The 144179-nt window shown below is 36.3% G+C and overlaps 1 pseudogene; it reads right to left on the reverse strand.

Moving 5' to 3' along the window:
- Positions 1 to 9238: 9238 nt before the first annotated feature.
- LOC119540576 lies at positions 9239 to 10494 on the reverse strand (annotated as a pseudogene).
- Positions 10495 to 144179: the final 133685 nt, after the last annotated feature.

The raw sequence follows: 144179 nt of genomic DNA on the forward strand, positions 1-144179 counted from the left end.
ATATACCAGAAATGTGTTGGTTTTTTCAATGGAGATTTATTAGTTTGCAAATTTAGAGTTCTAAGGCCATGAAAATGTCCAAATTAAGGCATCAAGATAGGTAACTTCTCTGAGGAAAGGCCAATGGCATCCAGCATTCCTCTGTCACATGAGAAGGCACGTGGCAATGTCTGCTGGTCCTTCTCCTGGATTCTGGCTTAAAATGGCTTTCTCCTGGGGCATTTTCTTTCTTACCTTCTCTGAGCTCTCTCCCAAATATCTCTGCCTTTTATCCTCTCATAGATGACTCCAGCAAGGGGATTAAGATCCACCTTGAATGGGTGGGATCACATCTCCATGGAAACAACCTAATCAAAAGGTCCCACCCACAATAGGTCTGCCCCCACAAAACTGGATTAAAAACAAGTTTTTCTCTGGGGTACATTACAGATCAAAACCAGCACACCTACCTCACAGCTTATATAAAAATTAACTCAAAATGGGTCAAAGACCTAAATATAAGAGCTGCAACTATCAAACTGCTAGAAGAAAACTTAGGGAAGCATCTTTAGGACCTTTTCTTAGCAGTTGTTTCTTACACTTTACACCCAAAGCAGAAGCAACAAATAAAAAAAAAGATAAATGGAACTTCATCAAATTAAAAGTTTTGTGCCTCAGAAGACTTAATCATGAAAGTAAAACAACCTACAAAACGGGAGAAAATATTTGAAAGCCACATATCCAATAAAGGTTAAATATCCAGAAGAGATAAAGAGACCCTTCAAGTTAACAACAAAAAACTAACAACCCAGTTGAAAATGGGCCAAAGACTTGAATAGATGTCTCTCCAGAGAAGATATACAAACAGCCAGAAAGCACATGAAAAGATGCTCAACATCATTAGCCATCAATGAAATACAAATCACAACTAGAATGACACTGTTTCACAGCCATTAGAATGGCTGCTATTGTAAAAACAGAAAATTACAAGTGTTGGAAAGGATGTGGAGAAATGGGGACACTCATTCCTTGGTTCTGGCAATGTAAAATGATGCAGCCACTGTAGAAGACAGTTTGACCATTCCTTAGAAAGCTAAGTATAGAACTACCATATGACCCAGCAATCCCATGACTAGTTATATACCTAAAAGAATTGAAAGCAGGGAATTGAACAGATATTTATACACCAATGTTCATGGCAGCATTACTGACAATTGCCAGAAAATGGCAACAACTCAAATGTCCATAAACCAATGAATGGATAAACAAGCTTTGGTATATACAATATAATGGAATATTATCCAGCCATAAAAAGGAATGAAGTCCTGATACCTGCAACTATATGGATGAATCTTGAATCTTGAAGAATTCATGTTGAGTGATATGTCAGACACTAAAAGAGAAATATTGTATGATCTACCTGATTTGAAATAATTAGAATAATCAAACTCATAGAGTCAGAATCTAGAATATAGGTCACCAGGGGATGGGGTGGGGGTAGGGTATGGGAAGTTAGGCTTAAAATGTGCAGGCTTCTTATTTGAGATGATAGAAATGTTTTGGTGATGGATGGTGGTGATGGTAGCACAACATTGTGAACTTAATTAATAGCACTGAAATGTATACCACAATGTGATGAAAAGGGGAAATGTTAGATTATATGTATGGTAACAAATATAAATTTTTGAAAAGTCCGTGGAACTACAATATACAAACAGTGAACCCTACATTAAACCATTGACTATAGTTAATAGTGCAATTATAAAAATGTGCTATCATCAATTGTAACAAATGTTCTACACCAATGCAAGGTGTTAATCAATAAGATGGTGTATGGGAATCCTGTATTTTATGCACGATTGTTCTATAAACCTACTTCTCTAATAAAAAAAAAAGTAATCATAATTAATGATTCATTAGTCAGTGTCAAGAGATTGAAAGCAACATTTTCTGGTAAATATCTTTTATTCTTAGGTCTGCCAAAAAAATAGAGAAGTTCAAGTTATTTATTTCATAACTTTTAAAAAGTTCATGTAATATTTATGCTTATCTATTAGAGGTTTTTACTTCAAAGAGACTATGAATTGATGCTTATCATGCAATATCATGACTTCTTCAATATTAAGAAAATCACATAATAAGAGGACTGTTAAAATGGAAGGGATCCCAGATATAATGTAAGGTAATCACCTCATATGGCAGATAAGAAAAATGAAAGCTGGAGAGTGTAAATATTTTCTTAAAATATAAGAGATAGACAGTGACAGATTCCATTAAATGTGCTTCCTAAGGCAGACATAGGTATACACACACAACACAGGTATACAAACAATGCAGAGAAAAACAAGTGTTGAAAGGATAATCAGTGGAATTTGGGGAGCAAAATCTTAAAAGGATCTAAAAGGAAAAGAGCCAAACTCAATTTTAATCAAAAGCTTCCAGATAATTTGTAAAGATTATCTCTTATGAATTAAACAGGAAGGTCAAGACATAATCAACCTGGACAAGAATAGACAACCTTTCTTCAAAAGACAAAGATTCTCTTGAAAGATAGCCGTGAACAAATCTTGATTGCATGAATTCACATGTCCAACAATATATCAATATCGCTCAGAAGGAGGGTAGAGTAAGCATGACAAGTAAAAGAAGCAGAATTCCAGTGTCCAATACAATCACTGTCCATCCCAGGACAGGCCAAAGAAGAGGGTGCTGGAGACCAAAGATTTGACTTGCCCATTTGTCACAGTATAGCTTTACCCAATTCCATCAGTTATTTGCTTATTATAATTAACTCCCTGCTTTTTGTGATTCTGTGTTCACCAAGCCATCTTCTGCCTAATCTGTATTTTCCCATGTGAAGTGCCTGTAGAACAGATTACCCCAGCCAAAGGACTTAAGTACTTTGTATACTAACATTGTAATATTTCTAACATTAGATAAATAACCACCTAGTTGTAATTTGACAATCCAATAATTTATCCAAAGGGGAAACTATAATGGCCAGAGGACTCAAATATATAATACCTCAACAATTAAAGTTCATTCCACAAAATATCATGCATTGACTGTTTTAACATCAGATTTGTAGACTTGATTAAAAGGACTTGACCCTCATATGCTGACCAATCAGGATTTGGAATCTCTAGATCAGAAGGGCAGACTAAGGATCACCTCATAAATTCATCATCTGAGGTAACTGAGCTAACCATAGAGCATAGTCCAAACAGTTCCTCAGTATTGCTATATTAATTGTAGGAATTGTCTGTACTACCTGAAATATCCATAATTCATTTTAATTAACATTATTTGATAATGCAGTTATTATGATTCCCATTTTAAATATGAGAAAACTGAGAACCAGTGAAGTTATATATCCTTTTATAAAGCTAATATATTTAATAAGCAAATTAAAGAGTTGGAATTTAAAGTGAGTCTGTCTAAAGCAGGGATTGCAAACTCAATAACTGCAAATAGTGAAGCAGGTAATAAGTGGATAAAGAAGGCCTTATTAATCGTAAACTCATTACAGGAACATAGGCTGACAGTTTCCCAAGGAAAGCCAAATATCCTGATTTTATGTGAAATCCCTTTACTGTTGAAATGTTATCTAATTCATAATTAAGTTTTGGATGCTGTGGATCAAATAAAACACTTATGTGTGAGCCAATTTGGCCTATGTGACACCAATTTGTAGCTTCTGGGCCAAAATAAATGCTCTGACACCCACAGAAATATAAGGTTTTACTAAATTGTTAGGAAAAAAATACTTATTTGTCTGAAACTTTATTTTCTGATGAAGGGCTGGAGTGCTAATATTCTGTGCTACTCAGTGCTGGTCTATGCATAGGATTTAGAAGCCAGAAGAACAAGTATGATTGACTTTTTGTACAAAATTTATGAGAGAGTATCTCAACTCTTTATAACAAGGAATTCAGTTATATCTGAAGATGAAGTTAGAATTTTCCTAAAGAAATCATGGTTATTTCACTACAAGGACAAGTGGTTGAAAATTTTCTCTAAAATAGTATAAAATAAGCCAGTAATGAAATGATTTGGACTTGTATAACTTTTAGCATAGAAAATCCTAACATGACAGAATCATACATTTGAACATGTATAATTTAAATTTGTGGAACAGATAGTTATATGTCAATAGACTGCTTTGAAAGCTGTAAATTAAGCCTTTGGTTTGAATTTCCTAATACCAATTTAAAGAACCTCTGATCCTGGAGAATCTAACTGATAAACAGCACCCCATGGATAATGATGTCTTAGAAGGACATGGTCCCATTTAGGTCCACTTTTCTCATACATAATATTGTTGCTTGCAAGTTATATGTCTCCTGTCATAAGATTGCAGAATGTTCCACAATATATGCTTATGGGGATCTATCTCTTTACATTAAACACACACACACACACACACACACACACACACACAAAGTGAGAGAGAATAAAGCCATTATATTATACTTCCTATAGAAGCCATAACCTTATCCCTTATGTCATCCCCAAATAATTACTTTGAAATAAAATGTTAAGATTATGGCAAACAATGTATCAGTTGGTGAACTTTCTAGTCCAAATATCCTGCGTAAAAACTTCAAATTATATTTTCATGATATTGAAGGTTAGACACACTGGGCATGATCTGATTCTCTTGCTTTGGATGCAGATTTGTGCTTACGACATCTAAATAATCATTTAATTTCAGTAAAAATCAGACAACTGCATGTCGTACCAGTTTCCCTGCTGCGTTCAGAGCTGCAAAGTGATGAGGAAACCCATAAGGTAGGTCAGGGTAGGTGAATAATTCCCAGTTGAGACAACAATACAGCCTGTTGACTGTAGACTGGGCAATTTTTCTTCAAGTTTCTCACCTTTTAAGGGATCCCACCTAAGACAGAGTGAGCCCCATGTGAACAAATGAGATATCCACCTTCAAATCAACTCCACTGAGGCTCCAAGTAATATCAGAAACTGACCCAACGGTGACCTGGATATTGCACTTCTAAAAACAAGGCTTGTGATGCAGTACTTTATATTTGTTTTAAAAACTGGGACTTTCTGTGCTCAAAGACAGGAACTAAAGTCACAAAAGCACATTACTCCAGAAATGGGTAAAAATTCATCTCACAAATACAAATTAAGCAAATTTGTCAGACAGGAGGTCTTTCTATTAATAATTTTGCTAATTAGAATCCCAGTGGTGCAAGTATTTTCTGGTCCAAGGATAAAAATTAATTAAACTATTGATATGTCTTTCTTTTTAAAATGTAGAGGAAGTCATGTCATTAAGTTAATGACTATTTATTAAGCATCTACTGTGTGCTGTTTACCTACAACTGAGCAAAAAACTGCCATTTTCAGAATGAGCTTTACTTGGTGTATTTTACTGATAGAATGATAGTCCTGGGATGTAACAACAGGGGTCTAATCACTAAGCTTCACCTAAATCACTCTTGATTGATGGCTATTTCTGCTGTCCTTAAAGATCTCCTAGGGAAGATATGCTACAAACTTGTTAACAGATTCTATCCCCAGGGACTTCTCCCTAATAACCAGTGTCAACATGGAGCTAAAATCTGTTTTGCTTAATTTTATTGCCATCAGAATAATAAACAGCAAGACTATGAAATGTCCTTATATTTTAAAACACCTAAACTTAACTATTTTTACCAATTCTTTCTTTATTCTCTCCTTGTTTCAGAAAAAAGATGTGTTCCTTTTCATATCTAGTATTAATCCATCATGCTCCAAGTACCATTCTTATCTTATGAACCTTGCTCCATCATGAACTTGTTTTCTCTGTTTGCTATATTATCTAGTTCTTTTTCCTCAGTATATAAACATGTGTGAGTCTCTCCCATATTAAAACATGCCCAATTTCAAACCTACATCAACCATCTACTCGTTTATTCTCTTCTTTCTATCCTTGCCAAGTTATTTTCCTTCTCTTACTTTGTCTCCTTAACCCGTTGTGATCTGACATGTTTTCTCACAACTACACAGCAACTGCTCTTGTTAAAGTCAATAAAAACCTAATTGCAGAATCCAGTCCTAATATCATTGAAATGTATAAGACATTTAGCATTATTGATCACTTCTGGCACTGTTAAAATGTCTGGGATTTAGGGCAGTTTGATATATTTTCCTTTAAATTTTAGCCTCTCTTAGATTTTATGACTATAGTATCTTCCAGTTTATTTTTTTTTTTCCACTTTGATCCTTTTCTTTATCTTTTGTTGTTCCTCTTTTTCCACATTTTGACATTGGCATTACTCAGAGAACTACACTATTGTCTCTTATCTTTGTGTATACTCTTTTTAGGCAATCTCATGTACATTCAGTTTGCACTACAAATTAGTTACAGAAAATTCCAAATTCATATCCAAGCCAACTCTTTTCTGTTGTTCAAGCTCGTTCTGGAAACCTCAACCAGCTGAACATGTAAGCTTCACCACTGAGTCTAGTTGATAGGATCCACATACTATTTGTTGTTCATCTGCAAAGGGAGGAGTAATTCTTGCTTTCTCTCTTTGCCTCTACTTTCCACATATAGTTAGATACTAGCTTTTGCCTCAAGACTTGTATGTCATCTGCTTATATATCTTATATATCACTGCTTTGCTTCAGAACCATGTCACCCCCCAAATTGTCTATGGTCATCATTTTCCACTACTTTTATTTTTGCTAGTCTTGCTCTTGTTCAAATCATAACCAAAACTATTCGCAGAGAAATCTCTGTCAGACACACATACTACCATATTATTTTTACTTATGAACTATCATTTGGTCTTCAATAGTAATCCCTGGGAGAGTTCAACTTTCTTAGTTTGGCACATTCAATCATAAATAACCTCATTCTTGCCTAATTTTTCAACATTATCTCCTGCCACTCACCACTAATAGCCTATATACACATCACACACACACCAACAAAAAAGCTGCTACCAAAATAGTTTTTAATATTGCCACTTTTCCTTGTCTTTGATAGCAACTGTAAGTTCATCATTGTCTCTTCCCTAATAGATCATGAGCTCATGCAGAGCTCAGATCACATCTTAGTTCCTTTTGTGGTCCAAGGCCTGGTCTAATGTCTTAGTTTGCTATGTAAAATACCATAGACTGATTGATTTAAACAACAGAAATTTATTGTCTCATAGTTTTGCAGGCTAGCAGTCCAAAATTAAGGTATCAACCAACAAGTCATGCTTTCTCTCAAGTCTGTAGCATTCTGGTAGTGGCTTGCCAACAACCTCTGCCTCCATCACAAGACTAACTGTCACCTTTCTCCTCCTGTAACTTCTACTTCCACATTCAAATTTCCTTTGCTTATAAGGACTTCAGTCATACTGGATTAAGTCCCACTCTGATTCAATTTGACTTCATCTTAATAGGATCTTCAAAGACCCTATTTACAAATGAGTTCACACCCACAGATTGGGGATTAGGATTGAACATATCTTTAGGGGAGACATGATTCAGTCAGCAATGTATAGTTACTAGCAAATAATGAGAATGAATTGTTTGTATTGTATTAATGACATTTTAATTGTAGTATTGTAATATTTGGTTGTAGGAGATAAGGAATTTTTTTAAATCACCCACTGATGTAATCAAGAATTCTTTAAATCAAATTTTCAGAAAAAATTATGATAGAGCTAAGAGAAAACTATAACAATACACAATATTCTAGGCTAACATATATAAGATAGAAAGGAGCAGCATTTAGGGAGATAGCACTGACAGATTCCATAAATGTCAGTTTGGTTGGTGGAGGTAGTGCCAACTGTAGCCAAAAGGGAGCAGAAGAGAGTAACTGAATTGAAGACACAGGTGATGAGAGACCCAAGTGGATCTAATTGCCCTACAAACAGAAGTAGGACAGATGTTATAGAATCCAGAACTTTCAACTAGCACTGATACATGGAATGAGAAACTAAGAACAGAAAAAGAATAAACCTTGTCCAAAGCACTGATTCAATAAATCACAAGAATGAAGATAAGGTTTACTGTGGTTTTTTTCATATAAGAGCAATTTTATTAGTCTGAAGAAAATAAATGAAATCTGGCCAAATTTAATCAACACTTGCAAAACAATTAGCATTCTATTTGCTGTTAAGAGACAAATAATATTTATTGAGCACTTCTTATTTTCCAGGACCAAAAACATATTACCTTATAGAATTCTCAAACCCATCCTACAAGATAGTAATAGCATCTTTTATTTTACGGATGAGAAAACTAAGACTCAGACTAATAGGAACTTGCCCATATGCAAAAGGACAACCATGGACTGTCCTATTTAATTATACTGACTACCACATTTAAGAGAATGTCACCTATTTTTTACATTTGTGTTACTACCACTAAGAGTTTGCTTTTATATTCATTTTTCTGAAATTCTTGTGGATTTAAGCAGTATTTTTATTTACATCACCATCACTTCTCTTTCTTACTTGTCTCCCTAACCTCTTCATCACATATCTATAATTTCTTGTTTATAAATTTCATTAAAATAAGCAGAATTGGAAATGTATAGTATTAGGTATTACTGTATCATTCTGGATGTTAAAAATGACACAAGCACAAACTTTTAAAAAGCCACACCTATTAACAAAAAGATACAAACTATGATTCTAAATCTACTCATTATACTCATATACGTATATATGTATATATATATATATATATATATACATATACAAACACTAACCTCATTCTCATCTTTTTGGTTTATAAATATAACCTTATGAGTACAGAATGTTAAAAAGCTTAAATGACTACCTATTAAGATGGACAATCATATATATGATTCTGAAGTATGTATCTTTTAAAGTTTAAAGTAACTCTTCTAAGAACTGGGCTAATCAGAGGTTCCTTATTTTAGCTCAACAGAATAAAGTTATATATGGAGTGTTTTCCTTTATACATCAGATATGTAAGTAGCCACAAGGTCAAACACAGAATTCAATAAATATTGATGATATTCCAATAGTTACTAATATTGAATTTTAGCCAATTTTTAGTAATGTAGAAGTATAGATTATCTTATAGAAAATCTGCTCTGTTAAAAATGTCCTCATATAAAGGGAAAGAACTACAAAGAAATGGACTACATCATAGATATTCTAAATGCCCTTAATTGCAGATTAGGGACCAAGGCTCAAGCTTGATAAGTAACTTGTCTAAGTCATATGCCCATAGTAGAAACAGGTCTGATTCCTGAGCCTGGCTTTTATTCTGGGCTCTTTATTTATATTGGAAATTTATACAGGAAAAGTTTCACTTTACATATAATTTTGGTTTGGCTGCAAAAAAAAAGCTTAGTTATATCTTTAAAACCTCTATATATTATAGTAATTTTGTATGTTGTGAAATAGTTTTCTAAAATCTTGATGTTTTCTTCAGATAGCCAATTTTCCTGTTTTAGCTGCCTTATAAGAGCTTCCAAAGACTTCAATCTTCCTAGAATTTGTTCCTTTTGTAGCTCAAGAAGTGTTATCTTTGAATGTGTCTTAGAAACTTTCTGCCATAGATGTTCCTTATTTATGTCCTCTGCAGTAAGGATGTTCGATTTGTAAAACTTCTGGACCATAGTCTATATCCTGATATAAGGAGTCTTCAGAGTCTATGTCTTCCATTTCCGCAGTGTCTTGTTGGGCAGGAATAAAAGAATTAGTTGTAGGTCTAGGATTTTCAGTGGGTACAAAAATGGCAATAACAGATTCCTTATTTGTGTTTAATTCATCAACTGTTTGAGTAATTGTGCTGAGTAAGACTGGATTTTCCTGTGGTGACTTAATTTCCACAGAGTTATTTGTCACATTTGGGTTAGCAAAATGATCGGTACCTATTTCAAGCACTTCTTGAGTTTTCAAAGACTGTTGAATACCTTTTGAATCTGAAGTTGTCAAAGTAACGGATGTAGAATTTAGGTAGTCAGAAGATGTGTGAAAAACACCTACATCTATATCTTGATTAACTGATGTCTCCAAAGTAGATTGCGTTTTTTCAATATCTTTTTAACCAGGTTAAGAGTTAATACGCTATTTTGTATATTTTCTGTTTTGGGAGCTGATGGCCATACCAAGGCAGTTTAACAAAGTAATTCTGCACATTCAGGAAGCACATCCTTGTTAACTGAATTTTCCATGGGCCCATTTTATGCAAATGATTCTTCTTTCTCACCTTCCGATTTTTTCTTCTGAGATTTTTTTTTTTTTTTTTTTTTTTTTTGGAAGAGTCTTTTTGCTGATTGTCTTCTGGCAAAGAAAATATTGTTGGAATTGCAGTTTGTTTCAACTATTGAATACAGCATATGATGACAAGAGAGTCAGGGATAAAATGGCCGCTACGTAAGAACTGGCATTTACTGGGAACCCATGAATCACGTTTCATATTCTTTAACTATTTTTCAAGTCTGCCTTTGTTGTGCAGAGGAAACAGGTAAAAACTCAGCTTCTGGTCTTTATCTTTTGGTCCCAGGTGATTCTTACAGCAAATTGCTGAGCAGTAGCTGGATCGTTCAGGTGGTGCCCCCGGAGAGGGGGCTCGGCAAGGAACCCAGGCCAGCTCTTCTCACTGAGGCTGGGCCGCAAGTCCAAGCCTCGGAGCTCTTTATTAGGGTTCTTAATCCTGGGAGGAGAGCCAGATTATCAAGGGACTAGCTCATAGAAAGAAAAACAGAAGTAAGAAAAGTGAAAATCTAGAATACAATTGTCTTATGAGTTGACAATAATCAGAGCCACATGGAAAAAGGTACAGAAGGCTGAGTTCTCTTGATTTCCTTGTAGGCTCAGGCTACTTTGAAATCTCCCTCTAATCGTTCAAAAGACTATTGTCAGTGGGACTGCAGAGAATATGTAAAGTCAGATTTCTGGTAATTAATGGTAAAATAGTGGGTATTTAAGGAGATTTGACTTTTAGCACACTTGAGTAAGTGAATTCCATATTACAGGTTATGGCATTTCAAGGATATACTTAGTTCTAAATGAACAGTACAGATAGTAGTGAGAAAGGGAGTACAGATTTATTTTTGTAAGTTCCAAACTTATTAGAAATATGTAAGTAAGAGAACAGGTAAAGTGCAGATTAAGAATTAAAGTTGTATCAAAGACTAGTGATTTAATTGTGGGAATGTTTTATATATTCACCCAGTAAAGGATAATATTGATGTACTCAATATTATATTTAATAACTTTCCCTGTGGCACATTTTAGAGTGACAGTCCTAGGTGGCTGTAAAAGGCCAAAAATAAGATAATATTTAACAGATATAAAAATAAAATACTACATTTCTGTCTTTAAAATTTAATTACACATCTTTATCAAAATATTAGTAAACCAAATCCAACTATATTCAAAAGTCATTGGAAATAATGACCAATGGGAATTATTCAAGGAATTCAATGTTGATTACCATCTGAACATAAATAAATAAACTATACCATACATATTCTTTTCCTGTTGCTATGGAAGGTGATATAGTCACAGTATCTAGGAATTAGGCCATGGAGATATTTGAGGGCTATTATTCAGTCTAACACAGTTTGTGGTCTAGCTCCTAAAGATTCACATCCTGCCCAGCAAAATTAACCAATCCCAACGTTCCTGTTACAGCATCAACTCAAGTCCAAATCTTATCTAAGTCTCATAAGCTCAAAAGTCACCAATTTCAATGTCCAAGTCACCTAAATTAGCTATGAGTGAAACTGTGTATAATCCATACTGGAGCAAAATTGTTCTCTGTGCGCCTGCAAAACTGGAAAACAAGTTATCTGCTCATAAATGCAATTATTGGTAAGGCCTGTTGTAGACATTCCTGTTCAAAAAAGGGAGAAATAGAAAGTACGGAAGTCTCCTGTCCTAAACAAATTTGACATCCAACCAGATAAACTCCCTTAAATTTCAATGGCTGCAGATAATCCTCTGTGGCTTCTGACACTGCCCTCTGGACCTAAGGCTCTGCTCTTAGTATCACTCATCTTTTTGCAGGAAGTGTAGCATATATTTTCACCTACTGAGTTTTATCAGTCTGCTTCCTGCCAATAGACTTTTGGGAGTCCCACAGACTTCTTTCATGTTGTACTGGCTTTGTCCCTTTCAGCCCATGTTGGCAGCGTTGCTGCTGATATAACACTCTCAAGAACCTTGTGGGTCTCCTGTGTAATTCTCAGGGACTCAATCCATTAGACAAGAAGCTCTTCTACGGATTTTTTCCTGGGTGTTCTGATTTGCTAATGCTGCGAATGGAAAACACCAGAGACGGATTGGCTTTTATAAAAGGGGGTTTATTTGGTTACACAGTTATAGTCTTAAGGCCATAAAGTGTCCAAGGTAACACATCAGCAATTGGGTACCTTCACTGGGGGATGGCCAAAGGCGTCCGGAAAACCTCTGTTAGCTGGGAAGGCATGTGGCTGGCGTCTGCTCCAAAGTTCTGGTTTCAAAATAGCTTTCTCCCAGGACGTTGCTCTCTAGGCTGCAGTTCCTCAAAAATGTCACTCACAGCTGCACTTGGGGTATTTGTCCTCTCTCAGCTTCTCCGGAGCAAGAGTCTGCTTTCATCAACGGCCATTTTCAAACTGTCCTCTCATCTGCAGCTCCTGTGCATCCCTCTTGGCTGTAGCTCCTCTTCAAAACATCACTCACAGCTGCACTGAGTTCCTTCTCTTTGAGTCAGCTCATTTATATGGCTCCACTGATCAAGTCCCACCCTGAATGGGTGGGGCCATGCCTCCATGGGAATATCTCATCAGAGTCATTACCCACAGCTGGGTGGGGCACATTCCAAGCAAATCTAATCAGCACCAAAATGTCTGCCCCACAAGACTACAAAGATAATGGCATTTGGGGAACACAATACATTCAAACTGGCACACTGGGTAAGCCCATCTTTATTCCTAGTATCTGCTAAGATGCCCTCCATGTAGTCGAATATTCTAAACTTTTAATTCTAAACTTTTCTTTCCAGGGCACTAGCAAGCCACACTCTTGACTTTCTCTCCAAAGCATGCTTTCCTGACAGTAAATCTTCTAATTTTAGCACTTCTTGTTAAAAGGTGAATGGGCTGAGAACTTCACAAATAAATTCCAGGTTACTTTTTGTCAAATAGTTCTTCCCTCAATTTATCTCTCTCTTCTTGCTTTTACTATAAACAGCAAGAAGAAACCAGTCAGCACCCTCAACATTTTGTTTGGCTATCGGCTCAGCTCAATGTCCAAGTTCATTACTTACAAGTTCTACTTTACACTTAACTTTTGGACACAATTTAGCTAATATTTCTACTGCTACAGTTTTCAATAATATGCTCCTATTTCCTTCTGAATCCTCACCAGAGTTGCTTTCAATATTCACGTTTCTGCCAGCAGTCTGTTTATGACTATTTAAGCATTCTCAAAGAAAACTCATGGTAGGTTTTCTCTACCATGCTCCTCACTTCCTTCCTTATGCGTCCTCACTAGCAAGTCTGTTCAAAGCAATTGAAGGCAATTTTCTATCATGTCAATCAAATTTTTTTTAGCTTCTTCCCACTGCCTAATCCCTAAGCCACTTCCACATTTTCAGTCATTTGTTATAGCAGCATCCAATTTCTAGGGACCAAGAGCTATATTTGTTTCTTATTGTATTTAAGATAACATAGTCAAAAGTTCTGGACATTAGGATGTGGACATCTTTTGGGGACCATTATTCAGCCTACCATACCATATTAATAGAATAAAGGAAAAATGTGATTATCTCAATAGATTAAGAAAAATTATTGGGCAAAAACCAACACCTGTTCATGGCAAAAGCTCTCAGCAAACTAGAAATAGAAAGGAATTGCCTCAAACTGGTAAAACACATCTGTGAAAAACTCACAGCTAACATCATACTTAATGGTGAAAGCATGAATTTCCCTAAGATTGGCATGATGATTAGGTTCATGTGTCAATTAGATGATGGTGTCTAGTCAAGCAAGCACTGCCCTAACCATTACTTCAAGGACATTTGTGGCTAGTTAATAAACCAGAATGGGTGTTTATTAATCATTAGTCAATTGACTGTATCTGTGATTGATTACATCAAAGAAGGGAGTGTCTTCCACAATGAGAGAATCCAATCAGCTGGATTTAATTCAGTCAGTTGAAGACTTTTCAGGGAGAAGAGAGAGAACCTTTACTTCTTTGGCTAGCCAGCGTCTCCTGGGGAGTTCGTTGAACACCTTCATCGGAGTTGCCAGTTCGCTGCCTGCCCTACAGAACTTAGACTCGCTCATCCTGCCCTACGGAATTTGGACTCGTGCATCCCCACAGTTGCATGACACACTTTTATGAAATACCATATTTACAGATATCTTGTGTTGGTTCTGTTACCCTAGAGATCCCTAACTAATACAATTGGAAATAGAGCAAACAAGTTTTTTGCTCTTACTGCTTCTCTTCACCAAAAGTTCTAGAGGCTCATTGCAACAAGGTGAAAAAAAAAAAAAGGAAAAAAGGAAAAAGAAAAAAGAAAAAGTAGTTAAAACAACATGGAAATTAGAAGAAGTAAAACTGTCTTTATTTACAGATGATATGATACTGTACAGGGAAAATACTATATATACGTATTTATCAATCTATATGTATCTATCCATCTGTCCGTCCATCAATCATTATAAAACTATGTTTACACCAACACTTCAATTCTAATTTAAATCCACAGAGCATTCTTCGGTTTGGTCCTCTTTGGTAATTTCTATTGGGTGGCCGTAGTGTTTCTCTGCAGTGAGAACTCTGGCTGCGGTAATGCTCAAATTTAACTTGTTTGGTCAATTCCTTCAGTGTTTTAACCAATTCTTCTTCTCCCTGATCTAAGGTTCCCACATCCTGCTCTTGGCCTCTGCCACCACAAATGCCACCCTGTAGACACTTTCCTCACCTCTTCAGACCCTGCCATCACCACCAACACACCCCCCGCCCCTGCACAGAGAGCCTCTTACTCTTCTCAGGCTTCAAAACCCTGTGCTGGGCTGTCTGTGTGTGGTTCCCCGATCTCTCTAGCTCCTACACTTGTGCTAATTATCTTCTCTTCCTGGCACAAAAACTTTCTTATCCCACCCACAGCTCCAAACCCACCCCAATATAGAACAGGAGACTTCACCCTAATACACACATAGACACTGGCTCTCCTCTCTCGCTTGAATCCAACTGTCTGCACTCATCTGCCACTCTGTTCTTCATGAGAAAACCTATGTTACATGTTTATGTGGCCCTACCAAATTACCTGCAGACGGAATCATTCTGGAAGGAAGGAAGAAGGGCAGGGAGAGATGGAGGAGAGAGAAAGGGAGGGGGGAAGAGTCTACTCTTTTTAAAATTAAAGAGCTTTTCTTCAGAATTATTATTCTATCACTCTCTAAATAGTCTATAGGCCACAGAGTATAATAATCCTATACTCTGTGTTGGTTATAGCCCAGACAGAATGTTGTATTTAATAATGAGCAACACAGTTAAAGACATGAACAATAGGACAAGATGGTGGATAAAAGTACAGGAGCTATTTACCCTGTGAGTGTATTAATTAAATATATAGCTGTCTTTGAATATTTGAAAGAATATCATATGGAAAGGGGAGTTGTACAAGTATTAGTATATGTTGCTTCATAGGACCCTAAAACTGAAGATGGGGATCACTAATATTTCCTTTTCTGAAGTCCTCAGATAATCTTCTTCCATGCCTCTCAAACTCTCCCTTGCACTTAGAATGACAAGTTGTTTAAGTCTTAAAATTAACTTTATGGCTCATATGTTAAAAATCTATCAATTGAGCTATTATGGGATGGCCTTGGTATATTTGAAACTTCTAGAGGGAACTAAACTTACTTAGTAGATGTCTGATGCTGTTTCTGCAAATGTTGTTGGATGCTCCACTAAAAATCAGGAGTCACTCTTGAAGCCATTTCCTTCACAGTCAGCAAAGTCATAGAACTGACGCTGCAGTCATCTTAAGCTATAGGTTAATTTACTATGTTGCAATGGATACAGATGATTTCAAATCAGCTCCTTGATAGTAACAAAGGGGAATAGAAGATGCCAAACTCTTGCCACAGGTCTTTCCCATTATTTTGTTGACAAGTGAAAGCACACATGACCAGTGAGAAAAATCCCCCCCACCCCCCCCACCACCACACACACACTATACCTTTATACTGTTGCAGCTTTGAAAACGTATTTTAAAAATATGAAAATTTCAGGCACCTGCATTTTCGTTCATTAACTTGCAAGATAAACCAATAATAAAATCACATAACGTGATGCACAATAAATTAACTCAATTTAATAAGCCAATCATAATTGAGAAAGCTGCATGTGCCTTATTCACTAATATGTCCAGCCTTTATTAAAAAAAAATCTTATTCTTGGAGCCGAGCCCTACTTTTACTTTATAACATAGTTTGAATAAATATAAAGTAGCAGCCAAGTGCACCTATATAAATCACACAGACCTCATAGGTTTTCACCATATGCACTAAAAAAGAAACAGGTTTACCAATTTACTCTGGCAAAGTCTTAGTCCTTGAACTCTTTGAGAGGAAGCAAGCAGTATTAAAGGCACTGTATGACAAGCGATACTAATATTTGAGTCATTAAGTGAGAATTTTTTTCCTTAAAGTTTGTAGCTTAAACCAGTCAACAACCTGATTAGGTAGCATTAAAAATGAGCTTTTAGCTGCTAATAAGCTTCCCCTTGGTTATATAGCCTGTTGTTTTCCTAAGGCAAAGAGAAGAGGGAGCTGCATGAGCCACTGTTTGCAATGTATGAATAAGATGACAAATGGAAGAGGACGTGGATGTTGATGAAGAAGGTTTGATTAGCAATTGGCAGCATGAAAACTTCTGAATTATTTTGCAAATTTAAAGAAAGGTTACACATGCAGTTGGTGAGCAGAATTATAGACACAAAAATAGAACTATCTGAAGAAGCAGACATTTTGTCTTCATGCATGTGATTTGGGTATTTTTGCATCTCTTTATCTTTAATCAAAACTCTGGCTAAGAACTTGTTACAAAGCAAATGGAACTTACTTGCATGGTTCTTGGCCACCAAGCAAATGTCACCAGTGTTTCCCCAGGCCACACCAGTCTGGAATAACAGTGGGGTGACACTAAGTAGCAGAATGTAAATGATAAGTTCAAAGCTTCACCAGACTGTGAGAACACATGAGGTCACATTTAAATTAATCCCTCAAATCTCCACATTCGGAGCCTCCACCTGTTTGACTAGCACAGGGAATTCTAGGCTTTTCCAAATGTTCATCTGCCCCAATTACTTGCAACACCCCAGATATTGCATGTCATTTTGGGATATCTCAGCAACAAATAATGAAAAAACCCTACTACCCAACTAGAATTGGCTAAAAAGAAAAAGGAAAAATATTTTCTGTTATAACTGGAAGACCAGAGATAGCATGATTTTAGGATTGGTTACATCCCTGGCTCACTACTATCATTGAGGTCTCAGGTTTTTTCTACTGCTCATCTTAACCATTTTCAGAAAGCTATCTTGGTTTTCTGCTAGCTCCTTCATATTTGCAAAATGGCTGCAGCTGCAGGTGTCACCTCCTCAATACAACTAGCTACAGAGTCAGGAAAAGAACTGTCTTTACTTGTTTACTCATTTTCAGAAGGAAGAACCCATCCCTAGAGTTCCACCCAGCATACTTTCTTTCATGTCTCGATTAGAAATGACTACCCTTTCTAAACCATAAATTAGCTGTGAGAAAAAATTTCCATTGCTGGATTATGGAGGGATTAGCAAAAAAGACTTCTGTGATAGAGGAAGAGTTGGAAATGACTAAACTGGTGATAAAAAGAACATGTCTGTTCAGGCTTCTTTACACATGTGATACTTGACATAAAGAAGCAATAAGTCATTTGCATATGCTATTTTCTTATACACAAATCAGCTGCATATACTGTGTTCACCCATTCCTTATCAGTCCCATGGAATTGCTGATTTATCTATAACCTTCATGTTGACTTGTCTCAATTGTTTCAAGCACTATAACCATTTCTACCCAACATAATTCTCCATACACTCCTGGCAAGGACAGTTTCATGAGCTCTATGGATGAGTCTTCATGCTTTTCATGTTCATTCAAAGGATAACTCACAGCAAGTCACCTGAGTTCTCATAATTTCAGTTCAAATTACCTTCTAACAAACACACATAAACACACAAAACCATTATTTCCAAGTTGTGCCCTGGCACCAGAGAGGCTGGTACAGAACAAGTCCTGAATGTCTTATGCTACTCACTCAAATGATATTCCCCTTTCTAAAATATCTCCTCACCAGTTTAATGAATTCTCTTTTCCTGAATTACCTGTATGATTTTCCCTCATGGTTGCTCAGTGCTCATTGATTGCTGTGCTTGCAACAGGTTCCTCTCAGCAGGGAACATGGCTGTTAAGTGCACACGTTCTGAAGTCAGATTTCTTGGGTTTCAATATCTGTTCTTCTATGTATCACTTTGGACAGGTACCTAATACCTTTTGTCTCTATCATATCATTTATAAAATAAGGGATTTCCTCATAGGAGTGTTAGGATTAAATGAGGTAGTATGTGTAAACACATAGGAAGTGTTCAATAAATGAAAACCAGAAGTAACAGAGGGAAATTCTTCAAGGTTTTGAGACTTATTTATAGTGGAGTAGAAAGGGGAATCTGGGGAAGGAAGGAATGACTTTTTGTCTGACTTTTCCTCACATCTATCCCAAAGCAGCAGCATCACCCATGCCCTGAGTGTTCATGATTGCATCTCTCATCATTTTTCTCCATATGCTCTCTCATTTCCTCTCCCTCTCCCTCTTCCTCTCCCTCTTTGTTGCCGTCTCCATCCCCACCTCTATCTGCGTCTCTCTCTGTCTCTCTAGCTTAAAACCAATTCCTGTCACCTAGTGAGTGAAAGGAGGTAAGATAGACATGCCATTTAATTTATCCTATTCAATGATTCAGCAGAGAGTTACTAGGCCTCTCTGTTGAACAATGCACTGTACAGGAATAGCAGTAAGCAAAACAGACATGTTCCCTGGCAATATGGAGCTTACTATCTATGTAACAAGAGATGTGGATAATAAACAGTATCTTCAAATGTGATGAGAGCTACAATTGATTACAGAGTCCTGTGGGTAGATAAGGGGAGGAAAAAAACTGCTCTGGACATCTGGGAAGGCTTCATTGACCTCAGAATTGAGTTGGCTAAGCTATGAGGTGGAAGGGACAGTATTCTAGGCAGAAGCAAAGTGTGAGCTAAGTTCCTGAGACAATGTAGAAGAAGACACATTTGAGAAAATGAGAGCGTACTAGTATGGCTGAAGCATAAAGAGTGAGTTCCAAATGAAGCACCATAAGGCTGCAAAAATCAGCAAGCCTTGATCCTGCAGGAATCTATGGGCATTTTAAGTATGTGAAACTTTATTCTAAAGGAAATTTAAGTATGCTATGCAATGGGGAAACATAATCATATACAAGTTTTTAAAAGATCACTAGCTGCAATATAGGTCATGGATTGTGGAACTGATAGGAAGGAAGCAATGCTGTTAGCAGGAAAGCCAGTTATGAAATTTCAATAATTGAAATTTCAGATGGTTAGGGCAGTTGCAAAGTGTGTGATAGATTTGAGATAAATCAACAGCTTGAGCAGCTGTTCAGATGGTGGTACCATTTACTGAAGTCAACTTGATAAATAAAAGAATGGGACCAGATTAAAGATGGTGAGTACAATTGGGCTTGGGTAGTTATCAAGGTGCTTGTCAGATGGCTAGGTGGAAAAATGCAGGAATCAGATATATAGGTCAGGAGCTCAGAACAATGTTTTAGCCAGAAGTTAAGAGTTGGGGAATATTTGTAAGTTACCACCTATGAAGATGTAGACCAATTAGAGAATTTATAACAATCTCAGAAAGTTGCCATGAAGGTTAAATTAAGTCACAGCATGCACTCAGCTTAATCTCTGATATGCAATCAGATGTCAATGAATAATGGGTTGTTATTTTTATTTATACTCACAGAACCTTATGGAGTTACTACCAATATTATTCCCATTTTTCAGATTGAGAGAGAAGCCTACAGAGTTTATTTGTCACAGTCACACAGTTAGGAAGACTTAGAGCCAGAATTTAATCCCATTTTCCACAGCTTTCTAAATCCAGAGCTTGCACTTCAAACTCCCTTTCTTTCCTCCTGCCAATAAATAATCCATATCCCTTTATTATCACTGCAATGTTTCTTAAATATGATCCATAATCAAATCATTCAGAAAATATTTTACTCTACGATGCTGCCTTGGAAAATTATACTCAGCAGTTAAAGTGTTTAAAAAAAATTGTTTTCCATTAACCAAGTAGCCAAGATGTAAAATCCATGAGTTTTAGGAAAATATGACAACTCTTATTACCCTAAAATAAGTTATAGTGTCAGCTAGCTTTGGTTTGAAATGTGTCCTTGATTTAAAATGGAAGAATACGCTCTTGAAACAAAGAGAGAAATGAGTTAAATCTTTGGAATATTCATTTTGAGGCTCATCCAGGGAGCTTCTGGAGGGCTCCTGTGCCTCCTGCATTTTCATTTGCTCCAAGTGGTGCTCTCCTCTGCATTGTCATTTGAAAGGTGCTTGTTTGAGTTATCTGAAGCTGAATTATGAGAGCAACTCCATCATTTAAGTGTTATTGCTCTTTCTCTCTGGCTCTTCACTCCTTTTTCCAGCCTCTGCTAAGGCACTTCAGTGGCTATAATGAAGTGAATCCAAATTACTAGTTTGAAACCAAGAGACCTGACATGCACACAAAATATTCTTTTAACATTTCACTGAACTAATCATCCTAAAGGATTTATTCTGCCTTTCATAAGCTCTTACTCAGCTTTGATTTTTTTTTTCTCTTAATGTATCTTAGTGGTTTAGCAAAAGGTAGTTTTAAAACATCAATCTGAAACTTTCACTAAGGTTCCCACATGCATAAAAATTTGGTTAATATATGTATCTGATGATTTCAGACCTATAAAGAAAATACAATGACAGGACTAATAAAACAAGATTTAACAATTTCTCATGTTTACATGTGTACACAAAATGTACAGTGTTTGCTGTGACTAATTATAAAACTCTCACTAATTCATATAACAACAAAAGTATTGCATTAGATTTCAATTTACTCTTTTTTGGTAAAGAAAATCACATTAAATCACTTGAAATTCCCTTACGATCTTAGATAATTATTTTATAATTGTAAAATCTTTAGGAATTATGGAAGTGGGAGAAACTGAGGAACACTGTTAGCATTTTAGGAGATCAATTATATATCATCGTTGTCATTAAATCCTCAACTGATTTGAAATCTTTGAAAGACAGACACAGTAGTCAGCCAGGTGGAAATCAACCCATCCTCTTTATACTGATAAAGACTAATCGTGTTGCATAACTTGGTCCATTAAGCAAACTGCAGTCCTGAGAGGAATATTCCCATCCAGGCATGCGTGACCCTCTCTAAGAAGACTGCTTCTATAAAACTTCAAACTCAAAGTGGTAAGAATGTATGTCTCCATGACACAAGTAGATCCAAAAGAGAACAAATATGTTAGCTAAGCAAGCTGCATTCCTTCATTCAAACTGAATATTCAGATAAGCCAATCTTCCTCCCTTGGGGGAAAGAGAGAAGAAGCAAGTGGGGTAGGAAGAAACAGCCTTATTTCTCAAATGGAGGTCCATCCACCTGAAAGTCAACATAATCAACGTGCCCTCTAGCAAGGAATTCACATAAAGATTTACAGAGCAGATGGATCATCACCATCTTTTGTTTTTTATAGTGGACAGGCATTTGTCCTCAATTAAACTCAAGAATATTCAGCATAGAGACCTCATTCAAGAAAGAGTTCTTCTTAAATAAAAAAAAGATTCAACTGCTACGTCCTGAAGAGTAGTTGTTAAATTTCACACTCCAATAACAATTACAAGTTTTTCATTGCTCAACCTATCATTTCTTGTTTGTCTACAAGTGTCCATTCTGCTGTTTCCAATGGAGATCTCTATAGTTGCCTGTAGCATTCTCTATCCAAATGCTGGGATGTGTTATCATGCAACATATAGAAGTAATATGGAGTTTTTACTAAGCACCAACTCCACATCCATTTGGCCAAAATGTTTGTTTCTCTGGGTGCTATGAAGTAGGATCTACATATACTGCTACCAGTAAAACTGACAACATAGCATGTGTTTTACAAAAAGTTCAGAACACTACAGTACAGGAAGTGGTGTCTATGTTGATCAACTGTGAGGTACATTCCACCCAGATTGATTAACATGGTGAAATTTTTGCAACCTGCATGACTTTGTGTAATCAAAGAAACTCCCTTTTATAAAAGCCAATCCATCTCTGGTGTTTTGCATTCTGGCAGCATTGGCAAACTAGAACACACAGTTACAGTCTTAAGGCCATAAAGTGTCCAAAGTAATGCATCAACAATCGGGTACCTTCACTGGAGGATGGCCAATGGCATCCAGAAAACCTCTGTTAGCTGGGAAGGCACATGGCTGGCGTCTGCTCCAGAGTTCTGGTTTCAAAATGACTTTCTCCCAGGACGTTCTTCTCCAGACTGCAGCTCCTCAAAAATGTTACTCTTCGTTGCTCTTGGGGCATTTGTCCTCTCTTAGCTTCTCTGGAGCAAAAGTCTGCTTTCAAAGGCCATCTCCAAAATGTATCTGTAAGCTTCAGCTTCTCTCTCAGCTCCTGTGCATTCTTCAAAGTGTCCCTCTTGGCTGTAGCAAGCTCACTCCTTCCGTCTAAGTTTATATAGTGCTCTAGTAAACTAATCAAGGCCCATGCTGAATGGGCAGGGCCACTTCTCCATGGAAATTATCTAATCAGAGTTATCACCTACAGCTGGGAGGGCCACATCTCCATGGAAACACTCAAAGAATTACAATCTAATCAACACTAATACAAGATTGCATCAAAGATAATGGTGTTTTGGGGGACATAATACATTCAAACTGGCACAACTATATTTAATATGTAAGTCTTATCTGAAGGACATAGCACCCGTATCTTTCCATCTTCTTTGCTTTTCATCCAATGTACCTGTTTCTAACCCCAACACACACACACACACACACACACACACACACACACCTCACTGGAAATGAGAATAAGGAAGGTCTTTATCTAAAAATTTAACTGAGCCCGTGCAAGTAAGAGATACATGGCTTAAAAATTCAGTTCGGTTCACTCTAGGTTGCTTTAAGCTTTCAGTAAAAGTTAATACAATCATGCAACTTTGTTTTGGGTATTGTGAAGGAAAACCAGACTTGGGTCATAAAAGGGGAGTGAGCCATGCTTGAACATCACCACTATCCTCGACTGAAGCCCTGAAGCCATAGTGTAATCTCAGCAAGGTAGAGTGTTAATTCATCAGACTTTCATAAAAGTGAGTGGAAGCTCATAATGGATAGAGAGGTACAATACACAATGTAAGATAACCCCCTATTCCCATACAAGCTAGAGAGAAGTAACACTTTAAAAAGAGGGAAAATCATCATTTGGGTATAGAAATACCTATTATGATACAAGTTTATAATATATATGACATATTCCTCCAACAATAGCTATTTAGAGTGCATAGCTCTAAGGGATTGGGATAGGGTGGTGAACAAAATAGATGAAGTATATTGATACAGAAGAGAATAAAACAAAGGCAAAAGGCCTTAATCTATTGATTATTGTGTGAAATTGGTCGGAAACAGAGGCATAACCAAATCATGAGAAGTCAGTAACTTCTTAGTCCCTCATAGATAAAATGAAGGATCTCAAAAGAATGAAGTTGTTAATATTTCCACAGGAGATCCTTCCCTGGTAAACTTGAACTGGGGGAAAAGTGTTCCCAGGGATAGATTGGGAGACCATAGACCCCTCTTTACACACAATTAGTCCTGGTTTGTGTACCTCTTTTCCAATGTCAATATTGACAGTGCTGATTTCATATTCAGTAGAGTCTTGATTTGAATGACAAATGATATGGTCACCCCAGACAGCATTTAGGGTCCAAGACTGCAGGTTTGACTACTTCTCCTGGCCCAGTAGACAATCTGGATCAATAAAGGCAATAGTCTCTTTCTCTACCATATGACTGCCTGAAGTCCAAGACTGGTTCCTGACTTTGCCCCAGGGAGAGGGAAACTTTTCTTGTCCAAGCCACATTGGAACCTTGAAAGACATATATCCAGGGTAAGAATGATGTTTGGAAGCAGTGGCTATGTGACTGGAAAAGATATATCTTAAATACAGAATTATGACAGGTGGGCTCTGGGAGAGCACATCATTCTCATTAGAGAACAAAAGGGCTGAGTTAAGGTGGGAACAGTTGGATTATTTATTCACTCATTCATGATTTTTCACTCAAAAAGTATTTATTAAACACGACCACATACTAGGCTATGCTGGTCCTGAGAGATATAACAGTGTCAGCAAAAAGAGTCTATGGCCTTATCATGGTCCTGATTCCCTAAAGGGAAATTAAAAGATTTTATTGAAGGAAAGAGTAGAGAACTGTACTTTCAGGAATTAGGTATTTTGGGACATCAAACAGGAAATATTTTGGTCTTATCCCTTACATTTCTCAGGTCTGGGCTGTACAGACTCTCTCTGTATGCATACAGAGAGACTAAGAAAAAAAAGTTACATGGAGACTGCACAGTGTTTCTAATGAAACTGCAAAGAAAGTAGATAGGAGATGTTTATTTCTATCTTGTTTGAGTATCAGCATCTCAAAGATTCAGAATATAAAGGAAGAGATTACCAGACTTGATCTTCTATTTTCTATCATGGAAATGCTATTTCAATTTTTCCACTGCTGAAACAGAATCAAACTTCCTATTATAAAGCATTTTGTTAGAAAATGCTTTGAATATGCCCTTTAAGAATGGTTGTTACATGCAGACAATAAACAAAACCTGACATTTACAGAAGCATGTGGGATTTTGAAAACCCCTTTTCTGAGCATATCTTCCTAATAGTGCCCATTATCGACAGCGTGTTTGACTTCACAGTCATCAGCATATTCACTTTATAGCCCCCTTTGTAAATACGCAAAATCCACTCTGCAAACTTTCAACCCACATTTTTATTTGTGCATCAAACACATCAAAGAACAAAAGATCTGTGGGAAGATTATCCACCACCACATAACTCCTTTTGTCAGAGCATAGAGCCCAGTCTCCTTAGAGTCTTTTATCCAAAGCTTTGCTCCTAAAATGAGTTATACCTCCCACTTCCTCTCCATCTTCTATTGTTGCCAACTTTGCAGCTCATCTCCATATTTGTTCTTTTCTAAATTTTGATGATTTAAAAGAAAAGGCAAAAAATGTATAAATAAATCAATTAGAAAAAAATAGAAAGACTATTAAGACACAATATAAACAATCAGTAATAAAAGAAATAAATGAAAAAAAATATATTGCCCTGTTACTGATTTATTTAGTCAATCTGTCAACATAAATAAAATCTCCTAAAATGTAGTCAGTCTGTCTATACATGAGACGAGCACCTCATGTGACTAGAAAACAAAGTAATATGAAATGAATAAGCTTAAAGCAATCAGAACTGATGGAAAGGCCTAATTAGAAAATTGATCTGTTTGCATGGTAGCGAAAGTGGAAATAATTTCTTTCACATTACGCAAATCAAGCTTTCATAATTAAATTTGACACAAATACAGGTATAACAACATTGCATGGGACATTGTGTTGTACTACAAAATAATTTAAGATGAAAATGTACATTCACCAACCTAATAAGATAAGAAACATTTTCATGGTAAAACACAGAAAAACAGTAATACTTTTTCTAATTTAAATATTCAGTGCATCCTGGGAGAATAAGATGGAGGAAAAAAAAAACTACTGAAATTGAATTGTCCCCTCCAATTGAGTAAAATGTGAAAAGTAAACAGACAGAATATGGAGTTAAAATTAATGGCATCTTTTTTTCTTATTGCCCCAAATTAGTTAAGTGTTCTTGGACACTCACTGAATACTAGTTTCCTATAATCCCTGTGAAACAAGGAGACACTAGTGACTTCCTGACAATTTATAACTTTAATTATTTGCATATTCATTGTCCTGAAGTTTCATTTATCATTTTAAAAATTACAAGAACCAGACAAACATGTACTAAGATTTGGGAAAATAATGAAGACTTTAAAAAGAGTATTTATTAAGATCTATGCCCGGACCAAACAGAAAACTTAAATGTATATTATTTTGCATTTATTTGAGCAATATAGAAGTAATATGTTACATTTTGATTGAGATAAAGCAGCTGCCAATTAAGAATGCTCGAAAGATAAGATTAGTTTAGTGGCCTGTTAGATGCTATCAGGATATATGCCAGTTATCAACTTATTGACTCTCAAATCCAACTTCACCCTTCAGTATCTGCTTTGAGATAATAAACTGGGTTCTTTAGTATTGTTTTTTTTACAGTGAACATGATGTTTAACTTTGTCAGTAGAGGGAGGTAGAGGGGCATGGCAGGAAGAAGAGACCTATACTTCAGGTTCCAAGGAGCTAATTTTTGCTTTTTCTTGCTCTTGCTGCATAGAACCTCAGCTATGTGTGAGAGTGGAGACATTCTCTGTGGTTCTATACCCCTAACTCCAGAAAAAGCAGTCCCTCAGTGACCTTACATCCATGGCCCTGATGCAGAGGTCACCTTGCCACTGCCCTCCAGATGCAGACCTCATGCCTGCAACAACTAGACACCATATGTGTGCCCCCCACTCAGCTAGACTATGACAAGGAGTCTTGTTTCCCACAGCCTTCCCAATGCAGACTCTTGAGCTCCAAGCTTTCTACAATGAATGATTCCCTGACTCCCTCCAGATACACGCTCACCAACCCTGTCTTGCCTGCACTCTGTAACATTGTTTTCTGCTTGCCTACTGACTATGAACCAGATCTAGCCCTAGCAACCCAGTAAAATTACACCTTTTTTTTAATGAGGTCTGAACCCTGGCCTTAGGAACAGGGCCTCCATTTCAAGTTTGTCCTTTCTGAGTTATTCTCTCTCTTTCTCATCCCTAGAATATTCTTCAAAGTTCTCTTTACATCTTTGCAGCTGCCTAGTGTGTCATGGGTCACCAAGACCACATTCAGGTATGGTGATTCACTAGGAGGACTCAAAATATAATTGCACACATAGCTATGATACATTATAGCAAAAGGATATGAAGACAAATATGCAAAGGGAAGAGGTGCATGGGTTAAAGTCTGTAGTAAACCAGGTACAAACTTCCAAAGTTCCTCTCCCAGGAGAGTCACATAGGACATGCTTGATTCCTCCAGCAACATGTTGTGAGAACAAGTATGAAATTTCTATTAGGGAAGCTCATTAGCTACTCAGTGCCCAGGATTTGTACTGGGGGCTGGTCACACAGGAACCCTATACCTGGCACATACCAAAATTCTGGACTCCCAGAAGGAAAGCAGGTGTTCAGCATAAACCATATATTCGGCATACATAGTTTAGGCACAGTAAGCCACTCTTATTGGAATGCTGAGAACCCTCCTAAAATCCAAGTTCCCAGATGCCAGCCAAGGGCCAACTTTGCAAGCAGGCCTTTCTAAGGATAGCAGTTTTAGCCCTCCTATGTTGACATTACTGGGGTTTTCATCTCTTGATTGGACTGAGACCGATAAGACATATAAGTTACTTTTTGAGACATAATAAACCTTTTCAAAGTTATACTAATTTCTAAACTTTTTGAAAAATATTTTAAAAAATATTACTGCAGAATGCTAACTATTATCAGAAGTTAGCCTCATGACACCAAACAATTCAGTTTAGACAATTTAGGGAAAGAAATCTCGGACAGCTGGTAGCTAGGTTTGTGCCTTTACCCAGAGTCATTTTAGACTAGAGCAAGTAAAAAAGGAACAAGTGTGAAGTCTGTAAAACATGTTCTTGTTTTTAAGCGAAAAACTTTTCTTTCAACTATTTTGCTATATTTTGAATATTCAAATTATTTAAAAATATTCATTAAGGAAAAGGATTGGCTACTTTAAAATTCTATGAGCTTAAAAGTGGGAAATAGGAAAATGCTAAAACTGGAGATAGAAGAAACAAAATAGATTTTACACATGTCCTAAGAAGCAGGTGGGGAATGAAAATGCAAAGCGATCATGCGGGAAACTCATTCTGGGTCCTTTCTGATAAGGCAAAGCTGCCAGCCAGCAAGGACAGGACCCAGGCTGCTTTGCTAACCTTTCAGTTTAACCTATTTGGGTCCAGCAAGACTTGAAAAGCAAAACTGAGTTAAAAAAATCAAAGGTCATTTTTGTCTCTGGATTTCAGATTCCTGAATTCTTGGAAAGCAAAACAGAAGAATTCCCTTGACTTAACAGCTTTCTGGTAAGTACTTATGAAAAGCTATGATTCCTATACATAACAGGATGAAGAGAGACTAGTATAAGCTTCTGCGATGTCGCAGAGTAGATAAAAGGTAGAGGCCATCTGTCATCAAAATCCCCCTGAGAATGTTTCTGTTTGGATTTTGCTGGCCAAGAATCAAATAATTTCAGAGGGTAAATATAGTATACTTAAAAGTCAGCCAACCTAACCTATAATGTTACAGATAGGAAACCAAACATAGAAGAGATTAAGTTATAGGCCAAGGAAATATTGTTAGTTAGGCACTTACTAGTTAGTAGCAGGCTGGTAGAAGAGATTTAGTGGATATACTACATATACATTCAAAGCTTTTTCATAGACAACTTTATTGCATCAGAGAGAATAGAAAACAGTAGAAATGTGTGACTCCTAGGACAGGAAAACTGAATAAGGATGCACTATGGCAGGAGTCAAGAGAGGTTATGTTAAAATTGATTGAATACTTGAAACATCAGGAGACAGACCTTGTTCTAGATTTTGGACTTTATGAAATTTTTCTTTAGATTCTGTATATTCTTGAAAATTCTTAGAGATCATTTTGTTATTCTTACTGATGGTTTACAGAGTATGACTTCCTTAAAGAAATAGCTCTATGGGTTTGAGAGCATTTCCTTGACCCTTTAAACTTGTCACATGAGAACTAATTATTAGCCATTTAGCACCAGTACTTGGGACAGGATTTTTACTCAGCAGGTGTTAGTAGTCTTATCCCATTATATTTTACTATTCTTTGTATCTTACAGTAGTGTTTATTATGGTTCAAAGGTTTAATTCAGCTGCCAAATTAGAAATATGTTGCACATGGTCTTGAAGTATTATAATTTTTTTCTAGGTTGCTCTATGTGCTTTTTTAGTGTTTAGTGACACATTTCATTTAATGGAGGGTATCTTCTCCATCTTTACTGCTTAAAGTACAATGGGGACATCTTCACAAATGAGGAATTGAAATGTTATTCAATTTAAAATGCAAGCATATATATCTGTGTGTATGTGTGTGTATATGTATAAATATATATATATTTCCTACATTTGATCTAGCTTTTACCTCCAAGGGATGAGGGGGAATATACAAACAAACAAAAACAACCAAGGCAATCAACACAATATTTCAAGCATATAAAGAAAGGCATTATGACTATGTTAAGGCTTCTATCCTCTGGACCACACTTTCTTATTTCATTATTCATTCATTTTATGGTACAATTTTCAATACTCCTCCCCAAATGAGAATTTAAAACTGAACTCAATGCATCTCATTAATGCAGACTACAGTAGAATGTTTCTTGGTTTGAATAGTATAGTAATGGGTTACTAAATTACTTCAATGTTTTAAACAATTTTTCCAGTTACTGAAATTATGAAACTCATGGTATATTTTCACATGAATAGCTATAGAGCTAGAGGTTGTCTTCTACTGTACTTTTGCACTTAACTTTATGAACATGAATGTATATCTTAGCTTTTATTTCTGTATATTTGACTTCTTAGATGTTGAAGCTTTTTAAATCTCAATTTCCATCATGCATTACCTCTCATCTATTTGGTTGTATTTGCAGATTTGGTAAGAACACTATGTGTTTATTCAGAAACACTAAATGAAGAGACAATACTCATGAAGTTAGGGGTATCAGAGGATACATCTTATCATGCTGATACCATAACAATTTATGAAATGTATACTTTTGGTAGTTTGAGGTAGAGCCTTCAAAGTACAATCTCCTGTTATATTCAAAAACTATTCTGAATTTGTTCATTGACACCCTTTCAGCATGTTTGCTTAACTAAATGCCCTATAATTCAGATTATTTCTCTGAATACAACTATTTCATATATTTTTTGTTCCATACATTATGGGTTAATGTAAAATGGTATTCTATCTATTAAGGCTTTATGACCCCTACAATCTGTTTACTCACATCATAATTAGAAAATGGAAAAATCTATAGTTGGGAATTTTATACCTTGACCATCCGTTTATCATGGTAGTTAGTAGGAGAACCCAAACAACAAGACAGTAACTTAGAATGATATTAATTAAATAATGATCCAAATTTTATTATTAATATTTATTAAGCACTGACCATGTGCCAGAGACTAAACCCATATATGCTTTGAGTTATTGAACCCTCAGAATAACCCTATGAGGTAAGTACTATTTCTATGCATTTTTTCAGAAAACACACTAATGTTGAGAAATGTAAAGTAACTTGCTTGTGGTTACATAGCTAATTAGTATTTGACTAATCTAAAGATTCTCACTGCAGGCTTCCCACTTTTAACCAGTCTACTATTCTAATCTATAAAATAAGGCAGAAAATATTAGAAAATTAGCATAGAATAGGTTTCTTAGTGCAAGTCAAATAAGCATCTCCTGAACTTTCTTGATAATTTATGCTGGTTTCCTCTCTGATTCTTCTATAATTTCACTGTAATTGAATGAGTAGCATGAATAAAGAGGACAGGAGTTATGGGTGGGAGAAGAATGTTCTAAAATACAAATCCCATCAGTATTCTACATTGTAATTATTTGATGACATGACTCTATTTACAGTAAGGACTAGGTAAAATTTTATCTTTGTTTATTTCTTGAGTTTTATTCTTTATCATAATCATTTCTTCTTTTTCCAGTTCAAAGATTAATCTCTTTGAAAAGAAATTAAGGAAACAAATAGGATTTGAATTATTTTGCCCTCTCTGATATTTATCTCTTTCAAAACACATTTTCAAACTTGAAAGTAAGATAAACTTTTACTGGCAAAAGAGAAGACAGATGTGTTCCATTGTGACTACCATTACATTTTAGGTAGAAGTACATACCCATGAATTATACTGGCTAAAAGAGCCATAAAAATAAGAATGATTTATATATGGGGGAATTGACACTTTTAAATAATGTTCATATATTTATCTAATTTATTTTATGAGGTTAGAATGGGCAATATTTTTTTCTAGTTTTTAAGGGTTTTATGAAAACATGTAAAAAAAAAAAAAAAAAAGAGATCACTGACTATTTCAGAATTCCCTGATGTTTTAGGTATATTTACTACCAATTATAAGATGCAGACAATCTCAAGAAAGAATAGAAACATGCAGAAAGCAAAATATAGTTATAGTGGATGAAACTTGATTATAAATAAGTAGCTCTTTTAATTCCTATACACTTGAACTTGAAGAAAGGGTAATGAATCATAAGAAAGAAGGAATGAAAGGAAAGAAAATAAATTAATGACATAAAGGAACAATATGGCATGAAACATTTTAAAAATAATAAAGTAACAACAGTCAAGAATAGCTAGAAGAAAAGGCCTAAGGACTCAGGCTAACCTAATTAAAAATCTTTTGACAATAATATTCAAAGTTACACTTTACAAAACATTGAAAGTAAATACCATAGGTAGGAATATTTATAAATAGAAGATAAAGGATGAGAATTGTATACCCACATGAAAAAGTATGTAAACAGTTATAAAAATTAAGTGGAAAAAATGATCTTTAAAAATCAACATCTGCTAAAATTCTTATATAAAAATCATTATTATATTAATTTCTCAAATACTGTTAAATTAATGTTGACTTATAGTCTATGTATTTTCCTGCAAGTTGACATGAACATATGAGTTACAGATTGTAGAGAACTCACAGAGTATTACTTCTTGATGTTCATTGGTATCTAGCTGATTTATTTTTGAACACTCAGGCTATGTCTATCTTAGTGGCATGTGCTATAATGATCAATGTGAATAAGATGTATTTCCTGACCGAGCCAATATAAAAAGCATGAAAGTGAAACATTGCAGAAGGCTAAAGTCATTTTTACTTCTTTTTGAAAAAGTACATACTTTGTTGCCTTTGACCTTTTAGTGTTTTCTTGTGGTTAGCCATCACATCATCCAATTCTATAAAAACAATCACTTCCAAAGTGGCATAAAATAAACTGCAATATTGGGTAGAAAATGGAAGTACTCAGTAAAACCCAATGTATAACAGAAAGGGCAAATTGCAAATTATCAACTATGGTGTACTGTTGCTTCAAGTTTTCTTACTATCAACATATATTTTAAGATGTTTTTTAATAATTCCTGTAAGATTTCTGAGATTTTACTATTTCCATTGCATTCTTTTTGCATTTTCATCCAGTACTAAATATCCAGATAGACAAAAATGATGAAATACAGCATGGGTACAGTATAATTTAGACAATTATTAAATTAGGAATTCAAGGTAAACTAATGACTGCTGAACTCCTAACTATTTGTCATGTATTTTAAGTGTATTGTTGTATATACTCTCACATCACCCTATTTTACAGAGGAGACTGAGGAGATTAAGATGATTACTAAAGGTCAAACATTAATTAAAGAAATAGTAAAGACTTTCTGATTCCTGTATCCTCCCAAATACTTCAGTATCTTTCTCTGTGAAAACCTTGTGGGTCATCTAGTCAACCCTCCTTGTTTTCAGTTCAGGAAACTGAAGCACAAAGTAATTATCAGAGGGATCTAAAGCCAATGAATGATTTGGTCTGAGAAGTAGAAACCAAGATGTGTCTCCTGATCTTCCTCTAGGGAATTTTCCATTACATCAGGATTCTATATCTTTATCATACATTTTTGCCTATTCAACCTAGCATATTTTTGTGAGTATTTACTGAGATATGAAACAGAGCTTCTGTCACTTGACCAGCATTAATAATGATGCTGAAATTTAAGTTTCAGTGGTTTACAACCCTAGTTGTGCCCCCAAATCAATCATTATATATATACACATATTATTGTAAATATAAATCGCCAGGCATCACCCATGGAGATTTTGATTTAGTTGACCTGGATTAAAGTCCTAGAATCTGTATTTAGTAAAATTCAATGCAGGCATTTTTTTCAAAAATAATCACAACAGCAACAAAAATCATATGTAGCACTTAACCATTTAACAGAACTCTCTATGTTCTGTCAGACACTGCTCTAAGTACTAAGTACTTTATACATATTAACTCATTTAATCATCAAAACAACCCTGTCAGGTAGGTGAAGTTAGATGATTGCCACAAGGTCATGCAGTCAGAGAGTGAAGAAGCCAGGATTAATTTTAATTCTCATGTAGCTCTGTGATCTTAAGCAGTTTCATATTCATCATTCAATCTTACTGTATCTCTTCCTCAGGAAGAAAGAAACATTTTAGGTAATGTTAATATTATGTCTATTTACATATTAAAGAAAAAAAACTTAAATTTCCTTTCCTGGTTACAAAACTAGGAAGTGAGATATCTGATATTCTACTCCATGTCCAGTGATCTTTCTGGAAGTACATTACCTGTCAGTCATAGCAATTTTTCTTTTCTCTAATTATGAGATTAAATGTAGGGATTGTGTTATACAGAATTCTTAGTTGAAAGCAACAGAAGTAATGTTTGGTTTAAATTGTTAGAAAGGTGGTTCGAGGTTCAAGTTCAAAGAACAATGGCCCAAAACACTCCAAGAACTAGCCTGAGGCGATAGCAGCCTTGCTGTTGCTGATTCTATAGTGTTCAGCTACCAAAACTTGACTGCAACCAAAACTATGCCAGCACTGAAGTCATTGCCATGACCAGAAGTCAAAATTGCAACCAATGTATTGCCCAGAAATCCAATGCCAATTTGCCACCTTGCCAATAAAATGGACCCTACACAGAAAGAACTTACCCAAGAACTTGCTGCCAAATAAAGCTTCACTTGGGCAAGTGCAATTGTTGGAACCCAGCCTTATGCTTCTTTGCCCCAACTGCAAAGAAGAGTAAGAACGTGCATCTTCTAGCTTCTACTTATAAAGGCAGGGCTTCTAAAGAAAGCAATTCTCAAAACATAGCAAAGTTGCTCAAAAGGCGCTTGGAAGTCATTAAAATATAACAATGGTTCACTGGATATATCTTGTTGTTGTAAGTTAAACATATCTTCATAGAGGCAAGAATGGAAATAAACTATTTTAATATTTTGAAATCTTGTAATGAAGAACTTTGAAACCATGGGGTGGGGGGAACTGGGAGTCCTTGAATTATTTTCATAATAAATTCCAAAACCCATTTATCAGGATATCTTTCCCTCCCACAACTAAAGTCTTTCCTGAGCTTGTTTTACAGGTTAACTTGGCCACAGGATATAAACCACAGTATGTGCAGAAACACAAATTCTTGTCACTTAGATGACCCCTGAGACACTAAGAACAAAAATCACCTTCTCCAGACCAAGCTTATGAGGAAACATGGGAAGCAAATGAAATGTGAGGGGTCCCTCAACAAGGAAGACCCGGTCCAAGGCTATACTACTACCATATACAGACAGTTCTAAAAATGGTCAATCAGAATGTGCCAACCTGAATCCCTGCCACTGTCCCCACCTCCCTTTGTTCCCAAATCCATAAAATCCCCTTAATTCTCATATTGGGGACACAGATTTGAACTTGCCTCCTATCTCCTTGCTGGTCATCCTCACAATAAAACTTTCTCTTCTCAAAATCCTGATGTTACAGTATTGGCCTCTGTGTGCATCAGGCAACAAGCCCTTTGCTTTAAATAAGAATCATAAGACTTTGAGTAGATTACTTTATTCAAGGAAATTATAAACACCTTAGAGTGTAATTATATTAATTAGAATTACATTCGGCTTTATAAAACACACAACTCAAGATATCAGTGGTTAAACAATGTAGATATTTGCTTCTCTCATTTAGAAGAAGTCAAGAAAAAAGCTGTCCAGGCCTGGTATGCCAAATCCATAAAGTCCCCACATAATTAAGCTCCTACAGTCACCTCAAGTTTTGGGAAGATACCCAGAGGCCATTACATTTGCATTACAGGCAGGAAGAAGGAGGAAAGGAAGGAGATGTGTGTATTCCTACCTTTAAATTGTTTCCCAGAAATCATATAAAGCACTCTCTCATACAATTTCACTAGTTTGGTGCAGTCATATTGTTGTACTCAGTGTCATGCAGTGTTGGAAAATGTGCACTATTAGATGAGTGGCACTGTGTCCCATTCCACCCTCACTGCTGCCCCTCAAAAATCATAGTTCTGGTGCTAAATAAAGGGAAGCAATTAGTCATGTTTGCCAAAGAAAATATTGTAACATAACTTTTGATATCCAGAGCATCTCAATTTACTTACACATATTAGCTTTTCAATAAATATTACATAAGAATCAACTTGGATTTGTTTTAATGTAAAAGCATTTTTAGGGAGAGGCAGAGAGGGTTTTGAGAAGGATGATGTTCTTGCAGACAGATATTTGAAATTAAAACTTTTGATATATTAGTCGGATAAAGGATATAGGTAGGATTCCACAAAAAATAAATTTTAACTGTACAATTCAGAACCCTAAAAAGCAAGTTTGCTTCCCAATTTGGTATCTTAGAGTAGAATGTTTTGATAGTTTATGGTGCATTGGAAAAAATCATAGAATCTGGGAAAGAGACCTAGATTTCAATACCACTCCCCTCTTTGGCCAGTATTAGGATCTTAGTTAAGTTTTTGTTACATTTTCAAAAATAACATCCTATTACGGAAGCACTACTACTAATACTACTAATACTACTAATAATACTTAATATGGTTGTAGTGAATATTAAATAAAATAGTGAAAGTAAAATACTTGGCACCAAAATATTAGTCCAGTTTCTCCATTCCCTTTGGAAAATGTTTGCAGTATGTTGGCACTACTTTTAAAACAATCCTATTAAAAAACAAATATATGCAAATGATGTTATTCATGACATTCCAAGGTGGAATTGACCACTACTCTTTTTGCGCCATAGTATCACCTAAGAGACTTTTATTGCGACTTCTGTAGCTTCTCTTGCCCTTCTTTGTTTGTTTCTTGTGTATTTATCTCTTTTCCTACACCTGTATCTGTTGAAGGCAGAGAACTGGAGACCAAAGCAGCTGACTGCCTACTCCAACATGTGACTTTTTTTTTTTACTTTCTTGTTCATTAATATAATACTGATTTTATTCACTGAGATAATGTGCCCATTCCACTTTGCTAATGCTGCCATTATGCAAAATACCAGAAATGGATTGGCTTTTATAAAGGTGGTTTATTTGGTTACAAATTTACAATCTGAAGGCCATGAAAATGTCCAAATTAAGGTATCAGCATGAGTATACCTTCACCAAAGGAGGGCCAATGGTGTCCAGAAAACCTCTGCTAGCTGGGACAGCATATGGCTGGTGTCTTCTGATCCTGGGTTGTGTTCCAGCTCCACTCTCAGCTCCTGTACATTCTTCAAAATGTTGCTTTTGGGGTATTTTTTCCTCTGTTAGCTTCCCCAGAGCAAAGTGTCAGCAAAAGTCTGCTTTCAGTGGCCATCTCCAAAATGTCTCTCTTGGCTGTAGCACCAAGCTCCTTCTGTCTGAGATCTTATAGGGCTCTAGTAATTTAATTAAGACACTTCCATGGAAATAATCCAGAGTTGTCACCTACAGTTGGGTAGGCCACATCTCCATTGAAACAACCCATTCCAAAGGTTCCAATCTAATCAAGACTAAATATGTCTTCTTCCACAAGATTGCAACAAAGAACATGGCATTTTGGGAGACATAATACATCCAAACTGGTACAGTGTCCAACTACAGAACTACAGAGTGCCAACCCCTTTATAGGTAGCATGCCCATGTAATTAAGTTCTGGAAGCAACTTTTAGAAAAGTTGTTAAAAGGACAGGGTACATTTTTATTTTGTTTCTCCCTCTGCCTTCCTGCTCCTTGGAGCAGGAATATAAGAGCTGAAGTGGAGCAGCCAAACTCAGTCTCTAAGGTGACCTTGAGAATGAAAAGCATGTAGGACTAAGAAGGAGCCAGGGTGCATGATGACTTTGTGCAGCTGCAGTATAAGAACTGGACTATCTTCCTCTGGACTTTTGATATATAAGAGAATAAAACTTTGTGCATTTTAAACACTATATTCCAAACCTACATGAATAACAGCAAAATCCCATACCTAAATGACTCATACTGTCCCTCATTTAAATTTAGATTCCCTATACTTAACACAATGCCTGGCACACAATAGGTATTCAATAAATTCTGGATTAATTAATTAATTCATCTACGGTTTTAAGCATTTAAAACTGCTTTTGATTTGTCTATTACTTTGTGTTTTGGAGGAAGACTGTCTTGTGCTGTTCCATTGTCTTTCAGTAGACTCTTAATAAGCAGTTGATTGTGTTATAGGAAATCCCTAAAGTCAAGAATTATATGTATAAAATTTTGAAGAATTCATGGTTTGAATATTTACAATAATAGAAAATTTCACATCTAAAGAGAGAGTAAGTGGAATGAGGCATCTGAAGATTAGAAAAAGATGGGATATTCATTTACCTTTTCTAAAAATAGTAGTATTCAAATGGAATGTGAATGAAGTAAAACTGACTTAACTATATCTGCCTATTCTATAGCTTCTTTTGAAAGCATGTAAATACTGTTTTCAGATAATTTGCTAATATGCGAGAGACTAGAAACAAATTTCATAAAAGGAGTTCAATCTTGTCTCTTTAGTAATTTTGGGTGGGAAATTTAGATCCAACATAGAGCATTGCCTCAAAAATCAAGCTCTAAAAGGAATATAATCAATGGATATTACAAAATAATATTTTAATATACAGAATATATTCACCTTTTCTATTTTCTTAAAAAATGTCTGGCTTTGTCTTTTAAAGAATTTCCTTACATTATTGAGAAAGCTGTGGGGAAGAGATTTTCTGCATTGTCCGTTGATAATTGTTTTGTGTATTTTGAATCAATGCTATTGGTTCTATATACATTTAGAACCGTAAAATCTATCTCGTAAACTTATTGTTACATCATTGTATAATGACCTTCCTTTACTGCTGCTAATGCTCTTGGCCTTAAAGTATATAAGTAATTTCTCTTATATTAGTATATTAACATAGCTATATATAGGCTTTGTTTTGTTTAGAATTATCTGGGATATCTTTTGATATTCTAAGCTCCTATGGGTTTGTGCATGTGTGTGTGTGTTTCTCTTATAAACAACACTAGCTTTGTTTTTAAAAAATTCAATATCATATTCTTTGTATTTTAACTGGCATGTTTAGTGCATTTAAGTTTGTTGTGATTATGTATTTAGATTTATTTCTACATAATATTTCTACCATACTATTTCAATTTGTTCACTATTTTCTACTTTTCTTTTTTCTTATTTCATCTCTGCTTTGGGATTTTTTTTTTCATCAATTATGTTTCCCCAGTATATTTTGGAAATTACATACTTCATTTCTATTCGTTTAGTGATTGCCCTAGAAATGTTAACATTTCTAGTTAACATAAAAATCTTAAGTTATAAATATTTCACCCTCAGCCACAACAATAAATTAGCATTCTTTAAATAAATACATTGCCATCCAAATTCAGCTATTTTCTAGTACTATTTATCCACCTTCTTTTTTTATATCATAAATTAGACATTTCATCATTTATTTTATATATAACCCACCTCATTCCTACATCTCAGACTTTGTTATAAGATCATTTCTGTAAATTTTGAAATTTATCTTATACTGGCTCCAGTTTATATCCCTTCCCAGATTTGCTTGGCCCATTTGCTCTCTGGACATTACCCTTTTGTTAAATTGACAGATCCTGCCACACATCCACTGCTTTCACATCTGCTTCTCAGACCTATGGCTATGTGAACCTCCCTGGAATGAGAGACTGAATGCAAAACAGACTGTCAAATTGATTCAGAGGGAAACTCAGGAATCTAGTACCCATTCTGACTTGACATAGCCCATGGAGGCTCTGGCCTCCACTTATAGACTCACTTATTATGCTTCCTTCTCATGTTTGGTCTCTGGAAACTATCTACCTATCTATGTATTTCTATGTATATCTATGTGGATATACAGATATATAGATATTTTGATATATTTGATATATGATATGTTGATATATGATATTTTCTTCAAGGAGAGTTTTTCAAGATGGCAAATGTGAAGAATAGGCTGTAAAAAGAAATCATCTTACTTATACTCTTCAATTTTCATTTCTTAACAATAGCAAAGATGACTACAATAATCAGAAATGCCAATAAAATTATTTCCAAAAAGAGAAAAGTATGAAATTAGGAAATCACACCCAAAACAGCAACATCCCATCCTTAATATACTTTGAATTTTAAATAATTATATTTGGCTCAAGAAAGTATTACTCTTTCTTCAAGTATAAAATACAGGTTTCTTGGTGGTAAAATATTGATCCTGGGAAAACTTCTCATTTGTCAGATTTGAATTAAAAGATAATTAATTAAGAAATAAAGTATTTCAAAAATTCAATAGTTGTCTAGCTAAATATGCATTTTCTAATATTGCATAATGTCCTCTAATTTCATTGTTTCATGATATATGTGTCTTGTAAATTGCCTGTATTTTATATTAATAAATTAATTTGAGAATATTCTACCTTAGTTATTGATGTAAACAACAAACATAATTTTGTATAGGTGAATGAGGTCAGATATTATTAAAAGAAAATTAATAACATATGCAGATGGCACTTCATAATATATCTTATCTGGGGAATATTTTATATTAGAAGATTTGATGCTCTAGAGGTCTGTAACAGCATTAAAGTACATTTCTTGATTATAAAGTAATTACTTTTTTTTCAACAACATAGAAACACTTTACTGAAATGTAGAAATGAGATGGAATTAAAATGCTTATAACGTGCACCTAAGTACTTCTGAAATATCAAAGGCAATCACTGATTCCAAATAATCAGCTGAAAATAACAGAAACTTTATGAATAATATAATAAGCAAATGTAATTATTGAGATGATGGCTTTTATAAAAATAATTGTGTGAGAACACATAACTTATAATAATAAAAAGGTAATATGTACAAAATATTTCAAATTCATGTTTCACTAATAAATTTAATATTTGAATGGTCTTATAGATGAAAATCTTTGTGGAAAAATCATAAAATATTGTTTAACTCATTTCAATAGCAAGTAGATGGTGATAAAAATAGTTCTAACATATTGTCCAATCTTATAAAGGTACTTCTATGGATTAATGGTTTTAGACCATGTTTTAGTTTCCTAGGCTACTTAAAGTAGATACCATAAAATGGTGTATTAGTCAGGGTTCTCTAGGGAAACAGAACCAGTAGGAGATACATGTAAATATGAGATCTTATAAAAATGTCTCATACAACTGTGGGAATGAACAAATCCAAATTCCACAGGGCAGCCCACGAGCTAGCAACTCCAATGAGTGTCTTCAATAAACTCCCTAGGAGAGGATGGCAGGCTGAAGAAGAAATGAAAGGTCTCTTCTCACTTAAAAGTCCTCAACTGATTGGATTAAAACCAACTGACTGGATTTTCTCATTGCAGAAGACACTCCCTTAGTTGAGCATAGATGCAATCAACCACAGTTGCAATCAATTGACTGATGATTTAATAAACAACCAGCCACAAAATGTCCTTGCAATAAAGGTTAGGCTAGTGCTTGCTTGACCAGGCAACTGGGCACTCCCACCTGGCCAAGTTGACACATGAACCTAACCATCACAAATGGGTTGACATTAAATATGGGAATTTATTAGCTTAGAGTTTGAGGCCAAGAAAAATGTCCAAATCAAAGCATCATCAAGACAATGCTTTCTACCTGAGACTGGCTGCCAGTGATCCTTGGCTTCTTTGCCACGTGGCAGGGTACACAGGCACCTACTGGTCTCCTGATCTCTCCCTTCTCTTCCTGGTTTCATTGATTTCAGCTTCCTGTTTCCTGTGGCTTTCTCCCTTTGTCTTGGTTCCATTTATAAAGAATGCCGGTAATAGGATTAGGACCCATTCTAGATGAGGTGGGTCACAACTGAAGTAGCCTCACTGAAGGTCCTATTTACCATGGATTCACATCCACAGGAATGGAATACATTTAAAAACATGTTTTTCTGGAGTACACACAGCCTCAAATGACCACACTCCATACTGTAAACCACAAAAAGATATGTTATTTCTATATGTAAATACACTCATTCCAACACAATATCCTAAAAGCCTTAAGTCATTTCAGTAATAACACTAAGTACAAAGTCTCATCAAAATTGGTTATGGGTGTGGTCTGTCTTGGGGCACAATTCTCCTCAGCCTGTGCTGTTAAACCAAGAGAGCAACTTATCTGCTTCTAATATACAAAGGAGAGAAAGGCATAGGATATACATTCCCATTCCCTTAGGGAGATATGAGAAGGAAAACAGGGGTCATGGGTCCTAAATCATTCTGAAACCCAGCAGGCATACTCCATTAGATATCAAGGTCTGAGTGTCATGTATAGAATGATGTTTTGTCCTTCAGGCCTGATGGAACAGCCCCACCCTCTCCAAGTGCTTACACAATGACCATGCTGTCCTTGAACACTGGGGTGAAGGCACCACCCTTTGAGAACTTTGGGATGACAGCCAGACTCTCCACAATCCCTGGGGCACAGAATCAACCCTCTCAGAACACTGAGGTAATGGCTAGACTCTTCAAAATCCTGGGGGAATATGTCCCACCTTCTCTGAAGATTGAAGTGGAAGCACACTTCCTGAACAACAGGGCAGAAGGCTTGATCTCTCCCAGGGCCAAGGCATACTCACCCTTTCCACACATTTGGATGGGCCTGCTATTTTGGCCCAAGAAGATGTCATTAGTCCTACCCTCAAAGTAATTTTTCTTTCAATCTGTCCCCTTTCTGTCCTTTTTAGTCCACGCTGGCAGTGGTTCCATTCATACAGATTCAGAAAAATGTCAGTTTTGCAAGTACTACACAGGGATCCAAAACATCAGACAAAAAGAACTTTCCACAAATCCTTCCTGGATAACTGCATTTCCACTCCTGATTTGCACTGAAATGGCTGACTGGCTCCATGTTCAGCTAAACCCTCACATGGAGCACTATTCTCTGGAGACTTGTTTTCCAGAAGCTCAGAATTTTCTAAAGCATCAATTTCTGTTTTCTTTGTGCTCAGGAGTGCAGTTTTCAGCTTATCCCTTTCCTCTCACATTTTACTACAAGCTGCATGGAGAAACCAGGCTGAATTTCGCACATTTAGCTTGGAAATCTCCTCAGCTTTTTGCTTTCAAATTCTGCCTTCCATATAACATCAGAATTCAATTTTACCATGAAATGAGTTGGCTTTAAGCAATAGGAATTTATTAGCTTACAGTTTGAGGCCAAGAAAATGTCCAAATCAAGATATTGTCAAGCTGATGCTTTCTTTCTCAAGATCAGCTGCTGGTGATCCTTGTCTCCTCTGCCACATGGCAAGGCATGTGGCAGCATCTGCTGGTCTCTCCTTTCTCTTCCTGGTTTCATTGATTTCAGCTTCTTGCTTCTATGGCTCTCTATTTGTCTGAATATCATTCTCTTATAAGAGGACCCTGAATGAGATGGGTCACATTTTAACTGAAGGAACCTCATCAAAAGATCTTACTTATAATGGGCCCACACTACAGGAATGGATTAAATTTTAAGACATGTTTTTTGGGGACATATACAGCTTCCAACCACCACACACCCTTAGGTCTCAAAATTTTACACCCATCCTAATCAGCTGAGAGAATGTGTTAAAGATAGAGAGGCCCTGGCCCCAGCCAGAAAGATTCTGATTGCCAAGCTATGGAGTGGGAATAGGCACCTACAAGCCCATAATTTGGTGATTCGACTATGCATCAAAGTTGAATTCCACTAGTTTAGAGTTTATAGGGTACAACAGGGCTTTGTACTTTAAGTTTAGGATTTAGAATTGCATACTACTATTAATAGGAGGGCATTGAAAAGTTTTAAACAGAGTGATATAATCAGACATCTGAGTAAAATACCTCTTTGTCTATAATATGGAAGTAGGGAGAACAGAGTGTAAGGAGATGGGTGGAGGTAGGATTATCAGTTAAAAAGCTATTGTAAACTCTCCCATTCAGAAGAATTCCCAATAATGTATGTAGTTAATTTGCCCTCAAGGAGAAGGACCATAACTTCTCATGTTTTAAGTGTGAGCTGAATACAGTGACTCCCAAAGAGTACAGTACAGAGAAGGGAGAAAAAGAGTAACTTTACAGTGGAGAAACCCAACAAACACTGCCTCAGCAGGGGACCAAGGTTAATATCAACAGTGGTAATCATGTTGTTAATAAGAACCCTTGATATGATGTGATGAGAATGACACCTTACTACTGTGCTCTTCTTCCTGAAAACCCATAACCCCAATATAATAATGAGGAAGATATCAAATAATTCCCAATTTATAAAATACCTGACCAACAGTCATCAAGGCTGCCAACATTATCAAATATGAGGAAAATCTGAGAACTGTCTCAGTCTAGAGGAGCTTAAGAAGACATAGAGATTAAATGCACTTTGGTATCCTGGATAGGATCCAGGAGCAGAAAAGGGCATTAGTTAAAAACTAAGAAAATTGAGGCTGAAGCTAAGATGGCAGCATAGAGAGGAGGAAGACTGTTTGTCCCCCTGGAACAATTCATAAACAACCAAAAAACTAGTAAATAACCTGGAATAACGGCAGGGAGACAATCGTAACTGTCCACTCATCACACACCAACCTGAATTGGGAGGAATGCCCAAGATCGCAGCATAAAATCTGTAAATAAAAACCGCCTACCCATGCCGAGAGCTGAGAGCCCCTCCCTCACAGAAGCCTCGCAGAGCCAGAAATCAGCACTCTCTGAATAAGTGAGTATACCTCAGCCCAGATCCAACTGGGGTTTTGATGTTAACTGCTCAATACAGACAGCAAATCCCCAACAAGCAGACAGAGGCTTTTAGTGATGACTGACCTGGGGACACTCAAGAGACATATCTGTCTCAGGACGCAGAGCCCAGAGGATCAGGTGTAATCTCTGTCCGACAGGTGAATCTGGGAGCTTTCTGTCTTTCTTTCTCTCTCAACCTGGGCAGCTCAGTGGAGAAAGCCTCAGCCATTTTCAGCCTGCAGTGCTTTGCAGTAAAGAAAGCCTCAGCCATTTTAAAATCACAGCACTCTGACCAGCAGAGTCAGAGAAACAAAGAACTTATTGATATGCAAATGACCTCCCTGGAGGACTCATAGCTTCCCAAGAGGAAAGGGAGGGGCCCAGCTCTTCTGCTACCTGCCTGGGTACATTTGGAACCAGACCCCGGAGCCTGGGGGAGGAGAGCCACGGGCCACACCAGCCCATGACAGGCTGACAGGCACACCTGCCAGGCACAAAAGCACAGGGTGTGTCAATCTTCTAAGAAAAACCATCAGGGAAACCAGATTCTGAATATTTCCTCCTTCTGTGACCTGAGCCTCTTCTTGCCTGGGAAAACCTAATTGGGGTGGCCTAGGAGGTCAGATGCCCAGACAACAGAAAACTACAACCTACACTAAGAAATACGAAGTTATGGACCAGCCAAAGGAACAAACTTACACTTCAACTGAGGTACAGGAATTTAAACAACTAAAGCTAAGGCAATTAAAAAAGTTTAGAGAAGATATGGCAACAGAGATAAAGGCTATAAAGAAAACACTGGGCATACGTAAGGCAGAAATTGAAAGTTCAAAAAAACAACTAGCAGAATCTATGGAAATGAAAGGCACAACACAAGAGACAAAAGTCACAATGGAAACATAAAACAGCAAATCTCAAGAGGCAGAAGAAAACACTCAGGAACTGGAGAACAAAACACCTGAAAGCCTACATGCAAAGGAGCAGATGGAGAAAAGAATGAAAAATATAAGCAACATCTCCAGGAACTTAAGGACAAAACAAATACAAGAATGTGTGTATTATTGGTGTCCCAGAAGGAGAAGAGAAGAGGAAAGGGGAAGAAGCAATAATAGAGGAAATAATCAATGAAAATTTCCCATCTCTTTTGAAAGACATAAAATTACAGATCCCAGAAGCGCAGCATACCCCAAACAGAAGAGATATGAATAGACCTATGCCAAGACACTTAATCAGATTATCAAACGTCAAAGACAAAGAGAGAATCCTGAAAGCAGCAAGAGAAAAGCGATCCATCACATACAAAGGAAGCTTAATAAGACTATGTGCGGATCTTTCAGCAGAAACCATGGAAGCAAGAAGGAAGTGGGGTGATATATTTAAGATACTGAAAGAGAAAAATCACCAACCAAGAATCCTATATCCAGCAAAACTGTCCTTCAAATAAGAGAGAGAGCTCAAAATATTATCCAACAAACAGACAATGAGAGACTTTGTGAACAAGACACCTGCTCTACAGGAAATACTAAAGGGAGCACTACAGAGTGATAGAAGATCATAGTGTGTGGTTTGGAACACAATTTTGGGAGATGTTAGCACAGCAATGTAAGTACACTAAACAAAGATAACTATGAATATGGTTGAGAGGGGAAGGTTGGGAGTATGTGAGACACCAGAAGAAAGGAGGAAAGATAAAGACTGGGACAGTGTAACTCAGTGAAATCTAGTATTCAACAATTGTGATAAAATGTACAAATATGTTCTTTCACGAGAGAGAACAAGCAAATGTCGACCTTGCAAGGTGTTAAAAATGGGGAGGCATTGGGGGAGGGATGTAATCAATGTAAACTAGAGACTAACTAGCAGAATCACTGTATTATGCTTCCTTTAATGTAACAAAGGTGATATACCAAGGTAAATGCAGATAGGAGGGGGGATAGGGGAGGGGTGTGAGACACTTGACATTGGTGGTATTGTCTGACTCTTTATTCTACTTTGATTTAAGGTTATCTTTCCTTTTGCCACTTCCTAGCTGTTATTTTTTTCCCTCTCTCTTTTTTCTTTTTCTTTTGCCTCTCTACCTTCTTTGACTCTCTCTCCTGCCTTGTAGAAGAAATGTAGATGCCCTTATATAGATAGTGGTGAAGGTGGTGAACACATAAATATGCAACTATCCAGGGAACCATTGATTGTTTACTTAGGATGGAATGTATGGCATGTGAACAAAACCATCTTAAAAAAAAATACGTTGATGACAAAAACTTGAGGGCAATATACTGAGTGAAATAAGCCAGACAAAAGGACAAATATTGTAGTGTCTCACTGATAGGAACTAATTATAATATGTAAACTCATACACATGAAATATAAGGTACCAAGATACAGGACAAGGCTAAAGAATGGGGAGCGGTTGCTTAGTATGAGCAAAATGTTCAACTAGAATGAAGTTAAATGCTTGGAAATGAACAGAGGTGTCAGTAGCAAGATGCGAGAATAACAGTGCCGAATGATGCATGAAAGTGGTGGAAAGGGGAAGCTCAGAGTCATATATGCCACCAGAAGGAAAGTTGGAGGTCAAAAGATGGGAATGTATAAAACTGAATCCTATGGTGGGCAATGTCCATGCTTAACTGCACAATATTAGAAATCTCTTCCATGAACCAGAACAAATGTATGACAATACAACTAGAAGTTAATAATAGAGGGGCATATAGGGAAAAAACATATACCTATTGCAAACTATATACTACAGTTAGTAGTATTTCAACGTTCTTTCATGAACAGTAACAAATGTACTATACCAATACTATGAGTCAACAATGGAGGGAGGTTGGTTAGGGATATGGTAGGATTCAAGTTTCCTTTTCTTTCTTTCTTTTTTTTTTTTTCTTTCATCTTTTTCTTTATTTCTTGTCTGGAGTAATGAAAAGATTCTAAAAATTGAACAAAAATCAAGTGTGGTAATGGATGCACAGCTGTATGAGGTTGCTGGGGGCAACTGATTATACATTTTGGATCTTTGGATAATTGTATGGCATGTGAACAATCTCAATAAAAATTAAAAAAAGAAGCAAAAAAAAAAAAACCTAAGGAAATCTCAATAATGTGTAGAATGTAATTAATAATAATGTGTCAGTATTGGTTCATTAGTTGTGACAAATGTACTTACCAATGTAAGATGTTAATGGTACAGGAAATTGGGTGTGGGATATATGGGAACACTCTTGTGTTATCTTCACAGCTTTTCTGTAAATCTAAATCTATTCTAAAATAAAATTTAATTTTATAAAAGCTGTTGCAGTACTTTATGTAATATTGAAACTTGAATTTAAATGGTTGCAGTGGAGCTGAAGAAAAATGGCCATAAGTCAAGTGCATAGAGATAAAATGGCTGGGGTTGTGTGTATGTGTGTAGGGAGTGTGTTCTGAGTATGATTTGTAGAGTTGGAATAATGGTGGTACCATTCAATTAGAAAAGATTTTTCTTACTTCCACTCGTTTTTCAACTCACACGATTCACCATGAAAAAGAATGCCCTAAGCAGTAGGAGTTCTAAGGGAAATGAGAGACATGTAAAGCAGATCCAAACCCAATCAGCAACCTAGAGCTCAACCCTGATATGTTGCAGGCCCATAAGCAAAAATAATAAATACTTGTAAAACCACTGAATTTAGTGGTGGCTTGTTATAAATCATTACTGAAACAACTGCTTACTAATCAAACATCCTTATACATGTCAACTGTGCATATATAAAAAGTTTGTTAAGATAGATTTTTATAGGTGGAATTTTGAGGTTATATTTTTCAGCATGCCTATCAATTGTAAATTTATCAATTACATACTTTCAAGTTTTGTTTGACACTGTCAAATTGATTACCAAGAGGTTGTCCTTATTTGTATTCTCACCAGCCATGCATGCTAGCTTCCATTTTCCTTAACGCTTACCAGTATTTGATTTTGTCAGTCGTTTATTGTTTTTTGCCATTCTGATAGATGAAAGATTGATTCTCATTTTTAATATCATTTGCATTTACTTGATTGCTTATGTTGACATCTTTTTATATGATAATTCAGGATTCCTGTTGTAAATATTTCTAAAAATTTAGGGTGTGGAGAAACAGGTGCTTTCATTACTCTATTGGTAAAATATTAAGTTGGTAAATTTAGGAAAAAGATCTATTAAAATTGTATATGCATATATTCTATGACCCAATAATATAATTTCTTGACAAACAGCCTCAAAGTATTCTCCCACAACTGCTGCATGGTTTGCTGTCTTAATGACCATCAGTAGAATGCCTAATATGATATAACTTTACTATGGAAAAGTGCCAGGTATTTTTTAAATGAAGTAAAATAATATATCCTGACATGAAAATACATCTGAAACCTATTCTTAAGAAAAAATAAATATGCACAAAAATAACATTTACACATGCACACACAAATTACATATATTTCGAAAGGAACATGTAATTGCTTGTAAAAGCCTACAGAAAGATTTGGATGGATTCATACTCAAACATTAAATGACAATTACCTCTGGAGAGAACTAGAAATGATTGATGGTCAATGGAAAACTGAACTTTATCTGTAACGTTTATGTTTTTACAATAAATATGCACAACAGCCAGTAATCCCTTTTGAATAAAAATGTATTCATTTTTTTTAATTGTGTAAATTACTATTTTAAGAAAATGAACTTTGAGGAATAAAAGAGAGGGATAATAGAGAGAAGGAGTTATAAAATTGAATGAGATTTTGGATAGTTGTTTGGTTTGTCTGTTCCTCTTTAAAGACTCGAAAGCTTTGAACACATTTAATACAGAAGAAGAGTAGCCAAACAAGAAAGACAGATTGAAAGTACAGGAGGTGAAAGGAAGTATCTCTGGAGCAAGGTCCTGAAGACAGTGGTGAGTATGGGGTCCATCAGAGAGATGGCGGGACTAGACTCGGACAAAAGGAGGGATTCATCCTGGGAAAGACAGGCTGAGAGTAGATGGGGGTATAGTGAAAAGGCGATGGTTTACACAGAACTGTTTCTGTCTTTCCTTTCAAGTAGAAGGTAAGAGCATTGGCTGAAAAGAGTCTAGGTGGAAGTGGAGAAAGTAGTGATTAAGCAGTGACAGAGTTTCAGAGTTGAGTGTGAGGTGCTAAGGGCATTGGAGGAGAGTCTGGGTGTTGAATGGAAACCATCCCTTTCTGAATTACTCCTTGATTTTCTCTTACAATGCTCAGCTGCTCTGGGGCACTATAAACTGTTTTGAAGGAGCCTATATTTTCAGGTTAAAGACGATGGGACAAAGCATTTAAAAATAAAGTATTTTTTACTAGGGAATACACATAAGAAATGCCAAAAATAATTGACAATACGAATGCTAAATGAACACAAAGGGGAAAAGAGGGTGTATGGAGAAGTCAGTTAATGAATCAAGTCAGGTAACATGCCAGGATTTAAAATACCTAATAAATTCATCATGGCAAGACAGACGGAGAAAAGGGAAGAACAATTTTGTAAAAATATTAAAAACTGCATAGAAATCGGACAAACAAAAAAGAAGCCAGGCTCAACGGAAGTAATTGTGTGTTCTAACAAGCAAGTAGTTTGGTAAATGATATAAACAAATTGGTAATGCCTTTCACTTTTAGAACAAGGGATTTAAATTCGGGGATGCAACCAGAAGGTAATTAAGCCCCGAGTAGTCTCTGAGTAGACCCCCATCTGATTTCAAGACTTCACTCTGATATGGATCTTGGAATCTGCTTAAGCCCAACTCTGAAACATAATCTATGAAAAACCTGACCTCAAGAGTGAATCATAGCTGGTTTGCTTCCAGCTCCTCAAATTTGCCCTGAGTTCTCTAGTTCAAAGTCTCAGTTTTGGTCTTCTTTGGGTACAAAGAAGGCCTCTTCTCTTCCTTTTCTTCCAAAATTTTATGAACTAATAGAATTCTGGTGAAGTCTAGGTGAGTTCAGTGACATTTGTATAAAAATTGCTTACCCAGCGCTATAGCTTCCCTTTTATCATCTCACTGCCCTCCTCAACCATTTTTCATGGGTCTCTGGCATTTGTATACTTGGGCAGAGCACTTCTGCCTGTCCTAGGAACTCGTAGTTCAGTATTTCAAACAATTAAGACAACTCTCAACATTCCTATGTGCTCTCTTTAAGTTTCATCAGTGCTTCTCAAACCTGGTTGCACATCAAAAAGACATGGGAAACTTTTAAAAGGCTTCCAACTTCTCACCCTCTGTTCAGAGCTCTTTGGGAAATGGGATGAGCATTGGCAAAGGATGAGTCAGATGGTGGAAGGTGAGGGGAGAGAAAGACTGATGGGATTCCAGGGCCCTTGAAAATTAATGGTCAATCTCTTGTAGGCTGTTTTGGCCTCCTAGCTGGTTCTCCTTTCTACATCAATTACAGTGATCAGGTCTAGAGAAATGGAAAAAACAATTTTTCTCAGGATCAAACCTTATTGAAAGGAGGGGAATAAATAATTATGAATGTCTATAATATAATATCTGCCCTTGTATTATCAGATATGTCATACAAAACTTTAGGAAGTTAAAAACATTCTTCAATGGACAAGTGGCATGATGAAAATAATGTTTGAGGAAGACGATACCTTCATGGCAAACACTATGTCGCTGATCATAACTGAAGAGAAGATGAGTAGTTAGAAAATTATAAATGCAATTAAGTATGGGATGATTAAGTAGAATAACTAAGGTGGGATTTGAGACATGTTAGAGAGAATTTGACTTTGAGAGATGTTTATTGGTGAAAAATATTACAAAAACAAAACAAAAAACCCATCCAAATTCATAATTAAATCTGCATGGAGACAAGGGAGAGAGGAGGCGAGAATAACTTCAACATTTCTAAACTGTACAAGTGGTACTCATGGTGGTGAATTTGATTATCACAAGGCATCTGTAGCCTCTGTTTCTCTGAGTAGCTTTGATAGCTCTGTCTCTCAACTGGTGCTTGGCCTCCACGACAACAAGACCCATAAGCCATCTTTCTATACTAACCATCTGGTGTACTAAACCGGCATGTCATACAACCACATACACTTCAAAATGATTGAAAGATATCTGCCTAAAAGAAGGCTACAGGACAAATATCTTTCTTTTCTTATTTTTGAACTCAAATAAGATGCAAATTTTTCCCCCTCTGAATTTGTTGCCTTTTATCTTCTCTTTTTAGATTCACTTTTGTATTTTTCCCCTTCATGCTAAGATGGTAGTTTAGAATACTGATGTGATAATGCTTATTTTCTCACTCTTTATTTATGTGAGCATGGAAAACCTGATCTGCATTTTTATGGATGTTTCACTAGTCTGACCTGCTCAACCTTAAGGGGGCTTTAGGTAGTCCCATAGCAAAAATAAAAGCAGAGATTTCACAATCCAGGTTCTTCTGGATTGGCAATGCAAAGGGAGAGTTTGGAAACAATCTACATTAGATCAAAAGCAATTGCTGGAGGCTATAGGATTTTTATATTATTTTTAAATTAGTTTCTCTACATAACAATAGGTCCAATTCTCAAGACTGTTTGCTCAACAAATAATTTTTGGAAAGGAAAGGAAAGGGAAATTGTGAGTGTGGGAGCAGTGTTGGTCCCTATTTTGCTTTCAGAAATATGAAGTAGACTAGTAGAACAATATCCCTATTAAAATAATAGTAGCTTGACCTTGTATGAAAAACTCTGTAGCTCATTTCAGATTGAAATTTCAAGCATGGTTGAAATGCTTTCTTTAATGGCACTCTATTATTTTTCAGAATCTGAATCAAATTGATGCGTAAGGATAGTTAGAACAACCTCATGTTAGAAACCCCAAAAATGTATATAGATTATTTCACCGGTTTGATAAGATTTGCAAATATCTAGCATTTTTGTCTAATTTAAAAGAAATTTATATTTGAAAAGATAATGAACAATTTTCCGAAGAAATTAACATTTGCCCAGCCATTATGTTTCAAATATTTTGATAGCAATAGCCATTTTATTGTCTGAAATCTTTCTTGTTTCTGCAAGAATTGACAGAAGCAGCATATCCGGTAGACTTATGGTGGATCTGTTGTGAGGAAGCCAATGATGGAATGCAATGAGGCAACCTGCATTCATCTTTAGAGGTAGAAATTAGACCACAGAATGAGAGCCAGTCATAGGCAAAAACTGAATAGGCAAATCTGATGTGGTGGGAATTAACATCTTAGCTAATGTGTCTTCATGCTCCCCTTTTAGAATGTAAGCTCCAGAACTGAGGAACAGCAGTCTCACTAATTTTTTAAATCTATGTGGCACCTAAACATATCATTATGTACCTTCTGGAGCACACAAGTGTAATTAATAAGTTGAATAAGATGTATTAATACTTTCTTTATTATACATTTTCATACCCACCCACCATCCCCCACACACTGCACTGCATGTGTCAATACATGTATATGCATTCATATACACACACATGTTGAAGTCAACCACGGCTTCCTGCATGACTGGGGGAAGGAAAGACATGACACAACATGCAGGAAAAGATATCTGGGAATGTAGACAAGGTATTCACAGAAAAAGAGTCCCAGAATTACCAGATGCAACTTTGGCCTACTTTACAACTTTCCTGAGTCATGCAAACTTTTGGTACTTATACATGGAATATTAGAATAATGTAAGCGGTCTATATATTACCGAATGATGACAAAAGAAAAAATTTTTAAAATATATAAGATTTATGTATACTTTCCACTTATTTATACAACAGATATTATATACCCATTATTCATAAGGAGCTGAAGAAACAACAGTGAATAAGGGTGAATAAACACTTCCCCCAAATGTTTTAATTCTACTGGGAGATACAGAAGAGTAAACAGACATTTGCAAGGCAGACCTAATCCAGTGTTGAAGGATTAAATTTTTTTAGATATGTCTACATATAGCCTCATAATTTTCTTTTCTAATGTGCTTCTAATCATTTATAATTGAGTTTTGTGCTTATAGGTGTCAATTTACATGATGAAAGTTTACAGAATGGGAGTATCTATCAAAAGGAAAATTGCCTTGAAAAAACTTTGCCATGTTGTATGGACATTTTATAGTAACTCTGATGGTGGTATTTCATCATAGACTAGAATAACAGACTCTCATAGCTGGAAGGAAATTCACAGATTCAATTCATTTATTTCACAGAAGAGAACACTTAGACTCAGAGGGTAGTTTTTCTGGCCAATATCACAGAACTTGTTGGTGGCACAGCTAAGAGTAGAGTACCATTTTTAGCATAGAAACACATATAGCATTTGTGTTTCAAAATCATTTCTGAAAGCCTGAATGTTCAAAAACAGATATAAAGAATTCACAGAATTAAATGAATTCATCATATTGTAATTTTCTTATACAGGTCGATTCTGTTTATTGAAGACCTGAACACCAATATTGTGCACAAAGTTTGTAGTTTAGTCAAATGAAAAATAAATAGGTTTAAAATATGTTATGAAAGATTGATTCTGCACATTTTTTAATAATTTATCTTATAAAATGTATATTCATATTTCTGTTAAGATAAGTTTATAAGGTAACAAATACATAACTGTCAATCTTGGAGATGTTAGTGACCCTGGGGAAAAATAACACATAACATAGGTAATACACTAAATGTATATATTACCTGGAAAATAGTATGACTGAGTTTTACTTTATTTATTTAGTATCATGTAGTATACATTAGAAGACAGATTTTAAATATTCTCACTAAATCTACAAGAAAATTGAATCACAATCTAGGTTAAGCAAAAACAAAAAGGATTGTCTGCAAATATAATTGATCTGTACCTTAAACAACAATATTATTTTTACTAGAATATAAGATGGGAATAGGAGGATAGATGAGGGAAAGGTAAAGCTGTTCAAAGTATAGATAACAGTAAATCCTTCCTCTCCTACACCCGCTCAAGGAATTTTTCTTCTCCGTAAGTTACCTTTTGAATATGTAGGGTATGGAGCAGCAGGAGTGTTCCTGGCTGGTGGGTAGATATGGCTCTACAGTGGCTCTCTCTATTTATGAATGTATGTATAAATTAAGCTATTCCACTTGATCCTTTTATGCATTAAGATGACCAAATTCATTTCCCTTTCCTCTGATTCCTTACACACCATGCAAATAACTGCAGAAGAGAGTGATGTGTTTAGTAAATGATAATGTTCTCAAATGATTTTTATAGACTTTTCATGCAAATAAATATGTTGACTCTTATTTAAGCTTACTCTCTTCATTCTTTCTGTCATTCTTTAATTCCTTTAAGAAGTATTTTTGAATAGTGACTCTTTAGGAACTCTGTCAGAACTCAGTGACACAGAGACAAAGATACATGGCCCCCTAAACATAAAGCAGGCTTACACTGTAGGAGAGGCAGGAAGGCTAACAAACAAACAAGAAACAAGCAAATAAATAAAGCAAACATTATCAAAAGAAGATTGCTATTATAATGGAGTTATATGCAGAATGCAGGTTGGCACATGGGAAGAATCCCAAGGTCAGGGACTCATTCGTAGTAGGACCAGTATAGAGTTGAGCCTGGAAGAATTTAGTAGTTTGCCAGAACAATTAGGGGAGGGTATTCCAATTAGAGAAGAGTTTACATGAAGGCATGAATGCCTGAGTTAGGAGAAACTACATATATTGGAGTTTTCCCAGAGTATTGCTTATGATATGATAAACATATTAGGCCCTGAGTAACTTATTGCATTTGTTTAGGGGAACCAAATCAAGTTTCTGAATGTAAAAGCAACAGTTCGTCTCCTAAGACATCATGGCCACAAGCAGCACATTATCCTGTGAGGCTATGTGTGGGTATCAGCTGGTGCCTACAGATCTACTTTTTTTGGATTCTGTGCTGGTTTGGAGCTGTTATGTACCCCACAAAAGGCCTTGTTCTTTTAATCAATTTTTGTGGGTGCAGACCTTTTGAATAGGTTGTTTCCATGGAGATGCAGCCCACCTAATTCAATGTGGGACTTAATCCCTTTACTGGAGTCCTTTATAAGAGAGAAAAAGATCTAGAGACATTTGGAGATAGCCATTGAAACCAGAACCAAGAGAGAAGGACCAGCAGACATCACCATGTGCCTTCCCAAGCAACAGAGGAGCCCCAGGTGTCAGCAGCTTTCCTCAGAGAGGGTATCTTCCTCTTGATGCCTTAATTTGGACATTTTTGTGGCCTTAGAACTGTAAATTTGTAACCTACTAAAACCTCATTGAAAAAGCCAACCCCTTTCTGATATATTGCATTCCAGGGGCTTTAGCAAACCAAAACAGGTGTCTTACTAGTCTTACCAACTGCAGCAACACCAGTAATTTTAAACTGCTGATAGAGAAATAAAGGCACTCTCTCAAAAAGAATGATACTCTTCTATCAAAATTGACTGTTAAAATATATTGACAAAAAAAAATATATATTAAACTGAATTTTTATCTTTCGTATATTTTAGGCAAGGAAGACAATAATGATATAATAGACTTTTATCCTGATTGTTTAACATCTTTATCTCTCTTCCTCTCTCTCTTTCTCTCTTTCTCTTTCTCTATCTCTGTCTCTCTCTCTTTCAGACACACAAACACACATACAATTTCCAGGTTATATGGATACTTCCAGGGCATACCAGAATTACACTGTTCATTTATTCATAAAAGAGAAATGACTATGAGCAATGCTTTGTAATGTGGTGGTGGAGGGAGCACAACAAAGAAATAAATTTTGGCCCTATTTAGAAGACATTTAGCTGGGATTAGTACACGTGTGGTTTCAATGTGGTTCCATTTTATATTCTAGTGAATCTCAGGTATGGTCATGTAGTAGAGTACGTGAGTGCCATGCTTTCATTTTTATTTTATATTTTTTTGCATTGCACCATGAAATATTGACATTATAATTCCATAATATAAATTAAAAATTATTTTTGCAGGTGTAAGATAAATATCTCTTTAACACTCCGATACAAATTAAACTATTATATGAGTAAAATGAAAAGGACTGTCAAACTTAACACAATCAGCTGTTTCCAAGCTCTTTTGTTAATATCCATTTGCTACATGTTCATTCATTTTGTCATCTGCTCTCACTTTCTAGCAGATCCAAAAGATTTTTTTTTCCTTTTTTTTTTTTTTTTTTTTTTAATACAATTGGGAAGACCTTGCTATAATTTGGTTTGCCTTGGTCAAGCTAATGTAACTCCAGTGTTCTTTAGTTTACCTACTTTAGAACTGTTTTGTAATGACTTTATAAAATAATTATATTAAAAAATTGTTCTTAATCATTTTCAGTCAAAACTTTTAAACATACTAAGCACAATTCCCAGTAAATTTTGATTAACCAAAGTTTTCAATGAATATTCAGGAATTTTTTAAGTACTTTTATTCCTGGAATGGGCCACAGAAATAATGCTGCTCCTTAGAGAATAGTAAGCCCCAGTAAGATTTTTTAAGGCAACATACCATAAGAGGTTCCACTTCCCTACTTAGATTCTCACAAGTTATCAAAAATTAATTTTTAATAATCAATGCAGTCATTCAACGTGGAAGGATATATGACTTCACACACATACACATATTAAATAAAAGATATTAGCTCCTTGCCATTCTTCTCAGAGGAACCAGTCTGGAATTGTTTGTAAGGATTTTAGTATGGACAATCAGTTGCCACAGGAAAAGAGACACAGGAGATGCTTGAAAGAAATGTTGCTATACTCACAGGTCCGAGAGACAGAGCTGTGAGACGCCTCACAGGGTCACAGGGGTAGCAGGTCAAGAGTGTAAGCCTCAATCAAGCTAGCAGGGAGCAGAAGAACATATGGACCTGGGGATTATGACTTTTATAGCATTAAAGGGATGGGATTTTAGTGGTTGATCAGTAAGGTGTATGATTGGCGATTGTCTATTTGAAGTTGGCACCCCTTAGAAACCAGGCAGGTCTCCAGGTTAATGCGGACAGTAGTCTTGGAGTGCATTATCTAACAGAAGCAGCTTCACCTTTGGCAAAGGACATTAGTAGCACCTGGGTGTATTCAAAAGAGACCAAGGATGGGTGAGGAATCATTGACCAAGCATGGGCTCTTACTTTTGTTTCTTAGTTCAGGGACAGAGCATTACTTCCAGGAGGATAGGTCTAAAACTTTCTTCTGAATTCATTTGTTTATTCATTCATTCACCCACAATTTATTAAAGAGATTCAGTGATGTAAACAAGAGACAGAATGCCTGCTTTCAATGAGCTTAAAAACTGGGAGGGAAAATGGACCTCAAACAATTAAGGGTGAGTACAACGACAGTTATATAAAAAGGCAAGTGCTTTATTGGAGAATTCTAACAGAAGTTGGTATTTGTTTTTTAGAAATTGACATTAGGCTGACAGTTGAAGGATATTTAGGAAATAATTGAAAGCATAGTGTAATGACTGTGTTTTAAGCAAGGCAAAAATGTGGGATACCCTTGAGGGCAAAGGCCAAAGGGCATAATGCAGTTGCGTAATTGAAAAGTGACAAGATATTATGGCATCATATAGAAAACTGGTGGGGTTGGGGGTGGGCAGGAGTCAATTAGGATGAAGCAGAGGAAAGGACCAGGAGTCATTCTGGAGGACCTTTGCTGGGTAAGTCAGGGATGCATCCAGTGGACATTTCTCAGCCCTCAACTATCCCTACCTCCTTTTCTATTGTGTGCAGGTGTTTCAATATTTCCATTCCACAGCCCAGGGTGATATTGAGTCTAATAGAATAGCATTATTGTACCTTAAATCTGAAACCAGGAACAAGCAGCCCCAGCTGCTTATCAGGGCTGGAATTCTCACGGACAAACCCTGTATTTCCGCCTCCCCTGGGTTGCATAAATACTCCACCACGGGCAACACAGATTTTTCTCTCCTTTTCAGTGTAAACTAGGGTGTGCAGAGCTGCCACCCACTGACCCTGACCTGAGCAATTGTCCTCCCAGGGAGACTGGCCACAATAGGATTTCTCCTCCTCTTTTGGACACTTTGCGCTGTGTGAGCAATGAAGGGATCTTTTGCTGAAAGCTTCTGTTGTGCCCGAGTCTGTGTTCCCATGACGCACCGTAGAGCAACTCACTCCACAGCCTTTTAAGACCTGTTAAAGTTGTGGGATATTTTTCTTAGATCACATTTCAAACTTAATCCTAAATTCATCAATAAGTTGGAAGTCACATTTCATGGTCATTGAAAGAAAATCTGATAATTCCTAGAGACACTTAAGAACTAGGCTTCATAAGAATTTGTGTTTAATTGTATTTGGAGAGTAAGGGAGAAGGATGTGTCAGCCAAATCCCAAGACTCCAGCTGTTGCAGCATGAAGAATGGTACTGACATTTTTAGAAATTGAGGATATTAGAGAAAGAGTACTCTTGGGGGAGAAGGACATAATGAATATTTTAGATTTTAGAACTGTTGAGTTATAGGTTCCGGAAGACATATATGATGCAGACTTGTGATTGTCCACCAAAATCTGTTCTCTGACATAGACTTGTGATCGTCCATCAAAATCTGTTCTCCCTGATCATATGGATCCACTGAAATATTATCTTTTTCATCACCTCTTATAAGTATATGGGGCCATGAGACAGAATTGTCACCGATGGAACATGAGCGGAAGGGTGTAGCAAGATCTGCCTCACTTGCTTGACAGGAAATTGCTGCTCCAGATTCTCTAATTCTTCTTGCAGTGAACTATGGCATGGAGGCCTCCATTGCCTCCTTTTCCATGCACATAGAATGCAATCTGGCATAGTAATGAGGTGGAAGGAATCTGAGTTACTAAATGATCCTATGGGGTAGAATTGCTCAGTTGACCCAAATGCTCAGATAGGATTGGTCATGCAAGAATTGCCTATGTTCTTGGAGCACTGTATTTTTGGTTTTCCTTGTTATAGAAGCTTAACTTACCCTAACTAATGCAATAGAATACATACACACATATACATGTATCTATATCTAGTATAAGATATATCTGAGAGTCATTTGCATATGGATGAGAGTATATGGGACTCAAAAAGTTTAAGTGGGCCCCAGAAATTATGGTAAATAATTCCAATATTTAAAGATCAGGTAGAATAAGAGGAGCTGGTAAAGGAATCTATGGTATGACAAAGAGGTAGGAGAAAACCTGGATGTTTCTGATGACATTAAAGCTAGGAGAAGGGAGTATGTTAGTAGAGTGGAAGAGGTGACCAGTCCCAGAAAGTGCTGTGACGTCAAGCAACATAGGTACTGGTGACCCATCTTTCTGTCTGCCTATTCATGGGAATAACTGTTTCTTCCTGCAAGCATCTTATTTATCATCAGAAACTCAAATTCTATACATATTCTCAAATATGGACCTGCTCGTTTCCAATGAAATTGACCATTAGCCAAATTAATTTTGATGATAGAAAGTTCCTTTTATTTTTTAGATTGGTTTGATATTGGACATTTTATGGCATAAGGTTTGTAGGTTGATAAGCATTTTTCATCTAATGTTTTTCTGTATGGGAAATATGACAATTTAGATATTCCTTTGATATAATCTGTCAGTTTAAATGGATGGATGAGCAAGTAGTGATGCTATAAGTTCCCTGAAAATTATATTTCTTGAATTAAACAGGTTTCCTAATATTTGTAATCTTGAAGTGAAGTATACTTTAAATTGAGTTTACATCTATACTTCTATCCAGCATGGCAATTTAATCATTTTCATTTATGGAGGCATATATATAGAAGGATCACAACAAAGCAAAAGTGTGTTGTTGAGAGACTTCAATCAAAAGGATCATACTGAGGGTTACTTAAACAATAGATTGCAGACTTTACCTTTATGTCTTATTTCCTTATATGTTACTTATCAAGTTTATTGACAAAAAAAAACATGTTTACTAGTGAAAATCTTTGATACAATTTAATTTGTAAAGAAAAGCATTCCCTATTTTTTTCAGATTTCTAAGAATTTTTTTTCTGTTATGACAAGACAAAATTATACTTCTTGCCTTTTTGCCTTATTTCTAATTACCAAGGTTTCATGACAAACCTGTGTCTTGGAAAATTTTTTTGATTCCACTTAGTCTGTCAATAAAAGGTTAAACTGTACCATATTATTTGCAGATGCTTTAAGAAGCAGATGAATACATATATATTCCTGAAAAATGGACAAGAATTCACTGCCATCTTTTAGCATTTATGTTATTTTTATATAGGAAGTATTCAATTTTTCAAACAGACTGTGTCATGAAAAAAAAATGTTTATATCAGTTTATTTTGAAATTTATTTCCTACAAAAAAAGTATTTTAAATAACTTTTGTCCAGAGTCACAAAAAAACTATAGTGGATAATTAATATGTGTGAACAATAATAAAAGCAACACGATTGCTAACAATTATTTCTCACTTCTTGGCATTGTGCTAAGTACTTGAATTAATTATTTTATGTTTGCCTTACTATCAGGGCATTATTATTATCATCTCCCCTTTAAAGAGGAAGAAATTAAAGTTGAGACAAAACAAGTGACTTGGGTAAGTTAGGAAAATAGTAAGTGTCAGAATTAGGAACTCATTTCTATCTCACTTCACATCATGCAGCGGTAAATTGAATTATGTTTCTCATCAAAATATATGTTCTTAATTTTAATCCATATTCCTGAGGGTGGGTATCTGTTTGTAAATAGGGCCCTTTGAAGATATATTACCAGTTAAGGTGTGGACTCATTTTCAGATGGAATCTTCTAAGATCCTAGTTAGTATGGTCAAACTGAATGGGGGGCCGGCGGCGGGGGGTGGGGTGGGGGCTTAATCCATATTGCTGGAGGCCTTATAAAAAGCTGGAAGTCAGAGAAAGACAAAGTTGGAGATCAAGGACATCTTCATGTGACAGGAGACATATATATGCAAGCCAAGGAACCCCAAAGATTGCAACAAGCCAATGTCTGAACTCTACAGACTTCAGGAAACAAGCATGGTTTGCCGATGTCTTGATTTTGGACTTCTAGCCTCTGACTCTATGGGACAATTAATTCCTATCGTTTAAGCCAACACATTGCATGATATTTTTTATAGCAGTTAGGCAGACTAAGGCACTGGTAATTAACCATTTTACCATAGTATATTTTGCAACAAGATGATGTCAAAATGTGAGAAAAAAAGTACACACACACACATATATATATATATATATATATATATATATATATATATATATGTATGTGTATATATATATACTTATTTTATTTTAGCAATAGGGAAGTTGTTGCTAGAGGCACAGATACACTGCTGTCAAAAGCTGGTGGCATCATTTACTTTGGTTATGCAAGGTATGCTGAATAAACTGGAGAGCTAAGTTGAAGGAATGAGCTGTTACTATTGGGAGAAGTGAGAAAAGAATAAAAAAGAATAAAGAAATCATTCAGGACAGACAAAGTAAAAAGAGCCTCAGTGAAGTAGAACAGAAGTCTGAAGAGGGACTATTTGTGAAGAAAATAATTTAATGTGCATGTTGTTGGTGGAGCAGAATTTGGAGTGGGCGACTCCTAGGATCAAGAAAGAGAGAGTTAGAGAATAAGTTCAGAATGGTGACTTTCAGCAAAAATGTGGGAAAAGTGAAAAAAAAAAATCAGGAATTGAGTATAGATTCATAAACATATTTTAGTAATGGCAGACCTGCAGAAGAATAGGGGCACAAAACAAGTATACAAAAACCCCATCATTTTAGGAAAGTATGCTGTCTTAGTTTCCAGGCTGCTAAGACAAATACCACCCAATGGCTTGGCTTAACAATAGGCATGTATAGGCTCACAATTTCAGAGACTACAAGGTTTGCATCCTTCCAGGGTCCGTAGTATTCTGGTTGGACAACAATCCTCAGGTTCCTTGGTTTTCCCATTACGCATGTGATGATGTTCTCTGCTTTCTCTTCCAAGTCCCACTGGCTCACCTTTCAGTTCCTCCCTGGGGCTTTCTGTCTAAAAGCTCCCCAGTAATACAATTCAGATCTACCCCAATCAGTTGGCCATTTATTAACTAAAAATAACAGCTTCAAAAAGTCCTATTTACAATGGGTTCACAAGCACAGGGATGGATTAAGATTAAGAACATTTTTTTCTGGAGTATATAACTCCATCTGCTACATATGTGTTCATTATTCTCAAGAAGGAACTTGAGCAAAAACTCACATTGCTATACTCAGGCCTTTCATTAAGAACACATAATATTCATTTCAAGGTATATTGCCCCATTTTACCATGCTGTAACATGAAAACAGACATGTGGACAATCTAGACCTATGATTTACATGCTAAATTATCCATAATCTGAAAATACATTCCTTTCTCTTCTCTATTGAAGTGAAAGGAGTACCAAAATAGATTACTATTGCCTAGAGTTTGGTGTGGGGAGTAGGAGGATGGGGGAGTGATTTCATTTTGGTGAAAGATCTCTTTTTGTGGTGAAGAAAATCTTACAAGGCTCTGATGATTATTTAACAACTCATAGAAATGCCAAAAACATTGATTTGTTCATTTTAATTGGGTGAACTTTATAGTATGTAAATTGTATCTCAATAAAGCTATTAAAACTGAGAAAAAGAAGTGATTCTTAAATGTTTCAGTTCAAATGGAAATGTACTGAAAACTTAATAAATTCACCTGTTGGTGAGTGAATTTTCCTTTTCAAAAGGCTGCCTAAACTCATGACTCTAGGGAGACCATAATTAACGTTAATGGAGAAACCTTCTCAAAAATGCAACTGTAATTTTTCGAAAAGCTCTTCAGCAGTTCTTCTCTACTCTCAAATGGTCTTGAAATAATTGTCTCAAAGTATAAGTATAATCTACTTTCATGTAATTTTCCTACAGCATAACAGAAAAATGAAGAGCAAAGGACTCACAGGGGTATTTTCTGATATGATTACAGTTGACCTAGTATTATAGATTTGGGTTTTCTGATTGACTTTTCACCTCCAATTAATTGTTTTAATAAATTTTCCATAAAGGACTTTAACACACTGTTCCCCTAATTCAATACCTACTATAATGTTAACCTTTTGTCAAAATTAAGAAGCCTATTCCCTTCCATCATGGAGGTTATAAAATGGAAAAAAAGAAGGCATATAAAGGTAAATATCTCAACAATTAAATCATCCAACTTAGAATATGGTACCTAAATCTGATATTTAAACAAATGTAAATGTATCTCCCAGTTTCTCCTACTTTACTCTAAATATTAATTTGTGCTTATGTGCATACACATACACACATATGCATTTTCATTCCAAACTGTTTTATAGGTTAAAATTTGTGCATAATGTAAGACTTGATTGAGTAATGCATTGATAAAGAAGGAGGAATGGAAACTTTCTTATCAGACGCTCAAGCCTCCTTATGATGAATAATAACCAACTTTATTTATAACTGGATACAATATATCAGATAGGAAAATAGATGAAAATATACTGAATGAAATTTAGTGAATTTGCCTTCCTTTAGGCAGTATTGCATAACACTCAGACTTTGGGGACAGAAAGCCTAAGCTTGAATCCAAGCTCTTCCACATAGCTGTATAATCTCAGATAAACTACTCACTTCCCTTAGCCTCTGTTTCCTTATATGCAAAGATGGAATAATATTTTTTACCTGGGAGCTTTGTTGTGATGATTGAATGAAATGCTGCATGAAACATTTATCACATTATGGTACATAATATGTATTATTTAACTTTTATCTCTCTTTATAAATAATTCGATTTGAAATTCAAATTTATTTGAAATATGTATGCAATATGGACAAAAATTACTATTAGCACAAGCTAGAAATCTAGAATTAAACCCTGTCTTTCAGACATCACGAAATTTGGTGTTTTTCTCTCAAGATCATAATATTAAAGTGAGATTTTACATAGTACACTAGGTTTTTAAGTGAACTAAGACTTTGTATAACTTCCTAAGGTACTTTCCAGGATTATGTTTGCTTGGTAAATTTCATATCAACTACTGGACTAAAGATGGCCAAAAATATGGACAAAATAGACTCCTGAGAAATGTGGTCTGTTTTTTCATCCCATTGAATCTGGACTGGGCCTACATCATCTGGTGACCAATTTGATGGAAGAGATGCAGTGCTAGTACTGGGTCTACTCTTTAAGGAGTCTGGCAGCATCAACTTCCTCTTTTCTGGAACATAGCTGCCATGCTGTGAGGAAGTCCAAGCAGCCACAAAGAGAGGCCCATGTGGCAGATATCTAAGACATACCTCACCATCCCAATTAAGCTCCCAGTTAAAGCCAGAACCAACTTCCAAGCCTTGTACATGAGTCATCTTCATGTTGATCCTCCAGCTCCAATTGAGCCTTCCCAACTCAGGCCATGTGCAGCAAGCATGAGCTGCCCTCTCCAAGCTTTGACTAAGTTGCAAAATACTGAGCAAATAAATGATTGTTGTTGTTTTAAGCCACTAAATTTTAGGATAGTTTTTTATGCAGCAATAGATAATTGAAACTCCAACCAAGAAATGAGCAATACCTTCAGGATTTAAAAGACATCGTGGAGAATCTCTCCTCCCTAATATATTAAGGACTTGCAAATATTGCTATTAAAGCATTTACAAAATTTTATTGGAATAATTTGCTTGTTTCTGTCTTCTCATTAATTAACCTGAATCCTTCTTAGGAGACTAGAAATTATTCCCTTAGACCCTTACGTGGAGTCTCTCGTACCTAATAAATATGAATGAATAAATGAATGAATGAACAAATGGATGGTTATATAAGATGTTTTGTCTTTTTGGTTGTTTAGAAAAGAACAAGTAACTGTTAAAATTGATTCATACAACTTGAAGGTATATATCAATAAATAAAAACAGAAGCTTTCAAGTTTTAAAAAGTATACTGATCATGTGATAAGAATAGGGATTCAGAACCTTAATTAATTTCTGTGGTACAGATGTTAGAAGAAACTAACTAAACATAAAGGAGACAATAGATCTTCTAGAAAAATAATGGTTAACTATATTTCCCTTCTCTCAGTGACACCCTACAAAATATTTATTTTAAGCAACCTACATCAAATTCCTTGGGGTTCCCATGATCTTTAAAACAACAACAACCAGCGCTTCATAATTAGCAGAAAAGAGTCTGTCTACTGAGTTGTTATAATGTACAGTCATTCCATTAGGTGCATACCACCGTGCGGTATAAGGCGGGAATAGTTAGACACCAGATGGTGGTATCAGCTCCAATAGAGAGTGCCTATGTATTATGCATGAGAAGTGACTTTATTGTTGTTTTTATCCATTTGGTACCATTATGCTGCTCTTGGACCTCAATCCATGTCTCAAAGAAAAATAAATCCTTTGGATCTGGAAATTTTCTGTTCTGAACAATTTGTAACATCACTTTGTCATACTCAGATCAGTTATCTCCCTATTCATCTTGCGGAATTTGTAAGAGCATATTATTTTCCGGCAGCTCCACAGAACTGAGCTTTCCCATTATCCAGAGCATCTGAGCTTACTCAATATAATTTTATGTTTCTGCCAGCAGTATAGAGTTTTAGATTAGTATCTTTGAAAATTGAATCTGATTTTTAATGATTGTAGTGTCACATTTCTGGTCCGAGGTAGTTTTAAAATGTCGTTAGCAGATATGTGATTAATCATTTTACATCTTTTTACCACTAAAAATATCTTTTATTTTCATTATAGATGTAGTGAATTTGAAAGTAGAAAAGTTGGAATATATAGTGATTAAACAGTAGATTTCATTAATATTATTAATCCTTCAGTGGTTAGGTCAACAAAATGTTTGTTTATCTTGATTCATTTTGAGAGACAAGGATAGTTTTTAAGGAAGTTCCAAGATGCTTTAATAGTTACAATCCAAGGTTATGTCACTTTGTAATCCTCAGCCTCCCAGTGATTGATCTTGTGACCCTTAGTCTCTGAAATTGGCAGATGGTGCTCAATAAAATGCTATTTTGATATTAAAACCATTTAATATTTAATAAATGCACCACTTAATATTCAAATAATTTAATATTTAATAAATGATCTTAATAGGTTTTACAGTTTGTAGCAAGCAGGGTTTGATTAGAGACTATAAACATTAGGTAAAATATAATACATGCTACTTACTCTACAGATTTTACCTCCTGCCGTTTGAAACTGGTTAAACAGTTCTCACCTTTTCCTTCAGCATCTGGTGGTTGGTCTGAGGTCAGCAGGGCAGGTGGGAAGGTATTAAGGACATAAAATAGGGAAGAAATGGGTCACACTGGAATCCATGAAGTGGACTGATAGATCATAGCCTCCAAACTTCCAACTTCAGTGATGCAAGTAACTTGTAGGAAAAGCGGATGCCCTTCATCATGAGCTAAGCACACACCTGGCTTAGGAGTCAGAGAAGCTGAAGGAGGAAATTTGGCAGAGGCTGGAGATGCTGTGGGCCTGGCTTCTCCCCAAGGCAACAACGGACAAGGTGAACCAATGGATAAGTGGCAAAGTCTGCGATTTGTCTGCTTTCTGCACCCACTATCAGTAAGCACATTTTTACATAAAATTTTTTAATTTGGAGTATATGTAAATTAATAGATAATTTGTGATGACAGTACAGAGATGTTCCATATATCCAACACCCAGTTTCCTACATTATTAACATCTTACATTAGTGTGGTACATTTGTCACAATCAGTGAGCCAATATTAATACATTATGATTAGCTATACTTCACACACTATTCAGATTTCCCTAGGTTACCTAAGATCCTTTTTCTATTCCAGGATCCTACCCAGGATATCACATTACATTTAGTTGTCACGTCCCTTAGGTCCTTTTGGCTGTGACAGTTTCTCATTGTTTCGATGACCTTGGCAGTTTCAGAGAGTACTGATCAAATATTTTCTCAATTGGGATTTTTCTGATGGTTTTCTCAGACTTAGACTCAGTTTTAAAAATCATCCCTAAACTCCTGAAGACAATTATATAATAATGTAGATTACAAGGGGTGACAGTGTGATTGTGAAGACCTTGTGGATCACACCCCCTTTATCTAGTGTATGGATGAGTGGAGGAATGGGGATAAAAACTAAAGGACAAATGGGGTGGAATGGGGGGATGATTTGGGTGTTCTTTTTTCACTTTTATGTTTTATTCTTGTTCTGGTTCTTTCTGATGTAAGGAAAATGTTCAGAAATAGATTGTGGTGATGAACGCATAACTATGTTATCATACTGTGGACAGTGGATTGTATACCATGGATGATTGTATGGTGTGTGAATGTATTTCAATAAAACTGAATTTAAAAAAAAAAAAAATCATCCCTAAGCCCACCACTTAGACTTTTTTTGCTGTTTACATTTTGGAGATTTCCTTCCTTTAATTTCCAGAATTTAGAACATTGACATGTTTCTTGCTTGCTTTGTATAACATTTCAGTTTCTGCCATGCCATTAGGTGGCTTTTAGTTGCTGTATAATATTCCTACATGTGTATATCATGTACTTAGGAAGGAGTTTTTGCTACTGTTCATTGGTTTAAACAACATAGAACTTTATTTATCTCCCACATAAAAGTCTCAGAAAATGGTCCAGGGCTTTCCCTGCAGTTCCAAAATTGTAGGGACCCTATATTCATTTATTTCTTCCTCTGTCATCCATGCTTCCAACTTGTAGGTCAAGATGGCTGTTCCATCTCTTGCTATCAAGTCCACATTATAGCCAGGAGAGGAAGCAGAGAGCTACCCTCTTTTTAAGGCTGCAGAAATTGCAAATTTATTTTCTTTTTAGATATAATTGGTCTTATCTTAGTCATATAACCACACTAGCTGGAAAAAAAAAAAAGACTCAGAATTAAAGTATTTATTGTGGGTGGCCATGTATCTTGCTAACATTTGATGGTTGCTTTAATCAAGGAAATAGAAGAGAATGGATCAATAGGCAATACTAATATCATCAACATAGATATTTTTGTTTTCTACTCTTGACCTATAACTATATATATATATAGATATATCTGCTATTAATGATGCTGTGTTGAATATCTTAAACAAAATATTTCCATCCACATTACTAATCTTCTTTCAGAGTAGGAAGAGAATGAATTATTTTAGAGACCTTGAAATGTATTTCTAAATTGCAGAAAATTTGAGCCAAATTGACAGGCCCTTTAGCAATGTATGATAATACTACACATTATTTTAATTATTAAATTACTTTAGCTAATCTAACAGATTGAATATTTTTAGTTGTTGATTTAATATGCAGTATTTTAATTATTCAAGAGTTTGTACAATATTTTTTCATTGTAGCCATTTGATTTTCCTACTATTTTTAAGTGCTTTGCTCATTGTTCTTTTGGGATTTCTATGCTATTTGTAAAAGCTCTTATGTATTTGGCTGTGAGAAAATGTGCAATCATGCACTCATATTGGTATAACTTTCTGGAAGACAGCTTGAAAATTTTAATCAGGAATGTTATTTGTACTTATATGATGTAATCCATTATTTTCAATTCTAGTGATTTGTTCCATAAAACAGTCAGAATTATGTATGAAACCTTATGTATAGTATTATTAATAAAATAAAGGAGTGAAAATCCTTATGTTAAAATTATAGAAATAGTTAAATTCTAGAGCATATATATGGACTCATTCTGCAGTCATTAAAATGTTTTCAAAGTTTACTGAATGTAATAGAAACATGCTCATGAGGCAATGTCAAATGAAAATATGTATTAAATATCCAAGAGTGAGATATTATGTGCAGAGTCGTATAAACAGATCTGAGTACAGAACTCCTTTCTCCTAGAATATCTTGGGAACAATGTTATGCACAACACATTCTGGTAAATATAAATCTGCTTTATCAAGTTCCTTTCATGTAGTTTATTATTACAACATTGGAAGTTGAGGAAGAACATGAAAGGATTTGAGGGGCTGGTACAGGAAAATGTTACACTCATATATAGGTTAATCAAAGTCATGACTATTATACAGTCCTATTAATATGTTTATATTTTTAGTTCATATAATAGGAATATTTAAGTCCTCTCCTTTCTATTTTAGAATCATCTGTCCCTTTTTTGGATCAATGAGTAGAATATAAAGAGACTGTTTTAACTTCTGGAAACTTTTTAAATTAAATAGTGTACCTATATATACTTATCCACCATCCACCATCCACCATCTAGTCAGATTTAGGAAATCCGAGACATTGAAGAAAAGTTCATTTGATTTGTTCAAAGCACAATCCAAAATTCTTCCATTTTTTTTGTGATATGAAAGCTGTGATGCTGCTAAAATACTATTTACTCTTTAAATCATTATGTGGAATGATGATAATATTGAATAATTTAACGAATTTAACAATAATTTAACGAATAAAATCCTTTTATTCTTATTTGTGAACACTTTTGGACTTGCTTTAAAAATAAATCAGAAGAATTTTGCATAAAATGCTTGGTTTAATGGCAGGCAGATTGTGAATTCACATTGTTCAAAGACTGTTTTTCATGGAGAAAGTAATTTCCCCAAAATTTTAGAAATGAGAGAAATCCTTAGTGAACTGAAATTTAATACTTATTGTTTTCTAGTTTTAATAATCTTACTCAAATTAAATGCACTAGTAATGCACAATATAGGAATGCATTAGTTATGCACATATGGCCAAATTTATGGATATAGGAAAAAAAAAGATTTCTCTCTATCTTAATAGGAAACCAACTTACCATATGTAAATAATAAATTCCTTTACAGAATCTAATCTATATCCAGAAGAATAAATTATAGTTTAAAGAGAAATATTAAAAGAAATAAATTACTGTGTCTGCTTATAATGACAAAGTTCATTATGACTACCTTCCTGAAAGAATACTTACCTGAAACTGAAGACACTAGCAACAATTATCATTAAGCAACATTTAAAATGCCATTACTCCGTCATCCACTTTGGTCTATTCAAACTGCAGCCTGCAAGTTGCAGTAAGATTTTCATTTAGGAAAAAAAGAAAACTGCCTTTCTTAGTTGACACAAAATGTGGACTTCAGTTTATAATAAATTATTTTTTTTAGGTTTTCAATTTTTCAAATTAATGAGCTTTTACAGCAGTGATGTTCAAAGAGGGAGAAATGTCCCTGGAGAATAAAACCACCAAGCATATTCATCTGTAGAAGACTATTCATTGTCTATTTATTTATGCACCTGTGAGTTCATACTTTGCATGCTGGGATAATTTTCAGCAAAGTTGTTAAATGTGTTCATTTAAGAGAGAGAGAATGGCTATATAAAATCTTGAGCCTTTGAATATCTTTAACACTGTTTTACAATCATGACACCCTTGACAATATTTTATGAATGGCTATTTGATTTCTCTATCATTGTTTTAGTTTCCTTGGCTGTTCAAGAAAATACCCTGCAATGGCTTGGCTTAAATAATGGGGGTTTATTAGGTTTTGAGGCTAGTAAAAGTACAAATCAATGCATCATCAAGGTGATGCTTTCCTTCTGAAGACTGGTGTTCTGGGGCTGGCTGCCAGTGATCCTTGGTCTTAGGTTCCTCTGTCACATGACAGTGCCTCTCCTATCTTCTCCCTTCTCTTCTGGGTTCTGTTGAACATCAGCTCTTGCTTACCATGACTTTCTTTCTCTGAATTTCATTCTGCTTATAAAGCACTTCAGTAATAGGATTAAGATCTATCCTGATTGTTTTTGGCCACACATTAATGAAGTAACCTCATCAAAAGGTCCTACTTAAAATGGATTTATTCCCACAGTAATGGATTAAATTTAAGAAAACATTTTTCCAGAGTACATAGCTCCAAACCACGACAATCCTCTTATCAGAACATATATTTTTTCCTATCTGCTATTTTACCTTTATGATATTTATGTTCCTACCTTTATGATTCATTGCCCCACATGTACCCATACACCCCAGAACACTTTGTTTTATTTACTGATTCCATACTCATTTGGAAATTTTTAGAAATTTCATATAAATACCCCCTAAAGTTTTATTTATTATCTGAAATGTTTAAAAAATATTTTTGTTATAAAACTTCTATATACTCTAAAATGAAATAGCCTTGTAAGTTTGTCTGTTATTTTTGTAATCAAATGAGGTTTTTATTATTACAGAGGTCTTAATGTTTCTGAACACCCACTTAAAATGCCAGATTGTTTCACTCTGAATGATGAAGTCTTAAGTGTATGGGAACTTGAACCCATTTGTCTTCTGTTTTACATTTAAAAAACAGTGATGAGACTAAAAACTGAGAGTAAGATAAATTTTCAAGTGGCTTCTTTGCTCTTACAGGTTATTAAAAGAGCATACCCAACCAAGATCACATTTTTCTGAAATGTACCCCTATGCTCTAAACTATCCTACTTCTTCCAGACCCTTATCACTCTGGAAAATAATTAGCTTTGAGAATGGTGACAGTAAATCCATAGTGGGAAAGAGAATATCCGTAGCGATTTTTTTCCTGGAGTCCTTTTGGCTTTGCTTGAAGAAATCTCAACAATATTACTGAAATGTGAATTTTGAAATTGACCCTGTTATATACAGTAGAGATCCAAGGCAGAAAACTTCACCCAGCAAATTCTTAGGGATTTCCATATATGTTATAAATGTTGAATGAATTTTGTTGGTGTTAAATTATGGGGAGATATAATACTCATTTGATTTGGAGTGGTTAAAAGATGTTATTTTTGATCTTATCTTTTGATTGTTCCAAAGTGTTAAATCCCTGTTTACATTTTGTTTGTAATTCTTCCTAAGAATTTATCTCTGCCCAGCTCTCAGCCTTGGCTTTCATTATGTGAAGCAGCTGTTGACAGAAAGCAGTCTCCTCCCTAATTTTGCATACTACTCCATAATTACACAGGCTTTGGTCCATGGAGAGTTAACTTATATTATGCTCGTGAACATTTCTAATAAGAGAATATTTACTAACCTCAATTGGGCCCCATTATTCTTTAAATTCCTAAGATTTAAGTTATTAAAATTTAAATTATGTGTAAATAATTGGCCAAAGCTTGCTCAGCAAACATATATGATGGAGTATGAAAATAGAGGTGGATTAAAACACAAAGAGCACATAGCAAAATAGATAATATTCATCCCGGTCAGTTGACTTGGAAAGGATTTGATGGAAAACGTACTTCAAATCAAAGATTAATATAAGGTCATCTAAATCAGAGTTACAGGTCATGAGTGAATGGAGTCCTAAATAAGCAGCACTTATTTTGCTGAAGTATATTTAGTGAATTGCACCCTTAGAGAGCCGTGTGACTTTAGCAATATGCATTTTTGTCTTTGAGGATGTCAGGCAGGTTTTGTTTTATTATACCATGATTGCACACATCTTTTATGGTGATATTGCATCCTTTACCAGGATTTTTTTGGATTTTTGTCTTTGGGGGTGTCAGGCAGGTTTTGTTTTATTATACCATGACTGCACACATCTTTTATGGTGATATTGCATCCTTTACCAGGGAATTCTACTGCATAGTGAAAAGTGTTTGCCTTCAAAATTAAAAAAAAAAAAAAGTCATCTGCCTTATAATTTTTTATATAGAAATTGCAAATTAATAGTTACTACTCTATATTAGTAATAAAAACTTTAAATAAGACATTTGTCCCAGAAAATGATGATATTCCTGATATACCAGATTATAGATATATAAAGTTAGATTGAGTCATTTTATCTGGTGATAGAAAAGAAATAGTATTGAAAAATAGTAAGAAAAAATAAAGTGTCTAAATATTTTACTTATGGGAAATATGAATTCATGTTGGTAGTTAGAAATATTTTCTGAAATGGTCTCATTTTGAAATAATGGGTTTTTCTTTGGGGGAAAGGATTGTTTGCTTTCTTGCTTGTTTGTATATGTTTTGTTCACATAATATTTTCCAAAATATTGTAGGGTTTGACTATTCATCAAACCAAGCTTGGTTTAAAGACATCTAAGTTGTGAATCACCCGCAGTGCCAGATAATAATAGGGGTGTTTAATATACTTACATTAATATATTAATGTTGCATATTTTTTCACAATATTAAAAAATAAATAGAGAATAGCCATGACAGATGTTATTAGTCATAAAGTTATATACTATATTTAATTTATTGATAGTGTGCTTAATTAAAAAAAGAAGGGTATTATGTTATTAGCAGTAGTTTTAGTCACTAATCTAAAGACACCCTGATTTTTTAGTGAGTCTCAAGAGACTTCAACTGCTGAATTCAGATGACTTAGTTTAGAGCTGATATCACAATATAGTTGAATATTCCCAGGAATTCAACAGATTCAATTGTTACTTTTTTATATAAGAATAAGAGGATAATTTAATACTTATTTAAATAATAGAAACACTGAAGAGTAAATAGAATTGGAAACTGAAGGATTTTTTCTTTTTTTTTTTTTTTTTGTTTCTTAGAATTGTGGTGTACAAAAGCAGATTAAGATCATTTCTTGGAAACCCAAATCACAGTTTTTTAAAGCGTTTTTGGAAAAAAAGATGGGAATTTTAAGAAAATCTTTGCTACCATGGAAAAAGAAGCAGAAATCAAAGAGAAAATCCACTGCTCTACATATTTTCCCAGTTGAATGTTCTTTTTACCTTAACTTATTTAATAATATCAGGCCAAATATAAGGATTTTTCTTCCCCCTTCAAATGCTACTTAGTAACCACAACACTCAAAAGTCAATTTTGCTTTATTGGAATTTCTTCAAACTTCTAGTCTTGAAGCATACACAGTTCATGCTACTACAGTGGTTGAAACAGATCAAGAACTCCCTTGCCAACAGGATAAAATCCATAGTATTTGATATGAGATGCAAACCTTCCCAAAGACCCATTTTGTCAACCTCTCCAAAACTTCTCTTTCAGTGTGCCAGATGGACTTTTGGCAGGAACCAGGAACCACCATCATTTTACAAATGGTGAAGTCCTATTAGTGAATATATACAATGAAATGCAATTAATTACTGGAAAAGCCAGAAGTAGAGCTTAACTAGTTGGGAAGCAGGTTTAGCTCTTTTTCAATGCCCAACACCAACTCATTTAAAAAAGAAAGAAAATGGGAAAAAATTCCCTTTTTCTTGCAAGGCTTAAAATCAAATAATTGGAAGATATTACCAAAATATAAATCTTAATTACTTATCAGAAAATCTATTTGAATTGAACTAGTAAATTCTGACAGATCTTTTTCAATTTGGAGGTGATATGTTCTACGAAGATGATTCAAAGTCTTCCCTTCAGGAGGAACAATTTACATAACGAATCTCATCTTATAGAACAGGTTGTCAATGAATCATGTTACTATGACTACAGTATTACAGTTTGCACCAATATCATTTTGAATTTTCTTTTTCTGACTAACTATAATTTCCAGAACTTTCATTAAAGCATTCCCCCCACTTCTAGGGTGGCTTACTCCTCTTTCCTTATGAAAATTATCTCTTTTGCTGAAAATACCAGTACACTTCATAAGGTTGCTAAAAATTTGTAATGTGTTGGGCTTGTAAACATCTGCTTTCAAATGTTTTTTATAAACAATTTATTGAACAGCTTCATAGTCTTTCATTAAGAGATGGTTGCATTACCTTTTCTTATTTTTAATTGCATGGCAGAAATGTTTTGGAAAAGTCAAAAAGAAAGGGATGAAATAAAATAAGTTTACCATGTTTAGAGGCAGACTGTGTAGACAGGTGTCATTTGGTATTAAGTGGCAAAAGTTGCAGTATGCGGTTCAGAAAGAAAAGGATGACAAATCTGATTGTTATAGATGCTTAACTCAGTGGTGTGCTTAGTAATTTTGAAGATGCTATCTGATTTGCACAGATCAGTATGCCATGCAACTAGAGATATGATGCAGGGACTAGAAAGTCAAACTTGGTTTCTTTTTCCTGTTGTTTGTTGCCTGGCATCCTTGACTCTACAACTAATTCATTGTGGTGAATGCATTTCTGGCAATTTGGAGTTTGGAATTTCTCAAGTGTAGGAATGTTTAGTGTACATAGGGCTAATTTGAATAGCCTAGAACTTTTGGATGTTTAGCAATTTTTAAAAATTAAGAAATAGTGTTATGGTTTATCACACAAATCATGCTTGGCTCTATAATCAAGGAATAGCTAGTGTCCTTGATTTCCAAATATGACTTTGCATACATTGCATAGTTCAAACTTATCTCCACATGGGTCTTCGAAACTCTGTATAACAGGGTAAGTACCCAAACAAAGTGGGAAAGAACATCTGCTGAGTGGTTTATGTAATTTTCCAGTCAATTTGATCTGTCAGGAAGATAAAGCATTTCTTTCCATTGAAGAAACCAGTAGCATGGGATGGGATGAGGGTGGAGCTCAACAGATTACAAATTGATGACAACAACATTTCTATATTTAAAACAATTCTATCACACAAAAGGATGCAAAAGCTGTGTTCCAGTTTGCTAAAGCTTCTGTTATGCAAAATATCAGAAATGGATTGGCTTTTATAAAAGGGATTTATTATGTTACAAATTTATAATTCTAAGGCCATAAAAGTGCCCAAATTGAAATCTTCTTCACTGAAGAAAGGCCAATGGCATCCAGAACACTTCTGTCAGCTGGGAAGGCATGTGGCTGGCATCTGCTTGTCCTTTGCTCCTGGGTTGCATTTCAGAATGGCTTTCTCCAAAATGCCTCTGGGCTTCTGTCTCTCTTAGCTTCTCTCAGCTCTCTGCTTGGTTCTCCTGGGGCATTTCTTTCTAAGCATCTGGGGATCCTCTCTTAGCTTCTCCAGGGCAAACTCTGGGCTTCATCTCTTAGCTTAGCATCTCCAAATGCCCTACTGTCTGGACCTCCAAGTGTCTGGGCCTGTATCTCCTCTTAGCTTCTCCCAAGGGCAAACTCTGGATTACATATTTTAGCTTCTCTCCAAAATGTCTCTCTCAGCTTCTCTGAGCTCTCTCTCTCAGTGAGGTCTCTTAAAGGACTCCGGTAAACTAATCAAAACCCACCCTGAAAGGGTAGGTTCACACCTCCATAGAAATAATTTCATCAAAGTCTCACCCACAGTTGTGTGTGTCACATCTCCATGGAAATATTCAATCAAAAGTTTCCACCCCACAAGATTAGATTAAAAGATCTTGGCTCTTCCGGGGTCTATAACAGCTTCAAACCAGCACAGGCTGTTTCAGTCTTTTACTCTGTTTCTCCCATTTCTACTATGAGTATTTCTGATACCAAAATATATTGTTTTCCAAGGTCATGCCTCTTCAAACCTGTTTAGTTGTGAATATATTAAAGGGATTTTATGCAAAAATGTTGATATAGGTAATGTCTATCCTGTTAATTAGACACCAGTGATCCTACTTTTGAGTAAAACCTAAGTATTTATGTTTGTATAAGTACTTTTCTTTTTTCTTTACAACTTTAGGAAAATTATTAAATTTTAAAATGAAAAAGACGTATGATTTCATTCTTATATATTTATAATATATTATATATATTTATGAACAAAATGGGAATATTTTATATTATTCATAAAGAATACAAAAAAGCAGAAGTTGTGTTCAGTGTCATAATTTTTTCTTTTTTTTTTAATGAGTGTGTTATTACTATAAGGGTAGAGGGGATAAGAAGATGATAAAGGATAGTCACTATAGAAATGCATGGTTCCTCTTATTGATATGAAAACTTTGTGCAAACCATTAAGAGAAGACCAATTTCTACCTGTGGAAAAGTTTTACTGCAACCATTACCCCTGCAGACACACTTTAGTAAGAAATACCTAAACAGGCATGTTATGCTCTACTTTATTTTAGCCAACTCAAGACATTAACATTCTTTAGCAGTACTTACAACAGCAACAGAAGAGGAAGAATAAGTAACTTCAACTGATATAATGAATTGGAGGATGTTATTTTTAATCCCCATCTCTCATTAATTTTATGATATTAAGTCTACCCTTGGTCACCCTAGGCCACCAGTTCATCTGTCAAATCTCAATATTTATTCTGAAAACTTCTGAGATATAGTTTCCAATTATTTTGAAAGTTTTATCGGTGCCTTTTAAACAAATTTTACTGTAACTGTAACTTGATAGCTGATGAAATTAGAAGTTGAAATAGATATCAACTATTAGATATCACTAATAGTATGCACAAAAACATTCTAGATAGATGAACTTTTCTGAGTCATTTCAAACATGTTCAAAAATATTTGCCTTAGCCTCTTTTCAATTTGCAATATTCCCTTTTCTTATATAAAAACCTAAGACATTTAATTATGCATAAAATAGTTTCCTGTTCCAAAAAGTATATATTTCAAGCAATGTCAAGTATAATAGCAGAAGTATTTAATTACTGAAATTGGCTCTTGGGCTGAGAAGGACTAATTTTCCCTGGATGAGTTTAACTCTGGAATGACTGTGATTGTATGTATTGAGAGCTGCCTTTACTTTGACAATTAAAAATCCAGGCTGTAATATGTATCCTTTTTTGAAGGGAATGTATTTATCATATTTATCAGCATGTGGCATTTTCATCAGATGAGCGGCAGGAAGGTGTGCCCTCTTAGTCCCCTGACGTGAACTGTGTTGGAACCCCTAGTGCCCTTGCCAGTCATCTGGAAAATATCACCATCAAGAACTGGCCTTTACTGTGACACATTCACAATATCATATATCAAATGCAGGGAGCAATAGATATTTTAGGTAAATTCAGGAAAGGAACTTGAGAAGAATAAAGCTATTTTCCCCTGCTTTAAAATTATTCAGGATGTAACTGAATTTATCATATTCTCTCCTGCTCCCAATCTTCTCTTTAATTGGTCAAATCAACTGTCCTAGAGCAATGTTTCTCAACCTGAAGTCTCCTGATTTATGCTGCATCTCAGCATTTCATAATAACTTAATGTATTTGTAAACTGTTATATTTTTGCTAAAATAAATATAAAGAGGAAATTTAATATCATTACTATAGATAACATATATATTTATAATGGATATAATCAATAATTTCAGCATCACTTTGCACTGAAGTCAAAGAATAGTTTAGTCTTTCTAATATATTAATAAATCATGAATTTAAAAAGACGTGCTCAACATGTAGAACTTGCGAAGTTACTACCCTTAAGCAGACATGTCCCATAATAAAGCCAAAAGGCATTTTGATTTTTCAGGGCAATACTGAGGCATGTTTTCTCAAATCCATTCTCCTTGTAATTTCACTCTCCTTATTATTTCTACTTCCTTACAGATATAAGAAATCCACTTGATAAAAATCATAAAAAAAGAAGAACTGTCCAGCTTATTTAAGCTGGACTTTCCCTAACTACATACATATGCTCATACACATGTGCACACACACATAAACAAACATATTTACACTCAAATCACACAAATGTGAAGGAGACACCTGTGCCCACATCTGCATCACCTTAGCTTTTTCCATATATTGCCAAATTACCTTCTAGTATGTGAGTGCCCATTTCCCCCTCATTATCACTAACACCTGAATGTTTTTCTTTTTCATTTTCATGTTTTTTATCTTGTCCAGTTATCTACAGGCAACAATATTTTGTGATGTTTAATTTGTGACATTAAGAGGAAAAGACATGATTTCTGTAAATCAAATAAACCAGTATTCTATTGTGAGAAGTATATAACCTTTGCATTTTGTTAGATAAAGACCACAAATACTATTAGTTTTCATTTACTGAGTTGACACCCTGGTGGTCTAGCTTGGTCTATTTTCCTTTACTACCCAAGTTTGCTGTCCCTCTCCTGTTAGTGTCTCAACAAGTCCCTTGCTCTAAAGTATTTTACTCTTGATGGTGGCTGTCATGTCTCAGAGCCACCACTAATAGGTTCATAGTGAGTGTACCTGCGTATGTTCAACATTAAAGTGAAATTCCACAAATTAACTCTTCCTTTCTTCTTTTATGCTCTTGAATGGCTGTTTTTGTTGTTTTTGCTTGTTAGCTTTATTTTAAATAACGTTTTTCCTCCTCTAACTCGGGCTCCTTAGGAATCTTTGTTCTGCGTTGTAATAAACATTGCCTCCTATGTGCCAGTGATATGGGTATGTTGTCTGCTCTCTTTGTTGGAAGGAGCAATTTCTCATCACACTTCCGAGTAAAGCAGCCCTGTATTGGAAGTGACTTGGCACTTCCAGTATGACATTATTAAACATCTTCCAGGCAGCAGTAGCTTAGAGATAATTCCATCTATCCAGTTCAAACTCAATTTTACCAGATTTCACTTATCCTAATGTATATTATTAAATTTGAAATATACAAATTAACAAATGTAATAGCCAAATCCACATAATAACTTCAGGTTTTATTTCCATTTTCAAGTATTGATATCTAATTTTATTCTCTTTGTCCTAAAAGTTTCTGTGCTTTTTAAAAAGCAGTTTTCTTAATTCATATTGACCATGAACTTGTAGAAAACCTTAGGTCTTTTGTTATATTAAAGGAATAAGTAATCAATGGCTGCATTTTGCATAGTCCAAAAAAAGTAACTAAATATTCTTTTAGCAAATGCAAGTACCTCTTGGTTTGATGTAACAAAATATTAACGTATAAAATAGGAAGGATGAAACGACTTACTGTTCTCAACTCCGCACACATGTTGAGCTTCTTACAATGATTGCCTGATGTGATGGCTACCAGATTTTTTTTTATTCTAAAGCTTAGTAGCATGTGCTGATTTGTATATATTATGTCCCCCAGAAAAAGCTATATTCTTTAATGCCATCTTGTGCAGGCAGACGTATAAGTGTCGATTGGGTTAGAATCCTTTGATTGAGTGTTTCCATGGAGGCGTGACTCAATCAACTGTGGATGAAATGTTTGATTAAATTATTTCCATGGAGATATGGACCCCACCCATTCAGGGTGGGTCTTGATTTAATCACTGGAGTCCTATGAAAGAACTCACAAACAAGGACCTCAGAGCAGCTGAGAGAGACATTTTGGAGATGGCCATTGAAAGCAGACTTTTACTGATGCTTTGGAGACGCTAGCCCAGAGTTTGCTCTGAAGAAGCTAAGAGAGCACAAAATGCCCCAAGAGCAACATTTTGAAGAGCACACAGGAGCTGAGAGAGGAGCTGGGACACAACCCGAGATCAGCAGATGCCAGCTACATGCCTTTCGAGTTAACACAAGGTCATGAGGTTTTCCGGATGCCTTTGGCCTTTCTTAGGTGAAGGTATGCTCATGCTGATGACTTAATTTGGACATTTTTGTGGGCTTCAGACTGTAAATTTGTAAACAAATAAACCCCCTTTATAAAACCCAATTCATTTCTGGTATTTTGCATAATGGTAGCATTAGCAAACCGGAACATAGGACTACTCTAACTACTCCAACCTACCTAGAGGAGGAAGATTCTTTTCCTCAAGACATCAGTTTCTTCTTTAGTCAGTCATTTGCCTACCTGAAATCCTTTAAAATATGTCAATCTAAAATAAGCAAATAAACAGTTCTTATCAAAGTAGATTTGCACAAAAGAGGATGAAAAACTAAGGGGCATCCTTGTGCCAATGTTTTTATCAGCTCCAATATTTCTCTCAATTAAGTCTCCCATCCTTTCCAGATGCTAATAAAGGATGGAATGCAAGGTAACATTTGTGTTCCACATGCTTAAACAGAATCACTGGCCCATCCTAACATATTCCAATGTGTGCAAAGCAATTACTTCTTTTTGTACTTTTATTCATGTGAAAAATTAATTAAATAAATTCCTCACACAAGTAGAAAGGAACATTTTAGTTAATATTTATTTAAGAAAAATTTGGCTAATTCTTGTATATAAGAAATTTCAGTTCTAGGAATTAATAAATATCACTCCTAACATACCTGTGGTGTTTGAATCACTAGCGAAATAGCAATTTACACCTGATTTGCCCTCCTCTGGCTTATTGGTCACATCAAGTTAACTTTAATTGCTGATTTCCAAAATGCCATTTATTGCTCTGTAATCAAATATGCTGTTTACTCACAATCAATGCAGAATAAATATATCTGCCTCTTGAAATGTGACTAAGTTCCATTTGTTTTCTGGAATGAAAAATGAGCTACATTAAAAAAAAAACTTACTTCAAGGGAAATAAAACAAATAACTAGAAAAAACATAAATTTGTCATTTTTTTAAAAAAGAACATTTAGCTGTGAGAAAAACACTGATATGTAAATATTTATTATAATTATTTAAAACTGAGAAAGTTGCAATTTTTGTTTTGCTCTTACTGAAAATAAATTGAAATAAATATAGTAAGTAAAACTAAAAAATAATATTTAAAATAAATTAAAAGTAATTCATACTAAAATTTAATACTAATCAGTAAAAGTTGGTAATTTATTACTTTTTTATATTATGACAAATCTATTGATTTATTATGCAGTTATGTCCCTGTAATTTAAGTCTCTTAATCAAAATATACATTCTTATGCCTAATTCATATAGTCTGCTATTTCAAAACCCTACCTATTTTCGCATTATGACTTCATGATTTTTTTTACTATTATTATACCATTTTAATGCTTAAAGATAGGTTTACTTCCAGTATTATCCATACAATCAAGTTAAAGGGTGAAATCTCAATCCTGTGAAATATTTCTGTTTAAACACATAATTTGATGAAATACATTTAGACAACCAAACCATATTACACATTATTCTTACATATTGGTTAATGTCAAATACTGGCCAAAATACCAAAAAGACCCACTTAGAATTTTGTGACTTTGATTTTTGAAGCTATTCAAACCTCAAGGGTGAAAATATTTGTACTTATATCAGAATAACTTCTCAATCTCATGAAAATATTAATTCGTTGTTGAATATTGGTAATCATTTTTAATTCAGGTTGGTGTACTGTTATCTTAGAGAGCAGTCAGGGCAGCACTGTTCAGAGAAGCAGAGGAAGAGACTGGGAGGCAGATTCAAAGAGTCTGTGCCCCTGAAAGCAGACATGAGATAAACTTGAAATCACCGAAATACACAGTGTACATTTTGAGGCCTGCTGCTCTCCATGAATTAGAGTAGAAGGTGGTTTGCCATAAGAACAGAAGTTTTAAAGAGACAGTGTGGCAATGATGTACTAGGATATATGTATGAAAATGGATAAAAGGAGCTCAGCATAAAATAGCGGAAAATACAGACACATTGGAGCAGAGGATCTGACTTTAAATCCTCCTGTGTCATTAACCAGCTCTGTGTTCTTTACAATTCATGTAAACTGCTGAAACCGTTTTTTCACCTGTAAAATGTATACAATAATTGTAATCTTTTGAAGATTTAAAAGGTAGTGGAAAAGATCTATTTGAGAAGTAAAGTGCAAATCCAAAGGTTTTAAGTAGAAGGAGAGACGGTGCCTCTGTTTTTTGCAGGAAGAAGACTAGAATGGTGCAGACATGGGTAAGTCCATGTGTTTGTAGATCTTATGACTTCTGTTTTCTTTGCAAGGGGATATCAATTAGCATGTACTGAACAATATGGCAGAAAACTAAATAAAACAATAATCTCTTAGAAATGCATAATACGGAATTTTAATACATATTTCACAGAGTTTGAAAGATTAAATAGACAAGACAATAACTAATACAGTAATAAACATTCCACATGTTTCCTGGAATTAATCAATCATGTAATAAATTATATAATGATATACTCATTATTTTCTAAAATTATGTAATAGAAATAATACCAGCTGCTGTTGAGCACTTACTGTTAGGTTCTATTCTAAATGATTACATGTTTTATTAAGTCATTTACTTCTCAAACCCATCTATAAGACGTAGCAAAACAATCACCATTGTAAGGATGAAGTTTAAAAATTGCAAATTAAGATAATATGTCTGCAGAATAAGTTTAAAAGAACAACATCACACAAAAGAACTCACACAATTTTCCTAGATAAAGACAGTTTGATGTTTATAAATGGCAAAGATAATGGGCAGGAGACCAGCTTGTGAAAATTGCTCAACTTCCCTACTAATTAAGGAAATGCAAATTAAGCAATGATGCTATTTTTTTGTCTATTACAGTGGCAAGAATGCCAAAGAATTATATTATCCAGACATCATCCAGCTTATATAACCAGAGTATACAAGTGAGTTGGTAATTGGGTTCATCTTTACTACATAGTCTCACACTGTTCTTCCATGCAATTGCACCAATTTGTACTCCCAACTGCAGAGTACAGAGTGCCCATTATTACCAACATATGGTGTTATCAAGCTTCTAAATTTTTCTCAATTGCATGAATATGTAATAATATTTTATTCATGTTTAATTTGAATAATCTTGATTAACAGTGAGTTTCAGCATATTTCAGATATTTATAAATTATTCTAGTTTTCTATTTTGTGAATTACTTATTTATATCCTTTGCCCACTTTTTGATTGTGTTGTTTTTGTTTATAATTTCTTAATTGATTTGGAATTGTGTTCCCTTTAAAATACAAGTCCTATCCTGATACCACTCTGCACAAATACTTGCAATGGCTCCTGATTTACTCAGAGTAACAACCTTAGTCCTAATACTGACCTGCAGGGCCTTGTAAAAGCCTTGGTGCCTCCTATCTCTCTGACCTTCTAAATGACTACTCATTCCCTTATTTAACTCCAGCCACACTGGTTTCTTTATATTCCTTGAATATACCCACAAGTTCCCACATTAGAGTTTTTACAACAGCTCTACTTCCTTTAAGTCTTCACTCAGATGCAATATTTTCATTGAGCCCTACCCTACCCATTCTATTCAAAATTGTAATCTATCCCCCAAACTATTGTTTTCCATATAATACTTATCACATATTTATCATCTTTAGTTTCTCTTGGTTAAAGTGTAAACTCTCAAAATGTTGAGATTAGTGTTTCTATTATTCACTGATTTATCCCAAGAACCTATGAATGTATTAGACTTAAAACAGGTGTTAATGAATAAGTTTTGCAAGAATAAATAGTGACTTACCACACACATATCTTGGTGCTGTTCTTTTGCCTTTTACTTATTTTGCAAATTCTTTTATGGACTCCTTGTCATGATTTTTAGCTTTGTCTATGGATCCTTTTGTTACATGGAAGTTTTCTTTTTTTTTAATTTACTGCAGTTTAATTGATCAAACTTATTTCTAATGGTTTGTTTTTTATATCCTATTTCAGAAATGCTCCACTCCTCTTATGTTTTTTTTTTAACATTTTCCATTGTAAAATACAACACATATACAGAAAAGGGATAACCTTCAAAGCATGATCCATGAAGTAGCTAGAGAGCAAACTTCAAAGAATGCAATGGGACACAGCTCCACTACTTCAGCTGTTGTCCCATTGTGAAGTACAACATATACACAGAAAGGTGGCAACCCTCAAAGCACAGCCCAACAAGTACTCACAGAGCAAACTCCAAAGAATGCCACAGGCCACAGTTCCACAACCCCTGTCACCTCCCACTGTGAAACACAACATATACACAGAAAAGTGACAACCTTCAAAGTACAACCCTTCAAGCAGCCCAGAGCAAACCTCAAAGTCCTCTTATGTTTTAAAATCTATTATCTTATGTCCTCCTTCACATTTTGAAAGTTTCGTTTCCAACATTTTATTATTTCATGTAAATACAATTCATTTTAATACAGAACAATGGATCTATTCTTTTCATATAATAACCAAATTTTCTTGGCACAATCATTGAAGAATCTATCCTTGTGTCACTGAATTCTTCCCACCTCTATCATACATCAGTTTCCATACATGTTATCATGCTATGGTCTATTTCTAAGCTCTGTAATTTGTTTTATTAGTCTATTTTTCTATCCTTTTGCAATCATGTTGTCTGCAAATGAGGGACTGATCTTCTCCCTTCCAATCCTTATGCATTAACCCTTATTCAATCTTGATTACTTCGGTATGTCTTTTTGTAGATGCAGAGTGTGTGTGTGTGTGTATGTGTATATATATATATACACACACATATATATACAACATACTATTACTTGCAGTGCCAATATTATCAATTATCAACCTATCATTTTTAGAAAGATCAATTTACTTCATATTCACAGGTAGTGCTCTAAAGATTTGAGAAGTCTTTAATCTGAGGGTACGTTACCTATACTTATTCTTTTAGATATAAAATAAGAGAAGGAATAACATGAGATAATGAATGATTGTTTGTTTACATCAGAAGGAAAATGCATAGTCTGCATTTTCTACTTGAAAATCACCTAGAAAAGATTTGATCAATATAACTGTGGAATAACACACAATGATTAGAGGCCTAATTATTCCTACTGTAAAGGAATGCTGAAGTGAAGGAATATGAAATCCCTTGGAAGAGATACAATGAAATGTGAATTTTGCACCTATGATGGTAATGCTTCTAAATCAATATTTGAGAAATGTTTTCACACCAGTTACTAAATGAATTATTGATTATAAGATGCCTTAAATGTTTTTCAGAGCTGATCAATTGGTAATACATCCACATAATATGCAGACATGGACCACTGTTTTCAGGGTTATGCTTTTCTAATTTAGAAAGCAATCAGGATCAAGATTTTTGCTCAATATTTATATACAAACATAGAGAAAACCAACTTTCACTCTGTTATTATCATAATCATTCACACAATGAAATTAAAGCACCTGTTTGATGCCATTAAGTGTGCTAGCTCCTGGGTGCTCAGTAGTGAGCAACAGAGGCAGATGCTCAGCCCTTATGTAACTTGGTTTACAGGAAAATATAGAAAATGAAGTGGAATTATTTTACAAAGAGGCGATGTAATATAGTGAATATGAGCCAAGTCTCTGGAGCCAGACTTCCTGGTCTCTAATCTTGCCTCTGCCACTTATTAGCCTCCTGAACTTGGATGATTTGCCTAATCTCATTACTACTTTGAGTCAATAATAAAGAGAAAATAATAATACCAACTGAGTTGTGAAGTGTTAAGGACTTAATTTAAATGGAAGTGAAAAATGGTGCCTATCATAGAGTATGTATGACTAGTTAGCTTTTTTAATATTTTTGCCATCCTAATCAGTTTTGTTCTTAATAAAATAGTCACAGTTGTGCTGGCTGTTACAAAGAAGTATAGAATACTATGTGTTCTAGTTTGCTAATGCTGCTGGAATGCAAAACTCCAGAAATGGATTGGCTTTTATAAAGGGGGTTTATTTGGTTTCACAGTTACAGTCTTAAGGCCATAAAATGTCCAAGGTAATGCATTAACAATTGGGTACCTTCACTGAAGGATGGCCAGTGGCGTCTGGAAAAACTCTATTAACTAGGAAAGCACATGGCTGGAGTCTGCTCCAAGTTCTGGTTTCAAAATGGCTTTCTCTAGGCCACAGCTCCTCAAAAGTGTCACTTTCAGTTGCTGTTGGGGCATTTGTCCTCTCTTAGCTTCTCTGGAGCAAAAGTATGCTTTCAACGGCCCTCTTCAAACTGTCTCTCATCTGCAGCTACTCTCTCAGCTTCTGTGCATTCTTGGCTGTAGCAAACTTGCTCCTTCTGTCTGAGCTTATATAGTGCTCCAGTAAACTAATCAAGGCCCACACTGAATAGGCAGGGCTACACCTCCATGGAAATTATCCAATTAGAGTCATCACCCACAGTTGGATGGGTTGCATCTCCATGGAAACACTCAAAGAATTATAATCTAATCAACACTGATATATCTGCCCACACAAGATTACATCAAAGACAATGGTGTTTTGGTCGACATAATACATTCAAACCAGCACACTATGAGAGCATATTGTAGTCTAGGCTTAGGTCAGGAGAGCCTTCTTGAACAAAATAAACCTTAAAGTCAGTTTCTCTTAGCTGGAAAGAGCTTGGGAGAGGAGGACAATGCAAACATTCTTTGGAAGCATTGGAAGTAACAGTCCTGTTTGCAGCTACTGTAGATCTGTTCCCCCAGATAAGCAAAAGCTTGCTCCTTCACCTTTTTTCAACTCTTTACTTAAATGTCAGTGAAATTTTCCCTGACCTGAACTTTTTTTAAAAAAGTAGGCAGTGCCATTAATATAAAGCTACCATTTCTTTTATTTTCAAAGCTACAAAACTTATAAATTTAGCAATTTTAATCAATTGAGACAGTTGGTGAATCTTTATACTGGGAATATGTGTTTTATGGGTTCCTTGATATACATAAGTGAAATGGAAGGTTAAATGTTCCATCATTCATTGCATGCATATTGTCTTTCTTAAGTTGTGCATGAGTTTCTTAGAACTGCTAATAACAAGTCACCATAAACTTGGTGGCACAGAACAACACAAATATGTTCTCTCACAGTTCTGGGGGATAGAAGACCAAAATCAGGATGTTGGCTGGGCCACCATCCCTCTGAAGTTCATCCTTCCTTGCCACTTCAACTTTTGGTGGCTCCAACTGTTCATTGGATTGTGGCTTCCTAACTCCAGTCTTCACCTCCATCTTTACATGACCTTCTCCTCTTCTCTCTGTGCCTTTTCTTCTTCTGCCTCTTATAAGAATACATATCATTGGCTTTGAGAGCCCACACAGATAATCCAGGATGATCTCATCTCAAGATCCTTAACTTAATTACATCCACAAAGACCCTTTCCCTAATTAAGATCAATTTCACAGGTACTGAGGGTTAGGGCATGAGTATTTTGTTTTGGAGGCCACCACTTAACCCAATACAAGTTGTAAGGTGCTTTAAGATTAAAAAAAAAAAAAATAAGGTTAACACTTTTCTGAGTGTCCCAATACAAGTTGAAGAGCAGTAACACACTATACCTGAAAACACAGCAGAAACTCCTCACTAACATTTCTGTATTAAACACTGTATATCTAGCACTTCATTCAGTGTGAGGAACCCATGTTTAACTTGGATTGTCTTACCGCATAACAATTCCATGAGGTAGAAACTAGTATTAGTCTGTTTAAAGATAAGGAAACAAAGGCTCAATGAGGTTAAATGACTTGCCCAACATCATGAAACTAGAAAGTGGGAAAGCTGGGCTTTTAGTTCCAGGGAGTTTTACTGAAGAACATATATTTTTAACCACTTTATAACAATATTTCTTGAGTTGTGTTTATGAGCCAAGTTTTACACTATGCACAAGAAACACAGAAGTAAACAGCATTATTGAGTAAAAACAAACAAACAAAAAAGAAAAAAAAAACTACTTTTTTTGATTTTACATTCCACTGAGGAGATTCCAAATGACAAAGGAAAAAAAAAAAGCAAAAACTATTATTTTAGAGACTGATGTGGTTAAAGAAAAAATACTATAGGGACAAGAGATAAGGAGTCAGGTAGAAGGGTTTGTGAACATGAGATGCTAAATCAGTGGTCAGGGAAAACTTCACTGTTCATAAGACATTTAAGTGAACAACTGAGCAAGGGGAAGGAACCAAGCATTTGCATAGCTGTGGGAACAGATTCCCAGACAGAGAAAAACTACTGCAATTGTTCTGAGGTAAAAGGATTTCTGGATATGTGAAGCATGACACAAAGGCCATTTGGGTGAAGTGAGATCTAATAAATACTAGATGTTGTTAGAGAGGAGTTAAGGGAAGAGTTTAAACCTGAAAATATATATTGGATGTAAATTCATGAGATTGGATAAATTCACCACGAGCAAAGGTAGATAGAAAGTAGAAGATCTCCATAGGCTGGGCTCTGAACTCCTCTAACTTTCAGAGGCCAAGGAGATGAGGGGGATCAGTAAAGGAGACTGAAAAGCCACTGGCATTCAGTTCATAGAACATCCTGAGGTATGTTGTCCTGAAAGGAAAGTTTACTCTTCTATAAGCAAATCTTATATGTCAAGGGAAATGGCAGCTCAAGACATATGTGAGTGACCTTTTGTATAAACAATTCTAGTTAGACACTGTAGTCATACTCTAAATATGTAACATTTTATTCAGAAATTTTGCAAGAAGAAAACGGTCTCTTCTTCTCACAGTTATTACTTTAAATTCCAAAACAGTTGGTTCATAAAATTATTGTGTCATCTTCTGAAAGGATTCAAAAGAAAGATCTAACAGAGCTTTACAAAAAGCATTCCCTACATGTAAGAATTATAAGGCTGATGAGTGAATAATTAGTTCATTACTCCTTCATTTTAATCTTCATTGTATGCTTCTTATTTCCATTGACTTATTCAGTATTGGGAGCCCATGATTAATTTGAACTAATGGCTTTGGTTGTCTACATTTTGCCTTCATTTTTAGATAATATCTTGATACTGATAGGTGTATCAACCTCTTATGAAATGCTATATGCTTTACATTTCAGTATGATACCAGGAATTTTCTTTGAATATTTAATTTTTTTTTTCAAATGTTGAGCATGTATGTCTTTGTGTTACTTGTAAGAAAGATCAGAAGTATGATCTGTGATTATGAAGTACAGGATAAAAAAATGGGCCAGTGTAAGATCAGAGTTATAACCATGACATTTTTCACTTAATTGGCTACCACACAGACATGTTTCCAGTTAACATTGTACTGTTAGTAATTACTGTAGAGAAGTATTAAGGAGTATTTCATAGGTTCTGGATTGAGTACCATTTTATGTTTTTTTGTTTTGTTTTAACCAGTGATCTAGAAGACAGAATAAAGAATAAATTATTGGAGTGGCTAGTTGTTTAGAGATTACAGTTCAAACTGACCTTTGACAAGTTGGAAGAAGAGGCAGAAATAATGAAAATACTGAGGTCAGTTATAAAGCAGAAACTTCTATAATGAAAACAGGATATGTACAAGACAGACAATGACTAATTAAGCATGAATGTGGTAGGAAAGGACCTAGAGATCATAGAAAACAAAAATTAAAAAAACATTAGCTCAGCAGTATTATTTTAGAGGATTGAACACATAATGCTGAAATGTACTATACAAATAGTGCTATTCTGATTTAAAAATATAAGTTAAAACTTCATCTACATTTTACAGTGATCAATTTAATAGTATAACAAGTGTCAAACTTTGGATAACGGAAATATGGAGAATTTGTAGAGAGCACAAAACAGAGACATAAGAATGATTAAGTGATTAGAAAAATGGAATTTTAAAGGAACAATATTGTTCAAATAGTTTTATTGTAAAGGACAAGAGTGAGTAGTGATTTAATAATGGACTTTAACTATATAAGTAGTGATTTTATTAAATGTTGACCACCTGGTCTTAAGCTTCAATGCAGTCAAAATTCTGTTTCAAATTTCAGAGATATGATGTAAATTAATGGTAAAAAAATCACAATCTTAAGAAAAGAATATAATCTGGATTGAACCAGAGAGACATTTTTAATATTTTATTGTCTAAGGAATGAGGCATGCATTCAGACTTGTAAACTTAGTGCTAAGAAGAAACTCTTTCCAACCTCATTTCCTCCCTCAACCCACCCAGTCATTCATAGTTTAGAATCTATCTATCCTGTACATGTTTTTCTTGGTGCCCAAGTTATTTTTTTCTTTGAATTTTTATACAATTAGTTATTGTGAGCAAACAGCATATTAATAATATTAATTTACAAAAAAAAACACTTGCACATAAAATAGTTTTAAATTAATCTCCTAAATCCAATCTTCATTTTGATGTGTGAATTATCCAGATAATACTTTTCTTGTTCACTCTTCTATTGCTCAATTTTGACCTTGAAGGAAGCCTAGTTTTATGTGTAAACACAATAATTCATTTCACTGATATGATTTAAGTGACACCAAATCTTTCCTAAAAATTTTGTCTCTACATTATTCTGCTGATCTGCCTCTATGCTGAAAATCTTCACCATTAACATCACATCTTCAGGTACCTATTCAAAAGATTTTGTATTTTAAGTGGGCCCATATGTTATCTATGTCTTAGCTAGCTATGATCTTGGCCTACATTCTCTTCCTTATTAAATTTGGTGCCTTCATTTGTTCCTGCTGGCACTAACAGTCACAGGGTTTAAAGAGAATTGTTAATGGAGAGATAATATGTGCCTAACAGGGAAGGGGGAGTTTGATCTAACTTGAATCCTTCCCACGTTAAGGGTGCAGGGACCTGGAAGCACAGGTACATGGCAGGGTATTAGGCTACCCAAGCAGAGATGCAAAATATCTGAAAAAGATGAATTTAAAGAGTCTTAAACTGTCATCTATTTCAAAATGTTGCTAAGGGACTACCCTGCCTATAGATGTGTCATTGAAATGGCATGGGTTATGAATGAAATAAGTTTTCTGAAAAGATACTGGTAGAGTACCAGTTTTATCTAGGATGCAAATTTTAAGTGTTTTGGGGGGCTTAGTTTGTGACATACCTATGAGTTCTAAGGAATAAGTGGGTAGAAAGCAAGGCAAAAATATTCTTGAATACACTACTTTACTCTGAAACTATGTCAGTAGAAACATAAATTATTGATATTTCCTAATAAATTGTAGACTATATCAGCATTAAGAACTGAAAGCATTCTATTTCACTATTTCACTCCAAAGCAATTTTATTTTTTGCACCAAACTTTTTTATAGACTATCAGATGAAAATTAAATTCAAGGAAACTCTTGCCAAGCTCATTCATGGGAATTGAAACAGTCATTCTACAAAAGACATACTCAAATCTTAATCCACATTCCTGTGGGTGGTGAGCACATTTGTAAATAAGACCTTTGAAGATGATATTATTGGTTAATTATGGACTCGTTTGTGAATAGAATCTTTGAATATCCTACTTAGATGAAGCCAAATTGACTCAAGGTGCAATCAGTCAGTAGAAGTGGAAGTCAGTATATGCCAGAAATCAAAAGAAGCCAGAAGTCAGAGGAAAACACAGAGGGAGACAAAGGAGACAGATTTCCATAAGGCAGAGGCAAAGAAGCAGACCAAGGGACCCCAAGAATTGTGGCAAGCCAGCATCAGAAAGCTACAGACTCAGGGAAAAAGCATGGTGTTGCTAACATCTTGACTTTGGACTTCTAACCTCTAAAACTGTGAGCTAATAAATTCCTGTTGTTTAAACCAAACTGTGTGTGTTATTTTCATATCAGTCCTGGAAAACTAAGAGGGTCACCAAATAAAAATTAAATTCAAGGGAAGTTCTGCTAGAATTATATAAAGCATTTTATGATAACTTCAGAGTCTTCTGAATAATCCTCAGGAATATCAACATCTTGATAACTGAATAAGTCAAACCCTATTATTCAATTTCTCATCACTGATGATGAATCTTCCTAGTACTAGATTAATTGATCACGTATTCAGTCATTCTTCATAAAGCATAAAACATGAGTGAGGAAGTAATTAATTTAAATTTCATGCTTCAAACCAGTGGAATTCAATGTGTGTATGTGTGAGTGTGTTTTTGTGCATATTAATTCCTCATTTTTAGCTCATACTTTGCTGCTTTAAAGGAGTGAAGTGGATATAAGGAAAGCAGATCCATGAAACAAAAATTATTCTGGATCATAGTGGAAGGTGTTTGTGGTAGACAAGAGTTGTGGTATGCAATCAGACCGTGGCCTTACAGAGGACCTCACATAGGAAATGCTTTTACATGCCAGCAATAACAAAGCTGTGCACACCAGGGATATTCACTTCGTGCCTCTGCTCCCACCGTCTCTTTTTCTTTCCTTTCCATTGCCAACCAAATAAATGTTTTTCCATTAAGACTAAGTTCAGATGAACTTCCAAAATGCATCAGATCCCCAAATGTGCACTTTTTTCTCATTGTATGTCTACATCAAGTTTTAATTACCTGTTTATGTGTTTGTCTCATAGACTAAACCTTTTCATAAGATCTAGATCCTTTTTATTCATTTTTTTATTCATATAGAGAATATTAACTAGTCCTCAGTTCATACAGGGATGAATGTGGGAATATTTGAGATGATGCTAGTTGCAGAAAACCCAATTTAAATGACTTGGTTTGAAGTACAGCAAGAATTTAATGACTCTTAATCCTGGAAAGCAGAGAGCTTCAGTTCTTGCCATCCAGGAGTAAAATGATATGGCCAGTGTCCACCATCTGTTTATCTCTTATCTCTATCCTCCTGCAGGTTGAGTTCATTCTCAAGCAAATTTAAATTGCCATGTAGTAAAGATGCTGCCTCACTTAATCTGTCTTTAAAATCACAAATATTGCATATTTCAGAGATTCTAGTTGGACTATTCTGAACCCTTCTTGTGTCAGGGAAAAACATTTTTAATGTGGCTTGTCTCATATACCCACCCTAGAACTAAGAGCTTTGTCAATTCCACTCAACTGTGGAAAACAGTGAAATCTGTTGTTTTCTGAAGAAAATAATGATTCTGTTTCTAGAATGACAGTTAATGTATTCAAGTTGCTAAAATGCAATTCTCAAATATTCCATATTCTTCCTTTCTTTTCCTCTTCATACCTCCTTCATACTACATTCAGTTTATTAGGTCATGAAAAAATAATTAAAATTCAGACACTATTGATGATGATCGCTTAAGTTTTAAAGCAAAAATAGGGTATTAAATTGGAAGTATAATCAGGCATTTTTTGAAGGATAAAGTTTTGAATTTTAAAAATCACATTTTTTTAACAGTGCCCTAAAGACATGTGTTTTTCTTTCACTAAGTTATATTAAAAGTTCATTATTAAAGCATTATTTGCCACTTTCTGGGTAATAAGTAGTGTGTTAGACATTGTGTGCCTTGGTGACTATATTGGTGTTTGCCTTATTGGGCTTATAATCTATTGGAGGAAATGAACATTTAATGAATTAGATTAATAAATTATATAATAAATTGATATTTTTTATAATGCATGATGAGCTATAAAATATCTTTAGCTTGTGGTGCATAAAATAGATGAGCAAAGGAACTATATTTTGAAATAGCTTGTTCAGAGAAGGCTTCTCTGAAGAGGTGACAAACTGAGACCTAAAGGATGTGAAAGAAGAAGGCATTAGAAGAGTGAGGGACAGAGCTTTCCAGGTAGGGAGAATTGTATGAGCAAAAGCCAGTAAGACTGAAAAGTAATCAAGAGAGAGGCACCAATGATGAAATATTCAAGGCCAAGATCATGAATGAATGGTAGCCTGTGTTTTTATTTAAGATGCAACAAAAAGCCATCTGAATGGAGTTTTAGCAGTGAGTTATTTGATTTGATTGATAATTTTAAAAGTTTGCTTTGTCTGCTGAGAGAGATTGGAGGGGTAAAGAGTGGAAGAGTAAAGGAACCCATCTGGGTGAGAGAAGTAATGAGTTTGTTTATGGGCATATTAAATTTGGGATGGCTGTTTATTTGGCAAAATGTTTTACTGAGTGCCTACTATGAGCTAGGTACTATAATGGACCAGGAATTGGGGATGCGTTAGTGAACAAGACAGTCAGGGGCCCTGGTCACATGGAATTTATATTCTAATAAGATCAATTGGCATTTAGGCTTGTATTCTTATGGCAGTTGGATATGTGAATCTGTAGCTAAGTGGAAATGTTTGTGCTAGAGATATATGTTTGGGAGTCATTCACATCGTCATTTTCCTCCTCCAGATAAATTGCCCTTCCTCTATACAAATATTGAGAAAGAACATTCGGTGTTTAAAAGCTTATTGAATTTTATTTTTTCCATTTTTTATTACTCCTAGGAAAATTGTAATTTGAACACTGAATGAACATTTATGATCTTATTTCTGGGTTGGAAAGCATTCCAAATTCCAAAAGAAACAACTTGCAAAAGTTCCAAGAAGCAGGAAGAAACCTGGAAATATCTAGGTGAAAGAAGAACAAGACAATTCTTTCTTTTATTTACAAATTTGTTTTAAAAAGATAATTATTCATTAAATTTTCTAAAATCAATTGTCGAATGGTAAGCATTAAAAAAAAAACTTCATAATCTAAAAAGCAATTCTTGAATTTGCTAATTACTGTGACATAATCATTAGTCTTGTTTAGTTCTAAACATGATAATTTTATACGTGTTAAAAAAATTCCTGCACACATTTATGTGATTCATTATTTTTACCACTCACTTCTGTTCCTTGGGATATTGTTATTTTATTCAAATGTTTAATGACCTAGACTGGGTTTTCCTAATGTGGATTCCAAAATAATACAAGTATGATGGATTGTCACAGATGCATTACAAACTCAAAGGGAAGAACTGAAAATTATCTTTTGTTCAATTGAATTTGATATAGATTCTCTAGTGGTAATAAAGACAAGTATAGTATTTTTTTTCTTTGAAGAAATAAATATCAAGTGCAAGTGTTAAGGATTATGTAAAGGTAATACTTAATTCTCATTTTACTTTGTCCAAACAAACCCTTTTGGTGAAATTACTGGGTAAAAAATAATGTAGACTTTTTTATTCTTTAGTTCTTGTAGTCTTAAAATAAATATATGATAAAAATTTGAATAGAATTAGGGTGTGTGGTAATTAATAAAGTGAAAAATTGCTCCCTGATTAATTTAGAATGGATTCACTTACTTTACAGAAATATTTGTATGCACATGATAATAAATGAATAAATGAATAAATGAATAAATAAATAAATAAATAAATAAATAAATAAAGCCAGCTATATAAGATAACAATTTATTAGGCATTCCAAGTTCATTCCCTCTCCTCACTATCTCCAGTCTCATTCACCTGAGGCAACTTTGTATTAGTCAGCATTCTCTAGGGAAACAGAACCAGCAGAGATGTCTGTAAATAGTATGAGATTTTTTAAAGATGCCTCATGCAACTGTGGAGATGCACGAGTCCAAATTCTGTAGGGCAGGTTGCAAGCTGCCACTCCAATGAAGTAGAAATGAAGGTTCTCTCTTCTGACCCTTGAAGCTATCACTCCCATTTAAAAGCCATCAACTGATTAGATTAAATTCTCACTATTGAAAGCACTCCCCTTGGTCAAATGCAAATGTAATCAGCCACAGATGCAATCAACATACTGATGATTAAATCCATGAAATGTCCTCGAAGCAACAGATAGGTCAGTGCTTGTTCGACCAGACAACTGGGCACCATCACCGGGCCAAGTTGACACATGAACCTAACCATTACATATTTATTTAAGAGTTTCAATATTTTGTTCTTCTGGTGGTGACCTCCATAATTCTAAACATTATGATTATTCCTCTTTTCTTGATTTATTGACTCAAGACTGTATTTATTGATTCTCTAATATGAAAGATGAAATTTTATCTCACTTATGATTTATAATTACCTATTTCTAAATTAAAAACATATTCTAAGACCATTATGTAATATTAAAAAAAAACATACTCTCTTTCAAATCTGAATGTCTTTCATTATTCCCCATTATTTACTGAACTACGTAGAGATGCATTATTTTGAAATTCAAAGTCATTAGCCAAGGTCCTCTTTTAGCTAGAACTCTAATCACTACCTTACAAGAAACTTTTCTTCTGCCAAACATTGTTTTGTGGCTGAAAAAATGTTCCCACCACTTTGCCTGTGCTCATAATATTCCTCTTCCACTGGTATCCCCCATTTGAGTCCCTGAACTTTCTTTCAGTCCTCACTTACATGTTATTTCCTTCAGAAAATCTAAACTACCCCAATCAGAAAGTATCTCCCTGACATTTTAGTCACCATGACTTTCTTGCTTCTCACAGTCAACACCATTATCTATCTGCTTTATTTTATACTTTTTAGTAATTTAATTTTTTCTTAAATAGTAATCTCCTTAGAATCAAGTAGCAGGTCATCCATACAATGTTATCACCTAGAGTAGCCTGGGGCAATATACTTTACATATTGGTTGAATAATGAATATTTTTTATGATTGAATGAATAAATGCATATCCATGAATATTAGGTTCTTCCTGAGATTAAAGTTTGTTCTCAGTTCTTATTTTACTATAACATGTCATGGTAGATCTTACCTGATAAAATGCATATTGTGGTGGATAATTGTGGGGAAATGGTGGAGTAGGAAGTTCCAGGAATCAGTCCCTCCACTAGAACAACTATTAAACAGTCAAAACTGTCTGAATCAACTATTTTGAAATTCCTGAGTCGAGTAGAACACTGTATAGCATCCAGGGAAGATGCTATTTACTACCCTCTGCTAGTAAATTATGGTAAATATCAATAAGTTAATCTCTCCATGCAGTGAGGGATAAATTAGTCCCTCCATACCATCACCCACACCCTACTTTCACAGCAGGCAGCAGTGAAGTCTGGTACGTGATACTGCTTGCTGTTGCCAGAAAGAGACATAAAAATCCAGTTCCCCAAGATCTGGGAATAGGGTATGATCCAATTGTGGATCACTGCTTTTGATTAGCTACTTCAAAATGCCAGAGACCCTGCTCTGAGGATGGCCATTGTTCCAACCCACCCTGGACAAATGCAGCTAGGGAGACTAAAAGACTGTATGCTTCCTACAAGCTGAGGAGGACAGTTGAAGGGCTGCATTTGCTGGACAGGTGTCAAGTCAAGACATGACATGGCTTTGGGAATCCATGGAAGAAGGTCCTGGTGCCCTTCCTGACCCCTCCCTCATTCTCTGCCTTGGGTAGTTTGGATCTGGCCAATGCTCTATTGTCGGTCCCTGGCCTTGTTCCATCTGGGAAAGACTGACTTGAGAAACTCCTCTCCAGCATGCCAACCTCTCATCCATAGTATTTGTCCTCCAGTGAAAGCAGCTTGAGACAACAAAAACAGTATAAGAAACAAATGAAGCGGGTGACCTGGGGCGAAGGCTTACCTGCACTAAATCCTGCAGTGGAAAACCTGGGAGAGAGAAAAGGTCTGTTTCCTGGAAAGTAGAAAGTATATTCAAACTCCTATAAATAGGGCAACTCCTAAGGCCACTAGCATGCACAAGCCCAGGAGAAGACACAGACCCAGAAAAGACAGAGATGATGCTGCACTTTGCATTTCCTTTTCACTGACCTTCCTGATATGGGGGCTGAAATCTGACTGAGTACCAACCAATGCAAAGTCAGTTATGCAGATGGGGAAAGGTGGATTTTGCTTAGGTTTAATTGGTTTTCTTACCTCCTGACACTCAGAAAAATCTCTGTGATATCATCATCTGGATATAAATTTTAAAAATAAGTAGCAAAGTAAAACTTAAAATATTAAAATGTACAGTGTGCAACAAAAAATTATAAGACAAAGAAACAAGAAATGATGGCCCATCTAAAGGAAGAGAATAAAATTCCGGAAAACATCAACAAAGAAGACAAGACTATAGACACACTGGACAGAGACTTTAAAAAACTGATCTGCAGTATGCTCAAGGAGATGAATGAAAATACAAAGAACTAAATGATATCAGGAAAACAATGAATGTACAATATGAGAATAAAAATAAAGGTATAGAAATTTTTAAAAGGAGCCAAACAGAACAATTGGAGCTGATTATAATTGAAATGAAAATTTCCCAAGAGGGTTTCAACAGCAGATTAGAGCTGGCAGTTGAAAGAATTGGTGAACTTGAAGACAATATAATTGAAATGAGTGAGGTTGACAACAAGAAAGAAAAAAATGATTATAAGAAGTGAAAATAGCCTAAGAGACTTCTAGGATACCATTAGTCATACCAATATATGCATTACATGGATCTCAGGAGGAGAAGAAAGAGAGAAAGGAAGGATTGTAGATTCTTTGAAAAGTTCAATAAAATTGGCAATCTTTTGGCTAGTTGGAAAGTAAAAAAGAGAGAGGACATAAATAAATCAGAAATGAAAAGAGGGACATTACTATAAAACTTACTGAAATAAAAAGGAATATAAGAGGGTATTATTAATAACCATATGCCAAAAATTTTGATAACCTAGATGAAAGGGACAAATTCCTAGAAACACACAAACTACCTGCACTGACTCAAGAAAAAATAGAAGCTCTCAACAAGCCAATAAATAGTAAAGAGATTGAATCAGCAATCAAAAACCACCCAATGAAGAAAAGCCCCAAATCAGGACTTCACAGGGGAATTTACCAAACATTCCAAGAAAAATTAACACCGATCCTCACCAAACTCTTCAAAAAAATTGAAGAAGGGGGAACACTCCCTAATTCATTCTTTAAGGCCAATATCAGCCTCATACCAAACCCCTATAAATATACCATGAGAAAAGAAAATTACAGACCAATATCTCTTGGGAAGTTAGAAGCAAAAATCCTCAACAAAGTACTAGCGAAACTATCCTAACAACACATTAAAAGATTTTACATCATGATCATTATGCAAGGTTTATTCAACATAAGAAAATCAATTAGTGTAATACACCACATTTACAGAGTGAAAGCAAAAAAAAAAAAAAAAAAAAGACCACATGATTGTCTCAATTGTTGCAGAAAAGGCATTTGACAAAATACAGCACTTCTTCTTCATAAAGACACTTAGAAAACTAGGAATAGAAGGAAACTTCCTCAACATGATAAAGGACTTATAAGAAAAATCCACAGCTAACATCATACTTATTGGCAAAAGACTGAAAACTTTCCCTTTAACATCAGGAGCAAGACAGATGCTCACTGTCATGACTGTTATTCAACATTGTACTGGAAGCTCTAGCCAGAGTAATTAGTCTAGAAAAAAATAAAAGGCACCCAAATTGGAAAGGAAGGAATAAAACTTTCCCCATTTGCAGATGACATGACCCTATGTATAAAATCCTGAAAAATACAAAACAAGGTTCCCATAGCTGAAAAATGAATTTAGCAGAGTGGCAGGGTACAAGATCTACATGTAAAAATCAGCATTGTTTCTATACACTAGTAATGAACAATCAGAAGAAGAAATCAAGAAAACATTCCGTTTACAATAGCAACCAAAAAAAAAAAAATCAAATATCTGGGAATACAGCACACCAAGGATGGAAAGGACTTGTACTCAGAAAACTATACAGCATTGCTAAAAGAAACCAAAATAAATGGAAGAACATTCAATTTCATTGATTGGAAGAGAAAATATTGTTAAGATGTCAGTTCTACCCAAAGTGATTTACAGATTCAATGCAATTTCAATCAAAATTCCAATAACATTATTTATAGAATTGGAAAAGACAACCATCAAATTTATATGGAATGGTAAGTGGCCTTGAATAGCCAAAGCCATCTTGAAAAAGAAGAATGAAGCTGAAGGACTCCCACTTCCTATCTTGAAACTTATTACAAAGACACAGTAATCAAAACAGTGACATGTAGAAAATTAGAATTGATTTGAAAGTTCAGAAATCAACCCTCACCTTTATGGCCAACTGATTTTTTTATTTTTATTAAATTCAGTTTTATTGAAATACATTAACACACCATACAATCATCCATGATATACAATCCACTGTCCACAGTATGATAACATAGTTATGTGTTCATCACCACAATCTATCTCTGAACATTTTCCTTACATCAGAAAGAACCAGAACAAGAATAAAAAATAAAAGTGAAAAAAGAACACCCAAATCATCCCCCCATCCCACCCCATTTGTCCTTTAGTTTTTATCCCCATTCCTCCACCCATCCATACACTAGATAAACGGGGTGTGATCCGCAAGGTCTTCACAATCACACTGTCACCCCTTGTAATCTACATTATTATATAATTGTCTTCTGGCCAACTGATTTTTGACAAGGAGGCAAATACCAGCCAATTAGGAAAGAATTATCTCTTCAACAAATAGTGCCAGGAAACTGGATCTCCATCTGCCAAAGAATGAAGCTGGACCCATACCTAAAATCATATGCAAAAATCAACTCAAAATGAATTAAAGAACTAAGAGCCAGAACTACTAACACCTAGAAGAAAACATCTTCAGGACCTTGTTTAGGTTATGGTTTCTCAGATTTTACAGCCAAAGCACAAGCAGCAAAAGGAAAAAAAAAAAAAAATAGAGAAATAGAACCTCATCAACATTAAAACCTTTTATGCATCAAAAGATTTATCATAAAATTCAACAACCTACGCAATGGGAGAAAATATCTGGAAACCACATATCCAAAAAGGTTTCAATATCCAGAGTATATAAAGAAATCCTTCAACTTAACAACAATAAAAATTGTTGTTTTTCAAAATAGTCAATAGACTTGAATAGACCTTTCTCCAAAGAAGATATACAGATGTCCAAAAAGTATATTGAAAGGTGCTCAATGTCATTAGCCATTAGGGAAATTAATATCAAAGCCACAATGAAATACCATTTAAACCCACTAAAATGGCTACTATTTTTTAAAAAAAGGAAAATTTCAAGTGTTGGAGAGGATGTGAATTAACAGGAACACTCATTCATTGTTAGTGGGAATATAAAATGGTGCAACTGCTGAGGAAGGCAGTTTGGCACTTTCTGAGAAAGTTAAATATTGAATTACCATATGACTGGTGATCCCACTTCTAGTTATATACCCAAAAGAATTGAAATCAGGGACTCAAACAGATGTTTGCACACTAGTATTTATAGCAGCCTTATTCACAATTGCCAAAAGATAGACACAATCCAAGTGTCCATTAACCAATGAATGAATAAATGAAATGTGGTATCTACATATAATGGGATATTATTCAGCCATAAAAAAGAATGAAGTCTTGTTACATACAACAACATGAATGAATCCTGAAGACATTGTGTTAAGTGAAATCGCCCAGACATAGGAGGACAAATATTGTGTAATCTCACTGACATGAAATAATTAGCATAAGTAAACCCATAAGGTAAGAATCTGGAACATAGTTTACCAAGGAATGGGGTGGGGTTAGGGAACCGGGAGTTAATGCTAAATTGTACAGCATTTGTATTTGAGACAATGGAAAAGTTTTTGTAATGACAGTGGTGATGGTAGCACGACATGATGAATGTAATTAATAGTCTTGAATTACATATTTGAATGTCATCAAAAAGGGGAATTTTGGTTTGTATACATGTTACTAGAATAAAAAATTTAAAAAAAATCCATAGAACTGCAGAATGCAAACAGTGAACCCTAAGTTTAACCATGAACTGTAGTTAATAGTACAATTATAAAAGTGTGTTTTCAAAAATTGTAAGAAATATACCACACCAATGCAAGGTGTTAATAATAGTGTACTTTATAGCAGTCTTGTATTTTATGCATGATTTTTCTTTAAACACATAATTTCTCTACTAAAAAAAAACCAGGATTGTAACTAAGAAAGTAGAAAACAAATTCTAGTGTTACCAGATTAATAAAAATTACTTAATACAATTTAAAAATGTATATTGCTAGGAAAATATATTAGGAGAGTCAACAGAGTACTGATAGTATTTGATAGCCAGACACTAGTTCATAATCACAATCTACATTTTGTAGAGTTTCAGAAATCAAAAAAATTTAGAAAGACTTGAATATTTTGTTCTCTGATCATCACAGCAATTGTACCTTCTTCGGTGCCTTCAGGGAAAGATAAAATTTTCAGAAAAGCACAGTTTATGTCTGCTATATTTAAGCTCCAGGAGAGGCAAATGTAGGTCATTATTGGTGGAAAGATAAAATTTCTCATTTCAGTCAGGAACCAACTATATTTCTTTCATAGGTGACAAAGTAAATGTGTTTATCCATATCTTTGTTATTTTTGATAAGAAAACAGAAAGTTATCACACATACTATTTCTTTCCCTTAGTTTTGACAAATTATTAAGTAAGGAGCATGTTATAAAAAATAAACTTTGGAAAACTTTGGAATTGGATAGAAAATGGTTATTAGAAATTCAAAGGAAACAGGATAAGAATAAGGAAAGAGATAAAGTTTAAACAGAGATAAAAACCAAATAGGCCAAACAATGGCAACATGAAGAGCATAGCTTGTTCTGGTCTATGTCCTATGTTTGGTTGTTCTATTCCCTCAAGTCCTTGGGCATTTTTAGAATACCTGGAAGTTAAGTGTTACAGAATGCCTACCTGAGACTTGCAAAGCCGTAATGAGCACTGCAGGGAAGTTAAAGGAGGATGGCAAATATTTTGCAAATACCGTGATGTCATGGGTCATAGTCTATGTTTCATCTGGAAAATGTTTCATCATACTTTAAGAAAGAGAAGTTTGCTTATGAAAGAACACTGGACAGGTGATCTAAGCATGAGAAAAGCCTGCTATTTTCTCATCAAACTCAGCATTGACAAATTTTTCCAACCCCAGCAGGGTACATGCTATTATATTGAGTTATCAGTACCTCTTCCTTTGAAAGACAAGAAGACACTAGGAAATCAATTAGCTTAGGAAGCTGGGGCTGGGAAGGTTCTATCTCCTCCCATCATGGCACTTCACAGGTTCCAGTGCCCTGAGTGATTGACTCCAATCTAGTATTATCACTAATCACCCTGTCTAGAAAACCAGAAAGACTGCATCATTACCAGTGGTAATTCTGAATCCTTCTTGTCCTATGCAGCATTTTGCATCATTTCCTCCCATATAGAGATACTCAGTCATCCAAGCCTGAAATATGAGAGTATTTCTGGATTCTCCCTCTTCTTCAGCTTCCCCACTAAACTGACCTCTTAAAATCTATTGGTATGCCTTAGTTAACGTCTCTGGAATTCTTATTTCTTCATTTCTATTGCTTATGCTTACTCCAATCCCTCATTGTTTTTCTTAAAACTATTATAATAGCATCCTATCTGGCTTTATTATTTCTAACATTCACCCACACTCACCTCTAACCTCCAATCAAATTTCAGTGTGCATAGAGGAAAAGAAACGAAAACCAGGAAAAACAAACAAAACAAAAGCACCAAAATGATATACATAAAATGTCCTATGCATGATCTGATTCATATGATTTGTGTAACTTTCCTTTCACTATTTTTATACAAGTTTTACAAAATTACAGGCTATTTTAATAGAGAAAAATATTTCTATTATAAGAAAACTATCTTTCTATCACATAAATCTGAAGAGGCCACTAATTTGCTTGTAATTACCCAGTGGCCCATGTTTGTTTACACATAAAATAAAAATTCTCTAATGTGAAATGCAAGACACTTTTAGATCTGCCCCTATTACATTTTGGCTACATTTTTGGTAAGTGAAAGATATAATTTATTGTCTAAACCAAGCTTGTGCTAAGCATAAAAAGTGGTCCTGTTACATCTGGAAAACAGACATAAACTGAAAGTGTCTAGGCAATAGTGGAACACCTTCATCCAAATATGGGCCATGTGTATCTTGCCATATATCTATGAAACTTCTTGCAGTTCTTCTTTTTGTAGAATGATAAAGAAAATGATACCTTTAATTGTTATACTTTCCTCTTTTGTGTGTGTGAATGAGGCAAGGAAATGAATGATTACTTTTGCTTATAGTTTTTCTTTATGATAATTTACCATAGATTTATTATCTCTAACCTGAAGTAATCTTCTTTTCCTTTGTTTGACTGCCTTTGTTCTTAAATTTGCATCCTTTGAAGTCCAAAGTATAATACAACACAGTTATGACCCTATTTAGAAATCTTGCGTGTAATTTAAAATCATCCTACGAGAGCAGGGGTTTTTTGCCTATTTTATTCACAGTTTTATCCCCGGTGCCTTAGAAGTGCCTGGTATATAGTACGCATTCAACAAATGTTTGTTGAATTAAATAACTTGATTTAAGGTGAGTGAGTTGACAAAATGCTTCAGAGAGGTCATTTCTAATACTCTCATTTTTGAAAACCAAAGTTTTATCTTTTATTGTTTAAATGTCTATTTTATAGATACATATAACTCATATCAGAGAAATTAGAGCTAGAAAATGCATTGGAATTCTTATTATTTAGGCTTCTCATTTTAGAAATTGGAAACAAAGCCAGGAAGAAACTAAGGGCACAAAGCGTATTAGTAACAGAAAGCAAATCAAAGCTCAGTTTTTGCAATCCTGCAGCTCTCTCCACTCTCCACGTGGCCCTTGATTTTTCTCCACTAAAAATAGTATTCTTATCTCAAACAACCATTTATTTTCACTAATTTTAATTAATTGTAACAAATATACCATACTAATGTGAGATATAAAACTAGGGGAAACTTAATGTGAGGTATAAGGGAACTCTCTGTAGTATCTTCACATTTTTTTTCTATAAATCTTTAGTTTTTCTAGAAAATAAAGATCATTTAAAAATATTATTCATATCATCATAAAATAGATGAAATAGATCTTTAACATTGTCTATGAATACTTTCCTTATTAAACAGATAAAATTGAAGATTAACAGAATTAGCTGTAATCCAAATATATTAACTCCATTCAGGAAAAGAGGTTCCTAAACAGCTCTTGTCTGCCTTTCTATTTTAAAGCATGTTTAAGGCCTTCTATATTTATAGATTATAATTGTAGCATTGATTTAAATATTTTAATTAATTAATTAATATATTCACTTATACAAAAATGCCTGTTACAATATTATGAATCAATTGCCACATATTAAACACCAAATAATAGTTAGCTCTTTAGCTTTTGTTTGCACTAAATTCCACCTACTTCAAGGACACATTTTGAGAAGTAGAAAGAGGACTCATGAGTGCATCTTTAGATGTTATGGAAGTATTCTTGATACCAAAGATGAACTGAGACAAAAAGTAGCACAGTCTTTCCACTCTTACCAAGTAAGTACATAAAATGTGTTTAAATATGTGTATTGTCTTTTTAAAATTTTGATTGGGGTTTCCACTGGTATTTGTGAAAACACCATTTTAAAACTCATGATAAAGAAATTGAATAAAGCCAGCTTCTCATTAAAGTAATCAGCTTCCCCTTTGTAACTATTTTCATAGGATTTTACTGGGTAAAGTTTTGGAATGTTTCTCCATATTTTTTTGCCTGGCTCAACCAAATGTTTTTATAACTTTATGTACATGTCAAAGGTCCTCTGCGGGAATTCTGTGGGAAATATGCAGACTGACCTGCACATAAGGAACAAGGAAAACATCACAGCATGGGATGGTATGGAAGTTAAAATGAAATATTTGCAACTCTGTGCATGGTCCTTTAAAACTCTGCCATAGGAGGTCTGTGCTATGCTGAGAGGAGTCACATTTTTATGGTGAGGATGCTGTTTAGAATTAGACACTGAGCATGATTCTCTGCACAGATTTAGAATCCATTAAATATTGCATGAAAAGAACATTTGTGACTTGGTCACTTAAATCAATTTTCCTTTGCTGTAATATACCAAAGTAGGGGGGTGGAAGGGTGAACTGTCCCTTCTGATCTCTGTTAGCTGATGTCTTATTAATAAATGGAAACTAAAACATGATGGCAGAGGTCAATGTCAATTCAGCGCTCTTATGCGATTAGATGCCAAAAATTATCGCTGCTTGTTGTCTTTAACAACAAAAAGAATGCTGATGTTAAGTTATCAGGAATTAGTTAAGTTCTCTGGCAACTTTTAAGATTTCTATTTCTTAAAAAATATTCCAGTACATTTTTAAAAATGTGCTTAACTTTTAAATAATTTTAAATAATTTAATCATTACATGTTCTGATGACTAGGAAAAAAAATCATGATATCAGTAAGAATATTTTTGAAAACCATCACAGGAGATCACTGCTTGTTGGTGGTGTATTTGTTGTTTGACTCAACAAGAATGACTTCTACTACTTTTGTTTCTTAGTTATTAATCTTGAGAATGCATTTCAAAAGGAGCAGGAGAGAAATAAATGAAGTGTAAGGGGGAGGGGGGAAGTACACCACTGCCATCAGAGGATTAGAGAGAAGAGTTGAGAACACAAAACTGTTTTAAAAGGGATAGGATTAATAAGAAGTATTGCCTGTTCTGTTTTTTTCATTAACAATAGATATTAAATGTTTACCTTTAAAATTAGTCTGCAATCCTGATCACAGGCTAACAATTTGTGTTTCAGTTACCATGAAGGATGTGGATTTACCATGAAAAGCTGTTCCTCTGTCAACATAATACAGAATCTTGCAAACATACATTCCAAGATTTATCACAATCTCCTGAATGGAACACAGATAAGTGGTACTATCTATTGCTAGATCTTTCAATTATTGAATGACTTAAGACATAACAGTAAGTTTTAGTTTTTCTATACAATAGTTGCAATTATGATTTCCCTTATTCCAGGGGTCTTAATTTAGTGATTAATGGATATAAAATTGGTAAATTAGAAGGTGCATTTTTCAATTTGGACAGTTTTTTTGTTTGATAAACACTTCCTGGCTGCTAGAAATATATCCAGAAAATATTTGACATTAGGTAGTAAAGTCTACTAATAAAATGATTTTATTAATTTTATTAAGGTTCTATAGGGAAATAGAACCAACAGAAGATATTTGTAAATATTATGTGATCTTTATAAGAATTATCTCATGCAACTGTGGGGATGGGCAAGTCCAAATTCTGTGGGGCAGGCTTCCAGCTGGGAACTCGGATGGAAGTTTTCAGTGGATTCTCCAGGAGAAGCTGGCTGGCTGAAGTAGAGGGGGAAATACTCTCTTATGACTGCTTGAAATCATTTTTCCTTTTACTGCCTTCAACTGATTGGATGCAACTGCTCTCGTTGTTGAAGACAACCTCCTCAGCTGATTGTGGATATAATCAACTTACTGATGATTTAAGTCCATGAAATGTCCTCAAAGTAACAATCAGGCTATTGCTTGCTTGACCAAACAATCACCACTTGGCCAACCGGACACATGAACTTAACCATCACACCACCCTTCACAGCTCAAAACGTGATAGACTATCTACTATACAGTATCACAGAAAAAATTTTGACAAAGAATGAATGCTTCTGTAGATATATCCATTCAAATTATAAATGAAACTTTTTAAAAAAAATAGTGGGACCATTTGTTAAACACTGTACAAACAGGTTGACATGAAATAGAAGTAAAACCCAGTGAATTATTTTCACCAAATCCTCAGTGAAGAAGATTTTGGAGTGATTATATTTTGGGGCAATTTACTTGATGAAGCAATTCACAAAAATAAAATCAATGCATGTAAATGTTTAGGATATTCTATTATTCTTAATAAGGAAACTAGATATCAATACAATCAGTATACATAAATCACAAGTCCAGGATATTTTAGGAATATTCAGGGTAAAGTTTCAAAAATGTTGTATAGAATTTGGAGTCTTTATAAATTACCATTATGCCTGAAGAATGACAGCTTGTCAACATAGTTCCTACAACTACAAGAAACATTCAAGAAATTTTTCTAAGTAAATAATTTTTCTAGATCTATACTGCTCAGGATGGTATGCAGTGGTCATATGTGACTATTTAAATTTAAATTAATTAAAATTAAATGCAATTAAGAATTCAGTTCCTCAGCAGCACTAGCTAAATTTTAATTGCTCAATAGCACATGTGGCTAATGGCTGCCAAATTGGAAGCATAGATATAGAATATTTTCATCATAGCAGAAATTTGTATTGAAGAGCCCTGTTCCAGTAAACTAGTGATATTCATCCCCAAGCTTACAGAATATTTTAAATATGCATTATCATTGGCTATTCCAACTGTATAGCATTTTGTGGGAGGAAAATGATTCCATTGTTTATTAAGACAGGGATTATACCAGAATGAGCTAACAGATTTCTGAGAAATTATATCAAATATGGATAGGAGGTCAAGAACACATCCTGTATTGAAACTGGAACATGAACATTCACAAGCTATCCCACCTAAAGCAAAATTTCAAAAGAACAATGATTATATCAAAATGAATCATTCTGTCAAGGAGATAACATACTAACCCTAAGTCCAAATGAAAGTGGAGATAAATAAAGACATGCAAACATGATAAAACATGGAATTACCTTAAATAAATATATTTATGAAAGAACTGAAAGGTGAACTTTCAAAGCCATTTGCATAAGTTGACATATTTAGGGTAATTTATTCTAATCAGTCTTAAAAGATGATGGATTCTGAGGTATTAAACATTTATTTGAGCCATTGTCTTCTCTGAAAGTAGATGTTTAATTGTCCACCCCTAGTCCAGGGCACCTCCAATGACAGTAAAGGCATCAATTTTTTAAAAGCATTTTAAATTCATACAGAAATTATGAGTTGTTTGTGTAACCTCCACAAATTCTGTAAAGTTATAAAAGCCACAGTTCCTCCTGCATTCTCTTTTGCTTGGTGGGGAATGGAGGTAGAGATGGTGGTGGTAATGAGTAATATCTTTAACTCTGTAATATACTTTGTCCCAGAAACTTAAAGAAGTGAAATTGTAATTAAGGCTTTGATAATACACTCTCTTCTTCTAAAATACAGATAGAGAAGAGGATCTAAGGTGGCGGAATAGAGAGGAGTGGAAGCTAAGTAGTCCCCCTGGAACAACTGAAAAAAACAGAAACAACTAGTAAATAATCTGGAATAACTGCAGGGGGACAAATTTGACCGTCCACTTATCATACACCAACCTGAATTGGGAGGAATGTCCAAGATCACAGCATAAAATCTGTAAGTAAAAACTGCAGATCCAAATCGGGAGACCCCTTCCCCACAGCCCAAACTACAAAGCCTCGTGGTGCCAGAGAAAAGCTTTCTCCCAGCAAACGAATGTAGCTCAGCTGAGCTCCAACTGAGATTTTAATTAGTGAGTGTGAACTGCTCACTATGTGGTATGAATCCCCAACAAGCAGACAGAGGCTTTGGGTGATGACTGACCTTGGAGAGCTGGAGAGTCACCTTGGACTATCTCTGTTCCTTGACTCAGTGGAGAAATCCTCAGCCATTTTCAGTTCTCAGTTCTGTGACCCAGACAAGGTTATAGCACAGGCAGAGGGAGACCATTGAAACTCTAATGACCTCCCCCTAGGGCGTCTATCTTCTCTAAGAGGAAAGGGGTGGGGCCCAGCTCTACTACCTGCCTTTCATTCAGAACTTACACCAGTCACCAGTCAAGAATTATAGGCTAACTGGCACCACTGGTTGAGCAGAAAAGCACAGTGACCGGAGGCATCAGAGGGTGTACCAATTTTCTAAGACACACCCCCAGGGAAACCGGATACTGAATATTTCTTCCTTCTGGGACCTTAGCCCATTCTGGTCTGCGGAGGCCTGATTGGGGTAACCAAGGAAACCATGCCTAGACAACAGAAAACTACAACCTACACCAAGAAAAATGAGGTTATGGCCCAGTCAGGAGAACAAACCTGCACTTCAACTGTGATGCAGGAATTGAAACAACTAATAATAAGTGAATTCAAAAAGTTTAGGGAAGATATGGCAAAAGAGATGAACTGCATAATGAAAACACAGGGTGTACATAAGGTAGAAATTGAAAGTTCAGAAAACCAACTGGCAGAATCTATGGAAATGAAAAACACAACACAAGAGATGAAAGACACACTGGAAACATACAACAGCAGATCTCAAGAGGCAGAAGAAAACACTCAGGAACTAGAGAACAAGGCAACTGAAAGCCTACACAAAAAAGAACAGATAGAGAAAAGAATGGAAAAATACGAGCATCATCTCTGGGAACTTAAAGACAAAATGAAAAGCAAGAATTTATGTGTTATTGGTGTCCTGGAAGGAGAAGAGAAGAGAAAAGAGGCAGAAATAATAATAGAGGAAATAATCAATGAAAATTTCCCATCTCTTATGAAAGATATAAAATTATGGATCCAAGAAGATCAGTGTACCCCAAACAATAGATCTGAATAGGCCTACGCCAAGACACTTAATAATCAGATTATCAAACATCAAAGATAAAGAGAGAATCCTGAAAGCAGCAAGAGAGAAATGATCTATCACATACAAAGGAAGCTTGATAAGACTGCGTGGATTTCTCAATAGAAACCATGGAGGCAAGAAGGAAGTGGAGTGATATATTTAAGATACTGAAAGAGAAAAACCACCAACCAAGAATCCTATATCCAGCAAAACTATCCTTCAGATGTGAGGGAAAGCTTAAAATATTATCTGACAAGCAGACAATGACTGAATTTGTGAACAAGAAACCTGTTCTACAGGAAACACTAAAGGAAGCACTGCAGACAGAAACGAAAAGACAGGAGTGAGAGGTTTGGAAAACAATTCTGGGAGATAGTAGCACAGCAATGTAAGTACACTGAACAAAGATGACTGTGAGTATGGTTGAAAGAGGAAGGCTGGGATCATGTGGGACACCAGAACAAAAGACAAACGATAGAGACCAGGACTGTGTAATTCAGGGAAACCTAGGATGTTCAACGATTGTAATAAAAGGTACAAATATGTTTTTTTTTTTTTTTTTTCAAAACAAATTGTACTTTCGATTGTTTACAGTACCATTACATAGTTGTACATTCATCACCTAAATCAATCCCTGACACCTTCATTAGCACACACACAAAAATAACAAGAATAATAATTAGAGTGAAAAAGAGCAATTGAAGTAAAAAAGAACACTAGGTACCTTTGTCTGTTTGTTTGCTTCCCCTACTTTTCTACACATCGATCCATAAACTAGACAAAGTGGAGTTTGGTCCTTATGGCATTCCCAATCCCACTGTCACCCCTCATAAGCTACATTTTTATACAACTGTCTTCGAGATTCATGGGTTCTGGGTTGTAGTTTAATAGTTTCAGGTATCCACCACCAGCTACCCCAATTCTTTAGAACCTAAAAAAGGTTGTCTAAAGTGTGCGTAAGAGTGCCCACCAGAGTGATCTCTCGGCTCGTTTTGGAATCTCTCTGCCACTGAAGCTTATTTCATTTCCTTTCACATCCCCCTTTTGGTCAAGAAGATGTTCTCCATCCCACGATGCCGGGTCTACATTCCTCCCTGGGAGTCATATTCCACGTTGCCAGGGAGATTCACTTCCCTGGGTGTCTGATCCCACGTAGGGGGGAGGGCAGTGATTTCACCTTTCAAGTTGGCTTAGCCAGAGAGAGAGGGCCACATCTGAGCAACAAAGAGGCATTCAGGAGGAGACTCTTAGGCACAAATACAGGGAGGCCTAGCCTCTCCTTTGCAGCAACCGTCTTCCCAAGGGTAAAACTTATGGTAGAGGGCTCAACCCATCAAACCACCAGTCCCCTATGTCTGTGGTCATGTTAGCAACCATGGAGGTGGGGTAGGCGAATACCCCTGCATTCTCCACAGGCTCCTCAAGGGGGCACTACATCGTTTTTTTTTTTTTTTTTTTTTTTTTTTCCTTGTTTGTCTTTTTTCTTTTTTTTTTTTTTTTTAACTTTCCCTTCTTTTTTCAAATCAACTGTATGAAAAAAAAAGTTAAAAAGAAAACAAACATACAATAAAAGAGCATTTCAAAGAGACCATAGCAAGGGAGTAAGAAAAAGACAACTAACCTAAGATAACTGCTTAACTTCCAACATGTTCCTACTTTACCCCAAGAAAGTTACATACTATAGCAACATTTCAGTGAACTTGTTCCTACTACATCCATCAGAAATTAACAGACCATAGTCATTTCTGGGCATCCCCAGAACGTTAAATAGCTTATCTGTTCTTCTTGGATTATTGTTCCCCCTTCCTTAATTGCTCTCTACTGCTAGTTCCCCTACATTCTACATTATAAACCATTTGTTTTACATTTTTCAAAGTTCACATTAGTGGTAGCATATAATATTTCTCTTTTTGTGCCTGGCTTATTTCGCTCAGCATTATGTCTTCAAGGTTCATCCATGTTGTCATATGTTTCACCAGATCATTCCTTCTTACTGCCGCATAGTATTCCATCGTGTGTATATACCACATTTTATTTATCCACTCATCTGTTGATGGACATTTGGGTTGTTTCCATCTCTTGGCAATTGTGAATAATGCTGCTATGAACATTGGCGTGCAGATATCTGTTCGTGTCACTGCTTTCCGATCTTCCGGGTATATCCCGAGAAGTGCAATCGCTGGATCGAATGGTAGCTCTATCTCTAGTTTTCTAAGGAACTGCCAGACTGACTTCCAGAGTGGCTGAACCATTATACAGTCCCACCAACAATGAATAAGAGTTCCAATTTCTCCACATCCCCTCCAGCATTTGTAGTTTCCTGTTTGTTTAATGGCAGCCATTCTAACCGGTGTTAGATGGTATCTCATTGTGGTCTTAATTTGCATCTCTCTAATAGCTAGTGAAGCTGAACATTTTTTCATGTGTTTCTTGGCCATTTGTATTTCCTCTTCAGAGAACTGTCTTTTCATATCTTTTGCCCATTTTATAATTGGGCTGTCTGTACTATTGTCATTGAGTTGTAGGATTTCTTTGTATATGCAAGATATCAGTCTTTTGTCAGATACATGGTTTCCAAAAATTTTTTCCCATTGAGTTGGCTGCCTCTTTACCTTTTTGAGAAATTCCTTTGAGGTGCAGAAACTTCTAAGCTTGAGGAGTTCCCATTTATCTATTTTCTCTTTTGTTGCTTGTGCTTTGGGTGTAAAGTCTAGGAAGTGGCCTCCTAATACAAGGTCTTGAAGATGTTTTCCTACATTATCTTCTAGGAGTTTAATGGTACTTTCTTTTATATTGAGATCTTTGGTCCATTTTGAGTTAATTTTTGTGTAGGGGGTGAGGTAGGGGTCCTCTTTCATTCTTTTGGATATGGATATCCAACTCTCCCAGCCCCATTTGTTGAAAAGACCATTATGGCTCAGTTCGGTGACTTTGGGGGCCTTATCAAAGATCAGTCGGCCATAGATCTGAGGGTCTATCTCTGAATTCTCAATTCGATTCCATTGATCTATATGTCTATCTTTGTGCCAGTACCATGCTGTTTTGGCAACTGTGGCTTTATAATAAGCTTCAAAGTCAGGGAGTGTAAGTCCTCTCACTTCGTTTTTCTTTTTTAAAGTGTCTTTAGCAATTCGAGGCATCTTCCCTTTCCAAATAAATTTGATAACTAGCTTTTCCAAGTCTGCAAAGTAGGTTGTTGGAATTTTGATTGGGATTGCATTGAATCTGTAGATGAGTTTGGGTAGAATTGACATCTTAATGACATTTAGCCTTCCTATCCATGAACATGGAATATTTTTCCATCTTTTAAGGTCCCCTTCTATTTCTTTTAGTAGAGTTATGTGGTTTTCTTTGTATAGGTCTTTTACATCTTTGGTTAAGTTTATTCCTAGGTACTTGATTTTTTTAGTTGCTATTGAAAATGGTATCTTTTTCTTGAGTGTCTCTTCAGTTTGTTCATTTCTAGCATATAGAAACATTACTGACTTATGTGCATTAATCTTGTATCCCGCTACTTTGCTAAATTTGTTTATTAGCTCTAGTAGGTGTATCGTTGATTTCTCAGGGTTTTCTAGATATAAGATCATATCATCTGCAAACAATGACAGTTTTACTTCTTCTTTTCCAATTTGGATGCCTTTTATTTCTTTGTCTTGCCGGATTGCCCTGGCTAGCACTTCCAGCACAATGTTGAATAACAGTGGTGACAGCGGGCATCCTTGTCTTGTTCCTGATCTTAGAGGGAAGGCTTTCAGTCTCTCACCATTGAGTACTATGCTGGCTGTGGGTTTTTCATATATGCTCTTTATCATGTTGAGGAAGTTTCCTTCAATTCCTACCTTTTGAAGTGTTTTTATCAAAAACGGATGTTGGATTTTGTCAAATGCTTTTTCAGCATCTATTGAGATGATCAATTGATTTTTCCCTTTCGAGTTTTTAATGTGTTGTAATACATTGATTGTTTTTCTTATGTTGAACCATCCTTGCATGCCTGGAATGAACCCCACTTGGTTATGGTGTATGATTTTTTTAATGTGTCTTTGGATTCGATTTGCAAGTATTTTGTTGAGGATTTTTGCATCTATATTCATTAGGGAGATTGGCCGGTAGTTTTCCTTTTTTGTAGCATCTTTGCCTGGTTTTGGTATTAGATTGATGTTAGCTTCATAAAATGAATTAGGTAGTGTTCCATTTTTTTCAATGTTTTGAAAGAGTTTGAGGAAGATTGGTGTCAGTTCTTTCTGGAAAGTTTGGTAGAATTCCCCTGTGAAGCCATCTGGCCCTGGGCATTTATTTGTGGGAAGATTTTTGATGACTGATTGGATCTCTTTGCTTGTGATGGGTTGGTTGAGGTCTTCTATTTCTTCTCTGGTCAGTCTAGGTTGTTCATATGTTTCCAGGAAATTGTCCATTTCTTCTACATTATCCAGTTTGTTGCCATACAGTTGTTCATAATATCCTCTTATAATTTTTTTAATTTCTTCAGGATCTGCAGTTATGTCACCTTTTTCATTCATTATTTTGTTTATATGGGTCTTCTCTCTTTTTGATTTTGTCAGTCTAGCTAGGGGCTTGTCAATCTTGTTGATCTTCTCAAAGAACCAACTTTTGGTGATATTTATCCTTTCTATTGTTTTTTTGTTCTCTATGTCATTTATTTCTGCTTTAATCCTTGTTATTTCTTTTCTTGTACTTGGTTTAGGATTGGTTTGCTGTTCATTTTCTAGCTTCTTCAGTTGATCCATTAGTTCTTTGATTTTGGCTCTTTCTTCCTTTTTAATATATGCGTTTAGTGCTATAAATTTCCCCCTTAGCACTGCTTTTGCTGCATCCCATAGGTTTTGGTATGTTGTGTTCTCATTTTCATTCGTCTCTATATATTTAGCAATTTCTCTTGCTATTTCTTCTTTAACCCACTGATTGTTTAGGAGTGTGTTGTTTAACCTCCAGGTATTTGTGAATTTTCTAAGTCTCTGATGGTTATTGACTTCTAATTGTATTCCATTGTGGTCAGAGAATGTGCTTTGAATAATTTCAATCTTTTTAAATTTATTGAGGCTTGTTTTATGTCCCAGCATATGATCTATTCTGGAGAAAGTTCCGTGAGCACTAGAAAAGTATGTGTATCCTGTTGATTTGGGATGTAATGTCCTGTAGATGTCTGTTAAATCTAATTCATTTATCAGATTGTTTAGGTTTTCAATTTCCTTATTGGTCTTCTGTCTGGTTGATCTATCTATAGGAGAGAGTGATGTGTTGAAGTCTCCCACAATTATTGTGGAAACATCAATTGCTTCCTTTAGTTTTGCCAATGTTTCTCTCATGTATTTTGTGGCACCTTGATTGGGTGCATAGACATTTACGATTGTTATTTCTTCTTGCTGAATTGCCCCTTTTATTAGTATGTAGTGGCCTTCTTTGTCTCTCAAAACATCCCTGCATTTGAAGTCTATTTTATCTGAGATTAATATTGCTACACCTGCTTTCTTTTGGCTGTAGCTTGCATGAAATATTTTTTTCCATCCTTTCACTTTCAGTTTCTTTGTGTCCCTGTGTCTAAGATGAGTCTCTTGTATGCAACATATTGATGGTTCATTTTTTTTGATCCATTCTGCGAATCTATATCTTTTAATTGGGGAGTTTAATCCATTTACATTCAACGTTAAAACCGTGAAGGCATTTCTTGAATCGGCCATCTTATCCTTTGGATTATGTTTGCCATATTTTTCCCTCTCTCTATTAATATCCTTTATTGTACCCATACTGAATCTCTTTAGTATTGAACCTTTCTCCAAGTCTCTCTGTCCTGTCTTTGTTTCTCTGTCTGTAGGGCTCCCTTTAGTATCTCCAGTAGGGCAGGTCTCTTGTTAGCAAATTCTCTCAGCATTTCTTTGTCTGTGAAAAATTTAAGCTCTCCCTCAAATTTGAAGGAGAGCTTTGCTGGATAAAGTATTCTTGGCTGGAAATTCCTCTCACTCAGAATTTTAAATATATCGTGCCACTGCCTTCTCGCCTCCATGGTGGCTGCTGAGTAGTCACTACTTAGTCTTATGCTGTTTCCTTTGTATGTGGTGAATTGCTTTTCTCTTGCTGCTTTCAGAACTTGCTCCTTCTCTTCTATGTTTGACAGTGTGATCAGTATATGTCTCGGAGTGGGTTTTTTTGGATTTATTCTATTTGGAGTTCGCTGAGCATTTATGATTTGTGTATTTATGTTGTTTAGAAGATTTGGGAAGTTTTCCCCAACAATTTCTTTGAATACTCTTCCTAGACCTTTACCCTTTTCTTCCCCTTCTGGGACACCAATGAGTCCTATATTCGGACGTTTCATATTATCTATCATATCCCTGAGGTCCATTTCGAGTTTTTCAATTTTTTTCCCCATTCTTTCTTTTATGTTTTCATTTTCCATTCTGTCATCTTCCAGGTCACTGATTCGTTGTTCAACTTCCTCTAGTCTTGTACTATGAGTGTCCAGAATCTTTTTAATTTGGTCAACAGTTTCTTTAATTTCCATAAGATCATCCATTTTTTTATTTAGTCTTGCAATGTCTTCTTTATGCTCTTCTAGGGTCTTCTTGATTTCCTTCATATCCCGTACTAGGGTCTCATTGTTCATCTTTAGTTCTTTGAGTAGCTGCTCTAGGTGTGTCTCTTCTGGTCTTTTGATTTGGGTGCTTGGGCTTGGGTTATCCATATCGTCTGGTTTTTTCATATGCTTTATAATTTTCTGTTGTTTTTGGCCTCGTGGCATTTGCTGACCTTGATAGGGTTCTTTTAGGGTTTGTAGACCAGTTGAAGTCCTTATCTCTAATTTATCAGATCTACAGCTTCGTGGAGTACACTTTCTCTAACTAACCAGCAGGTGGCGTCCACGAGCCACCTGTTCTCCACAAGCCAGATCTCCCCTGCTTAGCCTTTTTGGTGAGTGGGGGAGTGAGTCTTGTGGGGCCCAATTGGTGTCCCAAGCTTGCGTGTGTAGTTGGTGTTGCCTGCCCTGTATGTGGGGCGTGTTTCTGGGCAGTCGGGGAGGGGGGGTGGCCCTAACAATCAAATCTCCCTGATGATCCTAGAGTTTTAAAGCTACTGCAATAGTCTAATCCTTCAGTTCAGTCCTGCCACAGTTTGTCTCTGCCACTGACCCACAAGTCTTTGGTATTGGCGTATGGCTCCTGAGACTTGCAAGTGGGCCCCTCTTCCAGGCTGTGCACCCCGGGTCCTCTGTTGAGGGATGACTGTGCTATGTCGCAGGTGAGTGCCGTCCCCCCAGGGCAGTTCTGGGCTGCTGGGCTGTGTTGGGAGGCTCCCAGTCTGCTCAAATGATGGCTGAATGGGGCTCTGTTAATTCACACTGCTCCCCCTTCCCAGCTCTGGGACATTCAGCTGAGGTTGCAGGGAAGGCTAATGTCCACGCCCAGTTTTGTGGTGTGTGCCTGTTATTTGAAGCACTTTCGTCACACTGGGTTGTCTGGGGCAGCTCTGGGCTATGGGGCTGGCGATGGGCAGGAGTGTTTCCTGTCCACCAGGATGGTGGCTGTGAGCGGACACCCCCTTTTTCTTGGGAAGTTGTGTTGTTTAGTGAATTTTCTCAGCCACTGGATTATTGCCTTTTGTCTCAGAGCTCTCTTAGTTCTGCTCTTGACTTGACGTGCCCAAATTTCAATTCTTTGAAGCTTTCTGTATTGAGCTTCTTAGAGTAATTGTTTTAGAAAAAGCAAAAAGGATTTAAAAAAAAAAAAAAAACGGCCCTCCTCAGAGATCTAATGGGTTATTGAAATGCTAATAGACAAAGCAACCAGGGCCATTAAGGAAAAGTGCCCAGGGCAGAGAGATCAGCCTTGCTTCGGGATTTGCATATGCGCCTCAAGGCCTGATCTCCGCCCTTCCCCTTTCTGTGTTCACCAGAACTCCAAAAATCCTCTGCTTTTATTTTGGAGTTTTTCGTGTTGTTTTTTTTCTATGCCTGTCTCCTCTCTGCTGGGCTGGCTGCTCTCAGAGTCTCTGGTGTCTGGTCTCAGTCTATCTATGGTTGGAGTTTGAATCAGTAGAATGAGTTTCCGATAAGAGCAGCCACTGCAATTCTCCCTTCTCCTTCCCGGAGCTGACAGCCCCTCCTCCCCCGGGACTGAGCCTGGCAGGGAGGGGCGCGGGTCCCCTGGCCACAAAAACTTACAGATTTCGCTGATCTCAGCAGTTCCACGTTTTCATGAGTGTTGTATGAAGTATGCCCAAAGACAGATTGCTCTGTGGTGTCCAGTCCACGCAGTTCCTGGCTTTTTACCTACTTTCCTGGAGGAGTAACTAAAACATACAGCTCACCAGTCTGCCATCTTGCCCCGCCTCCACAAATATGTTTTTACATGAGGTAGAACAAATGAATGTCAATATTGCAAGGTGTTAAAAATAGAGTGGGATTACAATCGATGCAAACTAGAGGCTAGAATTAACAGAAACATTGTAATATGCTTCCTTTAATGTAACAAGGGCAATATACCAAAGCTAAATGCATATGGGGGGGCGGGATAGGGGAAGGGTATGGGACTCCAAACATTGGTGATGTTGTCTGACTATTCTACTTTAGGTTAATACTATCTTTCCTTTTGTCACCTTCTAGCTATCAAGTTTTTTTTATTTGTTTGTTTTTCTCTCTTTCTCTTGCCTTTCTCTTTTGCCTCTCTGCCTTCTTTGACTCTTCCTCTGTCTTGGTGGAAGAAATGTCCTTATATAGAGAGTGGCAATGGTGCTAAATACATAATACATTACTAGATGGGGAACCAATGATTGTTTACTTAGGAAAGAATGTATAGTGTTTGAACAAAACCATCTTAAAAGAAATGGGTTGATGAAGAAAGCTTGAGGGCACTATATTGAGTGAAATAAGACAGACACATAAAGGCAAATATTGCAGGGTCTCACTGATATGAACTAATTATAATATGTAAACTTATAGACATGAAATATAAGTTACCAGGATATACAATGAGGCTAAAGAATGGGGAGCGGTTGCTTATTATGAGCAGAATGTTCAACTAGGGTGAACTTAAATATTTGGAAATGGATAGGGGTGATGGTAGCATGTAATGAGAATAACTAACAGTGCTAAAAGGTGTGTGAAGGTGGTGGAAAGGGTAAGCTCAGAGTCACACATGTCACCAGAAGGAAAGTTGGAAGTTAAAAGATGGGAATGTATAAACCAGTGAATCTTGTGGTGGACAGTGTCCGTGATTAACTGTACAAATATTAGAAATCTCTCTCATAAACTAGAACAAATGTATGTCACTATAATTAGATGTTAATAATAGAGAAGCATATAGGGGAAAAATATATACCTATTGAAAACTATATACTACACTTAGTAGTATTTTAACATTCTTTCATCAATAGTAACAAATGTATTATACCAAAACTATGAATCAATAATGGGGGTGGGGCATGCTTAGGAGTATGGGAGGATGTGAGTTTCCTCTTTTTTTTGTCTTTATTTCTTTTCTGGGGTAGTGAAAATGTTCTAAAAATTGAAAAAAAAAATTGTGTTAATGGATGCACAGCTGTATGGTGGTGCCATGGGCAATTGATTGTACACTTTGGATCTTTGGATAGTTGTATGGTATCTGAACAATCTCAATAATAAAAAATAAAAATAAATAAAAAAAATACAAATAGAAAACTTTGTAGAAAATGTCAGGGGACCCAGAGATACCAGGAACTACTTCTGTGGATACCAGAAGGTCTAGACATTAATAACCCTACTTCAAACCATAATAATCCAGCAATCCATAAAATGTGTGTCTTTCAGAGAGAAACAGTATTTTTAGCATAGATCTAGAAAACAGATCTGTCCCACAGTCTAGAGTATGGATTTCTTTTTGTTTGTTTTTCTCTTTATAATGGTTTTCAAATTTTATTTGCAATGATACTCTGTGCTTAAAGGAAATGCTAAATAGAAATCATATGCATAAAATAATTTTAGAATATTTTATTGGTATTTGTTCATTTTGAATTCAGATTTATGCCATTAACTTATTATAAAGTTAATCCATGAGTCTGTTTAGATGAGACCAAATTTTAGAACTGAAATTTTTGGGTATCTGACAAATACTAACATTTGTTTTTAAATGACCTACCTTATATCTGAGGATACTCTTTAATTAGTTTTCTAATTTCTTTCTTCCTGACAGTCTATTGGTCAGCTTATCTTTTGCAGAATATAGGGAAAATTTTGACTTGCACAGATATCTATTTCCAATAGTACACAGTTTTAATTTTAAACTACTTATCTTACAAGCTAAGGATACTATTTAATTTATTGATTCAGTCATTTAAAAATTGAGTTTCCAGTGCTACACAAAAGCTTTACTCCCATTCTTTAACACAAAAAGACTAAGAGAACGTCAACAACTTACAGTAAGAACTAAAACAACCAATAGTGAAATCATTTCCTAACACATCACGTCCATTATTCAATTATCATTGTTCAAATGATTATTACAGAGAAAAGAGTTTGCACAAAGCAGCTGTGCCTTTGCTCTCCTGATTATGTGTGCATTTGCAAAGCCCACTTTTACATTTACTTAGGTTCAATTTATTTAACAAAATGATAAAACAATGATCAGTGTAAAGCTGTCCACTAGTTCGAATCATTCAAACATCTGCTGGAAGACCAAACTTATACATAGAGACAGGAGGAAAACCTTAATTCCAAAATTTTTAAAAAAAGCAAAACAAAACAAAAAACAAATAAACGAAAAATCAAATGAAGCTAGCAGCATAAGCTAAAATATTTGTAGTATTAATATATTAAAATATAGTATATATAACATGTTTGAGTGTGTATACTATCTCTATTAAAGTTCTTTTTTTAAATAGTTAAAATATATTTTTTAAATGGGATCAAATGTTTTTGAAACTCTGCAAACACTTTCAGTGCCCAATGCCTCAGGAAAATAGTGAATTTGAGACCCTAAGCAAAGCCATCAATTCACTGACCTGTGCATACCCTCTGTCTTATGGATCCCAACCTTTGTCCATTACTATGCCCTTGACAAAAATATTTATGCACACAAAATCTCCTATTAGAAAATATTAATTTCTTACCAAAGAAAAAATGCAAATAAGATAGGTTGTAGGTCATGAACAACTCCTGGTATAATCTTTGTAACAGTCTTCAATTGATAGAAGCAAAAGATTCCTAATATTTTGGTTGTAAATTGTTACCCTAGTGAGGTAGGGGGCCCCAAATTTCTTTTGAAGTATTGCTGGCTACAAAGAATGCAGCTCTATTTAGAGGTAGACATCATAGTTCAAGACTCAAAGTTAGAAACAGGAAAATAAATCATGAGCTAGAGGATTTGCAAAAGAAAACTTAAAAATGAGGGAGTGTAGTAAGAGGCAACAACAGGAGCAGCTGCTGTATAAAGAGAAATTTTATGGGAAACAGGAAAAAGAAAGTAAATACAAGGAAATGGAAAGCCAATTATAGAATATTGTGCCAGCAGGGCAGTGATGCCTAATAATATAATAATTAGTTCCTAAATAAACAAGGCATGACTGGCACCTAACTAAAACACATGTAAGAGTGGGTCAAGAAAAGAAATAATGGAATAATGGATCCACAAGAGGATACAGTGTGATAAATGGCTAATTCATATTGAGGGTACATTACATGCCAGGTGCTGTTTCAAATGCTTTATCTCGGTTAGTCCTCACAACATTCTTATTAGGTAGGAAGTATGATCACCCCCTACTTTACAGATGAGTAAATTACTGTCCAAAGAGGTTTAGTAGCATAGCTAAGGTCCACAGTAATGAAACCAGGACTTAAGTCCAGACAACTTGACTCCAGGGTCCTGCTTTAACCAGTTATTGCTGGAACATTGACCTACCCACACATACTAGAAAATATTTGCCCACAAAATATTTGCTGAACCTAGTAAAATTCACACTTAAATTTAAACTAATTACAAGCAATTAATTAATTTATCTTTTAATTACAGTAAATTTATAGTTGTCCCATGCTATGAAAATGAGTTATTCTCAACATATTGCATTTTAATTTAAAACCCCAGTTAAGAAATATACTGAGGATTTCTGCCCCAATGTTGATGAAATAGATAAGTGGACCAACTGAAGAAAACTGGAAAAAAATTAAAATTTTACTTGAAAACTTTTGAGAGCTATTGAAGTACTGAAGAAATATTGGGCAACAATTCAGGAAAAGGAAAATCTATTTCTTTCCCTGACTCCCAGCCTCCCTTTATAATGCTTCCAGTAATATGGGTCAAAAGCTCACCTTGACTCAGTTTGGCCTAACCTATATACGATCTTAAAAGATCCTATTGACAAATGTGCCCACATGTTAACAGGTAAGTCATCTTCAAAGATCCTACTTCAAATACATTCACAACCTCAGGAATATGAATTAGGATTAAGAGTATGTATTTTGTTAGAATACATGATTCACTCTACCATATATTCCACAGAAAAATATACCCATCTGTGTAAGGAAAAAGAGGGGAGCTTTTCCTAAGGTTTACTGAATGGTTGGTCTTCTAAAGAAATAGATTGCCAGAAATAAAGAACAGGCATCTAACATGGAGACCCTAACTCTTAAGTACAATATCTGGTGATGGAGAAATCTGCAGTTCATATTTCCAATATGAAAATCATGAAGAGAACTGATATGATGTACATAAACTTATATAAAAGTCCCAGAATGCTATAATCAACAAGTTTCTTTTTAATCATGAAAGAGTCCCTTTTAAATAAGGCAAATGAAGGATTGTTTGCACAGCATATGGGAAGCTTGTAAATTTCTGCATCACCAAATACAATGCAAAATAAAGAGCTAAGTTAAATTGCTAGTTGAAACACCAAAGAAGGTAGTTAAGAATATATTTGTAGCACCTTCTTAACCCGACCATAATATAAAGTATTACCAAGAAATACCAAGAAATTACCAAGAAAGAGAATCATGGAAGGGATGGACCATTGGTATGATCTGTGTGGCAAGATTTCTGTGATGAGGTGTCCAATTCAGTCCCTTAACTATTTGGATTTTCTTTTTTTCAGGTTTTTTTCAAACCTCACTCATTATATGAGAAATGTAAAATTTCTACTACAAGGTAGAGACTAACCACTTAAGCTGCATTCCAAATTACTATGATGAATAAAAGTGTTTAATAATTGTAATAACTTTGTAACCCCTTGACAATCTTACAGATAATTATTATTTTAGACTATAAATGCTACCTCCAAAAAGGCAAACTGTCATCTACTTTGAATCATGCAATTGTCAGTCTTCTGTTCAAAATTCTAAACCATAGCAACAGAAATTTGCTGTTTTAAGGAATGCTGGTAAGAAAGTAGAGAATAATTAGCTCAGAGTCCAACAGGAAGAAATTTAAGGATGTTTAAATATCTAATATTAATTAATTATTCAGTTTACTTTTGTTTTTTAGGATTATATATATATTTCATTCATCTATAAATTATATATATTTGTATTACCTATATATGTGTATGTATTCTATATATGCATTCCATACGTATACATATATATATATATTTTATAGATAGATAGATAAATAGGTAGATAGATAAAATGGGTGTGCACATAGATATGTTCATGAAGATGGAGTAAAGATCCATGGCCATTGCCTTTACAATTGTTAGGGATAAAAGAGTTCCTGTAAAGATCTTGTTTTGGAGAGCTAAATCACATTATGTGAAAGACAAATCAATAAACCTGTTTCCAGGGGGGAAAAATTGGAGATTTGATTTATTTTAGATCTATGTTCAGAAGTTCAGCAGTACTTCAGTATCACTTTGATCTGCAAGACTTCTCAGAATAAACTTTACACGGTAACAACTGTCAATGGAATGTTTCTTTATGTATTCTTACCATTTTTTGATATTATTTACAGAGAGGACACTAAATGCAAAGCCAAACAAAGAATTCAAATTTTATTCAAGGAAAAAATGATCTAAACTATTCTAACTTTGAACTTACTTTATGATATTGTGATCATCATGATAATTTAGGAATTTTTTTTTGAGAAATCCTTCCAGTAATTTTGTCTCTTGCTCAGTAGCAACTCTTCTGTGGAAGATTAATATTGAATTGTTTGATCTAGAGGCCAAAAAACATCGTTGTGTGTATTTCACAATATACTTCAGGGCACAATTATGAAAGTGTCAGAAAAAAATATTGGTTGTTTTATTAGTCAGGGATCTCTAGGGTAAAAGAACTTATGGAAGATAATCTGTAAATATGAGATTTTTATACGAATTGTCTCACGTGACTGTGGGGATGCCCAAGTCCAAATTCCAAAGGGCAGGCTGCAGCCCAGGAACTCTGATGAAGGTTCTCAATGAATTCTCCAGGAGAAGCTGGCTGGCTGAAGTAGAGATGGAAATTCTCTATTCTGACTGCTGAAATCATCACTTCTCTTTTTAAAGTCTTCAACTGATCCGATAAGGTATCTCTCATTGTTGAAGGCAACCTCATCAGTGGCCTGTAGATATAATCAACCACAGATGCAATCAACTTTCTGATGATTTAAGTCCATGAAATGTCCTCACAGTAGCAATCAGGCCAGTGCTTACTGAAGCAAACAACCAGACACCATCACTTGGCCAAGTTGACTCATGAACCTAACCATCACTGTTGTTTAGTTATCATGTAGGCACAGCCCCATTAATATAATTTGCTCTGTTAAAGTATAAAAAAACAATAAAACACATCAAATTAGTTATTGTCATTATATACAAAAGACCTGACATTTGACTGAATTCTAGAATTGTGGTTTTGTTGATAATTAAAGTAAAATCACATAACATGTAACATTATATTAATGAGGATGTTTTGTTTGAAACCCATACGATGGTATGTAGGAGCTACATGGGGAGATGTCAGGCCAAAGTGCACATTTTTAAACTGGGTTCTGAGAACAAACCCTACACCTGAATCCTGGCAGCAAAACCTAAAAAGGGAACAATGAACAGAGTAAATATACTGATGGTGAGGCTGCAAGAGAAGTTGCTGCAGTGGGTTTTGCCTGGACTTCAGAGTTTCTCAAAGAAAATAATGTATATATATTTCCCACTGAATAGATATGGGATATGCAGGTCCAAGATTCTGTTCAAGAAAATTGCTTGACAGTGTGGAAGAAAGAAGCTGGAAGTGGACAACTGGGTCCTTAGGAAACTGTGAAAGGCATAAAGCCAAATGGGAGGATATTAATCCAGTAAAAATAAAATTCCCAAAGAAAAGTAGTAATTATAAGTACAGCAGGATGGCAGCCACTTACATCTAGATCTCAAATGAAAATGGCTATTAAAAAAGAAAAAATAATTTTTCTGTAAAAGCATAGATCAAACAGCACCTCTTCATGCCCCTCTAGTGGCATTTGACACAGAGGGACATAGGCTTTCTCTTTTTCCCTGCTTTATTCTCTTTATATTGTGGCCATACTATTTTGGCATCATGAGTGCTTTGGTTGCATGCCCAAGTGAGATACAGGAGCAATGGCACTGGAAATAGATAGCATGGAGTAGGTTGATATATGGTGTGTCATAGGAAAAGAAGCTCAGTCACAATAGAAACTTTCAGCAAATGGCTGCTTTATGATTCACCCAGCACAAGGAATCCAAAAGGACAGGAGAAGAGATCCCATCATGGCTGGTGTTCCAGGGAGGCCCACAGCTCAGAACAGGGTCATTAGATGACAGTTCCACTAGCCCCACTTTGTGTCAGAGAAAAAAGACCCTGTGCTCTTTGAGTATTGAGCATCTGTACACTACAGGAGGAGGAAGCCCTGCTACTCAGAGTTTTGCCCTGATAGCAGCTCGTGCTGCTCCTTGTTCCTGGTTTTTCCAGGTTTGAGGTATGGTCATGCCTTTTCATTAGACCTAACATTTCCCTTGGGCTGTAGAATGGAAATGTACCGAACTATCTGTACACAATAGAAAAGGAGGCAGGGTTAGGAAAGGGCTAGAGATGGTCAGTAGGTATATCTCTGACTTCCTCAGCAGATGGATGTATCTGGCAGGGTAGTAAAAGTCCCAATGTACCTGGAGAAAAAGTGAGAGCTGTTTGGTGAAGAAGTTCAACTGTGTGGTATAGCATCAGAGATATCCAAGTGGATGCAGATGCCTCACAGAGCAGAGAGGCAACTATAATCAAGACAATTTTGAGGACCTCTAAAAAAAGCCAGAAAAACTGCAGGGAGACAAAAATATAGAACCAAAGCAATGTTTAAAATCATAATGATCTCAATGGTGATGGATAGTGTGCCAGTTTGGATATATTATGTCCCCCAGAAAAGCCATGCTCTTTAATGCAATCTTGGGGGGGGGGCAGACTTATTAGTCTTTTGATTGAGGTGGAAACTTATGATTGAGTGTTTCCATGGAGATATGACTCATCCAACTGTGGGCAAGACCTTTAGATTAATTCCATGGTGGTGTAGCCACACCCATTCAGGGTGGATCTTGATTAGCTCACTGCAGTACTTAAGAGAGCTCAAGAGCTAATGCTTGGAGAAGCTTGGGGATGCAGACAGAAGGACGTTTGGAGATGCCAAGCTAAAAGATGAAGTGCAGAGTTTGTACCAGAGAAGCAGCGGGAGGACCCTCAGATGCTTAGAGAGAAATGCCCTGGGAGAAAGAAGAAAGAATGCACAGGAGCTGAGAAAGAGGAGTAAAGACAGAAGCCCAGAGACATTTTGAAGAAAGTCATTTTGAAACACAACTCAGGACCAAAGGACCAGCAGATGCCAGCCATGTGCCTTCTGAGCTGACCAAGGTGTTCTAGATGCCAATGGGCATTTTTCAGTTAAAGTATCATCTTGTTGATATCTTAGTCTGGACACTTCTATAGTCTTAGAACTGTAACTTTGTAGCTTAATAAATCCCCTTTAAAAACCCATAACCAGAGGCGGGGCAAGATGGTGGATTGGTGAGCTGTATGTTTTAGTTACTCCTCCAGGGAAGTAGGTAGAAAGCCAGGAACTGTGTGAAGTGGACACCACAGAGCAATCTGACTTTAGGCATACTTCATACAACACTCATGAAAATGTGGAACTTCTGAGATCAGTGAAATCTGTAAGTTTTTGTGGCCAAGGGACCCACACCCCTCCCTGCCAGGCTCAGTCCCGAGGGAGGAGGGGCCATCAGCAATGGGAAGAAGAAGGGAGAACTGCGGTGGCAGCTCTTATCGGAAACTCATTCTACTGATCCAAACTCCAACCATAGATAGACTGAGACCAGACACCAGAGAATCTGAGAGCAGCCAGCCCAGCAGAGAGGAGACAGGCATAGAAAAAAACAGCAAGAAAAACTCAAAAATAAAAGCAGAGGCTTTTTGGAGTTCTGGTGAACATAGGGGAAGGGCAGAGCTCAGGCCCTGAGGCTCATTTGCAAATCCTGAAGAAAAACTGATCTCTCTGCCCCCTGGATCTTTCCTTAATAGCCCTAATTGCTTTGTCTCTTAGCATTTCAATAACCCATTAGATCTGCCAGGAGGTCCCTTTTTTTTAATTTATTTTTTTATTTTTCTAAAACAATTACTCTAAGAAGCCCAATACAGAAAGCCTCAAAGACATGCAGTTTGGGCAGGTCAAGACAAGAGCAGAACTAAGAGAGCTCTGAGACAAAAGGCAATAATCCAGTGGCCGAGAAAATTCACTCAACACCACAACTTCCCAAGAAAAGGGGGGCGTCCGCTCACAGCCATCATCCTGGTGGACAGGAAACACTCCTGCCCATCACCGGCCCCATAGCCCAGAGCTGCCCCAGACAATCGAGTGTGACGGAAGTGCTTCCAATAACACGCATACACCACAAAATTGAGCATGGACATTAGCCTTCCTTGTGCCTTCAGCTGGTTGTCCCAGAGTTGGGAAGGTGGAGCAGTGGGAATTAACAAGCCCCATTCAGACATCATTTCAGCAGACTGGGAACCTCCCTACACAGACCAGCAGCTCAGAACCATCCTGGGGGAACGGCACTCACCTGTGACATAGCACAGTCATTCCTCAACAGAAGACCAGGGGGTGCAAGGCCTGGAAGAGGGACCCACTCACAAGTCTCAGGGGCCACACACCAATACCAAGGACTTGTAGGTCAGTGACAGAGACCAACTGTGGCAGGACTGAACTTGTCCGGCGCCGCCCCGCTCGACCCCTGTTCCCCGGCCGGCGAGGGGAGAAACAAGGGATGAGAGAGAGAGAGATGCAGACCACGCAAACTGACCTGGCTGGAAGTCACGACTCGAGCCACACGGCGGTTGCGAGAGCAAGTCTTTTACTGAAGCTAGATAAGCATTCTCTGTTACAGGTTTCCACGCGGGGCAGAGTGCCTCGCGGGAGAGCAGCCTCGATGTGGCCGTCAGGTACGGCTCCTAGTGGGCTGTCTCCCCGAGGTTCGCTTGGGCAAACTCTTAAGTACTCTACTCATAACCAATGATCTAGCGCCGCGCATATGCACTCAATTGGCAGATAGGAATAGTGAGTGTGCACGTCATAAGCAGAAGCAGGATATGGGCGCCATCTTGGCTCATTCGATGGGCGGGGGGACTTTGGAGCAGGTTTACAGCGCATGCGCTATGCCCGTCCCGGGAGACGGCTCTCCACATCTCCCCCTTTATTATTTATATCGACCCAGTGTCCCCAGTGATGAGTGTGCTCCCGTGAACCCAGATGGCTCACAATTTGTTCCGGTGCTTTGGGGAGTCTGGACTAGGTCTCAGCCATTTAGCGGCGGAGCCTCTAGCACCGACCAGAATGCTCACCTCATATGGAGACAGGAGAGTCCGTGAGCTGGAAACAACATGACTCTCCCTGCAGTGCTTTGCCTTGCAACTGGGGGACAAAGGCGGGGGCAGGGATAGCATTAACCAGAGTCGGAGGCGTCACTAGGCGTCCCTATGCATTGGCTAGAGTCAAGTCTGGCCACAACTATGACTCTGCCTTAGGGACCTACCTGAGACAAAAATTATGACTGCTGGCGTCGCCCGTTATACCCGGGACACAGCTGCACGCTTAGCTACAAACCTCGCTCCCGAGTGCCCCGCCCGAGGCGGCCAGGATGGGGTATGGCCATCAGAATGGTCGCTGTTGGGGGTATCAAAGGTGGAGGACATAGCCATCATAGTGGTAACACGGTACTGCCGCGCTTGAAACAGGCGTTCTAGCAAAGATTTAACAATGACTAATCCCACCAATAGTCCCACCATCAAGAGAATCCAATTAGTCAAATTGGGCCAAGAGAACCAAGAGGTGACTTGGTCTCACAGATTTTTTACAGTCTCGCCCAGTGTGGAAAGGTCGAAACTAACAGGCTTCAATTTCCTAATGTTCTCAAGTCCCTGAAGGTCGGATTTCACTTGGCCGGAGAGATTGGTGAAGTTGGGGAGATAAGTGTCCTTGAGCCACTCGGCGACATCTTGCTGCTCCTCTGTCAAGTTCACCCTAACCGGGGTGACACAAAGCCTCCCGAATAACCATCGGGTATCACACGTCTGCTGGAGAACTCTCCAGAGTCCATCTATTTCTAGTCCAAGTTCATCTATCTCCGCTAGGAGTTTCTGAATGGCCTGGAAATTTAAGTTCAGCATCTGATTGTGGCGGCGTAGCACGTCTCGGGTAAGGTATGCCTCTTGGACGCCTAGACTTAGAGAAGGGGATATTGTTAAGTGAAACAACTTGAGAAACAGGGCCAACCCAGTCGGTTGCCTTGACGGGGAGCCAGACATAACTTGGGCGATACACTAGGATAGCGGGGCGGCGAGGCATCCGGGTCTTTGGAACGGTTGCAGACTGTAGGAGCAAACCCCGGAAGGAAAAGGCACCTTTGAGTCTCATTTTTACTCAAGATCCCTTCACAAGACTGGCGGCTCTTCCCTGTAACGTTAAGAAATTCAAGCAAGACTCCCTTACTTAACTCGCCATTACCAGTTTCACAAGTAGCATTCGCCGCAACTGTGGTGTTGACAACCTTGACAGAGAGGTTAGCAAAAGAGAGGATCAGTGTGTCATTGGTGAGGGGGAAGGACTCATTGAAGCTTGTGGAGGAAATATTTCTGTCAGAAGGCAGGTGGTGGAGACCTAGAGACAGGGTACGAGTGAAAAACACAGGAGAGGCGGGAGACCCAGCAGAGAATGGGGCCAGGGTCGGGGGATGATGCCACAGGCCCCAAAGACCACTCTCCTGCGCTACCACAGTTCCACTAAAAAAAGAAAAAGGCAGATTAGAAGGATTGCTATAGGAGAGCAAAGAACAGAGTTACCGATCCTCTTTTTGGGCAACCGCGGGGTGGTCAGTCCTACTATTATCGTCTTGTCGGTCGTCGCCATCATCAGCAGGGTCGGAGGCTTGGTCTAATGGTTCAGGTTGTATATTCGTTGGCGTTTCTGATAGCTGTTCCTTGGCTTCTTCAGGTGATGTCACGGTTCTCACCAGTCTTTCCGGAACCCACACTGGTTGACGTCCTGGTTCCTGGGGAAAAACACAAACAGAGCCTCTGGCCCAGCTGAGCACCGGGTCAGGGCCTTTGTGGCAACGGCCACACGGCCTGGTTACTGCACCTGGTTCGCCAAACCGTTGAGTGGCAGGGGGCTGACGTCTATTGGGACAATCTCTCTTAAAGTGCCCTGATTGGCCACAGCCATAGCACCCGTTAGACTTTGCCCCTAAGGTTCTCGGGCCTTTTGTAGCCACCTGTAGGGAGCTAGCTAGCATGGCAGCTAGACCTGCATTAGTTAAAGGGCTGCCAGTATCTCTACAGAGCCTGACCCACTCTGTCAAATTTTTTGCTCTGTTTTGTGCCAGGATAACTTTGCACTCCTTGTTGCACTGCTCAAAAATCATTTGCTTAACCACAGTCTCTGCTACTCCTGGATCTGAGAAGATTCTCTCAGCTGCGGTTTGCATCCTGGCTACAAAATCCGCAAATGGTTCTGTGGGGCCTTGGTGTATATTGCTGAGTGAGGCCTGAGCCTCTCCCTTACCTGTTAGCTTTTTCCAGGCACCCACAAAACAGCGGAAGATCTGGGCGTAGACCTCTTGTGGGAAACCCGTTTGGTTCTGGGCATGGGCGCCTCTCCCCAACAGCATGTCAGCATTCCACCCGCCACGTCTCCCCGCCGCATTCCTTGCGGCCTGCTCTTCAGCTAACTCCTCAAACCATGCTTTCCAATCTATGAATCGGCCTGACGGCAAGCAAGCACGGGCTAGCTGAAAAATATCTGCGGGTGTATGATTTAGAGCAGAGAGGTTCTCGATCATGTTCAAGGTATAAGGGGCATTGGGGCCATACTGATGGACGGCCTGCCTCAATTCCCTCAATAGTTTGTAATCATATGATTCGTGCTGATTGCCACCTTGGGGATTGATAATAACCGGGTACATTTCTGAGACTGGCTGCGGCTCAAGTGGCTGGTAGCCACCCAGCATGCCAAAAGGTCTAAATGTTGTGAAAGGGTTCCATCTCCAGAAATGTCTCCCACCACTACCTAATGGCAAAGGGTCCTGAGGGCCTGTGTACTCGGGCGGGGGGTACGGCAAAGGTTGCCCCTCCCCTGACCGGCCCATCGGGGTTTCCGGGTCTGGCAGCAAAGGATAATTACATTTACTGGGCATGGCCACTAGAGGGAGCTCTCGGCGAGGTCCTTTGGTGGGACCGCCCAAGGCGTCAGTTGGGAGCTGGGGTGTCCCTGGGGGTGCAGCGGTAGACATTGGCGGGGCGGAAGGCCGCACGGGTGTGGCGGGAGGCTCCTCCCACTCAAGTAGCGGGGATGCTTCCGCCTCCTCGCCAGTATCGCTATCTGACTCTGAGTCAGAGTCACTGGACTCCGGCGGTTTGCCCTTATAGGAGCCGTCCGCTGACGAAACTGACTGGGTTTCTTGGAGCGCGCACCGTGCTTCTTGCAAGGCAGAGGACGGGCTTAGGCCGGCAGCCGATTCTAGTTCAAGGACCGCACGGACGGTCTCCCATATGGGTACTAGAATCGGGTCCATACACACGCCCGTCTGGCGCGCTCGGTCTATGTCGCGACCGAGCTTCATCCAAGAGGGTAGGCTAAGGCTGCCGGTGCAGGCAAACCAAGGGGCAAAAGTATCAACATCATCAAGAAAACGCTGAAGGGAGCTTTTCCTGACCGAGATACCCCGTTGTTTCAAAAGGTTCTTTAAGGGAGCTAAGAGAGGTGAACTTCCGGACTGCCCCATGATTGCAGTCGGCACTATACTTCAGTCACTCGGAGAGCTCTTCCGAGTCCCCCGGGGTCACCTGAAAACCCACGGGCCCTAACTATCATGTAATAAGACGCACTCACCTTCTCGCGTTGATCAGGCGCGGGAAGTCCGCCGTAAGCTCGATGCGCAGCGCTGCTCTCCTCACAGAGGGACCGTCGAGAGCGAGGCAGGAGGAGGAGCGTTCCCCGTACGGGCCACCACTTGTCCGGCGCCGCCCCGCTCGACCCCTGTTCCCCGGCCGGCGAGGGGAGAAACAAGGGATGAGAGAGAGAGAGATGCAGACCACGCAAACTGACCTGGCTGGAAGTCACGACTCGAGCCACACGGCGGTTGCGAGAGCAAGTCTTTTACTGAAGCTAGATAAGCATTCTCTGTTACAGGTTTCCACGCGGGGCAGAGTGCCTCGCGGGAGAGCAGCCTCGATGTGGCCGTCAGGTACGGCTCCTAGTGGGCTGTCTCCCCGAGGTTCGCTTGGGCAAACTCTTAAGTACTCTACTCATAACCAATGATCTAGCGCCGCGCATATGCACTCAATTGGCAGATAGGAATAGTGAGTGTGCACGTCATAAGCGGAAGCAGGATATGGGCGCCATCTTGGCTCATTCGATGGGCGGGGGGACTTTGGAGCAGGTTTACAGCGCATGCGCTATGCCCGTCCCGGGAGACGGCTCTCCACATGAACTGAAGGATTAGACTATTGCAGTAGCTTTAAAATTCCAGGAACACCAGGGAGATTTGATTGTTAGAGTTGCCCCCCCCGACAGCCCAGACACACACCGCTTATACAGGGGAGGCAACACCAACCACACACGTAAGCTTGGTACACCAATTGGACCCCACAAGACTTACTCCCCCACTCACCACAGAGGCAAAGCAGGGGAGAACTGGCTTGAGGGGAACAGGTGGCTCGTGTATGCCACCTGCTGGTTAGTCAGAGAAAGTGTACTCCATGAAGCTGCAGATCTGGCAAATTAGAGATAAGGATTTCAATTGGTCTACATATCGTAAAAGAACCCTATCAAGTTATGCAAATGCCAAGAGGCCAAAAACAACAGAAAATTTTAAAGCATATGAAAAAACCAGACGATATGGATAACCCAAGCCCAAGCACCCAAATCAAAAGTTCAGAAGAGACACAGTACCTAGAGCAACTAATCAAAGAACTAAAGATGAATGATGAGACCATGGTACGGGATATAAAGGACATCAAGAAGAGCATGGAACAGGATATAAAGGACATCAAGAAGACCCTAGAAGAGCATAAAGAAGACATTGCAAGACTAAATAAAAAATAGATGATCTTATGGAAACTAAAGAAACTGTTGACCAAATTAAAAAGATTCTGGATACTCATAGTACAAGACTAGAGGAAGTTGAACAATGAATCAGTGACCTGGAAGATGGCAGAATGGAAAATGAAAGCACAAAAGGAAGAATGGGGAAAAAATAAAAAATAAAAAAATCGAAATGGACCTCAGGGATATGATAGATAGTATAAAACATCCAAATATAAGACTCATTGGTATTCCAGAAGAAGAAGAAGAAAAGGGTAAAGGTCTAGGAAGAGTATTCAAAGAAACTGTTGGGGAAAACTTCCCAAATCTTCTAAACACCATAAATACACAAATCATAAATGCCCAGCTAACTCCAAATAGAATAAATCCAAATAAACTCACTCTGAGACATATTCTGATCACACTGCCAGATACGGAAGAGAAAGAGCAAGTTCTGAAAGCAGCAAGAGAAAAGCAATTCACCACATACAAAGGAAACAGCAGAAGACTAAGTAGTGACTAGTCAGCAGCCACCATGGAGGCAAGAAGGCAGTGGCACGACATATTTAAAATTCTGAGTGAGAAAAATTTCCAACCAAGAATACTTTACCCAGCAAAACTCTCCTTCAAATCTGAGGGAGAGCTTAAATTTTTCACAGACAAATGCTGAGAGAATTTGCTAACAAGAGACCTGCCCTGCTAGAGCTACTAAAGGGAGCCCTACAGACAGAGAAACAAAGAAAGGAGAGAGAGACATGGAGAAAGGTTCAGTACTAAAGAGATTCAGTATGGGTACATTAAAGGATATTAATAGAAAGAGGGAAAAATACATACGACAAACATAAACCAAAGGATAAGATGGCTGATTCAAGAAATGCTTCATGGTTATAATGTTGAATGTAAATGCATTAAACTCACAAATTAAAAGATATAGATTCACAGAATGGATCCAAAAAAATGAACCATCAATATGCTACATACAAGAGACTCATCTTAGAAACAGGGACACAAAGAAATTGAAAGTGAAAGGATGGAAAAAAATATTTCATGCAAGCTACAGCCAAAAGAAAGCAGGTGTAGCAATATTAATCTCAGATGAAATAGACTTCAAATGCAGGGATGTTTTGAGAGACAAAGAAGATCACTACATACTAATATAAGGGGCAATTCAACAAGAAGAAATAACAATCATAAATGTTTATGCACCCAATCAAGGTGCCACAAAATACATGACACAAACACTGGCAAAACTGAAGGAAGCAACTGATGTTTCCACAATAATTGTGGCAGACTTCAACACATCACTCTGTCCTATAGATAGATCTACCAGACAGAAGACCAATAAGGAAATTGAAAACCTAAACAATCTGACAAATGAATTTGATTTAACAGACATAAATAGAACATTACATCCCAAATCACCAGGATACATATACTTCTCTAGTGCTCACGGAACTTTCTCCAGAATAGAACATATGCTGGGACATAAAACAAGGCTCAATAAATTTAAAAAGATTGAAATTATTCAAAGCACATTCTCTGACCACAATGGAATACAATTAGAAGTCAATAACTATCATAGACTTAAAAAATTCACAAATACCTGGATATTAAACAACACACTCCTAAAAAATCAGTGGGTTAAGGAAGAAATAGCAAGAGAAATTGCTAAATATATAGAGACAAATGAAGATGAGAACACAACATACCAAAACCTATGGGATGTAGCAAAAGCGGTACTGAAGGGGAAATTTACAGCACTAAATGCATATATTAAAAAAGAAGAAAGAGCCAAAATCAAAGAACTAACGGATCAACTAAAGAAGCTAGAAAATGAACAGCAAACCAATCCTAAACCAAGTAGAAGAAAAGAAATAACAAGGATTAAAGCAGAAATAAATGATATAGAGAACAAAAAAAAACAATAGAGAGGATAAATATCACCAAAAGTTGGTTCTTTGAGAAGATCAACAAGATTGACAAGCCCCTAGCTAGACTGACAAAATCAAAAAGAGAGAAGAACCATATAAACAAAATAATGAATGAAAAAGGTGACATAATTGCAGCTCCCAAAGAAATTTAAAAAATTATAAGAGGATACTATGAACAACTGTACGGCAACAAACTGGATAATGTAGAAGAAATGGACAATTTCCTGGAAACATATGAACAACCTAGACTGACCAGAGAAGAAACAGAAGACCTCAACTAACCAATCACAAGCAAATAGATCTAATCAGTCATCAAAAAGCTTCCCACAAACAAAAGCCCAGAGCCAGATGTCTTCACAGGGGAATTCTACCAAACTTTCCAAAAAGAATTGACACCAATCTTACTTAAACTCTTTCAAAACATTGAAGAAAATGGAACAATACCTAACTCATTTTATGAAGCTAACATCAATCTGATACCAAAACGAGGCAAAGATGCTACAAAAAAGGAAAACTACCGGCCAATCTCCCTAATGTATATAGATGCAAAAATCCTCAAAAAATACTTGCAAATCGAATCCAAAGACACATTAAAAAAATCATACACCATGACCAAGTGGGGTTCATTCCAGGCATGCAAGGATGGTTCAACATAAGAAAATCAATCAATGTATTACAACACATTAACAAATCAAAAGGGAAAAATCAAATGATCATCTCAATAGATGCTGAAAAAGCATTCGACAAAATCCAACATCCCTTTTTGATAAAAGCACTTCAAAAGGTAGGAATTGAAGGAAACTTCCTCAATATGATAAAGAGCATATATGAAAAACCCACAGCCAGCATAGTACTCAATGGTGAGAGACTGATAGCCTTCCCTCTAAGATCAGGAACAAGACAAGAATGCCCACTATCACCACTGTTATTCAACAGTGTGCTGGAAGTGCGAGCCAGGGCAATCCAGCAAGACAAAGAAATAAAAGGCATCCAAATTGGAAAAGAAGAAGTAAAACTGTCATTGTTTGCAGATATGATCTTATATATGGAAAACCCTGAGAAATCAACAACACAGCTACTAGAGCTAATAAACAAATTTAGCAAAGTAGCGGGATACAAGGTTAATGCACATAAGTCAGTAATGTTTCTATATGCTAGAAATGAACAAACTGAAGAGACACTCAAGAAAAAGATACCATTTTCAATAGCAACTAAAAAAATCAAGTACCTAGGAATCAACTTAACCAAAGATGTAAAAGACCTATACAAAGAAAACTACATAACTCTACTAAAAGAAATAGAAGGGGACCTCAAGATGGAAAAATATTCCATGTTCATGGATAGGAAGGCTAAACATCATTAAGATGTCAATTCTACCCAAACTCATCTACAGATTCAATGCAATCCCAATCAAAATTCCAACAACCTACTTTGCAGACTTGGAAAAGCTAGTTATCAAATTTATTTGGAAAGGGAAGATGCCTCGAATTGCTAAAGACACTCTAAAAAAGAAAAACGAAGTGGGAGGACTTACACTCTCTGACTTTGAAGCTTATTATAAAGCCACAGTTGTCAAAACTGCATGGTACTGGCACAAAGATAGACATATAGATCAATGGAATTGAATTGAGAATTCAGAGATAGACCCCCAGATCTGTGGACGACTGATCTTTGATAAGGCCCCCAAAGTCACTGAACTGGGTCATAATGGTCTTTTCAACTAATAAGGATGGGAGACTTGGATATCCATATCCAAAAGAATGAAAGAGGACCCCTACTTCACCCCCTACACAAAAATTAACTCAAAATGGACCAAAGATCTCAATATAAAAGAAAGTATCATAAAACTCCTAGAAGATAATGTAGGAAAACATCTTCAAGACCTTGTATTAGGCAGCCACTTCCTAGACTTCACACCCAAAGCACAAGCAACAAAAGAAAAAATAGATGAATGGGAACTCCTCAAGCTTAGAAGTTTCTGTACCTCAACAGAATTTGCCAAAAAGGTAAAGAGGCAGCCAACTCAATGGGAAAAAATTTTCGGAAACCATGTATCTGACAAAAGACTGATATCTTGCATATATAAAGAAATCCTACAACTAAATGATGATAGTACAGAAAACTCAATTATAAAATGGGCAAAAGATATGAAAAGACAGTTCTCTGAGGAGGAAATACAAATGGCCAAGAAACACATGAGAAAACGTTCAGCTTCACTAGCTATTAGAGAGATGCAAATTAAGACCACAATGAGATACCATCTCACACCAATTAGAATGGCTACCATTAAACAAACAGGAAACTACAAATGCTTGAGGGGATGTGGAGAAATTGGAACTCTTATTCATTGTTGGTGGGACTGTATAATGGTTCAGCCACTCTGGAAGTCAGTCTGGCAGTTCCTTAGAAAACTAGATATAGAGTTACCGTTCGATCCAGCGATTGCACTTCTCGGTATATACCCGGAAGATCGGAAAGCAGTGACACGAACAGATATCTGCACGCCAATGTTTACAGCAGCATTATTCACAATTGCCAAGAGATGGAAACAACCCAAATGTCCTCCAACAGATGAGTGGATAAAGAAAATGTGGTATATACACATGACAGATTACTACATGGCAGTAAGAAGGAATGATGTTGTGAAACATATGACAACATGGATGAACCTTGAAGACATAATGCTGAGTGAAAAAAGCTAGGCACAAAAAGAGAAATATTATATGCTACCACTAATGCGAACTTTGAAAAATGTAAAACAAATGGTTTATAATGTAGAATGTAGGGGAACTAGCGATAGAGAGTAATTAAGGAAGGGGGAACAATAATCCAAGAAGAATAGATAAGCTATCATGGGTAAATTTAATGCTCTGGGAATGCCCAGGAATGACTATGGTCTGTTAATTTCTGATGGGTATAGTAGGAACAAGTTCACAGAAATGTTGCTCTATTAAGTTACTTTCTTGAGGTAGAGTAGGAACATGTTGGAAGTAAAGTAGTTATCTTAGGTTAGTTGTCTTTTTCTTACTCCCTTGTTATGGTCTCTTTGAAATGTTCTTTTATTGTATGTATTTTTCAATTTTTTTTTTAATTTTTTTAGTTTTCATACAGTTGATTTAGAAAAAAAAGTTTAAAAAAAAAAGCAAGGAAAAAATATGCGGGACCCCCTTGAGGAGCTGGTGGAGAATGCAGGGGTGTTGGCCCGCCCTACCTGATGGTTGCTGGCATGCCTGTGGGCATAGGGGACTGGTGGTTTGATGGATTGAGCCCTCTACCATGGGATTTGCCCTTGGGAAGACTTGCTGCAAAGGAGAGGCTAGGCCTCCCTATAATTGTGCCTAAGAGCCTCCTCCCGATTGCCTCTTTGTTGCTCAGATGTGGCCCTCAATCTCTAGCTAAGCCAACTGGAAAGGTGAAATCACTGCCCTCCCCCCTATGTGGGATCAGACACCCAGGGGAGTGAATCTCCCTGGCAACATGGAATATGACTCCCGGGTAGGAATGTAGACCCGGCATCATGGGATGGAGAACATCTTCTTCACCAAAAGGGGGATGTGAAAGGAAGTGAAATAAGCTTCAGTGGCAAAGAGATTCCAAAAGGAGCCAAGAGGTTACTCTGGTAGGCACTCTTATGCACAATATAGACAACCATTTTTAGGTTCTAATGAATTGGGGTAGCTGGTGGTAGATACCTGAAACCATCAAACTACAACCCAGAACCCATGAATCTTGAAGACAATTGTATAAAAATGTGGCTTATGAGGGGGGACAGTGGGATTCGGGGGGGGCATGGGGATCACACTCCCCTTTGTCTAGTTTGCAGATGGATGAGTGGAAAGGTGGGGGAAGGAAACAAACAAACAGACAAGGGCACCCAGGGTTCTTTTTTACTTTTGTTGTTCTTTTACACTTTAATTATTATTCTGGTTTTTTTTGTGTGTGTGTTAATGAGGGTGTTGGGGATTGATTATGGTGATGAATGTACAGCTATGTGATGGTACTGTGAACAATCGAATGTACGATTTGTTTTGTATGACTGCATGGTATGTGAATATATCTCAATAAATGAATATTAAAAAAAAAGAACCCAATCCATTTCTGGAATTTTGTATAACGGTGGCATTAGCAAACAGGCACAGATTTTGGTACCAGAGAAATGGGGTGCTGCTGAGTTTGTAAATGCCAAACATACTGGAACAGTTTTTTAAATGGATAAGGGGAACATTCCAGAAGAACTGTGAGGAGCTTGATAGAAAAGCCTAGATTGCTTTGAAGAGACTGTTGGTGGAAATATGGACTCTAAAAATACTTCTGATGAGGCCTTAAACAGAAATGATGAATGTGTCATTGCCAACTGCAAGAAGGACAATCCTTTTTTAAAGTGGCAGAAAATTTGGCAATATTGAATCCTGGTGTCAAATGGAAGGCAGAATTTGAAAGCAATGAACTGGAATACTTAGCTGAAGAGATCTTCAAACTAAAAGTGGAAAATGCAGCCTGGCTTCTTGCAGTTCAGTAAAATGAAAGAGGAAAGAGATAAGCTGAGAACTTAACTCTCAGATACAAAGAAACCAGAAACTGATGGTCTGGAAAATTCTGGGTTTCCAGAAAGTAGACCCCAGAGGATAGTACCCCAGGAGAAGATTTAGCAGATCTTCAAGCAGCCAGCCATTTCAGTACAAGCTGTGATTGGAGATGGGGTTATCCAGAAAGATTTGTGGAAAGTCCTATGGTCTGGTAGTTTTGACCACTGTAAGCTTCATGTCAAGCCAATAAATTTTTTGTGAGATCTATATAAATGGAACCACTGCCAGTCTTGACTAAAAGAGACAGAAAAAGGACACACTGAAGGAAAATTTTCTTCAGAGAAGGCAGACCATGGAAGCCAAGGTCTGAAACCAAGAAATCTCAGGCAAGGAGAGCAGAGCAACCCATGCACATGTAAAGGGTGAATTTGCCCTGGAAACAAAGGGGAGGATTGATGCTCAGTAAGAATTTTTCCACCCCAGGCCTCAGAGATGGTGGAGCACATTCCCTGGAGACTGGAGAGAGACCAGACACCAGTCACTATTCTGAAGCAGTTGAGTGTGTGCCCTGGAGATGGAAGAGAGTCTGGGTGCCACCCAGATGTTTGAGGAGGGTGGAGCCAAGAAGAAGGTGGTTTCCCCAATGCATGGATATGTTGGAGCATTCACCCCAGAATTTGAAGAGGGAAAAGCCTCTGCATAAGCCTTTGGAAAGGGTGGGACTGCTGCTTTCTCACGCCACAAGGATAAAACATCATTCTACAAATGACTCTCTGACTTTGAAATCTAATGGAGTAAACCCTGTAAGTTTTAGAAACCATTTTGGTCCTGTGGCTCCTATTTTCCTTCTGATTTCTCCCCATGGCAATGGGAACATTTATCCTATTACTGTCCCTCCTTTGTATATTGGCAACAGATAGCTTGTTTTGAGTTTCACAGGTCCACAGCCAGAGGAGAATGTTAGGACTTTGTATTATCAATATTGTGATGGAATGGATATATTTTTGCAGTTGGAAAGAAATGTCTTTTTGAGGTCTAGGGGTGGAATGTGCCAGTATGGATATATTACATACCCCAGAAATGCCATGTTCTTTAATGCGATCTTATGGGGGCAGTTATTAGTCTTTTGATTAGGGTGGAAACTCTTGATTGAATGTTTCCATGAAGATAGGACTGACCCAACTGTGTGTGAGAACTTTTGATTAGATTATTTCCATGGAGGTGTGTCCCTGCCCATTCAGGGTGGGTCTTGATTAGTTCACTGCAGTAATTAAGAGAGCCCAAGTGCTGACAAAGAAGCTGAAACTTGGAGATGCTTGGAGATGCAGATGGAAGGATGTTTGGAGGTGCTAAGCTAAGAGATGAAGCCCAGAGGTTGCCCTCAAGAAGCTAAGAGAGGACCCCCAGGTGCTTAGAGAGAAATGCCCTGAGAGAAAGAAGCAAGAATGTGCAGGAGCTGGGAGAGAGGAGTGAAGACAGAACCCCTGATTGGGAGAAAGTCATTTTGAAACACAACCCAGAAGCAAAGGACCAGCAGACACCAGCCATGTGCCTTCCCAGCTGACAGAGGTGTTACCAATGCCATTGACCTGTCTTCAGTGAAGGTATCATCTTGTTGATGCCTTAGTCTGGACACTTCTATGGCCTTCAAACTATAACTCTGTAACCTAATAAGTCCCCTTTATAAAAGCCAACCCATTTCTGGTATTTTGTGAAATGGTAGCATTAGCAAACAAGAACAGGTAGGGTTAGCGAACCAAGAGCATACACTGTGAGATGATGAACACAAGAAAAAATTCTTAGAAATAGAAAATAGCTCCAATAGAGAAGCAGCCCCAAAGGAAATAGGCTTTGCCATAGCATATGTAGACACCAGAGGTCTCCTCAAAGCACTTGACATCTTGGCAGACAATGGCTTGAGTGGGGAACAGGGGAGCAGTGAGCAGTGGAAACTGAGTTTCTACACTTCATATATAGGAATACAAATAAAACAATTTTGAATTATGTTAATAAAAATAATTTTACCACTATCAGGTAGGAAGTAGGGAGAAAGATCAGGTAGGAACTAGGAAAAAGCCACATTTTGACATGGAAGCAAATGAAAATAGAATTTGTTTTCTATCAATTTCCTTTGAGGAAAAAGTGCAATCCATCTTCCTAGGAAAGCCCTGTAATAAGTGGACTAGGGTTATTTTGCATTGAAATATATTCCCTCAAATTATAATGGAAACTTATATAGGAAACATATTTTAGATGATGCAATTAGTCTTTAAAAATATCGTTTTAATGAGCAGGATAGTATTGAATGAGCACAGTTTATATACGCTCCTATTTGTTGGATATTAAAGTCGTTTCTAAATTTTGACTGTGTTGAATAATGCTAAATAAACAGATTTTTGCCTAATGCTTTTTTCCCACACAGAATAATTTCCTCATGCTGGAACCCAAGAAATGGAATTGCAAAGGCACTTAACAAATACTGCTAAATTATTTTTAAATTGGTTATACAAATTGCATTTCTACCAGCAAAGAAACCCATATTTCACTTCTCTTTTATCAACATAAAATGTTCTTTATCTTTCCTAAATTGAAAGGGAAAATGAATATTTCATTGGCACTTTAAATGTCATTTCTTTAATTACTACTAAGTATTATGATTTTTTTTCAGTTGAGTTCTTCATTAGTTATGATGATTTTATTGATATTTTTCATCATTTATATTTTGAGGTCTTAATGTTGCTTATAACTTTATATGATTTATTTTGTAATTTTTTACTTTATATTGTCAGCCAATTTTTTTCATATATATTTATTTTTCCATATTAAACACATGGATATTTTCCATTGTAATATACTTAAATCTCTCCATCTTTTCTTTGTGTTTTTTTCCATTATAGCTACATTCTGAACATTTGCTTCTTACTACCTCACCTCAGGTTTAGTAAATATTCATTTTTAATTTCTTCTGTTTTTAAAAATATGTAAATTTGCAACAAATCTTTAATTAATTTTGATGTAAAGTGTAAGGTGAAGGGCTTATTGATTTTACTTACAATTCACAAAGTAGTCATTTCAATATGCTTTATTGAATAATAAATTCCTTTCTCTCTGATTAATTATTAGGTATCCAGATATTAATTTTTTTCACACATTAATTTTTATCGGATATCATTGATCAAACCAAGTAATGTTTTAACCAAATGTATTTGCTGATTTCTGTGTGTAGAATACTATAATAATGAAAGATATACATTACCAATTTATCACTGAACAGAAACATAGGTGTTATTGGCTCAAGTTTTATTATATTCATCTTTCCATATGTATTTAAAGCCTGCCCACAAATATGAAATACCATGTGATGAAACTTAGCTCCATATATCCTGGTATACCAAAAATTACATAGTGGATAATTTTCCTTATCTCTTTTAATTCTGACAAAAC

This window comes from Choloepus didactylus, chromosome 7 (assembly GCF_015220235.1).
Source record: "Choloepus didactylus isolate mChoDid1 chromosome 7, mChoDid1.pri, whole genome shotgun sequence".
Lineage (NCBI taxonomy): Eukaryota > Metazoa > Chordata > Mammalia > Pilosa > Megalonychidae > Choloepus > Choloepus didactylus.